This window comes from Hydractinia symbiolongicarpus, chromosome 6 (assembly GCF_029227915.1).
Source record: "Hydractinia symbiolongicarpus strain clone_291-10 chromosome 6, HSymV2.1, whole genome shotgun sequence".
Classification (NCBI taxonomy): Eukaryota; Metazoa; Cnidaria; class Hydrozoa; order Anthoathecata; family Hydractiniidae; genus Hydractinia; species Hydractinia symbiolongicarpus.
The window spans coordinates 8,578,467-8,722,226 of NC_079880.1; the positions used below are offsets into that span (position 1 = coordinate 8,578,467).

Genomic DNA, 143,760 nt, shown 5'->3' on the forward strand with positions numbered 1-143,760 from the left:
ATTCTACGTTTGTAAAATGATATGTTTTCAATTTTTTTTATTTGTATTACTCCTTTTTTATTACACAAGAAAAAAATTCAAAAATGATATCTTAGTTTGTGTCAAGCCAGCACAAGAGAGTAAAACTTAGTTGTTTAATAAAAAAACATCATCTTGCTACAAGTAAGAAAACGTTTGGTTAAAGTTGCAACGGTCATGTGCTTGTTGTGCGAAACTGATTCAGTGCTTCAGTGTGAAAATGTAAAGAGCATATCTCACTTCTTAGTGGCAATTAAGAATCTAAGCCTTCCAGGAACAAACACAGTCAACTCATCGTTAAGTACACTTGCAACTATCTGATTAACAGCATCTTCAGGCTCCATCAATGGTAGAGTGTACGGAGATCTAGAGTGAAAAAAGATGGTTTTTTTTATATTTTCTTTTCTCTAAAGACAGCTTGACTAAGGAAGTACTACTAGCTATAAACTTTCATAAACAAACAAATTATTGTCAGAGGGCGACAAGACCAGTGATTAAAATAACGGCTGGTCAACAATCACTAACTGCTAAAATTTGATATTCCATAATTAGGATACAAAAACGAATGTCGAAATTGCCTAGCAACTAATTGTGCCTTCCGCAATTGATAAAGTGTATAGCCTACCATGGCTGATTAGTACATCTCGCCCCATAACAAAATAAGCAATGTACAGAATTTTTAGATGTTCACCGAACGTTTTGATGTTCGTTCGTGTTCCTGCACTTCCGCAAGATCTCATATTTACCTAGCTTTGAATGTCTGGCTGAGTTATTACATTTAGCAAACATGTGGCTAAACGTCTTAAAGGCTAGGCCAAATATCCTGATCTTTGGTTGGTTTGTAACTTTTGACCGAATGTTTAACTGTTCGATCAAATAACCGAAACATACAGCAAAGAAAAACTGCAATGGAAACAATAGTCAGTATTCTGTTAGGATAGAAATGATTCTACCTAAAGACATACAAATTGATCTTTTTTCTTTAATAAAATATCAGGACAGAAAGGTAAAACTAAAGTAGAGTGCAATTTCCTAGAAATCTGTCAAGGGGTTGCTTGAGTCGTAAGTAGAATATTGATGCTAAAGGATTAGAAGATGCTGCTTTAAGGGAACTAACACAAAATTTTTGTTTGCCTTTTTGTGTTCTGGAGCAATAAAAAAAACCCTGCTACCTTTCGGCAAAACTTCTAGATATCTGGCTAAACAACTATAAACTCTGGTGGAACCACAACAACTTTCAGCTAAATTTTTAAACTAAATTTTTAAACAAAATTATAGGAACTTCACGCTTAAAGGTAGGTAAATATGCCAACCAAATTATCTGAAACATTCGGCCGAATTTTTATTATTTGAAATGTTCAAACTTGGTCCAGTTGAACATCAAAAACACCAAGTGTAATGATGTTCAGCTAAATATCTAAAAGTTGATCACACACTTGTTATGGGATGAGATGTACTAAGCAGCCAAGAAATAACCACTAAATCTCCTAGCTAATGAACAATACATAAGGTTTCACCAGACATCTTAAAAAGTTTCATAGCACCTTTGGGTTAATTAAATTGTAAAAAAAACTAAACTGCAATTTTTATCTAATTCTTATGATGTTTTTCTCACCAGAGGTTAAACTAAACATTTCTTCTTTTTTTTTTAAAAAATGTTTTGTTACTTTTATTTATTACATTTCCTTTATAACAAAGTTGATATTATCAAACAAACTTTATATAAGAAAATTAGGGATAACTAAAGCATAAAATATCACAATTAAGAAAATTAAAATTTACATAAGCACGAACAAAATGTCTGCAAATATTACTTCTCAAATTTACTAGAAAATGAGAAATAATAAATTTTGACACTATAATCAAAATCATGTCAAATTAATTGTTGTTGCTAGATATTTTACACCTAATTTTTAAGAATGCATTTATGTTATATTATTGGGAAAATATGTGCGCATTTTATCGCATGGAATTTCATATGTTTAATACATCTGTCCCATAAGTAGTTACAAAGTTTAATTAAAGACTCCTGCTGTGAGATAAGGGCACACAAGGAACATTTTCATGGCGTGCTTTGCAACATTACTCCATTGCACGCGCATGATAAAAATTGCTTGTCTCCCTTATCTACTTTTTACTGCAATGTGAATGTTTTACACAACTCATTTTGATCTTAAAATTAAAGAATGTAAAAATCTATAAATATTAAAAACCATATGCAAAATAAAATTTTTGGTAAAACATAACAATAACAGAAAGAAAATAACAATCCCTAAAAAGTGCCCGTTTGTTCTGTCCAAAAAAGGCCAACGTAAAAAAAATGATTTATAAAAAAAACGAATTTCCAAATATTCCATGTGTCCCTAAGTAAAAAAAAACAAAAAAACATGTAAATGTCTCACGTGCTTGCTACTCCATCAAACATTCCTGTCTTGATAAAATATGGACAAATGTTAGTTGTTTTCACTTTGTCAGCTACCACAAGCAACTCCGCAGTAATTGACTCGTGTAGACCAACAGCGCCAAACTTTGATGCAGAGTAATCAACCAAAGCAGGACTTCCAGCATGTCCAGCAGATGATGATATGGTGATCACATGGCCATGATTTTTCTTTATCATTGGTCCTAAGAAGGCTTTTAATGTCTAAAAACAAAAGAAACTTTGTTGAAGTAAATGGAGTTAAATTCCAACATGCTTAGCATACTAACTTGTGAAAATGGTTATATAGCTGTATTATATTTGTAGTGGGTGCAATACCTTCAAAACTGTGCATTGCTGTATGTGAAAAGGAGTGTGTGCACCAATTGTGGCATGGGCTTTACGTATAAGACATATAACAAATGATGTTCAAAATTTAATGGAGCAGTTAACATAAAAGGTAAAAAAAATTTGCAATAGTTGTGAATGTGCTTTCCCACCAGCTTAATTAAATATAAATTATTTGACTTGAAACCTGTTACATCAATGTAATAAAATTATCTTTATTTTTAGTTTTGCATTCAAACTCTAGGATGCCCATGAGAACTTTAAAAGATTAAGGTTAGAAAATGGAAAAAAGTACCCAGAAATGTGAAATGGTGTTCACTTCCATTGTTTTTATCATCAATTCATCTGGACACTTCATAAAATGCTTTCCTGTCACAATTCCTGCATTGTTAACCAACATGGTAACATCACCAATCTCCTCTCGAATTTCATCAGCCAGTTCGTATACTTTATGGCGGTCGGTAACATCTAGTTTGTAACTATATGCATTACCACCCTTTGCTAAACATAAAAAAATAACGAAAATCCATGAATTCTAACCAATGGTATTTAATGCAATACTTTAAACAGGTGCATAAAAATTCCAGGTAACAAAATAATAAGACAAGCAATACTTAATAGGTTACCAAATCATTTTGTCCAACGATTAAGAATACCATGATTTGTGCTTGTAAACTTATGCTGTCTTGTCCTCACAACTATGTTATTACTATGTTGTAACAACATCGTAAAATTATTTAATAACTTAGTATTGCTTATTGAAGCTGTGACAAGCCAAGCCAAACTCACAAAATTTCGACACAGTTTAGGCAACCAATATCTAGTTGTGTCACACCATACCATACTGCACAGCTGCCTTAGATGTGCCTTAGATATTTGATGTATAGCTAACATCATCAATTATCAAAACTGGAAAGTATTAACAAACTTTAGAAAAGCCTTGCTATGGTGCATTTCTATAAATTAAATGTTTTGATAAAGTTTTTTTTTAAAGTAATGAGCAAGAAAATGGTGAAAGAAGAGCCACCTTTTTCTACAAACCCAAAATTTGTTTATTACTTTAGGAGCATTATTTAAAATATGGCACAGCAGGCCTATTAATAAGAAGAACAACAGAGTAATAAATCGCTCCCCCAAGGTTACAATAATTTAAACTGGGCGACCAATCTGAATAAATAGAATAAGTTTTTAAACATATTTAAAGGTTTTAAATTAATTTCCATGTGAGATAAAATAATATTGCCCAGCCAGAAAAACTTTTTTTTGGAATTGCGGGAGCAATTAATGGCTTAGCTAGTTTCTTATTTCTCAGAATTGTGTGAGCCTGTGCATAAGCAAAAGCAATTGCTCTCCCCTTAGTAATAAGGGGAGAGCAATTGGAGAGAGAAAAGGGCCTGCACAGTGGATCAATATATAAGCCGTAACCCTAATTATATTATGTATGTCTATATACGCATTTTGCTGCTATACAGATATGAATATGGACACTTTTATAAAAAAAAACAAATAATGTATTTTTTAGACATTCAAACCTTGTGTTACTTAATCACTTAATTAGTCAATCAGCAAGTCTGTAAGCACACACTCAAATCAATGTTTGCTGGCTTTTGATATTAGGATTTTTTTATCAGTCTTTATGCTATTTATTACATTCTTTTTCATAATTTATCTTTAATCATCTTCATTCTTTTTTATTCAGTTGAATAAAGAGTCAGGATATTCATCTTATTCAGTTAAAATAAACAAACAAAATTCAGACACAACAAATGTGAAATTTTAGTCTTTTGTACTTTATCAGTTTTTGAAGCAAATTTGTGAAAGAGTGGAAGTGGTGCATATTTTGGTAGGAACTGACTTTCAACTAAGTTTTTCTGTTTTTAAGTTCAAAATATATGTGAATAAGATCTAGTCATCAGAAACATCTATTTATAATCAATTAAAAAAGTATTTTTTTTCTTAAGAAAGAAAAAAAAATTGTATGCAAACTAACACATATTCTGCAGTTTATAAAAACCAAATCTTTAAGAGCTTATTTTTTTGTTTATTGTGAGTACAAAAATGAATTGCAGGTACATTGCGCATGCACGTAGAAGAAGGCATGTGACTGATCCTATCCCAGCAATACAAAAGGGCAAAAATACAAAAGTCTGTGAACAGTATGTTATTTTCAGGCCACAAAAGATTTATTTTTATCGTAAAGCCGGCTTGGTATTCAAGTAATGGTACACAATTGTGTATGCTAGGAATCGGGCTCGTCATGATCGTTAACGCAATTTTTTGTGACCTTATTCTTTACTAATCTTGTGGAAGCTTTACAATTAAGAGTGTCAAAAACCAAAAAATAAGACGAGTTACAAATATATAATCAAACCTTTAGCTAGCCTAGCAGTTTCTTTAGCGCTCGACTCATTGATATCAGTACAAATAACTGTTGCACCAAGCTCTGCGAATTTAATGGACATGCCACGCCCAATTCCACTACCAGCTCCAGTAATAAACATGACCTAAAATATGTTGTAAAAAAGGAATATTTTCTTGAGACCTCAGATATACAGAAAAGAAGAAAATTTAAAATTATCAAAAGATCAATAGGTCTTTAACTGGAGCAATAATTTTGAAGTTGTCATTTAATAAATTTTTTAGTCCAATTTATTGTCAATTCATGTTGCAAGCTAATACATAGCTCCAACTTCATGCTTTCCTCAGTTGACATAGTTGGCAGAGGGGTCAGAACGTCTTTATTTTTGAAACAACCCTCCTATTAGGAACCCCACCCTTCTTATTTTAAGAGTAACTCCTTTACTATTAAGGTCATGATTATTATTTTCATTCTATGACAGATATGTACTTTTGTTGTTGTTGTTAAAAAATAACGACCACAAAGTGATCTTAATTAGTTAAAAAATCTATAGTGAGAAAAAGTTTTATCAAATTAAATTGTGCTCTTGCTAATATCATTTGTCTACTTTGTCTGCCTTTCAAAGCCACTAAAAGTTACTATTAATACCTGGTATTTTTGAAACTTTTAGCAAGATTTCAAATGCATAAGTGCATAAGTATCTCTAAATTTCTAACGTTGCCCATTTTGAAAAGTGCCACAAGCTTCGTTTAATAAATTACTTAAATATATTAATGAGTAAACATAATGTAACTTTGGCTGCAAACTAAAACAATACAAAAATAGGAAATTGTTAGTTAAGCTGTCTTACTGGAAGTAGGAAATCAAAGAATCATTAATTTACTTGAAATATAAAGCAACCCTACACTTGGTATACAACAACCCCCTATTTGCTTAACCCCATCTTTTTACTGGAAAATCCCTCCACCCCCAAAATTTTAGAAAGTCACCCCCCCCCCCCCCCCTCCTTAAGAAATGAGGGAGGGGTCTAATTATGGTTGAAGTAAAAACTGAATACAATATTTTTCAACTTCTTACCACGTAACAGATCTTTTTTAAAAATAAAACCAACTAACCTCTCCATTGATGTCTTTTTTGTTTTTCGGCAAGAACGATTTTATAATAGCCCATGGCCACAGGGTGCAGATTTGGAAGAGCAGGTAAAGAAGTGCCCAGGTATTTTGCAGTAATGTTGGTAAAGTTATCATTATGATCTTAATAAAAAAACATAATGATGATCAGCATAATCACAAAAGAAGTATGAACCATGATACTTATACACCACAATGTGAAATTGATAAGTAATTCACAACAACGCATATTTCAGGCCTATCATTAAGGGGAGAGCAAATGCTCTTGTTAACACAAAAACTCACCCAATTCTAAAAAATGAGAAATTAGCTGAGCCATAAATTGCTCCCCAAAAATATTGTCTGGTTGGGCAATATCAATTCATCTCACATGCAAATCAATGTTATCTTTCTTATTATTTACATTAAAAAAAAATTAAAATATATAAAAAGACAACATAAACTAGATAAATTTTTTTAGAAAATATGTGTTTATAAACTTATTATTCTATTTTATTCATTTATTTATTGCAATTTTGGGGGAGCGATTTATTGCTTGGGTGTTAGTTTCTTATTGATAGGCTTGATATTCCAACTATTACAGCCACAAAGCTAAAAACAAAATACAAAGGTTAACTTAAAAAGACATAACAAACTAGATAAACAAATATAAGAACAAGAACTAAGAACAAAAAAGAAAGAAAGAAAAATGACATATGTAAACTGACACATATAAAAATAAAAAGTTAGCTGTCCACATTAGGAGTATAGCTCACATGTTCATCATTAGGAGTATAGCTCACATGTTCATCTGAACACTGAACACTACTAAACAGCAACTCGACAACTACACTATACAACATAGAAAACAGAAGTCCCTGATGGGCAACTAAACAAACAATTAAAAAGTAACACAATAGAACAATACATTGCGGTATAACAACATATAAACTAATTCCCATATGGACACTTGCTGAGCCCATTTATACTAATATACTTAACAACATAAGACAAATATTAAAGGTCAATTAATAAAAGCTAAGGTACTACACACACAAAAATATATAACTAATAAATAACTGTTACAAATAGCTATTACATGAACCTTTTCTTGCATCATCACTTTGAAATAAATGATGTATAGCTGACATATAGAAATCCCATTAGCTAACAAACTGTCCCTTATTTCCTTCTTTTATGGAGAAAGCACTTGCAGCGCAAAATGTCACGCCTGGATGTATAAGCAAAAGTAGTAGCGTGTAGTGTACTTTATTAAACTTTCACTTTTCTATGCAAGAATGATGTGGGTTTCACATTAGAAAAATTAAATTCAGATTTTTATATTTAGAAAAAAGATAGAAATACTGGTTTATACATGTTATATCAAGTCGAACTACTCTGGTACCCACCACTAATAGAAAATTAGAACGTATGGCAGGCCCAGTGATAGCACAGATAAATAAAAGGACAGGACAAGTACAGGACAGGACTGACATTTAGTGGAGAATAAGTGTAAATAAGAGGGAGTGAGTTGGGGGAGATTAGCCGGATAAATAAATAAGAATTTAGAAATGTTATTTTGAAGATATTTTTAAAATTTTGTAAAGATAAAATAAGAACTGTCATTTCAAATATAACTTGCATGAGAGAAATCAACTGTAAATAGTAATGGAAGATGCAATATGCAAATGAATTAGATTCGTAATTTTTAAAGGGAATAGAGGTATAAAATGATTAGTAATATTTATTATTATTAATTTATACAGGTTTACATCTTCAGTATGATATAATATATCTGCACTGTTATCACGAGTGACCTGTTAAAACAAAATAAACAAAGAGCCAAAAATGTTAAAAAGTTTATTAACAAGTCTTTTTAAATTTTTCGTTTTCAAAATATTCACAGTTAAAGAATTTCAGATTTAATTATGCTGCACAAATTATGACATCATATTAAGTAATAGCAAATTTTGACATTATAATTAACATTAAGAATGTTATTAAAAATTATTACAAAAATTAACTTATAAATTGAAAAAAAAAAATATTTTTAAGTAATTTTAATCTGTTTTAAAAGTAATTTTAATCTGTCTTTCCAATCATATGAACAGGATTATTCAGTGCATTAAAAATATTTGCTTATTATAATTACTAAAGAAACTACGGCAGAGTTTTTTCTAGCTGATATAGACCTTTATTTCAAGAGCTATATAGTGCCCAAGACTTCATTTTATTTTTGCTTTCTTTTATTCAGTTTAAAAATAGTTAGTCGGACAATTCTGATGTAAGCCTAGAAAACAAAAATTCAACTGAAATTTTGTCCACAATTTTTTTGCTGTGTCAAACTTTAACTTTAATTAACTTTTTGTGAAGTCAAAACAGAAATTTTGGAAGAACTCCATGCAGATTATTTTCTGTGATTAAACAATTTAAACAACCATTGCCAGTAGATTATCCACGCGAACAAGATTCGAATTTTTTAGATTTTATAGTAAAGTTTAAAATTTATGAATATGGGCAGCTAATTATTGCATACCTTTGAACAACAATTGAATAATGAGAAGAATGAACAATATTTACTACCACAAGTTACTTTGTATGTGCAAAATAAAAACAAAATCATTAAACTTCATCTGAATGTGGCAAAATTACAATCTTATAGTTTAAATCCTCAACAATGTCTCTGTGAAGAAATCTGCTAACTAGCTAGCTAGCAAGATTTGAGCCAAACTACTAGCTAGGACTCTGCTAAATCTAATTTATATAGGTAGCCACAAAGCCATCGCACATAGCCTCCTTGCTTTTATCTCAATCCTGCAACCGATACGTAACGGAAACACATTATTAATTTCATATTCAAAGAGAAAGCAGTTAATATTCCGAAAGCACTTTTTTGTTCTGTTGTTGTTGTTAAAAAAAACATTTAAACTACTAAAAACATTCTTAAAACATCCTTGCAAAACCGAAAAAAAATCTGCTAAATCTTTAGCTTGCTACTGATCGAGCTAGCTTATATTTCGCTGTTGCGTTATTGCGAGTAACGATCTTTTGGACTTTGCTCCTCTCCGTGGGGGGTTTGGCTAAGGTAGGCCAGCTCCATTTATTTATTTATTTACTTATTTTTGCAGCTGAAAAAAAATAAAATTGCACTTTTTTGCAGATATTATTAAAAGTATTTGTTACAAATGTTTGATATGTACTAAACTTTAAATGAACACTGTTTTGTTTTACTCTATCATTTCTGATGTGGGATTCTGGCGCCGTAGATTAGTGGTTATAGCTCTCGTACTCTGTGCGGGAGACCGGGGTTCGATTCCTCTTGACGGCGATTCAACATGGGCGAGTGAATGTTACCATAGCCCCGGGTTAACCCAAGCCATGTGAGGGAAATTGGGAAGATGGCACACTGTGTGGGCCGTTGGATGTTGCCGGGAGTTGTCTAGTAGAGCGCGGGCTCTAATTGGGCCTGCGTAGCTCAAAATGAGCATTAAATACTCTAGGACTCTCCATCTACGCCATGGCCCCTCCTGGAAATAATAGACAGGGTATATCCCTCGATATTTGTGAGGCTAGCCATGTAAAATATGCACATCTATCTATCTATCTATCTATCTATCGTTTAAACCCAACCTCGTCCCCAGGGCATCTTGTATCTTTTCTGACCCCGGGGTCAGAAAAGATACAAGATGCCCTGGGGACGAGGTTGGTTTAAACCTTCTTCTTTAGAAATAAAATAAAGGCGGGCTTACTAGACTAGAGGGGGCGGGAATATATTTTGAAATTGGATTGCAATGGAATGTTTTTTTTAATAATAATTAATAATCTTTAAATTAAACAAACAATTAAAAATTAAAAAATTAATACAATAGAACAATACACTGTAACATCACAAAACAGAAAACTAAAGCCCACATGGACACTTTCTGAACATTAACACAATTAACAACATAAAAATAGAATATTAAAGATAGAAACACACATTAAAACGAACTAAAGCACTGCACACACATAAACATATCAACTATAAATAACCAAACTGGCATTGAGACAGTTACAGACACGTTAACGTCGATCTCAACAGCCAAAAGCAAAGTTTTGTCCAAATAATGTTGAATGCAATTGATACAGGAATGCATCTTTTCTAAGCAACCATGTTGGCTTATCTTCTGCTAAATTCCTTACATTCTTTACCCATTGCAACTGTTGTCGCAAACACTAAAGGCGTAAACGAACAATACTTTAAAAGACGCGATTTTTTTGTCGTTAATTTGAAAACATCTACAGTAGACTCTCGGTATAGCGAACCCCCGGTATAGCGAACCTATTTTATGTCTCGAACAAGAAAAAATACCTCGATATAACGAACCAAAAGCACCAAATAATGCAACTAAAATCAGAAAACATTTTCCTTCAAACAATAACAAAAAAGAAAGCACTGTAACGCTTCCAAATTGAACAATTCGCAAACGTTTCTCTCGCGAAAGTTTCTCCGAATAAAGTAGTTGCTGTCTATTGGTGAAAATTCTGAAAAGAGGTAAAGCCAAAAGCTTACGTTTATTTCATCAACGATATGACGGCCAGTAATCGCAGGAATAAACCTTTGTCCAACGCTTCGTCCAATGGAAACAAATAATCTTCAATCATGGGTATCGTACGTAGAAATTAGGTTACTCTGCGCTGTTATCCATTAACAAAGTAGGGTATATGCTGCCTGTGGTTGCGTTAACGCCGGATCTGACTGGGGATTGATCTCCCTGACCTATTTTGCAACCATCTCTTTTATCCTCCTACCTGGGAAAGTTGTCATGAGCACGAAAAAAAATGTTACAGCGTTATCCTCCAAAACTCAGATGTGTGGACAGAAAGGGGGCAGTGGAGAGTGTGATTCATGCCGTAAAAGAACGTCGAAAACAACTGTTCAGATGTTGTTCTTCTAGTTGACGCGGCAAACGCCTAAATAGGAAGCTTTGCTTAACAGCATTGGTATCGCGTGTCAAGAAATTGCTGTTTTCGTCAATAATTGTTACGCAAGGAGCCGACACGTATTTTTGAGATTGGTGGCGTTGAACTTAGATACAATAAAGGTACAACACAAGACGATCCTCTTGGCTTGGCAATTTTATGCAATTAGCATGACACCTTTTTTATATATAACTAGTCAATAAAGCCCGTGGAAAAATCCACTTAGGCAGAACGAAAATGGAAAAATAGGTTGTTTTAACTTTTTTGTTGACAACAGCAATGCAGATACAAAAAAAATTTAGCAAAATTTAGTTTATTCGTTTCCTTTAATATGTAGAGCTTAAACTGCTGATCAAGAAAATGTTTATGATCATGTGCTTTTGATGAGCGGTTAATGAGATATAAAGGGTTTAAAAATTTTGCTGACGTCAGCAAAGACTTGTTAAAATAGTAAAACATTTTTTTTAAAAAATTTGTACACCTGTTTCCTTCAACGCATAGATCCTGAACCACTGGTCAAAAAAATGTATAGGATTATGTATCTTTGACAAACGGTTGCAGAGAAATAAGGGTTTAAAGGTTTTTTGATGACGTCATCAACCCGTCCATTTCAAAACGGATTTAGGGACCCGGGTGGTCCCTAGTTTTCCATGCGGTGAAAAATCATTGACGTCACACCTTGTTTCCAAGTTACTTGCCCTCAAAGTTTTAAGTGTACTGTAGTGGCTTCACTAACTTTTGCTTTGACGTTAACACTATATTTTAACGGTAAAGTATGGTAAATCGCAGAACAATTTTATAGGCGATGTTTTATAGAATTTGTTAAAGAATATTGTGAAGAATATAATCCACTTTGCAAAAGTGACAGACAGACACACGGCTAACGGTAGTGGATAATCCGCATAAAAAATGGCTGCCTTTGCCGGGTGACCTAATTGCAGCGGTGAAGCTTGCAGCCCTGAAACAATGATGGAATCATCTAATTTGACTTGACTCAAGCTTTGAATATTATCCTCAGTCTTAAAAGTCGTGGTTGGTTGTTAAACTGTGAAGAATAATTAAAGCAATGGAACAAATGTCCAAATTAAATCAAAAGGAGAACGATATCTTGGCTCAGTGATTGGGAATGCGGAATACAAATCAACGTAACGTATGTAATACGTATGTAACGTATGTATCCAAAAGGTGTAGTCCCTGATTTTCATTCAATGGTACCAGTCTTGATACCAGTATAGCAACCAGTAAACGGCCATTGATTCTCTGTTTTCCCATTTTCTTGATTACATTTTACAATACCGTGCACAATTTTTCACACAATATGCGTGAACCCTGGCCGCCAAGATTTTTTCTAAAGACTTCTTCTTAAACTTCTTACATTTTCTATTGTTATCATCTAAACCATCTTGTTGAGGTCTGCAATTTATCCATTCTTCAGAGCTTATTTAATGTTGACATTTATCAATGAACTCAATGGCTAATACATAGAGTATTTTCACAAATTGGTCATCCTCGAGTAGTTAACACAACATTGCCCCTGACTGGGCAGCAAGACTATTGTGCTAGGAGCACCCTCTTAACAACAACAACAACTACTGCTGCTGCTGCTGTTCCTCCAGCACTGGCTCAACCTGGAAGGCAATCAAAGTCACGTCCTAGCCATCCATACCGGAATAAAGCCACTTCAGTACTACTAGATGTAGGAAAAGAAAGAACATCCGCTGCCATTTGTAGGCCTATACAAGCTGACCGAACTAAGAGGTACGAAGTTACCTTGCTTGAAGAAGGTGCAACATACGACACAAAGCGGAGATTAAGTGATGATATAGTTTTGGGAAAGTTCTGAATAAGTTCTTCAACTTCTAGACATGATTCGAAATCGGAATCGAATATGAACAAACCAGTTAGAGCTTTATCAACCTGTTCAGCATATACAATGTGTTCATCTCCTGGCATAATTTCGCACCTCTGTTCCAACGCTTGCACTAAGTACAGCAGATCATGTGAAGAGTCTGTCATGTTACCTTTAGCAAAACCATCTGTTGATTTGGGTAAGTGTCACGTGGTAGATGTGTTGAATTTCGCATTAAAGATTAGATAAAGCACATTCTAAATTCAGAATTTAAAAATCTGAATGCAAATTTTAACTCTGAATATAATTTCGAAAGTCTGAATATAAATTTTGAAAGTCTGAATGCAAAAAGATAAATGTCTGAAATTTGCACTACTTAAGCAACAATACCTTCTAGCTAAAAAAAATTTAAACTTTCCCATAATGCGAAAAGTAGGAATAAAATATCTACAACATTTTAACAATGACGATGGTTGTCATCTCAGGAAAAAACAACTTTTACATCATAAGGTAGGACATTGCGGTCCACGCTGTTGAAGCAGGCGTCAGATATATTAATTGGGAGAGTTTCTTCCGGTTTGTTCTCAATGAGTATATGCGTAGATAGCAGCCTCATTAGCCTCGTCCCCAGGGGTTTTTGCCTATTTAATATCGAGGCGGGCGACGAAATAACTTGTTGGCTGTCAAGTAAGCGCTAGCGGCTTTGACATCAGGCAACATACCCTGGGGTATGGCAGCTTCACAGCCCTTTTTTACCGAAAAAAAATTAAACTCTTTTCCTACTTGAGAGCACACTGTGTTTCCCCTTTTAATTTTTTGGCTCTAACTTTCTACTAACCCATCACGATAGCATAACTGTTGCATTGAAATAACTTTCTTTGAAGTATGACGATGCAACTATGGGGAGTCTCTTTCCAAATTTCTGCCGGGTATTTCCGTGACCCATTGCCTAAAGGGAAGCACTAAGTAAGAATTTAAATGTCGACAAAACGGGTCAGTTAAACAAAATGTCAACAAATTATCATCACGTCTAATTCGTATCTCCTGTTTAATGAGGAATCCATACCATCATCAAAGATAGTGAAGACACTGATGGTACAACTCAACTTTTACATAAACACAAGAGAAACAAGCTGAGTTAAAACGCCGTTACCGTTACCATGGTTACCATGACAACACTAAAAATAGGGTCTTATTTTTTTTAAATAGAAAATTATCAAATTGAGTTGTTAAGTGAAAACCAATTTCTTCCTTCTAGAAAATAGGGTAGAATTGAGAAAATTTGATTGTCGCTAAAATTCGTATTAGATTGAATTAAAAGGAATCACACAATTAGGGTTTACTTCACTATAGCAATCATAAAAATTTAAATACATTGTGGAGTTGGATTACCCAAAAATATCGACGGTACTGCATTATCGTGGTATTGAATGTTCTTCAAAATACACAGCGATTTACATGGATAACAACATGGAGAATGTTAAACTTTATATACTGACCCTTCTTGACAAAAAATATAAAAGCATTGTTTCCAAGGTGATTTAATCGTTAGTTTCACAAGCAAGTGTTCGGTATCCCATGTGGTACTTTGGATTCCTTTCGAGGCGACGATATACTGCTCATTCTTTCGGTCACCGTATTGTTTGTTGATGACAGGTAAAATATGTCGTGTGATCCGCCTTCAAATCTTTCTTGCACTCTTCTTCTTTGTGAGCAAAAAAGTTTTTTCAGTGAGCTTTTGATTTGTTTATTAGTGAGAATCATCAATAAAGGATCAATGAAGGAGTTGGAATGTACCAGTATCCTTATAACAACAAGAATTTGAGGGGTTATCCACATTGGCTTATAAATAGAGATGAGTATGCTTGAAATCGTAGGAACATAACAGATGTAGTAAAATATTGTCAGTAACAGAAATGTGCGTTGTATATGCATTTCCCGTTTCATCGTGATCTGCATGTGCTTTTGCACCGCCTGGTTGTGTATTATCGCGTTACCGATAAATCCTCGATGCAAACGGAAACTTAACCGAATTTTTAGAATAATTGCTATTTGACAAGCCGTTGTGATCAAAGTGGGTACAAGTATGTAAATCGCACCGGTAACGAGGAGAAATACTTCGCTCATCGAATATTTGAAAGCACAGAATTTTGGTTTCCCTGTTTTTGATCCAACACGTATCACGGGTAGAAATGTTGGAAGAGAAAAAAGCCATGCAAGAACGCATATTAGGACAGCTCTTGGTCTTGTCACCAACAAACTGTATCGTAACGGTTTGCTGAAGTACGTTAACCTATCCACGCTTAAGATGAGTGAGTTTAAACTAGATACAGTTATGATGTAAAGACTTGCGCAGTTTAAGACGGTACATGGCAGCTTAGCTGACCATTTTGAACTGTCAAATAAATCATGTGTTTTTATAGGAACGATCACGAGAGCTGTTATTAAATCAGAGATAGCCAATGAAATTAAAAAACACGAGCTTGGTATTTTCTTTAAAACAATCGGCGGGAGAATAATAATATATCCAAATATGGTCAATGCAATCGACGTTGCGTAGAAGGTTAGAGAAATGTTTTTCATTTTTTGGGGCATGCTGGTTGTCTTGCTAACATTTGAAGAAAGTTGTTCGTAACATGATGTGTTTGACGGTGCAACCTGACTGCTGCTTCTCACTTGAACAAGACAAGCCAGTAATAATATAACTGATTTGTTGATTAACATTTTTATGCTACAAATTCTCACCTATCCTTGTTCCTTCTAATACGCTATTATAAAAACTATTCAGTACAACTTGCATATATTGCGTGAAAAAAACTTGGAATCCTATAACACTCTTTTGGCTGAAAACAATTTACACTTTCAAATACATTCCCATAATGTAAAAAGTGGGAATAAAATATCTACAACATTTCAACATATATTTTTAATTTTCTAAACTGTAGGGGAGTTGAAACCTGTTATTTTTCTCACAAACGCAAGAAAATTATTATTTGGAACAAACCGAAATATTGTCATAGCGGTAAAAAGAAGAAAATTTATCAGTTTCGGTATACACTTGAAGCAATATTCTCTTAGCAAAAATTTGAGCGGGAAAAACTGGATTAAGTATACATTGTTTTTGATCTTCAATCTTAGTGTTTTTCAGAAAAAAAAAAGGAATACAGAAAGCGAGACATTGTGGTATACAACGTGAGGGAGGGGTGTGTCGAAAAAAGTATTATGTTGGTGCGCTTAAGACAATTTGTTGAGAGAGTATATGAAGAAGTGTCAACGACAAAAAGAAGAAGTGTCAACGAGGAAATAAATTTCGTTGAAGTAAATGTCAAGTTGAAAGTAAATTTAAAATCAAAGTTAAGTTCGGTCATTCGCGTGCCAACAAATAATATTTACTGCATTCTCCATACTTGGTGACCGCCTGTATTACCTAGTACTTTTATTTCTCCTCTAACTGTCTCATAAAACGTTTTACTTTTAAATCAAACAACCAAACGGTCCTTTTACGTAACTATTTGCAGCATCAATATTATCTTATGTCCCAAAAGATAACAATTCATTCACTAAGCCAGTTGTTGAGCAGATATTTTTATACCGGACACCATCAAACGTGTAATATGTTACCATGAACATATGTATAGAAGCACGGGCAGAACTGAGATCATTATACATTTATTTAGTTCTTGATATAAGGTCTTTCCTAATTGGATTTGCCTTGTTAACCCAAGATATCTTGTAGGGTCAATACATGACGTCATTTAGACGTGCGTCGAGGTGAATTTTTAGGCGACATATATCTTAATATGATTGTTAATATAAGTTAATCGATCTTTGTCAAGTATATCCATAAATCAAAAATAGTTGAAGTACCCAGAAAACATTAAATCGGACACTGAATGCATGTGTGTGTGAAATTACCACAATCTTGTATAGAAAATTGTTGGAATTAGTGCATAGATTCAAAAGGATGTCAGTGCAGCTTGTTTTTCAATTAGACCTCCGTACGCCATTGCGTTAATTGTTCCATAATAAAGCCATCGCAGAAAGTTTATTTTCGATATTCCTTACCCATCCCACAAATCTCTCAAAGTAGAACTTTCGCAGCCTTTTAACTGCAGAGCAATCGACAACAGCCATGTTGGTTAGTTGGTTAAAATTAAAGGATAAAAAAAGACTATAAGGGAAAGATCGTAGGAGCTGAAGTACCCTCAATAATTTTTTTCACCTAGAAAATAATTTTTCCATTCCACATAGCTTACATTTTTCTCAAAGAGACTTGATTAAGAAACTAATCACTTGTTTATTAAAGCAGGGAAATATGAAAGTAAAAAATCGGCTAAAAACCTTAGATGTGAAAGGAGGAGGAGGGTGCAAGGAAATTTTACAAAGTAATAAAGAAGTTGATATTCCCACTAAAATAATTTTTTGATTCCGTCTTCAATCAAAATATTAAACGGTCTCATAATGATAGGAGTATAATTCAGAACTACAGGAAGGCGAGCGGTTTATAGTGATGCAATCGCCTATGTGGCAAATACAGATCTTTTCTTACAGACTCAGAATGGAGGAATGGTGATGAAGTTGGAAAGTAACAATGCATGTTGGTCTTTTCTTCCTCTCTCAACACTGAACATCATTTACACTTTAGAAATTAAAATTACAAGTTGCTCATTAAGAAAAAATAATCTAAATAAAGGTTACTTTCTGTTGACGATAAAAAAAGAATTATCCGTCCCGGTAGAAAATAGACAAAGAGACCTGGTAATGAGGTTGGCGAATTGCAGCTGGAAACAATTATTTACTTCTGTACTTTTTTTTATTTTTTGGAAAAGAGCAAGCATTGTTTTGGAAATTCCTTTATAAGGAGCCTTCCAGTCAGAATATCATAGGCGTAAAAGAGACATGGGGACGGGGTTGATTTGTTTTTATTTTAGTGGAGATAAAAGATGGCCAATGCAAAAGCAAAATTCATTTTTTTTTTAAAAAGTTTATAAGAATACTGAGGTTAAAAATGCTAAAAAGTTTAAAATAGAATAATTACATTAACTCAAACTTCAACACATACGTGTGTTTCTTATTTTTTTTTACCTTTTTCTCCCAATTTGCTGCAATTTTGCAACCTCGTCCCCAATCTGCTGCAATTTTAGCTTTGTAAGAAAGTGTGACTGGAGTTGCTCACATTACTTCAGTTTTCATTCATAATTACCAACAGAGAAATAAACTGTTGAAATATTATGTTGCGTCAAAATACTAACCGCGGTTTTTGATTAGTTAATTCTATTGTCTTCGGGATCACGTTGTTAATAATGAATCTCCTTATCTTGAATAGGAAATGGACACATCATATGCTATGATGAGCCTTCATCTACATATACCCACCATTCAAATGAGATATCTTAGTGCGTCGCTAACATATTGCCGCACGTAGTATAGTGGGTTCGCCGAAGGCTCTAACTGATGACCGCAGATCAAATCCCTTCGCTGGTTGGCATTATGTTAGTCCAATGCACAATATAGCACCCTTTATTTTCTTTGATGTTATAGGCAAAGGACTTACTCACCCAAAAAATATAATTAATTCCTAACTTATTTAATAAAGTGGCATGTGGCGGCGCTAACTTGTTTCTCATTCGTTCGGGGGTTTGCTCTGATATCTTCGTCTACATCTAAATTTTAATAGACTCGAAGAAAGCTTGGTTAATTACGCTACATTACTTAAACTATGGGCGAGAGAGGGTTCTGATAGCAAGCACATAAAAGGGTCCACTTTGGTTAGACGGTAGATTTTAATCTTTTTCAATGCAATTTGATCTTGTTGTTCTAAAATTTAAAGCGTATTTTAGCCAATCTAGAAATTGTGTTTTTCATTGCGTTCTTTGATATGAGGATAAAACGGTACAGTGATCAAAGTTGATCAGTATGTCTCAATCAACCTTGGCCTGTAGCTTTAGTTTTTTTATATGAGAATGAAAGGCGTACGCGTTTCATCTTCATATTATAAGACGCTACAGGCCCTGGGATCGAGGTTGGGTCTCAACCACCTCTAAATATATATCTCGTCCCTCCAAATAAAAACATACGTTGCGCTCCTGTATTGGGTACGCCTCGCGTGAAAGAATTTGAACCCATCATTGATAGAAAAAGTGTTAAAAAATTTAAAGCGATTGGAACACTTAAGGTCGACCCCAGTTGTGTTACGTCTCTACGCTTTACTTACGTCAAAAATTCTTGGGCGCGATGGGCGCATCTTTTTGCTACGCGAAAATTTGTTTATGTCGCTTGAAAACACGTGGTTAAAATTGCTGCCAACAGAGGGAAAAAATGGAGTGAGGAAACTTTACAACGACAACATGTAACGTTAATTCGGTCAATATTTCCATTTTTATTTAAATTTATGAAACTTCAGCTTGTCAGCCATAATTTTCTTTCAGCATTTTTCCTATGGGCCTATTGGCATATGACTATGAAATGGCAAAGAATGTGGGTTTTAAACCTACATACGGTAAATAGTTGTAACATGTGACCGAAACTGATTATATATATACATGCCATTATTGATTATGCATCTTATTAGCAAAGGCAATTAATAAGAGCTTATTGAAAGAAGGTTTAATTTAATAGATTTGTTATTGATTAAAACGTGGGTTGCATATCGTTAGTATTTTGTAAACAACTATGACAAACTGCACAAGATACAAAACATGAAAAATAAAAGGAAATTGTTATCACTAATTTTCAATAGAAAATACATTGCATTGCCAATGTTTACAAAAGTTAAAAAGTTTACGGTTTTCTTTTATGTGCAAGCATTTTTGTAGGTAAAAAATATAAACAAAAGACCACAGTAATTGAAGAAATCCCTCCAAAACAACAAATATTCGCTAAAAATGAAAGTGAAATTTTTTAAAAAGGAAATAAAAGAATATATATAGTTAAATTTAATTCCAATTCCTTTGGAACTTATGCTACACAAAAAAAATTAATCTTCATTAATTTTACTCTGCTTTTTTTTACCTACACAAAAGTTTGATGCCCATTGTTCTCAAAATGAAATCAAAACAACTACAAGTAATCTATAAAAATAAAAAGCAGAGTTTCCATATATTTCTGATGTTTCTTGGGTCCATGAAAGATATACATTCCAACAATTCCCATACCTGACATGCTGCATGATTTTATGTTGGTGTTTTTTAATTTTATAGTTGAAACAGTATGCTATTCTATTTTTTTAAAATTAATAATATATATATATAATCTTTGTTTAGATGTATTTTTTATCGTGATTTTCATCCTCCTTATCTTCTTCTTTTTCTAAAAAAACTTATTCGCTTCTGATTTTTCAAACCTTCAATGTAATTATCAATTTCTTATTAAATGCTTAAGTTAATTTTCACATGCCTTTCTATTGTATAGCGTAAAATTACTTTAACTGATTACCATAAGGAATACAGAAAAAATGTTTTAACAGAGTTGAAGTGAAAATGTGAGTGGTCATTTTTTTACTTTGTAATTTTTATAATGTACAGAGGTTTGTTATTAAAAGTTAAAAAATTGTTATATAGGGATAATTTCTGTAAAAATAATTAAAAAAAATATTTTTATATGTTGTGGAGAATAAAAAATTGTTTATCAAGTCCTTTGAATTTTTTTTGTTCTCAAAAGGTATTCGAGATTTAAATTTTTTAAAATCCGAGAACTTATGATGTCGTAAGTAAGTTTTGAAAAATGCTGACATTGCATTTTTACCTGTAAAAGACGAGATCCTTCTTAAACTACAAAACTTGTATAAAAAATATCATCAAGAGCACAGGTCCACACTGCTTGAAAGTTTTAATATTGTGTATATAACTTTGCAAGATAATTTTCAAATATTAATTTACGCTTACTTCATTATTACAACATCAATGATAATGTCATAAGGTCAAATGGAAATATCTGAAACTGAATATCAAAATAACAAAAAAAAATTATTTAAAAAAATCCAAAAAACTTGATTAACAACTTTTATCCTCTATAACATACAAAAATATCATATCCAATCCCAGGTTCTCCATTATTTTATATATCTTAAGGACGTTAGCAATTTGTTACAATTGCAAAGCCATGGGTTACATAAAACTTCAAATGGGTGTCCCACAATGTGCCAAAAATAACATTTTCCTATAATTTTAACTGTTGTTACAATAAGCAGATTGCATGCTTATTTCATGAATATCAAAATTTATATATATATATATGAGAGTGGGGAAATTTAATATTCCATAGAAACGAGCTTGGAAATATCAATTAAAAGTATTTTTTTAATTTGAATCTCTGTGTCTTGAGAAATAAACATTACATTGGTAAAATTTTACATATTCTGATCTTAATCAATTTTAACCAACGATTTTAATAAAAGAAATTGGTCACAAGTTAAAACAAAACAAAAGATAAATTAGAGTAAAGTTTTGTTTCATTAAATAATAGAGGTGCAGGATATTGTGATTTTATTTGATGGATGGTTTTTGGCGCATGTATATATAAATAACAAAATAAATGCTCAGAAATATCTTACTGTTAACCCCACAACCCCACCAATAAGTAATTAAAAGTTCACCTGTTTTTTAAAGCAATATTATTTTATTTTATTCACTCTGCTCATATATGCTTTTTTTATTTCAATAAATATACCCATTTTATTCCATTGTTAACAATCACTGAAAGCGTATTATAGGCACTTCAATGACTATGGATATGCTGACGGGATAAGTATATAAGTAGGATAAGCTATAAACCTATTCTAGTTGACCAAAAACCTTTAGTTAAACAAAAGTTTATTAAATTAAAAAATCAAACACCACAATAACCTATTAATAATAATCCAGTATTATAATTTAATATTCAAGGGAAAATGTCTTATGTTGTCCTTCCTTGCATAGCACAACGTAAAATCTATTTCGTTAAGGATGTATGTTTGGCTGTTGGCATTATGACATAATAGTTTTAAATACTAGTTAAATTTCAGTGGAAGTATTTGTGGTTAGTAGCTGTACTAACGATGTTGTTTAATTACTGTTAGATGATTGACCACAGGTTTTGTTGTTTTGTAAATATTTCGTATCATAGCAGCCTACCATACATGTTTTATTAACATTAAAATTTTTCTTCTGAATTTAATTATCTGACTATTTGTCACTTTTATAGCCATCGAACGACTCAAAAAAATGTTGCTCCTAAATTGATATTTTCTATTAAAAAGACAATAAAAATTTCAAGCACTCTTAGGAATACTATATTATTTCAGTAATACTCAATCATAATTTCATCATGTATCATGCATCACTGAAAGGTATTTTAGATTTATCTTTCAAATGGTATAAAAATTCTGAAAACTTTCAAATTATAAAAATACAGGAACTTTTTATTACAAGGCACCTACAGCCTGTAAGGGGGCTTGTCTTACAAAGCTACTTTATTCCCATTTTTTATTCAATATTTCTGGGATTATTGTTTTCTTTGCCATAGTAAGATTATTATATGACAGAACATACAAAGTTTACAATAAAAGTACATAAAGCTTTTCCTAAATAAAACTTTTACATCGTCGGGTAAGTAACACTAGTTTTTGTTACTTTTTTATCTCCAGAATGGCCAGATGCATGTTATACTGACCTAAAAAAGGTTCAACATTGCTGCATCATTCAAACAATCATGTCCAGTTGTAATATCTTATCAGACTTCACTAATTACCATTTAAAAGTTCAAGATTTTTTATAAAGATTATATAGTTTTTAAAAATTGTTTAAGATTCAAGGGTGTACTGTATCCTTAAATTGGAGGTCTGTTATTTAAACAAAAACAGAAGTAAAAAGCAAAAAAGAATCAATTAAATGGACAAGGTTGTTTGTTGTGCATTAGAATATTTTTTTCACTTTGTCATCTAAGTATCCTCATTAAATTAATTGGTTATTTTCTTTTCCATGATATTTCATTTTATTTGCAAATCTGAGTGAAAAAAAATGATTAATTTATTTAATTTTCTTTAAGGTAGGTGCAATTTTATAACGTTCAGTTAAAAATAAAGATATGATAATTATACATTTCTTAGAAATTAGGATTTGCATTGTTATAGAAACAAAAGAAGCTAATTATTTTTTTAATGTGAAAAGCAGGAAACGTAAAAGTTAATTAAGACTGTGCCATAGAAAGAAAATATTTATATACTCTGTCAAAATGTTTGCTCACTTACTAATATGCAACAATTATTAATTCACAGAGTCACATGAATATTTTTATCCAAGATGGAACAGTGGCAGCGAGACCGTTTGAATGGATGTTTAGATGACTTATCAAGGAGTTTAAGCATTGAAGATACTCTTATGAGACTGACTATACGCAGTATATTTGACATAAATGACACACAACTTGTTCAAAATGGTTTAATAAACAAAACAGATGCAGAAAAGAGGCAGAAAATTATCGAAATACTGAAAACACGTGGTTCTGATGCATACTGGGAGTTTTGTCATATTATTCGTCAAAAAACTCCACAATTGTTTTCAATGTTGCATGATGTCAAGGGATATGACACAGCCACAATTTGTACAAAATGTATAAATGGTGAAGATGCATTCTTTGAATGTTCCTACTGCAAAGGTAATATTCTCTATTATTATTCACCTTTTCTTTTTTCGATTTTTCTTTACTCCAATGTTTTAAGGATTCATACACATTTTGTACTAGGTCTGGTAAATTTCCTTTCGAATCCGAAAAACGGTGTTTTCATAGATAAACCAGAGGACATTATAGAACTTTTTAACGCAACAAAAGAAAAAATGGAAGCAAAGGACAGTGAATGTAAACACTTAACCTCAGAAATAGGCAAGTTAACAAAGGAACATCATGAATTGTTAGTTCGGCATGTAAATGATCTTGACAGTTTAAATATAAAAGAAAAAGAACTTAAAAACAAAGACAAGGAATATGAGGCCCTGCTGGTAGAGAAAGATAATGTGGTGATTCAGAAAGAAGAATTGCAAATTAAAACAGACCAGCTTAAAAATATAATTACAACACTTGAAAAAGATATCAATGAATACCAAATTAAACTGAGTGAACATCAAAATGATCCTATTTATGAAAACCAACAGACAATTGAAGAAAATGCAATCACAGAGCTTAAGAGCAAGCTATTGCAAGCAAACCACAAAAATGAAGTTTTAAATGAAGAGCTAATGACAGCAAAAAGAGAAGCGTCCAGATTAAAGATTAAATTTGAAACATTGGAAACTGTGTTTGAAAGACAGAAAAGAGAAAATGACAGAGTTTTTGAAGATCTAACAAACAAGTTAGACGACGCACAAAAACAATATGGTGCTGCTTCAATGGAGAATGATGTGTTGAAAGAACAGATTAAGATATCAAAAATTGAAAAAGAAGAGGCCATGAAAGAACGAGACCATCTCTTGGCAAAGGTGTACGAAAAAGACAAAATTGCAAAAAATGCCAGCATAAGTTCCTGTACAGCTGAACGAGATTTGATAAGTCTAAAGGTTTATATTCATGTTTTTTTTGCGATTACCATTTACACCTTAAAATTTACACAGGATTTTTGTGAACCAGATAATATTTAAGCATTAGGCTTTTATGCTGCATACAGGTTGTAAAAGGACGTGAATCTTGAATAAAGTTTGGTGCTGTGTTCAGAGTCAACAACACCAGTGTACCATGTTTTTGCACCTAATGCATATAATTTTAAGTAATGTTATTTATTATGGAAAAATATTTGAAGTATCTTTTGGATAAAAAATACCAGAACATTTTAAATTTAGCATTGAGGCTCTAAAAGGATTGATAGTAAAAGCAGTTTAAAAAAGGGCAGATATAAGGTAACATAAAATCAGCATTTTTCAAGTATATTTCAATAAACTTTAATTTCAAGCTTTTTTTTTTAATTTTTTTATTTTTTTGTTTAGAAATTGCATGGTATCCAGGTAGAAAGAGTTGAACGGATACAAAGAGAAAAAGATGAATTAGTCAATCAGTACAAAATCCTTTTAGAAGAACGTGCTGGAGTTCAAACAAAAAACACAGAACTTCTTCAGGAAAGAGATAAACTTGTTAACAAGGTATAATGTTGTTGTTGACATCATGAAAAATCCTATTCGAAATAACATTATTTTACAAAGATACGTATTGTCAACACCTTTTTTAATATTGGATCTGTTTTTTTAATTTTTTCTAGCTGATCAACTTTGATCAAAATAAATCTTCAAATGACTTGCAGAAACAAATTGAAGAGTGTGACAAACTGCAAAGGGAAATGGAGATTTGGAAAAGAAAATACTACATGTTGTCTGAGGTACTTTAGGATAGAATTTGTGAGCTTTGATAATTTCTAATGATGTTATTTGTTTTGTAAGTTTTCCTTTCATGAAACACATTAAATAACTTTTTTTATATTTTTATATAAACGTTTATTTAGGTCCAACCAGGTGACACTGAAATTGAGTTGCAAAGGGTATGTCTTTTACCTTCCCAATGTCTTTTTCCTGATTTCATAATGTATAAATATCTACTTATTTTTGTTTGTATTTGTTTAAATATATAGACCGGGAGGAGGTTTGGTGTAAGCTTTGGCTTAAAACGTGGTCCTGTTTTCCTTGGAGAATCAAAAATTGTAATAACAGCGATCGACTTAAGTCATGAAGTGGCTCCTTTAGCTGATATAAAGTGAGTATAGGGGAAACATAATTGTTATGTAGATTTTATAAGAATAAACTTAAACCTAAAGATAAATATTAAAAAAGGACCCCCTCAAACTTGTCACCATCAAAAAGAAAAAGTATTTTAGGCCTGTGTTAGGGTTTCTTACATTAATCAACTTTTAAGAAAGTTTTAAATTTTGCAGGTCACTTTTTTTTACATATGTTTCTGCATTGTAAGCTTTCTATTGAACACGTTTCTTAGATAAAACCCTGTATTCTTATGATATGGTTCTAGGATTGGTGATCTTGTGATTAAAATCAATGATGTCAATGTGCAGGAATGTGACATGAATGCTGTAAAACAAATTTGTGAAGAAAGTGATGAGAAAATGAAACTTGTCCTGCGAAAGAAAGTAAGGAAAACATTCCAAGATAAAGAAGTACCTGTGGCAGGATTAAACCTAGAAAAGTTTGATGATCTGGGGCTCAAAATAGGAATATTTTGCCTGATTAGGGGCAAACATGCTAATGCTCTTGGGCTTCAAGATCTGGATGAGATTTTAAAAGTAAGTTTGTCTTGCTTATAGTCAGTGGCATGTATAAACATTTTTTTTTTTATTTATTTATTTTATTTTATTTTCCTTTTTTTTTATTAAAGCACTTATTAATATGAGATGGAAGATAAATTTTAGCTATTTCAGTTTGTTGTTCTAGTTATTGTTTAGCTTTGGTTCTGCATATGTTTTATCTTAATTCTATTAAGTGGGAGAAAGCTTAATATGCAGTAAAATATACCATATTTTAATTATGCATTTGTAGGATACAATGTACTTTTATATTTAATCTAAAGTGATGATACCTTCTACTTATTAGGTGAATCAATCTGATACAGACAGCTTATCTATTGCAGATATACGGTCAAAATTGTCAAAAATAGTAAAGACAAAAAAAAGAGGGGATATTCTTGTTAGGAGATATGAGTGGCAACAAGAAGCTGGGAGATTTCGATCACCAAGTCAGTTAACTGACAGTACTCCCAACAAAAGTGAAAACTCCAGCATAAGTCACTCACGACAAGGTTCTAAAGCTTCTTTTAATTCTTCCATGTCGTCAATATCACAAGATAGTCCAGCTTTTCCACAACGATATCTCAATGAGAATTCAATTGATGTAGATTCAGAAAGTACCAGGTCTGTAAATGCCAGACCATCAAGGGAGACAGCATCATTACCCAATCACTCACGACAAGGTTCCAAAATTTCTACAAATTCCTCCCTGTCATCAATGTCACGTGATAGTCCAGCCTTGCCACAAAGACCTCTCCATGAATATCCAAGCAGCGATTTAGGGAGTAACAGGTCTGTAAATACCAGACAATCAAGGGAAACATTACATACAAAGAGTCAGTTAAGAAGTTTTGATCACACTGTTGAACAAGGAGAATATTCTTATGTAAAAAGTTATCAGTTAAATTCAAATGGAGAAATGGTTGAAAGAAACACTGCTCAGTTAGTGTATTTTCTTTCTGGTTTTAAAATTGTGAAAAATACTATACTGTGTATTTCATCGTTTCTCGACTCAAGTGTTTGTCATGTAGCCTTTTTTTTTCAGGGATATACCTGAAACAGAAGAAATCATATTGGAGAAGAAAGTATATGAAAGTTTTGGATTTCAAATGATCGGTGGAAATAAAACAGGCATTTTTGTTTCTGCTGTTGATCCTTGGAGACCTGCCGAAGTATGTGGAATGAGGAAGGGATGGAAAATTTTAAAAGTAAGTTTCTAGTTATTTAAGGAGTGGTATAGGTATACTTAATAATTAATTAAAATTCTTTACTTTTTTATCACTTTATTTAGCCGTAAAAAAGGAACAATATAAAAACTTGTTTAAGCAAAATTTAAGAATAAAATGTGATTTTTATACATTCCGATAACTGATTTCACCTATTTTGTTATTCGTTTTTGAAGTTCATTTTTGTAATTTCATTTTTGTAAGTTTATTTTTGCATTGATATTTCTGGATATTTTGCTGTAGCAGGAGCAAACAAACTGTTCTCAGCACTAAGGCAAGCAGGAGAAAGCCTTGTATACTGCATATGCATCTCTATGTTAATTATTTTTGAAAAAGAAAGGGACTTTTTTTAAGAATGGATGGTGGCAGTCAACTCCTCTGTACATTATGATTATTTGTAACAATTAATACTCGTATTAAGTGCTCAGCATGGAATACAAATACCATCTCTGGAACTATATGCTATATACTGTAATTAACGTCTTATTGGAAGGAATATCACAATGTCAAATAAACTATTTACTTTTAGATCAATGGCTTTTTGTTGAAGAATGTGGCGTTTTGTTATGCTGTGGAAGTCTTAAAACGATTTAGTAACGACGAAAAAATTAAATTTGTATTTGAGAAAACTTCAAGTATGTTTCTTTCGCAGCTTACTGTTGTTATTCAACATATAGTCTGTATTTATGTAAAGCAAAATGTCAACATTTCTTTTAGTAAGTCATTTTGAAGAAATGTTGAAAAGAAAGCCATATGATTCCTTCCACGTTAAGTAAGATTGACTTTTTTTTTAATTCTTTTTCATAATTCTTATAGGGTTATTGTTTACCATTTTCACAATTACTTACTTAGAGCGTTGGTTCCATACAAAGCAAGAGGTGCTGGTGAAATCTCATTCAATCAAGGAGAAATCCTCTGTGTAACCAACTCACATGTTATTATGGAACCCGGTCAACCCTATAAATGGAAAGCCATCAAAGAAGAAATGAGTGGTACATATCAAATATCAGGACTAATTCCACGACAAATAAGGTAAGTCTGAATGCTAAAAAAATAAAAAAGATTCTAAATTTTAACACGCTCTGTAATAATTTTAGTCCTTAAATAATATAGTCCCAGGTCTCCCACAGCAATCGAAGAGCATACATACGAAGAAATTGATGAAGATGCATCTTCTATTGCACATTCTATGCGAGGACGTACTGAAAGAAGATTTGGTATGTGGTTCCGATCTGTTTCTTTTATGGCCTTTATTTCTTTAAATTGCTCAGTCGGCGGTTCCTGATTTTCTCTTTAAGAATTTGATATTGAATGTTTACAATTTTTATTCCTAGAGTTCTATTACCAAATAATGGAGCCTATTGGGGAGTTATTGGTGTAAAAAGACTCTGACAATAATTGCACACTGAGATGTTGCACATTTGGTGGTAAAAAAGCAGAATTATGCACTTTCTGCATGGGTAGCTGTTGATAAAAAAGTCAAAATAAATATTTCTTTTCTTATGTTTATTACGTCCTTTTTATGGTAAAAATGTTTTTAGTAACTCATCACCTGTGGAAGCAGATCTTGTATAACTTTGTTTTCGTGGTAAAGACATAACATATAATGTATATAGCAATTATTTGACAAATGTTTTTTTTTCTTTTCAAGAGTTCGAAACAATGTGCTAAACTAAAACCATCAATAGATGAAACATGACAGGCACACTGTTTGAGATGCACTAGTTGGAGAGGATGCACATTTTTTTAAAAAAAACAAAACTAAACAATGGCGTAGGTCCAAATTTTGTTAAATTTTTGCAATTTAGATCTCGTATCTTAGATCGTGTTTAAAATCTGGTTGAATGATTTCTTATACATTGCTATGCTCAGACATTTCATTCTGTTTTGTTTTTTGTCTCTGCGTTGAAACATAATTTGTTATTAAAAAACTTTTTTGGTTTACTAGATTTTGTCGTTTTGAAGAACAGATAAAAAACCTTGTCTCATGTTGCATTTCCTGAAATATCTCATGTTGCATTTCTAAAAATTATTAATAATGAATTTATAATATTCCTACAACGCACAAAGAAAATTCATATGTACCAAAAAAATATTGTTTAATAATGTTTAAAAGATGTTTTATCTTTCATTTTAAACGTTTTTTTTAAATTTTTGTATGTTTTTTATGTCAAGGAAACGTATTTTTCAGAACCTATTTTACTTGTATAAATGTAAGACACTTATAAATAAATATAAAAAAAATGAATTAAAGTTTTTTGTTTAAAGTCTATTAATAAGCAAACAAAATCTAATATAGTTTGTGTGTATCATTTTAACATGATAACCCTTCTGCGAAAAATCTGTTCTTTTTTGAGTAGTTAAGTTTGTTTTACGTTGTTTCAATTATAAATTTGTCATCAAAAATTATCTTTGTTTTTGTTTTAAAACTAAAATTGATATTAAATTTAGAGTACTAAATGTGAACAAATTCAAGTATGGAAGAATGGCAACAGACTTGCTTGGATAATTACTTAATTGAAATATCTAAATACTTAGAAGTTGAAGATACTCTTATGAGGCTAACTGTACATAATATATTTGATGTAAATGACACACAACTTGTTCAAAATGGTTTAATAAACAAAACGGATGCAGAAAAGAGGCAGAAAATTATCGAAATATTGAAAAGACGTGGTTCTGATGCATACTGGGAGTTTTGCCATATTATTCGTCAAAAAACACCGCAACTCTTTTCAATGTTGCATGATGTCAAGGGATATGACACAGCCACAACTTGTACAAAATGTATAAATGGTGAAGATGCATTCTTTGAATGTTCCTACTGCAAAGGTAAAACATCTCCATCTTCATGTAGGGGACCCTGCACCCGGCTTCATTTAACTCTTTATAATCGTTCTAAGAACTATTTACCATATCTCCACATTTTGGTGCAAAAAAATTATGCACCAGCACTGGAGGATATGTTAAACACAATTCAATATGTTTCAAACATAAGTACATAATCATTAATTCTCTCTTAGGTTTAGTAAATTTCCTTTCAAATCCAAGAAACGGTGTTTTTATAGACAAGCCAGAGGACATCATAGAACTTTTTAAGGCAACGAAAGAAAAAATGGAAGCAAAGGACAGTGAGTGTAAATATTTGACCACAGAAATAAGTAAGTTGACACAGGAGCGCCATGAATTGTTAGTTCGGCATGTAAATGATCTTGATCGTTTAAATATAAAAGAAAAAGAACTCAAAAACAAAGACAAGGAATATGAGACTCTGCTGGTAGAAAAAGATAACATGGTGATTCAGAAAGAAGAACTTCAAATTAAAATCGAACAGCTTCAAAATATAATTACAACACTTGAAAAAGATATCAATGAAAACCAAATTAAACTGAGTGAACATCAAAATTACCCTATTTATGAAAACCAACAGACAATTGAAGAAAATGCAATCAAAGAGCTTAAGAGCAAGCTATTGCAAGCAAACCACAAAAATGAAGTTTTAAATGAAGATCTTGTTGTATCGAAGAAAGAAACTTCTAGATTGAAAATAAAATTTGAAGCACTGGAAAGTGCATCTAATAGACAGAAAAGAGAAAATGACAGAGTTTTTGAAGATCTAACAAATAACTTGGATGATGCACAAAAACAATATAGTGCTGCTTCAATGGAGAATGATGTGTTGAAAGAACAGATTAAAATATCAAAAATTAAAAAAGAAGAGGCCATGAAGGAACGAGACCATCTCTTGGAAAAGGTGTACGAGAAAGACAAACTGAGCAAAAATGCAACTATGAGCTTATGTACAGCCGAACAGAATTTAAAACACTTACAGGTTAGTTTCATCAATTGTATTTTCATCATCACGGTTTTCCAGAACCGAACCCTTAAGTTTCTTATACAGAGTTTTCCTTTTTCTAAATAATCCATCAATTTGATGTTTTATCCAGAATTTTTAAATAAATACAGAGAATATGTTCCTTTCTGTACTTTAAATTTTAATAATTTTTTATCTATATAACAGAAATTATCTAGTAACCAGATCGAGAGAGTAAAGCGAATGCAAAGCGAAAAAGAGGAGCTTATGAATCAGTATAAAACTGTTATAGAAAACCGTAATGAACTTCAAAGAAGGAATGAAAAATTACTTCAAGAAATCGACAATTTTGCCATGAAGGTAAAATCTACCAAATATTTCTGTGCAATTCTGATCATAATATTGACAATATAAAATCGCAAAGGTTAACTAACCATGGATTGTCCAAATATAAAACTTCTCTGTTAAAACCAAAAGAATTAACGATAACCAAAACGCTACCCAGAAAAAAAAATCAGCAATTGCACATTTACTTTTACTCAAAAAGTATTTCTTCGTTTTACTTTTCTGGTATGCGTTTTTATGTAATGAATTGTGTTACTGACTACCTTACTACAATTTCAGCATACTCCTCCTGACCTATAATTTCCTTTTAATTCAGAAAAGTTCTTCTTGCCCGCTTTTAAAACTTTTGATCAGTTGAAGATGTAAGTTGAAAACATCAAATATCTTTAACCAATCTGTTGTTGGCTGTTAAATGTTAAATTTATAATGGACATGACATATTGAAGATGTGTTTGAATTCCGTGATGATTTGTCTGAAATTCAAAATCTAACGTAAATGGAATTCCTGGAAACTCTAACACCTTGTTTAAGTCAAACTGTTTCATTTAGTTCATTAAATGTTTTACTCATCTGAAGCTCACTGTAACTATAAATAAATATAGTTTGATAGACAATAAAGTGGATTATCAAACAGACTTTGTAAGAACCTTTTATTCTTTATAGCTGATGAACTCAGATCACAGTAAACTTTTAAAAGAGCTGCAAAGTCAAGTTAACGAGTGCATGATGCTGCGGGATGAGGTTGAATTATGGAAGAAAAAATTCCACATGTTGCCATCGGTATATGTTTACTTTTGTATGCAAGCAATCTTTTATATGAAAAAGATTATTCAAAATTACAAATGCTAATTTCCTGTGCATATGCAAAGAAAAGCGTTTGGTCAATCTTTTGTTGGATTTGGAAGTATGTTGGTTGTTATGAAAAGCTTTGTAACCTTTGTGTATCGTTTGAGGTTTCGTTCCTACAAATGAAGCTTTTGTTCTTACAAAAGAAACTGTTTACTTTAGAATCACCTTGGTGACACTGAAGTTGTTCTGCAAAAGGTATGTTAATGATCCTATTTCTTGTCGGCAATGTTTTAATCATCCTGTTGACGTCATTTGATAATTATCATAGAACGGAGGGACGTTTGGCGTAAGATTTGGACACAGCAAAGGTCCAGCATTTCTTGGTGAATCTAGTATAGTAATTGCAGGGATTAAATTGAACCACCAAACAGCATCATTGTCTGAAGTAAGGTTAGAAAAATGTTACTTCTTTGCACATTTGTGACTAATGCTTTTAACAGTTAATTGATTGTTGATAATGTTTTTTTAGGGATGGTGATTTTGTAATTGCCATCAATGATGTCAATGTACAAGAAAGTAATCTGGAAACAGTTCGAAGAGTTTGTGATGAAAATACTGAAAGCATGAAACTTTTACTTCGAAAGAGAATTAAAAAAACATACCAAGACATGACTATTACGTTCGCACCATCAGAATTTGAGAGTTTAGAGGATATTGGATTGAAAGTGGGAGTGTTTTGCCAATGTGAAGGGAGATATTCTAATGGGATACAAAATCTAGACAAAATTTTAAAGGTAAATTTTGCCTTCGTAGACTGTGCTTGTATATTTGTGCTTAGAATCTATTGGATCTATCTTTTTTTATACTTCCAATTGCTAGATAAATGGTGAGGACGCAGATTCTTTACCCGTCGTTAAAGTAAAATCAATATTAACAAGAATGCTGCAGCAGAAACAGAAAGGAAATATTTTGGTACGAAGGTATCAATGGAAACAAAGCGAGGGAAGGATTCGTTCAGAAAACCAATTAAGTAGTGTTTATGATCATACTTCTAAGCAACAGGCTACTGCAAGACCTAGATCAGTAAGTCACCAAATTATCAATCGCCCACACGAGAATTATTCTTTACAGCATCGGCGGACGTCAGTCCCAATCAACCTGGAAGATGAGCCTTTGCAACAACCTACGAACAGTCCATACGTTTTAGAAACAGAATTGATAAAATGCAAAGAAGAAAATTTGTCGTCTGTAAATTCACAATTTCCTGATCTAGTATCACAAAGGAATTCTCGGTCTCGTAAAATTAGTCGACTGACAAATCTCGACTACTCTTATGACAAGGGTGATTATTCTTATGTGGAGAGTTATCAGTTTGACTCAAGTGGAGGTATCGTTGGAAGTAATGCGTGCCAGTAAGTCACTTTACATTAAAATTTCTTATTAAATTTCTTGTTGCTTTTTATGTGTTGTTTTTATTTCTTTCCTTCTTCATATTTCATTTGATGCAGTTGTGAAAATACTTTATAGGATATTCTAACTTATAGCAAAATGAAATCGTTAGGTTTCTTTTCCCATCACTGTGAATTTACATCTGTTTAGCATTCGTGTGGAGATCTAGCTGATTTTTTATGTCCATCTTGCTATTAAAGCGACGAAACCCAAAGTAGCTTTAAAGGAAAAGCCATAAAATACCTAAATTATAGGTTTTTTAAAGCAATTCTAAGGTCAGAGAAAAGTCTGAGAATGTCTGTGGCAAGTCCGGATTATTCAGACCGAGTACATGCTTGGTGTTTCGTCGCGTTTCACTTCAGATTGCCTCACAATATTCTTTATAATTTTTTCTTTAAAAAGACGTATATATTATCGTGTTTTTTTTCTGTTCCTTTGATAGGGACATCGTGGAAATTACATTGGAGAAGAAAGAATATGAAAGTTTTGGTTTTCAAATGATCGGTGGAAATAAAACAGGCATTTTTGTTTCTGCTGTTGATGCTTGGAGACCTGCTGAAGTATGTGGAATGGAAAAAGGATGGAAAATTTTAAAAGTAAGGTTGACTTATTCTTGATTGAATTATACTGTTAGGCGAGTTTTGTAGTGACTTATGAGTGGACATGCTCTTCGACAGCACTTCCAGTTATATAATTTTGGTATCTAGAGATTTTAAATTGAGACGTTATTTCTTTTATTGTAGCAACAGAGAAATAAATTACCTTCTTTTTTAGATTAATAAAGTGGATTTAAAAGGCGTGGCCTTCTGTTTTGCTGTGGAAGTTTTAAAAAAGTTTAGTACAGATGAAAGAATAACATTTGTTTTGGAAAAAACTTTAAGTAAGGTTCACATTTATTTTATTTTTTGTTTAGCCATGTTTTAGTATTTTGGACAGCGATTGCACACAGCCTGCGTTTGTTCAATTACAATATTCTACCTTTTGATTTCGTGTTTTTATTTTTCAACCCATATTTTTGAAAAAAAAGGCAATTTCTTGCAGAATTACACTTTTATTGATGTTTTGTTAACGTTTCAGTGATTCTCGTTTAATATACGCGCTCTAAAACAAGGACAGAGACTATCTTAGTGTTCAGCAAGTTCCGTTAAAATATCAAACTTGATTTCTTTTAGTAACTCAATTCGAAGACGTAATCAAAAGAAAACCATATGACTCTTTTCATGTAAAGTATGCTACTTTCATGTTATACATTTCTTATCCTCTCTTTGTGATTCTTTAATGTCTTCACTAGACCTTTCCTTATCTTCGATTTCGTAGAGCTCTTGTTCCATATACAGCACGTTGTGCAGGAGAAATGTCCTTTCTTTCGGGAGATATCCTCTGTGTAACCAACTCACACGTTATTGTGGAACCTGGTCAACCGTATAAATGGAATGCCATCAAAGAAAAAAAGGGCGAAACGTGTGCAATTTCAGGACTAATCCCGCGACAAATAAGGTAATTTAATTTATTGAAAGACAACGCGACCAGTAGTCTGTATAATGTTTAGTTGAATTTCATTTTTTTTGTTTTAGTTCAAGATCTCCTACTGCTATTGAAGAACATTTATATACAGAAATTTGTGAAGATTTGGATTTGCAAACATCTGCTGGAGATCAGCCAGAAAATGGATTTCGTAGGTTTTCTTTTAATAAGTATTCAATTTTTAGTACGATGCTTGTTCGAAGACGGAGCTTAGAATTTCGATACCATTTCAACAGAGATCAGAAATCTAACTCAATTTCTTTCTTTTTTAGAGTTTTATTACGAGTTGACGCAATCAGTGGGACAATTTTTGGTATAATAGAATATCAGTATATTAATTAAAGACTAAATTATTTGAAACTGCTTTTGTTAGTTCACGCAAATTTAACATTAATTAAGGCAAGCCTAATGAATTTTTTAATTTTAATTTTCAATAGGTTTTTCAAATCTCTTTTTGTGTACGACGTATATTTATTATGTTTTGCACCTGTAAAAGTTGTTTTTATAAAAAGCCTAGAACTATACGCCCGAAAACAGTTATGCGCTTTTTTATAAGAACAAGTAAAATCTGACCCGAGACTTGCTGGCTGTTCTAATTTTTATGTGTTTATAAAAATTTTGTTGCTATTGTGTTTATAAATAATTAAACTTTTTTTAAAAAACACAAGTTAAAGAAACAAGAGGCTCAAAATGACAAAAACTTTAAAAGAATTGAAAATATTGCCGCCTTGATGGTTGCCAACAAAACAAGAAAGATTTTCATTTTTTTAAAAACTGTGATATATTATCAAAGAAGAGAACGCCGTGAAAATAAAAGCAATTGTAACTTATTTAAAGATTTAAACAGTATAAGTCTTGTAAAATATAAAAACATAAAATAGTAACAAATTGAACTCTTCTTGTCCTTAACTCAATACGTTAGAAATGGAGCTAGGCTCAATATGATTAAAAACTTTTTAGGCTCAAATGGATGATTTTCTAACAAGTATTAAGGCTCCCTTGGAAAACGTTTTTTTTAAAAAAAACATGCTAAAGCAAGGAGCCACAAGCGATCGTTTGCTTAAGAGACTGTTGAAGTGAATTTATGTCATGGAACTTTTCTTTTAACAAATTTAAATTCAAGATTGGAAAACAATAATAGCTTGAGCCTAAAGTTGTTTTCACTTTGTGTTCTTATAAAATTGTTCTTATAAAAAACCGCGTGATTTGTTTTGATTCAAGACACGCAGAATTACTCCGAAAGATCTATTTCCCGACCTAAGTCACTGGCCAGGTTTCTCATAAAAAATCATTAAGGCTTTGCTGAAGTCACGTGACACTTTGAAAGGTTGTCTTTTTCCAACTCTATGTATTTACAACATTGGTTAAAATAAAGTCAGTTTTTATATAGGTAATTTTTTTTTATCTGGAATTTACTATTTTCAAAACTGAAAAGTATGTAAACATATAAGTATAAATGATAGTATCACATTTTTAAATTTTTATTCATATCTTTCCTTAAAAAAACACATTTAAAAAAACTCCTTATAACAGAGCTGAAGGTTTTCTATGCTATGTTATATTTTTGAAAACTCTTGATTCTTCTTAACTTTGTTGGGTTCGGAGGAGTCCGAAGGGGGGCGGATCCCCCCCCTGCTTTTTTATTATACTGCATAGTTATAATACTAAGTTTTCATATTTACCTATTAGATATGTGCATGCTGAATTTTTAAGTCTACTACCTGTCAGAGCCATATTTATTGGCCATTACTCGAAACTACTCCTAGAATTTTTGTTAAATCCTCATAATCAGAAAGAAATATTACCTTCTATTAAGATTCATCTTTATAACTTAAAACTCACAACACAACTGTATTTCTCCAAGGGGGATCAAAGTTTGATCACCCGATTAACCTGAATACCTGAATATGGTAAATAACTTATTTGGCTATCAGAATGTTAAAATTCGTGCGAAGAAGGTTAAGATTTTGGACTTGTTTCGCTAATTATGCCTGATTTTACATTTCATTGCATGTCATTTAATATTTTTAAAATTTAGAGTGAATCAAAATAACAAGAAAGTATGACCGTAAGTAAAGTCTTACTGCAAACAAAAAAAGAGGTTAAAAAAAGACACTAAAATTATAAACGATTTAACAGCTTCGAAAAAATTCATTGGTTGAGTTAAAATGGAGAAGTACCAAGAAGATTTGTTGCACCGTCATTCGTTAGACATGCTAACTAATCTAGACGTCGACAAAATATTAATGGCTCTCCGCGTGCGTGAATTAATAGTAGAACATGATATGAAGCTAATACACGATATGAAAGCGCCAGAAAAATGGCGTCAGATCATCAACTTGTTGAAAAGATTGAGAAGTGCTGATGCATTTTGGGTATTCTGTCATGAGATACGCAGCCAATCAAACGAGTTGTTTTGCGCATTGCATCAAAACCAGGGCGGAAATTCCGATACATGCTGTCCGGAATGTAAAAACGATGAAATGGGTTCTAATAAAATAATAATTAACGCAGGTAAATATTTCTTTTTTTATTGTACTTGTGATTTATTTTACCCGTAAACTAGTCATGCTGCACCCTGTCTTGCTTTGTTAGCTTTTTTAAAACGTGCGCATTTTAATGACTTCGAGAAAAGGACTGTTACCAACAACATTGGAATACATGCTACGGCCCGCTACGGGTCGATAGCTTTGTTTAATGTTTAACGCGCGAAAATCGAGATACGAGAGCATCGAACAAAGAAGGTGTGGAAGCTTGGCGAATCTGGTTTACGGGTAGGTTGGATTTGACCAACGGGTACTTGCAAAGTATATTTTAAACGAAATTTTCTGTTAGCGAGTTGATTTCATTATTAATCTTGCTTTTATCATGTTACCGTAGAGCTAATTATGAAGTTATCAAAGCAAAACGTTGTGCTAAAAAAACCTGAAGATATTCTGATACACATCAAAGACATAAATGAGAAAAACGAAACTTTAAAAGATGAAAACAAACTCCTCCACGGATACATTAAAAGTTTAAACGAGAACTTAAACACTCACCCGAACTGGGAAGATCAGGTAAAACTGCAAGACAGTTTATTGGAATGTCAAAAACAGCGAGACGCTTTTAAATCGGATCTGGGAGAGGCAAAAGATGCGCTAGAAGCGCAGACATCGGAACTATTAACGGCGAAAGAAATGCTAAACAGACGGACATTAAAATTAACAGAAACAATAGAAATGCTTGAGAATATGAAATCGGAACTATCGCAGGCGAAAGAAATGCTAAAAAAAACGGAATCGAAAAATGATACGTTGTTTGACCAGATTTTCACTTTGAAAGATGAAAATAAAAAATTAAGTGATAAATATAATGACGTCTTAACCGAGAAAAGACAGGTTGAAAAAGAACTGCAGTATGTTTTGCATGAACGGGAAAGAATAATGAGTGACATTGATGGAAACACACTTGTATGTCTCTGCAATTTTATGTGTTATTCTGTGCTTGACTTACCAGCTTGTTTTTTTTCACAACTGGGGAATCATAATGGTTGGTGGGAAAAAGTAACGCTTTCTCACAGATGAATTGTTCTGCGGACGGATTACTAACCTCGCTTTTTGATTGGTTGCTTTTATTGTTTTTTGCTCACTTAGTCATTATTGAAAAAGCTTTCTGGGCGAAAATGGTTTTACTTACCCCGACAAAAAAATATAAACTTTTGACTTTTTAAGAGGATAAGATGACCACGCTGTGTGTTTATTAAATGATTTTAATTGGGAGTTTGCTCTGACATATTCGTTAAGATCTAAACTTTCGTAATAGAGGAACTTAATTTTAATATCCTCAAGGAAAGTTTAGTTGACTAATTAACTATACCAAAAAAGAAAATTGATACTAGCTTCTTAGAATGTTCAAAGCACACTTATTTTTGCAACTAAATTTCACATCCCATTTCCATTGTTTTCCTTGTATTTGCTCGTAAACATTTAGTTTCACAATTTATTCTCTCTTTTTTTTTGCAGCCAGCTAATGAAACGCCTAACATGCCTGTGGAAAGTTATGAAAGATTCGACAAGATCAGACCACCATTTAAAGTCAACTCCTGCTCAAGCTTTTGTCAATTCACAAACACGCCACCCAATAATTCTTCGGCGTCGACGCTTCCTAGAAAAAATTTCAAAGATGGTCGTTCCCAATCGATTGATAGTGGTTTAACAGATTTAGCAGAAAATAAGCCTCCTCCTTACACGAGGGCTATGAGGGCTGACAGTGACATCGAAAAGAAGTCCAGGTTTGTTTTATTAGAAAACTTTCATTTTTGTCGATGTTCTATGAGGTCAAAAGGTCAAGTAGAGGAGTAAACAAAGCAATCTATCAACAAGAAGTTAATATTTTGGCTACAGTACCAACAAGAAGCTAATATTTTGGCTACAGTACCAACAAGAAGCTAATATTTTGGCTACAGTACCAACAAGATGCTAATAATTTGGCTATACATCTTAGTATTTTCGCACGATAGTAAACAAAGTTAAAACTTTGTAATACTTTATCAACAGCCTTTTTAGATTTTTAATTACTTGTCAAATGTAATGCTCTCCACCATACTTCACGATATTTCCTGATAATCCACGATAATCCACTATACTGCACCATATTGCACCATACTGCACCATACGCCATCATACTCCATCATACTCCATCATACCCCACCATACTCCACCATACCCCACCAAACTCCCCAATACTCCACCATACTCCACAATACTTCACCATAATCCACCATACTCCACCATACTACAACATACTCCCACAATGCTTCACAATGCTCCACACTACAGGAGTTTCGTAAATTATATACGCACGTCATAATACTAGGTCTGAATAATTATTTAAATAGTAAACACGATGAATTCAAAACGTTGAACTGGAACAAAACTTCACGTGAATGTCAATAGATAGAGATATATACTTGACATGATTTTAGCTTCAAAAACCAAACCAAATCGTTGAATATACGTCAACAAATAAAATGTTCCGTTTTTCTAGCTACGTTGATAGTATGGAATCACATAGCAGGAGAGAAGTTACTTTGACCAAACAAAATAATGGTTTGGGCTTAGAAATTATTGGCGGAAACAAAGTTGGGATTCTGATATCAAAAGTAAAACCATCGTCGGCTGCAAGTAATTGTGGTTTGGTGAAAGGCATGAGAATCCTAAAGGTATATTTTTATGCAACCATGTTTCTTTGTTAACTGATTGAAAGACATGTAAAACATTATAATCTTCATGTTGGTGCTTAAATTAAGAAATTTGACTTTTGTAAGATGTTCTAAGACACTTGGGTAAAATAATCTTGGAATTTTAATTTCTTAGTGATGATTTAAAAACAAAATGTAAAATTTTCTTTTAGTATTATTTAAACTTTTTCTGTTACTTTAAAGTGAAATGAACTTTTTAGCTATCTGTTTTTTTTTCAAGGCGTTCCTTATAGCAACAAAAACTCGCCTGTTCATCATCGGATATTTTTTTTTAGGTTAACGGAATCGATTTGGAGAATATTGCATTCTGCTATGTGCACGAACTTTTTAAGAAATTCGAAAAAGGAAACCATGTCACATTCATCGTACAAAACATGCCATGTAAGTATCGAGAATACTCTCCGATATTTAATTTTAACTAGTCGATTATCGTGGAAAAATCCACGGGTCTGCCCGTCCTTTATATTTACTTGTTGCAACAAAGTGGATGGATAAAAATATCTCGCATTTAATATTCGTGTTTCCGTAACATCATTTTCTGACTCAGCGGGGGGGGGGGGGGGGGGGGGGGGTGGGTTCGTGCAGAGGCAGACAGACGGAATACGGCTTTATAACATCAAGGAGGTTTTAAGGAGGTTTTTTTTTTTAAAACCTCCTTGATAACATAGATATCATCAGAAAAAGCTTACTAGGCAAAAAGGAGTGTCTTGCGTTTTAAGGCAAATATGGAAAATAAAAATAAGCATTAATCCATGCGTTAAACTAACTACTAAAGCTCCACATGCGATTTTTGTTTTGCACCAACATTATGTCATCTTTGAATTTTGAATTTTTCTCGCATTGCTTGTAAGAATTTTTTTTCAGAGAAACTCTTACTTGCGTCCATTTTTTGCCATGTTTAAGCCCTGCGTATAGAATCAAGGGATCCACCCTCTAGGGTTCCTGGATTCCGGGTCCCATTTTTCCCATATGAATTAAGAATACACTCCACCGTAGGAAATAGAAACCACGTAAGTAGTAAGAATACACGTCACAAAAGGCAGCCTAAAATCTAATTGGCTAATATTTAGTAATACTTTAATGGATTTTTACTTTAATTTAAGATGATGAATATGAAAGACTGCTGGAAAAAAAACCTTATGACTATTTTCATATACGGTACGGTTTTAAGTTTTATTTATTGTGTTTAAAGCATGTATTTTAAAAATCTTGCGTGCAAAAAATTGTGTAGGATAAAAAAATTAAAAACCGTGAATAGCGTTTTATACGAAATACCTTCCTTGTATCGAAACATCTTTGTGTATAGTGTGCGTATCGTGTTACAAAGAACGAACTATAAAAATCATTTCACGTCCGATTATATTTAGAACGATCAAGAAATACATAGCGAAAGACGCAGATGAGTTGTCGTTCCAACCTGGCGAGACTCTCTGTATAACTAGCACATATGTGGTGACGGAAAACAAAAAGTCGTACAAGTGGAAAGCCACCAAGCCTCATGTTGTTGACACTTATCAAACATCTGGTAATATACCACGACAGTTGAGGTAATTTCTTACTGCTTCTTCTTTTATCCGGTGTTTCCAAAAATGAAGTGCCGAGCTTTAACATCTGTAATAATGTTCGCAAAAATTTCGCTTTTAATCATAATTCTGAATGGAAAAAGGAAAGAAATGAAGGACAAAAACTTCATGCTTTAGTTTCCGCAGGTTGGCTTAAATATCTATTCTAGTGTCAGTGTAATTGCATATTATCTCCATGATAATAGCCGTATTTTGTCTGTCTGTCCGCAAGGAAAGTGTTGTGCAACAGGCACACGAAATAGCGTGTAATTTAAAGACGGACAACCCCGTGTATTTTTTCACGGGTTAACGACTAGTATGTAGATATTTTTCTTAAAATCTTTGTCATGAGATAATCCAAGACTGACACGTAGTTGTGTTTTGAAGGATTTAGGGTGTTGTAGCAACAGATCTATTCTTTCAAAACATAACAAAGTACAACCACGCAAAAAGATTTAAAAGACAACATTTCTCTCCAGAAGAATAACTTGAATTTTATTTTAGCTCTCGTTCACCCAGCTCCATAGAAGATCACGATTACGAAAATATTGACCGAATAATGGAGACAAACAATCAAAAATACGGTACCGAACAAAACTTATTATTATATTTACGTTTCCAGGGTTTTATATCTTTGTAAACATTCAGTAAACACCAAGTGAAACAACTTTTTCCGGGGTTATCAGAGAATAGCCCTGGAAAACCTATAGAAATATTCCACTTTATTTTATTATGTTTTTTTAGTCGGTAAATTTTACTTGATCCTGGATCCAGTGGGTGAGCAACTGGTATGATGATGATTAGATAATTCATAATGGTAGACTGACCGTGTTAGACCATATTACTCACATTCACACACAGAGGGACGAAAACGATTTGCTTGATTCAAAGATTTAAACCAAAAGAAATCATGAATAATCAAGAAATCACAAATCCAAGAAATAGACTAAAGGTTGGACCCAATAGTCCAAAATTAGAAAAATATATATTTTTTACAATAGGTAAAAAATTATTTTAAGGGGCAAATTTTATGAATGCTGGCTGGATTCCAGCAGTTTTTAAAATTAAATTCACGTATAAATAAAAAGGCCTGTTTTTCCAACTATCCTTTCCGTTTTATCAAGAAGTGCATTTACTTTGTACTTGTATGCCATAATAGGTTTCATTGCTTCCGATATCATACTTTGAAAGCATCCGATTTCCGATATGAGACTTTGCAAACATCCGATTTCTGATATGTTACTTTGCAAACATCTATTATCCGATAAAATACTTCGTAAGGATCCGATTTCAGATATGTTACTTTGCAAACATCTATTATCCGATAAAATACTTCGTAAGGATCCGATTTCTGATTATTATCGATGTAGAAAAAAATTGTCTAACTGAACGATTTTTATTCGCTTTTGTATAATTTGTTTCGTACACTTCTTTATAAGTGTAAATGATGAAGAATTTAGTCATAACCTTATCTATTTTTCATACACGGGAATATTTTAACCTCGCTCCCAGGGCTTTTTTGCTCTCACTAACTCTGCGTTTCTTGATATTTTTATAATCCCTGAGAACAAGGTTGGAAATAAAAAATGGCGATTTTACTGTATTTATTGAATTTGTGCTAAATTCGCATTGTTTTATTATATTTTTTTCTGTTATTTTGTTTTTATAAATAAAAATGTAACTATTTTTTAATAAATTGAATTTTTCGTAATGCATTATATTTTGTTTCTCGTCTGATATCTCGTCTGGTGGTTTTGCGACGGACGCACCTTGCACTCGCAACTAATAAACGCAACATAGCAATGCGAGGCTTAATTTTGAGAATAAAGCTACAATTAACCATACGCCAACCTCGTCTCCAGGGCATCTTGTATTTTTTTTAACATTGGACGGCGAGAGGAACATGTTCGTCTCGCCGTCCTGAGATAAAAAAGACAACAGGTGCTGGGAACGACGTTGGTCGTACGCCACTTGATTAAAGTCAGATAAACAGTAAGCTTTTACTTGTTCTCAATTACAAAAGGGCACGGTCTATTTCGTCTAGTATCAAAGTTCTCTCGTTTTGTACTTCTTCGCGGTGCTGGAGCTGATGCAATTTATTTTTTGCTTTACTTAATCCTTACCCGCCACGCGGTGATAAATGTCTCCAAGTCATCCATAAATATGTTTTAAAGTTGATTGATTGAAGTTCACACAGCTCAAAAACAACAAAACAAATTTGACATGGTTGCAAAACTATGTCTTTGTCAAGCAACAAAAAAGGCATTTAAAAACATGACACAACATCGTATATGACCTGGTTCTGGTGACGACTGACGTAAGCGTTAACACACACTTTTTTGTGTAGCTTAATAATAAGAAAAACATAGGATATAAAAAGAAGAGAAAATATTATGCATAAAGACGTCAAATCTTACATTTTAAGAAACGAGTTTTACTTTATCTTTCTCTTCGTCAGCGATGTTATCGAATGAATACAACTTTAAGTGAGTAAATAGACACAATTCTATTAGTCGTGATTTTTTTAAAAAAATTCCACAATAGTTTGAACTTCGATCTAATTTTTCTGCTTGTAAGTTTGTAGACAAAACGTAACCCACCTTTCAAAAGCCACTTTCTTCGTCTTCCATGTAGTCGACACAACTCCGCATTCCTTCCACGTTGAAAAAAGCAGAGGCTCCGCTTTGTACAGCTCCCGTGCTTGCCATATAGCTATCAACGCAAGTAAAGGGTTAACTATTAAATTCATTTCTGTTTCGCACGATATTTCTTATAAGTATGATCTTCACACGCGACACCTTTTAAAACTCGTGTTTCAACTATCATGCACGGATACACCTCAATTAACAAAATAATAATTAATTTCTTCCACGTGCACTCGTCAAAATATATTATAGATGCGAAATGAATCCTTAAAGAATAATTATTTTCCAGCTGTGAAAGTTCTACCAAACTCAGTTCACTTCGATCAAGACAGTTATTTAATTTTTTTTTCAGAGCGGAGAGTAAATCCTTATCTTTCTCTCCAGGTAAAAGTGATGCCAAGAGAACTGCAAACACGCTCTGATAGGCATCCGCAAGAAACTGAAAAGATGGCTGTTACAAAGTCAGAACATTGTTAGTTTATGGCCCTATGGTTATATTGTTGAACACATTAATTTTGACGATCAAAAGTTATCTTTGACCAAACTTAAATTGGTGGAATACTATCAGGAGCATTACTTGAGGACAATTTACAACAGTAAAGTGGTTTATTAGTACAACCTTCACACTTTAAGGCATGTGGCGTTGAAGCATAAGAATGATCAAATGACAGCAGGGACATAAGTGTATCACAGTCAACATCCATAGGTGGATTTGGTTGGGGCTCATCAGATATGTTCTAACTTCCTTTTCTTTTAACTTAGGTTGTGGACCTGTGTAACGAAAAATCACACTTTTTGATTTTTTTTGTGGAAGTTCATAGCCCATTTTAAGTGATGGGTTTGGGTAACAGATGATTCTCCATCAACAAAATGTTCAGAACATACTCGGTCATTGGCACAAGGTTTCCATTCTGATTTATCTCTATTTACCCTTCGTAAAGCAATGTTCCACTTCTTTCGTTTTTCATAATTTCTTAACACACTAGGAAAACAGTATAACCTGTAGGGAGGATTTAACCAACATCCACACTCCTTTCTAGTTTTTCCCTCGTGAACAGAACAAGATTCAGCTCTCCACTTATAAATCCTGGCATTGCTGTTATAACATCCATTAACTGCACAGTTTGAACCTCCCATATTTAAAAGTCACAAATATAATTCTGCTAAGAAGAAGAATCAACTGCACAACTTCACGGGCGGTAGTGTTTACTTTTCTGACCAAACTAATTAGAGACCATGCCCCAAACCGCGTTAAGATTCATAATGGCATGTCTAATTGGTGTATTGAACGTAAATGAAAGGTGTTTCACTTCTTTTTGTAGGCTTAAAAAACAGGAATTCTAGAAGGCTAAAAAAAAATATTCTGAAATTTATTTAAAAAAATGTACAGATTCTTTGGTGCATAAAACATTACAATTATTATATATATTATAATTATATATATTATAATCATATATCAATAGAAGCTTTTATACAGCACCTCCTTAATTTTTCCGGACACTTTGTATATTAAGGTTAAAAAAAGCGTTTAGGAAAATACCAGGTAATCAAGTTCTTCAGAAATATCACTCCTAAATGTGAAAACGACTCAAAAATTGGTCTTGGTGGGGAGAAAATTATGACGAATAGATACGTTTGGTATCAGTTGATATAAGTGCAAGACAGAATTATGAGGAAAAACTATGATGTTTGACGTTTACTAGCGGCCAATTCTGAACGTGTTCACAATGAACAAAGCTAAAAATTCAAATAATTGTTCGGTTAAATCTAGGTAAGGTTAACCCCCTGTTTTTTTATCAAAGAAAAATAGATAAAAACAATATAATTTTGTTGACTTTCTACTTGGAAATGTATTCGACCTTCTCTGCTCTCCTCCCTCTATTTTTACTTCATCACATCAAGCTAGGCTAGGAAGGAATTGAGCCTAGTGTTGGTTTTTAAAAAAGCGTGTATGTATTTTTCTTCAATTTTCATCTAGTAGATTTTAAAAGAAAAACTTTCAAATGTTAAGTTTACTTTCCACAAAGAAAACATTGCAATAGATGCTCAAAATTGAAAAGGAAAATAAAAGTCAAAGAAATATTTTAACAATCTGACCTTCAACTTCTGTGCGTAGAATACAACTCGCTCTGCGAAAAATGTAATTTGATGATATACATATATATAGCTTATTCTCCGTAAAAACATTTGGCGAAATTTCTGATATTTCCTGTAAGTTTTTACACGCTGAAACAATGTTCCATATCGACAGTATACCAAGTTCACTGGATGCGATGTTTAACTAATGCGGTCGTCCACTTTCAGATACTCGTCTTGTTTTTCTTTCAGTGGATTTGTCACCACATGAAGTGATCAAATCATCCTGAATATGCTGAGTAATCAACTCAATCGCAACTAAGTTATCTACGCCTTTTGGAATGATGACGTCAGCATATCTTTTCGTGGGCAAAGTAAAATCTTCGAAAGATCGCTTTACAAATTTCGTGTACTGGTTCAATACGCTGTCAATGTCGCGTTTGTGTTCGACAGTGTCGCGCAGTACTCGCCGCGCCAGTCGCGTATCGCTGTCGGTGTCGACGAAGATCTTCATGTCAAGCAAATCTCGTATGTCCTTGTTATACAATGCAAGAATTCCTTCGAACAAGATTACATCCGCTGGATATATCGTCTCTTCCTCCTCTTCTCTTGAATGAGTGGCGAAATTATATTTCGGTATGGTCGCCACTTTCCCCTGCTTCAACATGTGCAAGCATTTTAACGTCAGTTCGTCGTCAAACGCGTTCGGATGATCGAAGTTGAATTTACCAGTGTCAGCCAACAGTTTGTCTTCATCGGATAAATGACGGTAAAAACTTTTATGTCCAAGTATAATGACTTGTTGTTTTCCATTCTTCAGCACATTCTGTCCCAATTCTTCGCATATTTTCTTGCACAATTCGCTCTTACCGCAACAAGTACCCCCGGCAATACCAATGAGAAACGGTTTTCGCTCTTTATTCATGCTTTATTCACGGGTCTTGACGCTATGCTGAAACGAAGAAATTAATAAAGTATTAAAAAAAAGCATTTTATACTACAACACCTCTCCATAATAATAGCAATCGTCTGTCTGTCTGTTTGTTTATCTTCTGTTACAGAAACACGAAATGCGATATATAAAGGACGGGCGACCCTGTGGATTTTTTTACGGGTTAACGACTAGTCTTATGTAATAATACAGTAAGTTTGTGACATTCATTGTGAATGTGTTCTTTTCCATTGTTTTTTTTTTGTCTAAGCGAGTAGTCCAACTTTCACTATTAACATTCATTCGCCCTGAACTTTTTCATTTAAAAATATTGCGTCTAATTTAATGTCGAAAATGACCAGATTTGTACTCGACATCAAAAAAATAAAAGAATCTTACGACAATAGTATAGCAACAAATCGACATACAAAAATTCGTACAGAACAACTTTGTACAGCTTCTACTCGGCCAATCTTTCAGACAACAACACACACCACTCGTAAAAGAGAGAAGTTTCAAATTTCTTCAAAATACACACTATTTAAGTAGTTCTAAGAATTGTGAATTAACATTAATCTTTTATTGAATTTTTCTAACAAACTTGTTGAAGTCAACAGATGGATGAGATGTTTAGCTAAAAAAAAGCTTGTCCTTTAGAAAACATACTTTTTATTTGTACATACAAAATAAAAATAAAATTATATAAATTCCTTGGGTAATGAGCTTGAGATTAATAATTAAAAAAAACACAACACAATGGCAACACCATGGCAACAAAAAAATTTATCCATGGAGCAGAAAAATTATGCAATGAAAAAAATCCAGTAGTGGTTCAATAGAAACATTCATTTGGATGAACAACGTAAAACTCCCATAACCTGCACTACATAATAACCAAAACAAAAAACAGATCCAAAAAATACATTTGAGAAGTTTTCCAGAAATATTTTCTCTCTTTCTTATGTCAAGGAGTCCTTTAAAAGTATAAAAGGACATAAGTAAAATTTTTAGCGGCAGTGCCAACTAGCTTAGTTTAGAAAATGCAGTTGAGTATCTTATGAAGCGAAAGGTATAAAAAACGTTATAAAAAAAAATATATCGGCTTGAAAGGGTAAACATACAGAAATCAACAATGTTATTATTTTTAAGGTATATTATCTCCTAAACATGATAGTTTGTTAGGAGAATTAAAGATTCCTTCCCTATTAATAAAAATGAATTATAAAAAAACGTCAACAAATTCATTTTTGCTTGATCCACTGTATTTTTGCCAAATTGTCTAAGAGATATATAATTAAAACTATAAAATTATGTGGCCCCCAGTGAAAAGAATTGTAATTGCTGTCTAAAAGCAAAGCGGCCACTGTCAATGCAACGTTTTTTATTTTGTGTTAAGAACACCTGTAGATACCTGTAGATGGAAAATATAAACTGCAAAACACAGAAGTAAAATAATTCTGGCTAAACTTTAAAATACCACTGCAAAAATTAAGCTGCATAGAAAATACTGGCCAATAAGCCAAAAACTACCGTTGTGTACACATGTACATAATTAATAATTTACATTAACGCTAAAGAGCTAGCTAGCTAACTGGTAATACACCATTAAAAAAAGAAGGCTTTCTGATTTTACTTTCTACATTTGTTCTTACATTTCCAACTTTATACTTAGCAAGATTGCTGTTTAACTTCTTCAGAAGTGATAGTGCAACAAAGTGACGTAGATACTAAGTAGGAACCAGCAGTAACCAACAATAACCAGCAGTATTTTGAAGTAATCACCAGAGAACCACCAGCATTATGATGTAACCACCAGAGAACCAGCTGTTTTTTAAGTAACCACAAGAGAAACAGCAGTTATTACTAATTTACTCCAGATAAAGGCAGCAACAGCGGGGCGAAGGTGTTGTGATTTTTATGCACAACACTTCATTAACTTAAAACTACCAAATATGATAAACAAAAGGCACCTAGTGCCCAGGGCTTTTTTTTGATACTTATGCTCTTGCTAACTACAATCGTGGTCACAATATGTTGGGACAAGACAACGAATTTCGAAGTTCGACACCACAAGTAATTGCGTAGGCTTATTCTATATTAGATTCACACATCTTGAACTTGTCAAACTTCACTTGTCAATGTTCAGAGGGGACTTAGGGCTTTGGATCTTAGGTTATTTGGTAAATACAAAATTCTTAAAATGTGCTAATTGTTGCTGACGTCTTGAAGGCCATGCTAGAGAATGTGTTTAGCAACTTTTCAAAGCTCTCTGCCTGGGTCATTCGTGTGCAAAAGTAGCGACTTTGCAGCCTGCTTGCTGCCGAGTATTGACAATTTGACTTTTTTGTCCATATTTGGATAATGAGTAAAAAACTGCCTTAGTCTCAATATTTTTGTCCACGATTGTAGTTACTTTTAAGTTGTTTTCAGGAGGTCCAATAAATGCTTTCTGTGAATGTTAATTTTCGAAAATATGAATAAAATTTGCGGAATTCGCAATAATGAACTAACTTAAGTTATTTATTTATTTTGCCTAAATGTAATAATGAAAACAAGAAGAACAGAACGAAAAAAGCGCTTTTAGGATTAAAGTTCATTCTTTGAAATAAAATGTAACACGTTTCATATACATAATCTGATTAAGCGCAATAATTTTTTAGGAACTGTTAAAGGAAGTGTGTAATCGCTTCGCCTCAACAGTGGATACAATGGCTAAAGAGGTATCCCTCGCGCTCGATGATTTCAAACTGTGCAGTGTATTAATTCAATCAATTCATTCGAATTTTACCGTCTACCACAAAAAAATGTCTCTTTTTGACTCTACTGCATATAGTGTTTTTCGTTATATTTGGTTTACAATTCAGATATTACTACTTTTTTCAAAATATTAATTTTTGTTTTTGTTAATTCTCGCGTGAGGTTTTAAAAGCCTTCTTTCTTAACTGTTGCATAAAGCCCGAGTCACAAAAGACACAAACATTTTAGAAAAATTGGTCACGAACTGTTCATTTAACTGATCTTTCTTTTGTGCTGCTGGTGGTTACATCAAAATACTGCTGGTTAGTGCTTGTTCCTACTTTTAGTAAAAGCAACAAAGTGAATGTGGTTTTATTTTTGTTTAATCAACTTTGGGTTTAAAAGTATTGAAAATATGTATGTCAAATGTACCATAGTTCGGCAAAATAAACTTTTTTTTTTTATAGACACACATTTTTATATTGATATTTATAAACAAATACTCAAAGAAGAGAAGTTTGGTAAACACTACGTGGTGGTTTTCTGACGATAGATTCGCCTTGATTTTCCCTTACTTTTTAACCCTATTTGGTCCGGGGGGGGGGGGGGGGATTCCGCCCCCCCCCTTACGGATTTTTTTTAATAACTCCTGATTGCTTTCTTATATGGCTATGATACTTACTGAGTTTCAACATTTATCTATTAGACACCTTCATGCTAAATTTTTAGGTCCCATACCTTTTAGAGGCTTTGATATTGGCCATTACTCGAAACTAGCCCTAAATTCTCTATGAAATCCTTATAATGGGGAAAATATAATAACTCCTGTTAGAATTATCCTTAGAACTTGAAACTTGCAACACAACTTTGTTTCATCAAGACTAATCATTTTGAATAATTTTGACACGTGACTAATCCGATTTTGTCGGATTTTACCTGAAAATCGGAAAAAACGGATTTTCGGGCAATTTTTGGCAATTTTTTATTCGATCCATGTAAAAACCAGAAGATATGTTAAAAAAATTTTATTTAGCTTTCAGAAACTTCAAACAGAATGTAAAAATTTGCTCTACAACAAAAGTAATTATATTTTAAGCAAATAGTGGCATTTTTAACAATTTTCAAGCTTCTGACGACGTCACAGAAAATGTGCTGACGCAAGCTAAAATTTATTGCCGCCATTTTGTTCCTTTTATGACGTACTATAAGTGTGCCTAGTTTGATTCAATTTAAACAATCCTATGAAAAGTTTTTTGGGGGGGGCGGAATTCCCCCCCCCCCCCCCCCCACCCCCCCGGTCATAGTATGTTCGAAAAACCCCGGACCGAATAGGGTTAATGGTGCTTTTTCATTTAAACAGTTATTCGCTTTCTTAAGGCAAGGTTATTGTATATATGCATGTATTTTTGGTATTTCATGATTCACGCTTTAAAAAACTATCTCCATAGTTTTTTAACCATTTTTTAAAGTCTCACTTCAAGCACTATTTTCCGTTTAAAGAATTAGGAAAAATGATGCAATAATCCTCCTATACCATGTGATAAACATTATATAATTATCATAATTATATAATTGCCTTAAGGCAAAGAGATATCCATGCAATTTTTTGTTTTGTTGTTTTGTTAGCCCTTACTTATCAACTTCCAAAAGCAATTTAGGCTGAACAGAACCCATGAATGAAACAATTATTTTGATTTTAATCACTTAAAAGGAAATCGTTAAATATGGAGACTTTTAGACCACCAAATTCTGCAGACAACTTTCTGAGCATTCACATTTGTAAATTGTAATTTTTATCTGGAAAATAAGTTCTTGTCTACTGAAATTTGATTTGTCTGTTTTTGTTTTTGTTTGAAAGAAATGAGAGCACCTTTTTTGTGTAATTTAGCTACTATTTAAATTATTTTTTGCTAGATAACTTTTCCTTTTATAGAATAAGGTTAAGGATTAAAAGGTTCCCATATAAATATAAATTATACCTTTAAGTTGCTTTTTGATTTCTACATCAGATCAGACTGACCTTGAACTCTTTTCTGGAGAAAGCGAAAGTAAAAACAATCCGTCCCCCAGAAATTCGGACAAAATGAAAAGCTCCCGGTAATAAACCGGAATTGGCAACTGCGCTATTTCGGCAAACCCGAAAAAGACAAACAGAGTCCGGCAACCAGAGAACAACCTCGTCCCTAGGGCATGTTGAACCTTTTTTGACACAATACAAGATGCCCCGGAGACGAAATTGACCAGGCAAGAATATCCTGGGATCATTAGCGTCCTTCCTAGGCCTTGCTGCTAAGATTCCGGCCTAAGAAAGCCTAACAATCCCTGGTGACGAGTTTGCTAAAATGCAGCTTAGAATCCTTCTTCTCTGACATGCACGTTTGATTAATGATAATTGCAGACTGTTAAACCCCTTTTTGACTTCAACCTTTCCAAAAAAGAATGTACTCCTTCGACCGTGCTCAATTGGAGGGGTGGCGGATAGACAGATTTTTCAAATCAAATCAAAAATAGGGTGGGACATGATGAATTGACCTGCGGTATATTTTCAAATAAGGTTTATTTCATCAAGACATCATCTAAGACTCCACAAAAATTATGACCCTTAACTTTAAGGTCATCTCTCTTGCAAAGATTGACTGTCACAAATTTTGTACATTTAGTACTGTTTTTTCTCTCCACATTTTTGATCAATAAGAAGTACTTAGCAATCGCACTGACTTTCATTTTCGAATTTTTTTAATGACAAAATTTAAAAATAGCTTAAATTATTGGTTGGTCATCTGTGACGAAAACTAGGACTGGCAAAATGTCATTCCGATAAGGTAAACGAATTAATTTCTTTATGACATTCATTCACAAGTGTCACTATTTTATTTTATTCCGACCACTTGCGTGAGCACTCAATTATTTGACTGAGTGTGATTAAAAATGGAAATTAGTGTGATGTACCTATTCGTATCTTTACCAGGAAAAACTGTTCTTTCAAGATTACTCGGGCGAAAAAAAAAGATGGTGAATTAAGACATCGGGACCCTCTGTTGTTGTAAAAACGAATAAAAAAATACTTTCAAGTAGTTTTCTAGATTAACTGTCCAACGAACATCAGGAAGATTTTATAACATTGATAACATTATTTATTTATTTACCGTCATCGTCTAGTCATATTTATAATATCGCAAATACTACAGTTTTTCCTTAATAACTAATTCCTATTCCCCTTTTTGTTGTAAGTAACTTTTCATTTTTTGATTAATCTAAGATATTTTTGATGTTCGTTCAATATCGTTTCGTTTGATGATTGACTGTTTGCTTGCTTGTTTTATAACTCCATAAGGATTATTTAGCGCATATGGATTGTTATCATAAGGTTTCAGGTATGAGTTACCACTCTGGCGCACTTTAAATGTAGTGTTGTCAGCCCATTTCGTGCCATCTACTGACTGGCTTGTGTGGCATGCAAGCAAGTTAGGAGCATGCTATATATCGTAAAATAACCTCGCATCCTCGGAGGCGCTGGAGAACGCTTATTTCTCTCAATTTACGAGAAAAATCCTCGAAAAAAAAAGTGCAAATATTTATTTACTTTGGATTTTGAACGAAATAAAAAACACCACTAAAATACGAAATAAATTTTGTATATACAATAACTTAATATCATACAGTGCTATAATAAGAATAATAAATAATAAACATGTTACAGCTAGTCACAACCTGTTGTAACCAGTTACAACCTGTTATAACCAGTTACAACCTGTTATAACCAGTTACAACATGTTATAACCAGTTACAACCTGTTATAACCAATTACAACCTGTCTTAACCAATTACAACATGTTATAACCAGTTACAACCTGTTATAACCAATTAAAACATGTTATAACCAGTTACAACCAGTTACAAATTTTAGCTCGCCAAACAAAGACAAAATACAACTCGGGAATGAAGTTGATTGTTTTACTTTTTTATACTTGGTTGAACGTAGAAAAGAAAACAGTTAACACACTATTTTTGAATTATAATTGGACACTTACTAGCGCAAATAATTGCTTACTAACTAGTTAATACGATGACCAAAAAAAAACAAAAAGCTTGCGAGACAAAGTTGCTGTTCACCATATAAAACGACACTCTGTGTGTAATTCGTCGGAAATAAAGTAAAAATTAAATAATAATTGTAATTACAAATATTTAACATTGTATATGTTATTACAATAACAAAAAGGCTACAGAGCTTGTCATAAAATGTTCCTTAATTTTGCAGCTACATTGATGTCACCAGCATCCCGTTTTTACGAACGGTACCGAAACTATTAACAGCGGCGTCATTTCTGTTATTATTATTGTTATTGTTGCGTCGTGTGGTACTTTGCGGAACAACATGGTCAAAGTCAGCCGTCGACTCAGTAGTTTGAGACTGTCCATCTTCCGATTCCGTAAAATAGTCATCTTCGTCAACGCCTTTGTTATCAAGACCCACTACTTTTTGACTTTCATATTCTTGTGTAGCAATCACATCAAGTACAGTTAAGGTGTTGGTCTTTTTTAAATCTTCTTCGTCGTCAAAATGATCAAGATACAAGCTTCCGCCATTTTGGTCCTAAACGTCAAAAAAAAAAAAAAAATGACCCATATAGAACATGATGCAGGATAAACGTCGAATAGATTGTCAAATATAGAACTAATGAATACAGCGTATTTGGAACTTTTATAAATTGCAACTACACAGTCAGAAGAAACTAAGTGAATACTCAGTTAGCATTTGTTTCACAGAGCATAATTTAGGAAATAAACGATTTCTAATTAAAATTAACAGGCATATATCCACTCAACACAGCATATATATGAGTAACTAAAAAATTGAGAAGTATACTTTTATTCGCTAAAAACTTGCTCATCATTATGTTGTCTCTAATCAAGATTACTTTGCAATATTATAATCAAGATTACTTTGCAATGTTGTAATCAAGATTACTTTGCAATGTTGTAATCAAGATTACTTTGCAATGTTGTAATTTAGATTACTTTGCAATGTTGTAATCAAGATTACTTTGCAATGTTGTAATCAAGATTACTTTGCAATGCTGTAATCAAGATTACTTTGCAATGCTGTAATCAAGATTACTTTGCAATGTTGTAATCAAGATTACTTTGCAATGTTGTAATCTAGATTACTTTGCAATGTTGTAATCAAGATTACTTTGCAATGTTGTAATCAAGATTACTTTGCAATGTTGTAATCTAGATTACTTTGCAATGTTGTAATCAAGATTACTGTGCAATGTTGTAATCAAGATTACTTTGCAATGTTATGGAATTATAATAGTAGGTTCACTCACCTTCGGCTCTAATGTATTACCTCCATAGAAAGTCGAAAATTTAGCACTGAAATAAAAAAATAAAAAAAACGAGCATTGATATCAACTTTTTATAATAATTTCGCATTTTACGTCTTAAAATTTCCGACTAACTTCGCTAAAGACTTCCGTGCTCCGTCATTGAAATCTTCCGGTATAGCATACGTGTCCACTTTCACCATTGTGGGTTCGGTGTCGCTAAAGCGAAGAAAATATACATATACATATATAAAATGTATTTGCCTTCATTTTACCGTTTTTTAACGTTTTTAAAAAACAATCGAAACTTGAATGGACCTACCTGGATTTAAAACATCAGAAAAACTAATAATTCGATCCCCAGAAAGGTTTTTTTCAAATCTTTGACTCATTTTGCCCATAAACCTGACATTATTTGGCCGAAAAGAAGGACGGACGAACACAAGTAATTTTGTAGGACCTCACATGTATCACGTAGGTCCAAAAATAACTATATTTAAGGATAAACACAGAACAATAAAACGAATATACAGTAAGAAAGACTCACTACGTGAAAGTATCTGGAAGACCAGGTATCTGTGTGTGCATTGATGGTGACATAATCGTCATTAGTTCTGCATCTAAAACACACAAACATTTCAGTACAGTTGCAACCATATAGTATCCTTTCCTCTACCCTACCCTATCCTTTTATGTCAGAAGTACTAACTTTAAGTTAAGCCCAAACTGAAAAACAGTTCCATGCTTAGCTACGCCCAAAACTGAAACACAGTTCCATGCTTAGCTCAATATCCAACGGCGTTGACAAAAATTAAATAAACAAAAAATGAAAATAAAAAATATCAAACAAAATAGAAAATTAAATGATTTAAATTGTGCAGATAGGTATACAACCTTTACGAGTTAGTTAAATTGTGCAGATAGGTATACAACCTTTATGAGTTAGTTAAATTGTGCAGATAGGTATACAACCTTTATGAGTTAGTTAAATTGTGCAGATAGGTATACAACCTTTATGAGTTAGAAAATAAATAAAAAGAACAAAAACAAATAAATGAGTTACCACTCTTCTTCGCAGAAGTTGTAACGGCCTTAAGTTTTCTGTTCTGTCTCTTCCGCCACTTACAAACAAGCAAAACAAAGATGAGAAAAAGCAGAACAATAAACGCAATCACAGCTATAACTATTTTCAGAGGTGTGTCATCACCATCATCTTTAGTGTCAGTCACAGCACTAACTTTACCCTAAAATAAAAAATAAAATTTGATATTATTGTTCCATTCAACAATCATGCGTGACATTTAATGCGTGCGTGGTATTGTCACGTGGTAGCTAGACAAATACCTCGTATTTCGTGACATTCCATTTGTCGAAAAAAGCTTCCAACAACGCGTAATTATCGTTAATTTTCCTGCAACGAAGAACAGAATGAGAAAATAAATAAAATTTGTAACGTCGGAACGAACTTATATAAAAAACAGAACTCATACTTTATAACCACATCTCTGTCTAAAATGTCATTCGTCGTTGGATCAACGGCATGAAAAAGCAAGGTTGTCCTAGAGAAGAAAAGCGAAAATCTTAGAAAGACTTCGATATAAACAAATACTATTTACAGACAAATTGGAGTGCGTGAGACAAGGATCGATCTGATTAAATGGTAAAAGCAGTATGATTGACCCACCTGGTGAAATCATACGCGCCTTCTGATTTAGTGGCGTATTGGATTTCGTCAATATTGATTGTGTAACGAGTGACATTTTCCAATATACTAAATAATCAAAAAGCATATACTCATTCAAAAGTTGTTTATTCGCCAGTATAGTAAACTTTCGAATTAATATTTCACTATAGCAACATTTACTAACTAAACAAACAAAAAGACGGACGGAGAGAAGGACAGACGAACGGATGACCGACAAACAAACACCTACTCGATAAACTCTTGTTGATGTTGTTTCGCTAACGCTGGTTTAGTTTTCATTGTCAACACAATTCTTTGCATATCTGTCAAAACATATATCTAAATAAAAGTCAATGTATGTGCTCAAACGATGGTCAATACAACAGGGAAAAGAAATATTTTTTTTTTAACTTTTACCATTCAAAATAAGTTTGAAGAGATATTGTTGTTTCAGTTTTCCTTAAAAACTTGCAACCATGTTTTCCTGGCTTTTCTTGTACACTAACTAGTAATTTTATAATGTTAACTAGGTTATTTGGTTACAAGTTTAGATATTTTGGTAAATAAAGAATAAAATATAAATACATTCATGTTTCTAGCGTTTCCGAAAACCTTATGGGGGAAGCCTCTCTTCTTTGTTTTAATGCCCACTATGTTGACTACTTTCCAACTCTTTTTCTTTTTTTCAAGTGAACTTCTGGGTTAGGAAAAGAGATCACATTTCCTGCTGAACATTATTTAGATCGAACGAGCATCCTAATATTTCTCGATCATTCTATAATTTGCATTAAACTAAAAAAATGTTCCAAGGAAAGGCCTTCACACCTTAGTAACGGCAGTATCGGTGAAAGAATTCGCTTGCCCATTGTTGTCCTTCACAATGACGTTGAGCTTGTACATCTTTCCAGTGAGACCAGCAAACAATGCTTTCGATCTTATCCAACCAGTGATTGGATGAACCTCAAACACGGAACTACCACCAATGACTTCATAACGTAAGCCGCTCTTATCACTAGTGTCTTTGTCAGAGGCCTGGAACAAAATTGTTGGAGTATTTTATGCTATGTTTGTTCTCAATTTAGTGATACTTACTCCTAAAGAGGAGCAAACGCTTTCTTAAAAATCTTTTGCCCTATATTCATGCACCAGGACATCGCCCTCAACTGCTAACGTACAATATTTTGCGTACCAAAGAAAACTGTACATAAGCGTTCTTTTAAATTAAACAGATTGCAAAAATAACTGATTGAATAGCTCTGAGACGCGCGGTCCTTGGTATATGATATGAACCAAATATAAGAATATTAATACAATCTAAATACAAAAGGTTTTCGTGGCAAAGAAATATGACGAAAAGATCTTGCGAATTCTTCGCCAATTCTAACTTTCAAACCTGGAGTTGCAAAATGGATGTTCCATATGTTGCAGACTCGGAGACACCTACAATAGAAAGTAAGAATAATCATTACAATAAATTATTGGCAAAGAAAGGCGAAATACTTTGGTTTTGCAGACATTTCCACAGAAACAAGAAGCCCAGGGGCTTAAAGATTTCCGACATTAGCCTAAAAGATTTTAAAATTTGAAGTTGATCTTGAAAACGGAGAATTATGGGGTAAACAAATCATTGCTGAAAAATTGTACAGAAAGAAATGACGTAACATCAAAGATGGCGCATTATAAGACGATCTTCATTATGCTACACTGCACGAGCTTTAACTTTCGATAGCATATACACTTTAAAATAAAGTATTGTTCATTGGATAATAAAACAATCTGTTGCACTGTTAGGATTTTTATTGGCTTAAAACTCATTTTAGCCTCGTTCTCAGAAAAAAATCTTTAGCTTGGATAAGTTTCGGGTGTCCAGCCTAGCTGCGCTGTCTCTACCTCCCTATCCCCCCATCTCTCTATCTATCTCCTCAGACGATTTTAAAGATTCCGCCTTCGCTGGCGGAAATCAAAAACAAAGGTCTTTTCCTATCTGTCGCCGGCTTTTTTCTACAATCATCAGAACACTCTGCGAGAAATGTTCTCATTTTAACTAAGATGAATTTAGCAATCATAATACTGCTGTCTCACTTACTGAAGGGGTAGTTAGTAACACACCCAATAAGAAATAAATATGAACGCAATAGGTTACACTTCATATACTATTATTTTGGTAAAAAATCACTTTCTATAATAAAATAATTTATGCTTACCCCCACTAAACAAGTTTTTTAAAAACCGTGGCGGGTTATCATTTTCATCTTCAATAGTGATTACAAGATGGACGCTGGACGATGCTGTAACAATGAGAAATGCATTATCATGCTTTATCTACCTTTTCAAGATCTGACATGAAAAGTTGTTGGATATTAGACACAAACACGAAATTTCATCCCGAGATACTTGACCTAACTTTATGTCTCTCGTTTTAAATTATTTCATAAAAGTTTGGTGATCATTTTTTTCGTAAATTTAAATAAGAACAACACATACCTTTTTGGCGAACGTCCTAAAAACAAAACAAAATGAATTCCACAAAACTCTCAAAAATTTCGATTGCACAAACAAATGTTCGATTGCACAAACATATGTTCGATTGCACAAACAATTGTTCTATTGCACAAGCATATGTTTGACTGCACAACCAAATGTTCGATTGCACAAACAATTGTTCGATTGCACAATTAATTGTTCGATTGCACAAACAATTGTTCGATTGCACAAACAATTGTTCGATTGCACAAGCAAATGTTCGACTACACAACCAAATGTTCGACTGCACAAACAAATGTTCGATTGCAGAAACAAACAGATTTTACAAGAAAAAGATTTTTGTATGATCTGAGATTCTCAAAACTATTTCCATTTTCACAGATATTTTTTATATTACTACCTAATAGCGACCACTTTGATATTAAAATTTGTTAAAATATATTTCCAAAACCTTCTCGTAAACAAACGTCTACTTTTATTACTTCCGTAGAGACTTACCTTTCTTTTTCTGTTCTGCGAAGTTACCACGTCACTTGCTTCAATGAGTAGACTATACTGACTTTTTACTTCATGATCCTAAGATAAGAGGCAAAAAAATAAATAGTTTTTATGTTTGAAAATCTAAAGTCACGTGACTCTTTGGGTTTTTAGCGTATAATTTAAGAACCACAAATTTGGGACAAAAAGCATCCCTTTTCAAGTGAAATATTTTACCTCGTATAAATTAGGTTTTTTTTAATAAAAAAATGTTATTTATATTTTCCAAAAATCTGAAATTGTGTCAGAAATGTTTCCACCCAAGCGGAAATTTTTGTCACCGAAGTTAGGCTAGTCAGTTCTAGAATCTCTCCTGCTACTGCTGCGCAAATATTATATTTCTAAAGAAAGTCTTCGTGAATAAGCACTTAATAAACGCCCGGCTAAAAATATTAAACGCCCAAATCATTTGCGGGGTGTAATTGTCTTCTCCTTTTTAAAAAAAGTATGTAAAGAATTGATAGAGTAAAATAAAACTACAATCATAGAGAAATACATTGACGCAAAGAAAGTTTTTTCGTCATTTTTTAAACATGGACAAAAGATGCACACAGTAAATGCTCCGCAGGCCGCGGGCTGTAAAGTTGCTATATTTTCTACACGTAGGAAGGACAAACAACGTTTAAAATGTGCTGTTGGGGCCTGCCATGGCCTCAAAATTCGTGAAAAATCGCTATGATGACGTAAGCAACAGTTAGCACATTTTAAGACCTTGGACTCAACCAAATAATAAGTGCAATTATTTGTGGTCTTGGGTCAATATATTTTGTCTAAGTTGTAGCTACAAGCAAATAATGACGTTATGAAGTCTTTCATATTATTTCTTTAGAAAGGTGTAATGTGAAATACATACCAATATTTTTGCTGTTTTTAAAACACCAGTTGTACTGGACAGTTTAAATGAGCCATCTTCGTTTCCACCTATGTCCAAAAAATCACATTGTAAGAAAAAACATCAATTTCAAACAACACACAAGTTACAGGAAATTTATAATAACTATCATCTTATTAAAAATTACCAGGCTCTAAATTAGCTAAATCTAAGCATACTTTAAGAAAAAGTTGTTGTGTAACACCTCTTGTATCGCTTTGTTGTACAACATGAGTTCGAATAAAGTCGTAACAGTGACTCTTGTACAACTGTTACTCAACATTTTTAATGTTAATGGAAACCGATTTGACAAACACATCGGGGCTCAGGTTGAACTACGGGCATTATTATAATTTAAAACAACTACAAGAACAACAACATCGAAACAACAACACAAACAACAACAACAATTAAAAACAAAAAAAAAACATGAAAACATCAACTTACTTTTGATATAATAGTAAATAGCATCTCCATCTGCATCAATAGCATGAATGGTTGTAACAAGTGTTCCAATCGGACTGTTTTCGCGTACATTACCTGATGGTACAACCTAAATATTTTATTATTGAATTTTCAATTCTACAACTATCGTTGTCATCCAAAGATTCTGTGTAGCAGACACTTAGTGTTAAGCCGGTTTTCCACTATCCAGAGCTTTGTGTTTACATCACGTCCACACATATCCGTGTCCTCTAATTGGATGACGGATTTACGTATGGCGGAGCGGATCGCTTTTGGCAGAATTTTAATAGAAATAAAAATTCCCACTTCAATTTGCACGGAATAATCTGTACCATGGAAAACCAGCTTTAAAGTGAATAAAAAGAATGCCTTACACTTCCAAAACTGGGAACGTTATCGTTGATGTTACCAACTGGTATTTCAAATGATTGATCAACAGACAACGGGGGAACACCATGGTCGATCGCTTTAACTTGCAACTGATAAAAAACAAACCAACTAAATTAGTGTATCGTTTACATACTTAATACGTTTTTCAAAGAAAAAATTATTAAAAAAAAATTCTTCATGGCAAGTAACATATTCACAAATCTACGTTAAGGTCTAGCACTTAGACACAACTTCAAATTTTGTCAAAGTGCGCACGCACCAACAAGAGAATTTGTGAGATTGTTGCGCTAAACCGGAAAATGCAGTTGAGAGGAAACCAGCCTAAAGAGAATCTGTAAATATAAGAAAAGATGTAAAAAAGAAGCCTCTACCTTGTAAAAAGGTTTGGTTTCATAATCCAGCAACTTGGCTGTTCTCAATACTCCAGTGGTGGAATTCAAAATTAAATCTCCATTTTCGTTACCAGCAATGATGGAGTACGAAATCCGCTGGTTGGACCCCAGGTCTTCATCATTAGCAGTAAATGTAGCAATATATGTACCGATGGGAGAGTCCTATGAACAAAAATACCATTATTTATTGTTGGAATGCTTTTCTCGCTCGAGATTGAACAAATTAAAACGAACAAATTTAATAACTTTTTGTTCTTTGAAGGAAGGATACAGTCCACTCTATAATTAGCGGGAACTTTCGGTGCAATCACCTTTGGGTTTCTAGTAGTTTAAATCCACGAACAAGGTAACCCATAATGGTTAATTCAGCTTCACTTAGTGAGAGAGAAATTGTCAAATCGAAAGAACTGTTCATTTTATTCCAGAATATCTTAAATAGAACTTTGTTTTTTATTTTGAATAGTAAGATTTTTGAAATTCTCAAGAAGCGGAAAAAAATAGTTGATACCACCAGAGGACAACCTAACGACGTGACCAGCCTTAGTATTTCCTTACCCATTCATTGAAAGTATCTGATCTTATACATTATTTTTATCTGTGTTTTAAGTTCAAACCAGTGGAGAAAGCAGATTAACTAGGTATCTTAGCAACTGCTTGCCTATTAATAATAATAACATGAAAATATATTTCTTAAATGAGTTACCTCTCTTGGTTCTTCGACAGTCATATTTAAAAATACAGGAGCTTCGTCGTTAACGTCGTCAACATACACCAACAATGTCACATTTGCTGACAGTGATGGATTTCCATGATCAGTTGCCGTAACATATACCATGTGATTGGTTCTTAGTTCTCTGTTTAGCGGAGTTTTTAACTTCAACTCGCCAGATGTTGCGGACAAAATAAACAAATCTAAATAAACAAGCAAATGACATCAGGATACTTCAACTTTTGGTGGATTTGATGTTTTTTCCTTGCATGGATTTTTATGCAGAAACTTGTTTTTACATGGCTTGGTTTTTCATAAGATGGTTTGTTATATCTAGGGTTTGTCACACTCTCTTGCCATGCAAATTTTTATTACTTTCTCGTTTCAGGCTGATTAAGGCGTATTTAAATGAGTATTTAATAAAATTATTTTTTACGCATTGCTTTCAAAGACAAAAGATTACTACCTTTCCTAATTTTAAAACAACAGTAATAGAAACGGATAGGATAATTCTTTGGAAAAAACACCCTTTCCGCTCTTCAAAGCTATAGAGGGTTACAGGTAAAGGTCCGAAACGTGTTCATGGCTTACCTCTTTCATTCAGAAGTTTGTAAGTGATCAAACTATTGCTTCCAATATCTTTGTCTATTGCTTCAAATTTGAAGACTAACTTATTTGGTTGTAAACCTTCTGATATATTGACATGACAACATGATGGTGGAAACACAGGTGGATTATCATTCACGTCTAAAACTTTGACTGTCACCTAAAATTAAGTACTTAATGTTACCAACAGAGGTTTAGAATTCGCAAAATTTGCAGCTTTAATGATTGACACGCACAAAATGTATTTTAGATAAGTAATTATTTATTCCGGTTGCAAGGAAACGAAGCGGCTATAGACTTTGATTTGAGAACTAGGTTGTGATATGTGGGTATTGACGGTACAGATAAACTCTTAAAAGAATAACCAGACAACACAGAATATGTTTTAAAAACATAAACTTTTTTCACATACAATAAAACTGTCATGGTGACAGTTTGACATGAAATTGAAATTCGTGACAACAATTTTCTACAGATGAAATTATACCTTGCAAAATTAAATATTTTTTCAAACACACGTGAAAATTGCACTGGCTTGGACTTACATCAACTTTGCTATTCAAACTTTCCACGCCATTCTCCAGATTATATGCTGTCACTGTTAAGACATAGTTATCCGTCGACTCACGATCTAAAGGTTTGCCCACTAACAACGAACCATTGTTTGAATTGATAGTAAACGCGTCGTTCTTATCGACACGATAATGTATGAAGTGAAACAATGATGACACGTCATTATCTGTCGCAGTGACGTCACCAACGATGGAGTTGACAGGCACGTTTTCGTACACTGTGAAAGTGTATGATGTTGTCGGAAATCTACATGCAAGCATAAAAATTGTGGAAAAAAATCAATCGTAAAATGAATAAATTTTAATCAACTGCATAATATTGTTAAAGATGGTTCTCTTTCATGGTTCCCAAAATCAATAAATTTAAGCACATTCAAATTAAAGATTTTATTATTCCTGGACCTCTACATTGTTATGGCACGGCAAGTCGCCGTCACAAGCAACCCAAATAGCAGGAACAACAAATACAAACTTACATAGGCTTATTGTCGTTCACATCTTTCAAAGTAATGGTCACAATTGTTTCATTGGATAGCAATGGATTGCCACCGTCGAAAGCTTGCACAGTCAGATTGTACTCAACTCGTTTCTCTATATCGAGCTCTCTAATTACAACCAATGCTCCACTATTCTCTAAAAATATAGGTAGGACTTTATTTTCAAGGGTTGCAACTTTTAAAGAAAGTCAACCTTGAGGAGATTTGAGGAGTTTTTGTGAAAATTTTGAAGTTGTTTTGAGATAAAAAAAAATAATAAAATTGAGAAGATTCGAGACACGAGTACAGAACAAATTATTTCTGTATTCACGTACCATTTCTATACATTTTAAAGATAAAAACATGTGGCCAAACATATAGTAGTCTCACATAAGGTAAATTCAGAAGATTTTAGTTGAAAATTGTTTAAAAATCTACTTTGGGAGGTGTTACGAGGAGATTTAAGGACACTCTTTAAAACCGAGAAGAAGTGAGAAGTTTTGAGGAGGGATGATAATCCTGTTCTCTACATACAAATCACATAAAAAAATATGAAAACTACAACCTTTTTTAAAACCTCTCAGATCATTATTCTTTCTCTTGTTACAAAAAATCGCTTATGAGCGCACAAATTCTTAACAATCCCATCTAAATACTTCCATTTAAAAGTATAATTTACACGGTATCTGCACGCCATTTCAAATACGTTTAACTAATAAAATAAATGAATCGCGGCGTGACGTACTGTTTTGATTCTGCATCGAGAACAATGGATATGTGCACGCATATATACAGACAAAAAATATAAACAACAAACCGCGACGATTGAATATATTAAGTAAAGTCTGCTCTTTAAACAAGAAAGATAATAATTGAAAAAAAAAATTAATGCATTTTTAACCTTCTATTCCTACAAATATATCAATTAGCATAAATTGCCAATTTGGCCTACATATACCTTTTTCTTGCCCGTCAGAATATGCGCGCATATACAGAACTATATTCTTGAAAAACTAACGTAATTTTTTTCTCATCAAACAATTTATTTCTGTTTTTGGCGTGTTTTAACAGGATTAGAAGAAATTCTTTCTTACCTCTAATAGAAAAATGTTGTTCTATGTTCCCACCAGTAATTCTGTACTTCACATTGCCGTTCTCGCCAATGTCCGCATCAGATGCAGACGCAACAAACACCTAAGCGAATAAATACCACATAAATGAACTATTTTAAAAAAAGGAAATATTATCCAATCAGGTCACGGATAAGGTAGAATCCAATTTGAAGCCCGTCCTCTCGTAATCATTTGCTCTCTGGTAACTTCTGTAACACTTCTGGTTAAACTGATGTGAATTAGTGAGCGCCATTTTTTCATGTAAAGCAAATGCACAAGTAACTGAACTGTCACTTTTGCGCACAAGTAGGCCAAGAGGACAACGTTTAAAATTTGCTCCCTCACGAAGAAATATTCAAGGTCAGAGCCTTTGAAGGTTTCGAAATTTGAGAGAATAAACTTGCTGGCGTCAACAATTAGTACGCCTTAAGAATACGGATTTTACTAAATAATCTAAGATCCTAAGTAATTTGCTGTGAACATTGACAACGGAAATTTGACAAGTATAAAAAACGCAATTTTAACATAGAAACAACCTATTGCGGTGGCGAACTTTTTAACATTAGCTGTCTTGTATCATTATATCTTCCCCATGATTGTATTATTCAACATGTAGAAGTAACGCCTTGTATCACTTTGTGATTTTCATGATTTGTTGACTGGAATGCAGCGGAAACAGTATGTACACATAGTTAGCGAACCATATGTATGTATCATTTACACTCACAATTTGCAAATCACTGATGTGATACTATATTTTAAAATTAGGTTATCGGTCCGGTGGAATACAATTAAAGGGGTTGGTTTATTCAGTGATAACGAGCTAATTTTTTCCTCGAATTCAATCATATGCCGCCTTTGTACAAGCTTATTGTCTTTGTATCGCTCCCTGAGGGCATTTGTGGTCTGACCGACTGACCCACTAAGTTATTGGTCTGACAGACTGATCCACTAGATTTCGTGGTCCAACCGATTGACCCACTGGTTTTATGGTCTGACCGACTAACCCACTAGGTTTCCTGGTCTGACCGACTGACCTACTAGGTTTCCGTTTCCGATTAAATATTTGGCACAGTGAACAAAAAAAACCTGTTGAACATGGTGACAAGGTTATGATGATCTGTGGTCACACCTCTGTGATTCATATCAATATTTGTGTTTTTACACAATGCACGATTTTGATTTAATTGGTCAAGGAATTAAAATTATTTCTTTTGACTGCATTAATTCTTTTGACTGCAAAGGCTTAGGATCTTGACTTTTTGGCCTTAGGAATAACATTTAGTTTTCTATTAAACCCTACGTTTTTCACAAGAAGGCAGAATATTTATTTAGGATTTGTCACGTATTTGGATGATTTCATGTAACAAAATCTTCAATTTTACGTACAGTGCTTCCACCAAACGTGTCTTCATAAATGTTCACAGAATATTCTGTTTGGTTGAACTGTGGATAGTTGTCATTCACATCATTGATGCTGACTGTCACATTGACTGTGGATGAAAGAGATGGATGTCCAAGGTCATATGCCTAAATTAAATCAAAAACAGACCAGTTTTAAATTTTGCACTTAAAGGAAGATTTACATCATATTTACCTTACCCCTTATATAAAAGGTGGGTGCTTTTGCCGGAAATTGTAAGAATTAGAAAATAAGTTGCAGAATATCATTTTAGCCATCCAGATTTAAATAATTTGAATATAGGCCGAAATGTAAAGAATACTTCTAAAATATTAAATAAGATATTTTCGTTTTCTCTGAGAAGAATTCCAATTATATACCTTAACGTCAAAAATGAATTGATGTTTCGTCTCCCTATCAAGATCACTGATTGTGTAAAGAACTCCTGTTGTACGGTTAATAGCAAACTGACCTTCTAAACAAAAATATAGAATATTAAGAGCTAAACAAAACACGTTTTTCTGTAAGAACATTCAGCTTTGAAAGTCTAAAACATTTTAGGCTTAATACCAAGAAGTACTAAAATACTCCTTCAAATTTCAAAAATGAAAAAATAAGTGTAAAGTTTAGAACAATTTAAGAACATCTTAAGGCTGTCCAAGTGAAAAAGTTAAGAACATATAAAGACTTCTTTCAAGTTGAGTTTTCTTTAAAAAAATGTGCATATCACAAATTTCCTCTGAGAGTCAAAATAAATAAGAATTCAGAAAACATACGGAAAGTGTTTGAATTTAAAGCGTACTGAACCACAGCATTTTGACCAACATCTTCGTCCAAAGCAGAAACTCCACCGATTTGTGTCCCGACAATAGCATTTTCGTCCACGTAAAATTGGTACACACTGTGAGTAAATGTGGGTGTTTCATCATTTATGTCTGTGATGTAAAATGTAATAGATGTGACACCCTGGAGAGGAGGCACGCCGTTATCTTGTGCCATCAACTTTACGAAAATAACATGCTGTTCCTCACGATCTAATTTCCGAATAATTCTGATCGCACCCTGAAAACAAGACACATTTAACCAGTCATATATCAAATGCAACAAAAGCGTTACTTGATACAAACATTTCCTTGTCGACTTAAACAATTTCTTTGTTGAAACATTTCCCCTTTCCAATAGTATAATCATATCACAATTATACCTCCAAAATAATTTGTCATTTAGTTTTTTAAATGTATTGATAGTTTAAAAATTTGATGTAAACAAATGAACAGTCTGAGGAGTCAATCGACATAACGGTTTTTTTCCTCTCGCTTTTAATCGTGACTTATGACATCAAGGATGCATTATGGTGTTAATTCAACATTAAAGAAGTTTCAATAACCAGTTAGTAAATTTGTTAAAAGTACAATCACAGCGGTATTAATAAAAAAACATTTTTGGGGTATGCAAGGGCTTTTACACGCTTTTCCCGACAATTCCAACTTCTTTTTAATGTTGCATACAAAAAGATAGAAATTTAAAAAAATTCTTGGAAATAAATCTATTTATAGCCATCCCTTACAAGAAGTTCAAATCTCTGCAAATACCAAACCATGATTATTTAAAACAACTAGTGGGTAGCCCGTGGAAAAATCCACAGGTTCGCCCGTCCTTTTTATAACGCATTACGTGCGTCTCGCTACTTTCTGTACCATTTTGCGTGACTGATAGACAGACAGACGTATACGGGTATTATTATAAAGACTAGTCGTTAACCTGCGGAAATATCCACGGGATCGCCCGTCTTTAAATATGCGCTATTTTGTGTGTCCGTTGCACGTCGCTTTTTCCCTTCCACAGGTTTGCCTGTTTATATTATGTTTGCGTAACACGACTTTTTCCTCATGCACAAAAAAACAGCCGTAATACGGCTATTATAATAAAGTTTTTATGAAAGAGCTGTCTGGTACTTACAGTTGTTGCATTGACACCAAAGAAGCGATTGCTGTCGACAAAACTATATGTGATTAACGCATTGTCACCTTGATCTTTTTCGGATGCCGTAAACGTAGCCACAACAGTACCAATAGATGCATCTTCCATGACACGAACTTCATAGTTGGAGCGGTTAAATTGTGGACTGTTGTTATTGACATCGATAATATTTAAGCTGCAATCCAACCGAGACACTTGCGGTGTATCGCCTTTGTCTTGTGCAAACACAGTGAAGTTAATGAATGATGAAACATATGGTTGGAAGTTACCAATCTTTTTGATGAGCCCTATTGTAGGATCTATTGACAGCAGAGAGACAACATTTGAACTCAAAGTGTAGGTAATTTCTGCGTTTAAGCCAATGTCAATATCAGTTGCCGAAACAGTCAATAGGATTGTATCATTTTGAGCGTTTTCATTAACATCACTACCACACTTTGAAATTGTAAAATTCGGTTTGTTATCGTTAACGTCAAGAATGTTTATAGTGAGTGTTAGACCAGCAGAAGCACTTTTAAAACCAACTGAATCAGTAGCCTGGATTGTTACAGTGTGCAGTGACTTTCTTTCTCGGTCTAACATCTTCAATAAGAAAATTTTACCCGTTGTTGAGTTTATACGAAAAGAATTTGTTTCCGATGTGACGCTGTATGCTAAAACATCATCAAGGTCGTTATCACGAGCAGATGCAACAAACACGACGTCGCCGACTGTTGTATTTTCCATCACATTTATTGACACCTCTGTCGGCTTGAAAAAAGGTCTGCTGTCGAACGTATCAGAAACTAAGACGGTGATGGAAAAATTTGCTTGTTTCTGTGGAGTTCCCTTATCTCTAGCTACTACTATTAAAACATATGAGGATTTCATTTCTCGGTCCAGCAATGCTATCGATCTAATAACACCTAAAAAACACATTCCGAGTGTTATCCATGAAGCAGATCATTTGCTAAATTTACATTCAACATATACAGTTTAGCAATCTTTAAAGCACCCATATTTAAACCATTTTCACCAACAAAAAACATGTTTATTATTTAATAAATGCGATGAATTTTGTTTTCCAACAGTAAATCTTATGTTTTTTCTTTTCATGGCTGCAGTTCTATCTTTACAAAAATAAATTTATTCAATTTCCAAAACACTTGATGAACCGAATATTAAATCCCTGCAGATTTTATTTCAATCAAAACAAAATTACCATATTTTTAAAAGAACCATAAAAATAGCTTTGTCAACTATTTCGTTAACTGTTCAATGTCCTGCTAAAAATATTGTCGCCAAAGATATGCAACTTAATTTACCTGTTTTTTGGTCAATCTCAAAATCGCCTAACCCTCCTTGCATAAAATACACAACATCTCCATTTTGTTTTTCATCCACATCAGTTGCTTTCACAGTGTATATTGTTGTGTGAACAGCAATGTTCTCATACACTTTAATACTGATTGATGACACATTAAACTGAGGAGTGTTATCGTTTTCATCTTGTATAAGGACAGTAATGTTAGCTTGAGATGAGAAACCACCAGTGTCTTCAACATAGATAGTAAAATTATAAACATCCTTTAACTCTCGATCAAAAATAATATTAGATGTTATATCAGCAGTATATGCACTTATGTTGAAATACATGCTATCCGGACCAGTTAATTTGTATTTGAGTAATGGTTGGTCAATCTTGTCTGCATCAGTAGCAGTGATTGGTCTAGGAAAACGTATTTTTGTCTTGATTGGTTGGTTTTCAGCCATTGTTCCAATATATTGAGAAAATGGAAACATTGGTTTGTTATCGTTAATGTCAGTGATGGTTATAACTAACTCCACATTGGCCTAAAAAATTAATAATAAGCAATACAGTGATTAATAGACGTAAAACAACTAAAAAATACAAAAAAAACTATAAAAAATATTAAAGTTTGTTATGAAAAAGATTTCGGTTTAATATTAGATAGGAATTAAAATTCTTCATACTGTAATGATCCAGACAAGCGCCCTGGGCGCTTATTAAATTTTTGGGTTTTTTGGATGGGCGCTTAATTCGAGGGGGCCGCTTAAAAAAAACTTGGCGCTAATAAATTTTTCCTAATTTTGTACAATTTAAAGACAACAGTAATTTTCAACTTTGTTTTTCTTTCCTGAAAAATAAAACTGAACAAAAGATGTAACAAAATGAAGTTTAGCGCCCCGTTTCTCAAGGTAGTTTTCGATTAAGTGCCCCCTTTTAGCAGGCGCTTATTCGAGGGGGGGTGGGGGGTGGGGGGGCTTAATAAATGCTGGGTGGTTATTGAACTTTGAGGAAATTACCTGGGTGCTTATTCGAGAGGGGCGCTTAAAAATGTTGGGGGCTTATTTGGATCTTTACGGTATTTGACATCTATGTCCAATATCTTTGAGTGTTATACCAAAGAAACGAGATAAGAGATGGAAAATAAAGATAAATAATAAGATAAAACAGAACAATTAAAGCATATTAGATTAAAACTAAAATAATAAATGAAAAGCAAGCTTACCCGTCTTGGTGCTTGGTTTCCGAAATCTTCCGCTTTGATTACCAAAGAAAATGTCGACATTGCTTCATAATTGATACTGGCTTGTGTAAATATTTCACCAGTAACATTATCTATCTTGAAAGTGTTGTTAATATTTCCACTAATAATTTCATACCATACACGACCATTATCTCCACTGTCAGCATCTGTGGCAGTAACGTTTTTCACAAAAGTTCCGATGTCAACGTTTTCCACAACAATTGCAGTGTAAAAATTTTCATCAAAAACTGGATCGTTATCATTTATATCACTGACCAATACTAACACTATGGCCTTCAACAAAAAATGTAAAAATAAATACAAAATAAAAACAGAGTACTCCAAACACAAGTTTTTCTTTATTAGTTAAGACTTTTGGACATCTCTAATAAGTTAATAATTCTATGTAGACTATTTCTTTACTGTCAAAAGAGATGGTGGGTATAAAGGAACAACATTCGATTATGGAAAAAATTTTCAACAACTTTCATTATGAAACACAAGATCGCTTTGAGATATAAATCAATTGTTAAGCTTTCTTCAAAACATTAAAAGTTAAAAAAACATTAAGAAAGTTCATGTCCTAGAAATCCCTTGAACACCAAGGACATTTGTTGGACGTAAACAACTATAAATAGACATCACACACCTTACTGCATTTAACTTTTTGATTATCAGTGGTTGGCATTTGTTGTGGAATATGTAGTAGTATAGTGTCTATATTATATACTTACAGTGGAGTTTAAAGGTTTTTCCCCAATAAGAGACGCACTATCTTGCGCCATTATGGTCAGATTCCAAACTGGTACTGTTTCTTTATTAAGTTGCTTTGCTACTGAGATTTTGCCAGATGTTCTGTCTATTTGAAAGCTGCCTAAAAAAATAATTCATATAGAGCCTTAACAAGGTGGGAAAAAACATAGCTCTTGTTAACAAGAAAGAGGAAAGGTAAACTCTAGAAAATAACCATCATTTTTACCATCAATATTTCCTTTAACAATAAAATATGATACTTGAGCATTAAATCCAAGGTCAACATCGAGTGCTTGTACAGTAGCCACATCAGTACCGATACTTGCACCTTCTGTCACTGTGACAGTATAGAGTGGTTTTGTAAACACAGGTGCATTGTCATTCACGTCACCAATCAAGACAGTTACCTATATGCAAAGAAAGATTAAAAACAGAAAGACATAGTTTAAAAATTGAATGATATGATTTCTATCTTAGGATATTGTCAGGGCTATAAAGAAGATTTTTTTCCAGAAGAAACGCTCACATAGAAAAGGAAGGATAACAATCCATTTTTCATTTATGTATTATGGCATACTTTTTGAAACAACTCCCTGTGCAAACATATAACAACCAAACACACGCAAAAACAACAAAAAACAACCAGACGGCTGATTATTATTATAATAACAATGTCAGCAGGCTACTAATGCTCTCACAAAATTTCCCCAGCCCCTGATAGCGTAATGTAAGTACACAAAAAATGATAACGTTGAAACTACAAAGCTATAAAATTAGCTAACCTTTACACTCGTGTTGAGAAATGGTGGGCTAAAATCAGTCGCAGTGACAACCAAATACACAACCCCAAATCCGTTTAAATTTCGTTCAATGTTACGAGCCTCTCTGTCAATATTTCTTTTCAAAAGTACAACACCATTACTGGAGTTGATTGAAAAGTACTCTCCTGTATCTTCTGCAATAGAATACGATATCAAAGCATGGGCTTCCTTGTCTCGATCTTCTGCATGCACATGTATAACTTGTGTCAAATTCTTAGAACCTTCTTTTATTGACGCAATATATGATTGTGGAAAAAGATTTGGATTAGGTATAAAAAATGGAGTATTATCGTTGATATCAGTGATATGAATAGTGAGGATTGATGATGCCTAAGAAACAATAAATAGTTAGTGCAGTCCATCAAGCCAAGAGTCTATTAACACCAGACAGACAAGAACTAGAACATTAACCACCTCATAAAATATCACAAAACCAAAACGCTTACCTTTAATGAAGGATTTCCACCATCAACGACTTCAATAGTAAGATTGTATTGGCATTTTACTTCACAATCTGTTGGAATGGAAGACGTCTTTATAATACCACTATTGACATCGATTAAGAATTTTTCGTCAGCACCTAGAGTAAGTGTAATATTGTACAGCACACAAACTAGGTAGAGGAGCATGTGTACTTTTAACCTGGGGCTTTGTATTTCACAGAACAACATCAAAACCGGTCAATATCCTTTTACTTTACAGGGAGAAAGTTTGGCCTTTCAAGTATCCACAAAAAGGGCTGACATGCGTTCCGCAAAGTTTATCCCACTCGAAAAAGCCTAGAAAGCTGATTCACGGAAAAACTGAGGACTCCAAGTGGGAATATGATGGAGGTAGTGCCTTAAATAATTTTCTAATTAGAAAGAAAAATTTATGTTTGATGTAAACAAATCTCTGTTTTATTTGTCAAAATTCTAAAATATTTAGTGAAAAAAATGCACAAAATCCAAAAATTGCAAAAGTTCATCCCACCCGAAATACACTTTTTCAGTTAAACACGAAATATTATAGGCGAAATAGTTTTAATCACTCATTCGCTAAAGTAAACCCCCGTTTTTTGACCTCACAAAACTTTCTCCCAGAGAAATTTTCTCTCCGTAAAGTAGGTATAATCAAGATTAACCAATCTTGTGTATATCTAAAATAGAAAAATATAAGAAAATAACACCATGTATACGGATTGTATTCTTACCTGATATAATGTAAAAATGCAATTTTGCATTGTTGCCCAAATCTTTATCACTTGCATTTACTTTAAATATTTCAATTCCTTGTGTAATGGCCTCACTCACATTGATAAATGACGGTAGATTATGAACTACAGGAGCATGTGTGTTTGAATCTATCACTTGAATTGTTATATTGACTTTTGAAGCAAGGGATGGCAATCCTTTGTCCTCTGCTTCGACTTCTATTATATATTCCTGATTGATGTCTCTGTTTATTGTTACATTGGTAATTACAACACCTGTGGAGGAGTTTATCAGGAAAACACCATCAAATGGAAACGATTGTACAATTGAGTATACAATTTCAGAATTGGTGCCAGTATCAACATCATCTGCACTCACCTATTGAAAGATTAATAATAATTTTAAAATAGACTATGTTTTGACTGGGTACACTCAAATGGTTCTCTCTTTCTCACATAGAAAGATTAAATTGGTAGCCAAATGTATATTATAATACAAAAATGAAGGAAAATATGCGAGATAATAAAAATGGTGATATTTGCGATGTTATCCGTGCTCCTTTTGTAAAATAACACAGCCTGTTGATATTTCTCCTGATCACAACAGATACATACCACAAACACAATTTCACCAGGTCTCCTTGCTTCCTTTACTGTTGCTTCATAAGGTTGATGTTTAAAAATAGGTGCATTGTCATTAACATCTGTGATATTAATCAAAAGAGGTACTGTTGATGTCATTCTTGATACAGCAGCTAAAAAATGAAATATGATAAAAATGTTGTTTTTTTCAGGAAATAGATGAGCTTATATTATTTCGGATAAAACATACAAAATTCAATGTTTAAAGGGTGTGGCTGCGTAATTACATTTGTTTTTCACATTTTAAATCTTAAAACTGATTGGAGTGCTGTATTTACTTCATTATTCCTGCTGCAGGATTAAGTTTTCTACAGAGGTGAAAATATTAGACAAAACTATATTTCAAAGTATGGAGATTAAATCAGTATTATTTCCAATGAAAATAAAAATGTGACAATTTTTTGAAAAACATACAGAATTATAAAACATAAACAGGATAAAAACACAAATCAGTCCTGTAAAATGAAAAACACAACTTTTACATCCCTAAACTGAATTCTAACATGTATGTCTTCAATATTGTTGTAAAACTTACACCAGCATGGGACAGAAATATGGGAGAACGTAAATGATGGGATGGTTTTGATAGAAATTACAAAATTACTATTAAGAATTATTGGAAAAGCAGGATTACTTTTTCAACCCGTGCTTAAAGGCTGGTTTACTCGAAAGGTGGAAATAGTAGAGTAAATATGGTATAAGCAAAACAATAGATTTATGTATCTTCATCAAACAAGGGTTTGTTTACATTATGTTTTTTATTTGTAAAATTAAATAAAGACTGGGGAAAGTAGAAGACACATGTAAATCTTATTGCCTAGTTCAATGTACTAGTTAACCGTAAAATGAAAACCAGTTGTGCATGTTTTAAGTAGAATTTTGTTGTTCCTTGCACTGTATTTCATAAAAAATGTTTGTGAAAACTATCGCAAATATATATCAGGAATGTTTACTTACAATCTTGCGCTATCACGAATAGACTGAAGCTTTGTGTAGTTTCATAATCTAACACCCCTTTAACCATTACGATACCATTTTGCGATATTGCAAATAGATGGTTGGTTGAGGATAAAGAATATGTGATATCGCTGTTAGTTCCCTCATCAGCGTCTGTTGCAAAAACCTACAAATATGCAAATTAAAGTTATTAAAATCTAAATTAAATTCTATTGACTTTAAAAAAAGTTGATTCAAATAAAATTTTGTTGGGACCAAGTTCATATGGTTTTGTGATTAAAGTATTCTTGCATAACAAATGTTATTCTTAATTATTTTAATCTTAAAATCAGGCAAATCAACTCAGTATTTTTATAATAGGCCTCATTGTGATGTTCATAGACCACAGAACAAGTAATTCCAAAAAAAAGACTCTTAGAATCTTGCTATTAAGACTTTGTACAGCATCATTTTTTTAACGAATATGATTGAATCATACACACCTGAACAATTTCAGTTCCAAATGTAGCATTCTCAGAAACAACACCGCTATAACTCAGTTTTAAAAATATTGGTTGATTATCATTAATGTCTTGCACATTTATAACTACAAAAATAGAAGACGATAATGCGGGTGTTCCTCCATCAGTAGCAGTGATTGTAAGATTGTAGAAAGGGATAGTTTCATGATCAAGAATCTTATTTGTTCGTATAGTTCCGAAGGTGGAATCAATTGCAAATGAATCTAAAAAATGAAATAACAGAGATATCAAAAATTATTATTAATGTTATTATTTACGAATATTTACAGAGGATAACCATTCAACAATAAGTACAATATTTACAAATATATATACAAATTTCTGTTTTCAGATGGGTCCTCCACCCAATAAATAGGAAGTAAGTAAGTTAAAAACAAAAAATTAGAGGCCAGAAATAGCGCGAATGGATAAGGACATAAAAGTTCAAACTTTAAAGCCGAAGAAAAAACAACAGAATAATAAAGAGACAAAAAAGTTTTAAGTCAAGTAAATTCAAACTGCCTTTCATATGTGCAGCGGAAGCAAACAAAGCCCTTGCAAAATAATCAAGGCAGTATAATGACAAAGATCTTTCCATTATCTAAATTTTGCACATTACGTCTTGTTATAGACAAATCAGGATAGTTTGTGGTGAATGGTGGATTGATCAAAAATTGGTTAATAAAATATATGACAAAAATAAACAACTAGTATAAACTGTTGTTAACTGTCTAAGGATGAAAAGAGTCTGTTGTTTACATCGTTCAATAAGTGTTAAGTGTACAAACGAAGCTGGTAATAGGGAGCAAAAAGAAAAAATAACATTAAAGGGGTTTACCATTCCAATTTCCACCAGTGATATTGTATGTCACAATTCCATTCATATTAGGTGGCAACTTTCCATCAATATCTGTTGCAGAGACTAAACCAATTGTTGTTTGTTCTGGAAAGTTCTGAAAAGAAAGAAAGATAAAAATGTTAGTCATGTTTGGTAATAGATTCTTGAAAATATTTGTAAAGGATAGTAACTAGTTGCAAAATATAACATAGGCATTACGTGAAAATTGTAAGTGAGACGCCGTACATTATAAAGAGAAGCAGAAAGGCTAAGCCTTTAACAATTTTTTTATCATGTTGAAACTCCTATATTGATCAAAGAGCAAGTTAGGGTTTGCTACATTGCACATCGCTAATACTGGTTGTGTGTGGGTTTTCATCCCTGGAACTGGGAACTGTAGAAAAACCTACTGCAAGATGTTATCCACGCACACAAATAGCTTATGCAAATGAATAGATAGATGAATCTTTATCTTGGCACATTCGCCCATCATTAAAATGAGCTTGCTAGAAATATATTTTGGATTAACATACCTCAAATACTTTAAAGTTGAATGTATTTTTCAAAAAGACAGGTGCATTGTCATTGTCATCAAGAATTTTGATGGTGACAACTGCAGTTCTAAAAAATTAATATATCACTAAGAAGTGTTGATAACAAAGTCATGGTTTCAAACACGAGCCTAAATTCTAAAAAGAAAAAAAAAATCTGTTTTGTTAGCTTTTGGTAAGTTGGATAACGTCTTTAATACATTTTGATTTAATTTTAAATGTATTTTCACATGAAGAATTTACCTGATAATTAATATACTTTGTTATTAATATACTTAATTTTGAGAACAAAAAACAAGAAAAGTCCAAAAACGCCAAATAAAGGAGCATTATGATTGAGTATATTGTACCTTGCATTTGGTTGACTTCCCAAATCTTCTGCTTTCACTATGAACGTAAGCAGCTGTACATTCTCCCAATCAAGTTGGGTTGCCACAAATATTTCACCAGTTGTGGAGTTTATGTTGAACAGACTCTAAAAAGGTAAACACGCCAATAACTTACCCAGAGTCTGTGGGATAAAAAAAATGTAATAACGTAGCACATTTTTAAAATATATTCCAAAAGAAATTTATCAAAATTCACTAATGCTTACACTCCTACGTATATGCTTACAAAGCTGATATGCCACACAACATAAATATTAAATTTGGAAAATTAAAATTTGAAGACCTTACACTGTAAAGTTCAGTTGCGACTTGATGAATGTGAAAGTCTGATAAATTATCATAATATAAATATTAAACTATTTTTTGTTTACATTTAGATGTTCAATGTAGATGAAAAAAATTGCAAACCCCTTCATTTCCAGATTGAATGCTGTACACAATTGCTCCATTGCTTCCAATATCTTGATCGACTGCTGAAACAACTACGACAACAGTTCCAATTGCAGCAGATTCAATAATTTCTGCACTATATTGAGCTGGAAAAAATGGTAGATAGATGCTAATTCGGCTAGAAGTTAGATGACTTGTGGTGTTTGGTAATGTTAATGTTAAAAAAATCACTTATTAGTTCCAAATTAATTTAAAAAAATTGTGCATTATCAAAAAGATATAGTACACACTTCCTGTACATGCTTAGATAAATTATTACCTAATTATTTTGGTCTACAAGTATAACTTGCATTTTATAAATCGTCAAAACGTTTAGATACATTATGGTTAACTTTCATAATAAAAACGTTTTAACACTCCTTCTTCGTAATGAAGTTTAACCACTTCGTTTATAATAGGGTTTTGTGGTTTATTTGTGATCAAATTTCTATAGAAAATGTTATGTGAATCCTTGGAGATGAAAAAGGAGTTACCTCATTGAATCTGCTAATAGAGATTCCAAGTCATTAAAACATATTTTATTTTTAAAACCTACAGTTGCATAAAAACTTGTTTCACCTTTTGTAAAGATTGGGAATCTATCATTATGATCTAACACTTGTATAATAACCTAAAAAAAACACAAAAGCCATAAATCATTGTACATTTTTTCCCCTTTTGTTTCCCTTGCACACGTACAGGACAAACTTACAGAACATTCACTTTCAAGCATAGGACTGCCACCATCTTGAACGATGACCTTAAAAAAGAGATTTATATGTCTAAGATATTTTGCAGGATATGAAGAAGACATGTTATAATTGAATATATGAAATATTAAAAAAAAAGTTGGATAAACCAAAATAACATAATATTCTTGTAATGTCATATAACACTTCAATATTAATGTTTTAAGTTCAATCATACACAAACACTTACTGTCAGGTTGAACATATCTCTTTTTTCTCGATCTAAAATATTTCGTGTCGTAATGGTTCCATCTATTGATATTTCAAACGACGAGTCCACATTTCCTGATTGTATGTTATATTTTAACAGACCATTAGTTCCTGTATCTTTATCCGTAGCAAAAACTTGAACAACAGTTGTGCCAATCCCAGCTACTTCTGATACTACTCCTGCATACACACTTTGGTTAAGTACAGGTGTGTTGTCGTTCATATCCTGTGTTTGAAAACAATTATGACTTCTAACTTTACAACTTTAACTTCACAAATATTTAGAAAATTGCATATATGTTACAACATTTCTCAAGATAAACAAAAATATTAGGAGTGACCCACAAATCAAAAAGTGTTTGATAAAAATCAATCCAATGTTAGGGAGGAAGGGCGTTGACGTTTAAATACTTCATACTGGAAAACATCTACTTTTTAGAGTAAAAAGTGAATTCTCATCTACTCTCTGTTCTCGAATAGTGCTTCACCCTAGATGGATCTTTATCATGGCACATCCATGTGTACATCCTCTATTAAGAATGCTTCACCCTGATCCGACCTTCAAACGTGACGGGCGAGTATAATCAGTAGTATAATCAGTAGTAGAAGCTATTTTGTGCATCGCTAACATGGAAGCACGAAATTTTTTCCACCTCAGCCTACTATTGATATATTAATTATTTTAGTATATTTCCATGAGGTTAAAAACTGAAACACTTAGAAACTAACTAAAACAAAACTACCAAGTTACACCAAAAACATTTTTAAAAAGATTTTAAATTAAAGGGGAAGTTAACACAAAGAATATTTGTGCGATAGTAAAAATGCCAATCAAAGGCAACAGAAAACATTACAAAGAAAAACACAACACATACAATTATGAACTAACTCAGTTTGTACCATATCTTTTAAAGTTAACAAAAGTGCAGGTAAGTTAAAATAAGAAACCATAACAATCATTGAAAGTAGATTGGCAAAAAAACGTCTAAGATTTGTGTTTTAGCTATGCAGTTTTTTTATACAGGGACAACTTTCTGAATAAATTGACGTTATACACCAAAGTTGATCCACCTTTTTTTGCTTTCACAAAGATTCTAATCCAAATTTTCAAAGAGAAGGCGTCAGTTTTTAAACTTTTCCTGTTAGAAAAAACTAACCAAATATTTTAAAGCTGCTGACCTTTGGTCTATGAAATATCAGAAAATAATGATTTGGTTAACTTCTCCTTTAAATTTTAGGTAATTTCAAAATTTCTACTCTAGAAAATAATTGATGGCCTTTAAAGAGGCTACCTTGTATTTATATTGAGTTGGATGGTAATTCTACTATTTCACAAGACAAATAAAACCGTTTAATAACAACTTTTTGAAGAAACAGATAGAAGCAATTATTCAAACTAATAAAACAAACAATAAAGTATCTCACTTTTACATCAATTGTAAGAAATGCATGCGACTCCAAAGAAGGTACACCCTGATCTTTCACTGTTATCTCGATCCATAAACTTTGTATTTGTTCATAATCAAGTTCGTGCAAAAGTTTAACAACACCTGTCGTAGCATTGATTGACATGACAGTATCTTCCCTGCTTGTATTTGTAATCATATACAATAAATTCGAATTGACAGACGTGTCAGCATCTGTTGCCTAAAAAAGAAACCTTTTGCATTCATTTTAAACGCACGTTTTCTGTAAAACGTTGTCTTTTAATTTGATTTGAGTTAAAGATAACACATAAGGTCAGAACAAAGTACAAGCATGACTTTTTGTGTATGTCATGATTAACATTGTAGAGGACTTAAATTAAATTTTCATTAAAAAGGCATAGAGAAACTACTCTTTTTTTAAAGTTTAGCCAAAATGAATTAACAAATAAACACTAAAAATGCTGGAAAAAACGGATAGAAGGTTTTTTAAACAAAAGAAAACTTGCAACCTATAATTTTGAAAATGTAAACAGAAATTATTTTCTTACAACTACAGTGAACATATTATCTCGCACAATGTTTTCATTCACACGTGTAGTGGCTGGCAGATTTGTTATTGCTGGTGAATTGTCGTTTACATCAGTTAATGTTACATTAACAGAGGCTACATCTGTTTTCTGGTTAAAAGAAGCACCATCTCGTGCTACAACTCTGAATTCCAAACTTGGTCTTGTCTCAAAATCAAGTTCCGCATTTACATAGATGAAACCGCTCGTCCTGTTGATTTGGAACCTATTAAAGTAGAAATTGTAAAAATGGTACATTATTTAGACTTCTCAAGTACCTAAAATTAGATTTCATCAAAACTTTTACGACTTTTTTACAATAAATTCTTAAAACATTTGTCAACAGTCAATTTTTTTTATAAATCATACAGCTTAAGACTAGTAACAAGTTGTAGTATCATGTTACAAAACATCCTGCTCTTTTTTATATTATAACAGATGTAAATAAGTAAAAAAGAAACATGCTTACAAGCTTGCATCACCACCTTCCAAACTATAAGTTACAATTCCAAATGTCCCCAAATCATTGTCACTAGCCTGTAAAAATTATAAGTATAATTTCTCTAATATTTGAGGGCTTTTTTACTTAAGTCAGTAAATAAAAAAATACTAAACTTTTCTTGAACCTTAAAAAAAAGTAATGTCCTACAGGTTCATTTCCTGTGCCATGAAAATAATTCAAATTTTATAAATTATTCAAATTTGCAATGACCCCCAGAAATAAAATAATATAAATTAAAATTTTGTCACCTTAACTCCACCAATGAGATGGCCAACACTAGCATTTTCTTTTTGTTCAAAACTGTATTGTTTTCTTTCAAAGACAGGATTGTTGTCATTTATGTTCTTCAACTTCACAATGACTGTTGCATTACCGAAAAAACGATCGCTTGTTAAAGTTTCTGTTGCAACAACCTGGCAAGAAGAGCAAAAATTTATTCAATATTGTCAGTAGTTTTTGTGATAACAACAAATCCTTCTTTTTTGTCAACAAAATGTCAAATACACAATTTTAAAATTTTAGTATCTTTAAAAACTGTCAATATTTGAGTGCTTAAACATGAATTTAAGCACTCAAATATTGACATCATTGCCCACTTTAATTAGCTACATTTCATAAAATGCAGTAGGAGAAAAAAGACATGGATCTTATGAAAATTAATAATAAAAAAAGATACAACAAAAATAAAACTTGGTGAAAGGTCAATAACAAGATCAAACAAAACATTACAGTGAAGTTAAATTCATTTCTCCTTTCATAATCCATAACAGCTTCCACACTAAGATATCCAGTAGTTGATTCAATTGCAAAATTATCATCAACATCAACCAGGGAGAACTCAAACTGGTTATTGTCAGGCTAGAAAAAAATTAACATGATTAATATTTTGCTTACCTAACAGCTTGATGAGGAAATTCAAAGTCAGGAATATTGATTTCTTAGAAAGAATGTATGTGGAAAAAAAATTTATATTCCGTTGTAAAAGTTGATGCTTTATTAAAAAGCAAATCGAAAATTTAACAAAGACAAATTTTGTGTTTGTTTGATCAACAAGTAGAAACCCATAATATGAGAAAACAGATTAATAATTGTTTTTAAGTTTTAAAGATAATTCTAACCAGAATGTCTGCATCCGTAACTCTAAATCCCTGTTTGATAATGGAACCAATTGGTGTGTTTTCATCAATGATTATTTCGTACTGAGATGAAGTAAACATTGGTTTGTTGTCGTTTACATCCTGAGTGAATATGACCACAACAACTGAAGTTGCTGAAGAAGGATAATCTCTCTCTATCGCCTGTAATATAGATTGATATATAGATAATTTTTTTGTTTTTCACAAAATAATGAGACATTCTAGTTAAAGAAAATAATTTACATAAATTTGTACAAAATGGAAAATTTATAGTTAATACAAAAAAACCCAACTCACATCAACATTTATTCTATATGCGTATTTCGTTTCACGATCCAAATGTTGTTGAATAGAAATAATACCAGAAGTTGTATTAACTGAAAACTTATCTGAATCTTCGCCTAAAAAGAGTGGTTCAAACTGTAGCAAAAGTTCAAAGAGTTAATAGGCACATTTCGAAAGAAGTTTTAACAAAACGAAGTCCTCATCAAAAATTTAATGTTAGTGTCAGAATGGTGATTTTTAACATGTATAATCATAAATTTTTTGGTTTCCATTTAATTCAACAAGTCAAGGTGTTTATAATAGTCATAACAAAGGACAGAGATGTTTAAAAAAGTGTAACAACTTTTTTATGCCTTCACAAAAGAAAGATTAAAGATTGCAGAGCACTTCATTCTATCTAATTCTACTTCTTCTAAAATTGCTATATTCAAAATCTTAGATATTTTGTGGAAAGAATGTGTAACAAACCTCTCTGCAATCTATATATTATAGCAGCGTTAATTCCCACATCCCCATCAAATGCATGCACTTTTAATATTGATGATCCCTAATGTATAAATTTGAAAACAATTTTTTAATCATATTCTAAATTTAATAATTCCTCTAAGTTTAGATATAAATTTAAAACTTAATAAAATAAACAAAGTAATTATTACGACATAAATATTATGAAAAGTTAATATTATTTAAGAAAACTTGATATTATTAGTATGTGATTTCAGCAGCTAGTTACATTTTTAAAGAGTTATATCCCTGTAGCAATGAGATAAACATATAAAAACAACATTAAGACATACCAATGGAACATCCTCATTGACCAGTACATTATAAGGAGATGACTGAAATATAGGATCTGTATCATTCACATCCAACACATTTATTGTTAATATCGCTGTCGTGTTAAGGCTAGGTGTACCTTTGTCCTAGAAGAGTGTTTAATGAGAAAAAAATTCAAATGTGTATAAGCATACAAGGAACACAAAAACCGAATAAAACACCAAAACGTCATTTGGAAAGTCGATTTTTCATGAAAAAAATGAATCAAAACATAGTGAAATGTAGATTACATCTGGCACAAAATAATTTTAACCCTATTTGGTCCGTTGACCTAAGGGGGGAGATTGTGTTTTTCTCACTTATGGTAGGTTAAGAAGAAACATAATGGTAGCAATAAATTTTTGCATATGTTAGCTTGAAATTTGTCCAACATATCAATATATGTTTAAAATTCAAATACTTTAATTCTAGAGCGAATTTTAGCATTCATTTAAAGTTTCAGTCAATCAAATAAAAGTTATTTAACATTTTTTCCGGTTTTTACATAATTAGCATGATAAAAAAAAAACAATTATTTGAGCAATTATTTCAGGTACAATCCAAAAAAATTAGGTAATCAGATAAAACAGGTTTCCAAAAGTTGCAGAATGATTTTCCTTGATGAAATAAAGTTTCGTTGTATTCTAATTCTAACAAATGTTATTATATTTTCCTTATTATCTTATTATATAGATTTCATAGAGATTATTAGTGGTAGTTTAAACTTTGATGCAGTAGCATTTCACTATGTGCCTGGTACATTCTTTTTACCTTGTACATCAGTTTAAAGTTCAGTTTGCTATATGCACATATCAACATGGAATACCGATTAAATTTGTTACAAACATTTTAACATAACCAGTTAAAATATATATATTAGGTGGCAAATTAGTATTAGACTTGGATACATCATAAAAATAAACCAACATATCCCCTAACTTGCATATATCTTGTTATTGTTATTGTATCATAGCATCAAGAACCATTTGTATGCCAACAAAGGTACAGAGTTTGCCAATAATGATCAGCTTATTAAGTGTGTCTTCAATAAAATTCATAGAACACACAACTTACTGCTGCAATAACACGTAACGTGTAACTTTTTTTCTTCTCAAAGTCAAGAGACTTTTTCAATGTTATGTTACCACTAAATGCATCGATACCAAATGTCTAAATAAAATAAAAAAATAAAAAAATCAGTCACATCATTTAGGCAAGCATAAGTTAGCCAACTATTTACTCCTGCAGTTGTTCACCCAATTAAACTCATGCAACCAAACATCATTTACCTGTAAATTTATTTGTTGTAAATTTATTTATCCTTTTTTAAGACAAATAAAGTAATTTGACAACACATTTAATTTAATGTGTGAAATAAATTAACAAAATAACAAAAAAAATAATAAAAAAATTTTTTTTTTAGATGTACCTCTGACAGAGATTAAAATAAGAAAAAAATAAATGTCGGGAATAAATTAGAAAAATAAACAAGACAAAGTTTTTTTTCTAGATATATCTCTGACAGAGATTGGAAAAAGTAAAAAATAGATGTGGGAAATAAATTAGAAAAAAATAAAATATAAAATTTTCTAGATATACCTCGGATGGAGATTGGAATAAGTAAAAAATCTTTGCGTTTGTGTCGAAATCAGCATCAGTAGCTTTTAATGTTAAGATGGTTGATTTGATAGGTGCATTCTAAAAATCAAGAATATTTTGAAAAACCAATAAACATTAAATCGATTTTTTGTTGACGCTAATTTATGATTTCAATATTTACGATCCTAGCAAAGTATCTACACAGGTATTTATCAGTTCTTTATATGAAAACCAAGTGCAATTTACACAAGTTATGCAATAACATGCTACACACAAGAAAGTGAAAGCAGCTGTTAGTAAAAAAAAGTAGTTGTATATGGAAAAGATGATAAATAATTTTAATGGTGAAACCAGGTTTTTACCTTTTTATCCAATCGTTTTATTTTGTTAAATCTTTATAACCTTGTTGAGAGAATTTAGGTTTATAATAAGTTATTTTATAAATGGGTCGCATCTGAGGCTTTTTTTTAACTTTTTAAATAAACCAAGGTCTACTAAATTTTTTAGTCTAAATTTTAGTCTAAATTTAGTTCAAAATGCACTTTAACTATGTGCAAAAATTGTTTCATGATTACTCAGCAAAAATCATGCTAAGCTTTGCAGTGTAAGGTTTACAAAAATTGTTACAACGTACCAAGCTTGTTGCTATTAGTAGTTTAATTTTTGATAAGTTGTAAAAGGTAAGTTAGTTCTCACAAAAAAATACGTCAAAACATGACAGGCTAGTGCGGAACTAAATTTAACTCTTTTCTTACTAAATTTAACTCTTTCCTTACTAAATTGCCAACAAACCATTCTAGACATTTATTTATATGAATAATAAAATAATTAGATAACTCATGTACATTGTTTCAAAGTAGATGTTGCAAAAAATCAACCCATTATAACAAGAATTTATTTTAGAAAAATCAACTTTTTTCTAATCAAAAGTAGAAAATGAATTAGCAAATTAACAATATTTCGTATATGAATTACCTCATAAACTTCAACTAAGTTTGTTCCTTGAAAAACAGGTGCATTATCATTGACATCGAACACAGTAACATAAAGAAGGATTGAATCCTAAAAAGAAGGGATAATTAAAATTAAAAAGGGATTGGTAATTTTGTCATATAACATTGTTTATATATCATTTCTTTGTAAAATACTTTCTTTGTGAAAACCAAACTGGAATTAGGATTATTGTAAATTTTAGGGCCACAATAAAATATAAAGTTTAGGGCACAAAACGCCTTTGCAAACCAGCTAATAAAAACAGCTTGAACATTAACTTTTTTTCTAAGATTATACATATGCATATTTTTTTACAGTAAATTGCTTTAATCTTATTTAGATTTCTAAGTGAGATTTTATTGTAGCCCTAAAAAGCTTGCTGGTGACAACAAAATAATTGATTTACTGACTGGAGGGGGGGGACTGCATAAACATCTTGGTCAGTATTACTAGAATCCAAAAGGCTTGGTGGATACAGGATCTTGCAAAAGTAATGGTATACATCGCATTCCTTAAACTTACTTGTATAATGAACATTGCACACTGCCTTGAAAATGAAAAAAATGTTATGTAAAAATTTTGAGTAATTTAAGAGAATTTAGGAGGCTTGGGAGGCAACATTTAGGAGGAAACACTAAAAATTTATAAAATTATTGGTTATTTTAAATTTTGACAGAATTTCAGGAGGCAACAAACACAGCCTTTTCCAATACACATACTGGTTAATCTATTTTAAAATGTGATAACATCGCAAAACACAACAGTCTAAACGAATTTTGTTTTACTGTAATAGCATACAAGTTATTAATCCTATTTATTTTCGCAACAAGCACATACGAAAATAATTAAAACTTCGCCCAGACATGCCCTGAGCGTGAAATGAGACTGGCTGTCAGACTACATACAAACAAATGTTATTTGCATTGAACACTAATCATGTGCGTGTGGAAAATACTTTTAAGTGGAGAAAAAAAGCACTAGAAATTAATTTATTGACACTTAGTGTGTTCCTGTAAAGAAAAAATCAAGAGACCTAGTGATGAACTTAGCTACATTAACCCAAATGTTTGTATGATACATGAGAGATGGTGACGTCAAAAATCTCCAAAAGTGACAAAGATAGTCAGCCACTTACATCTCTGTGAGCTAGTAACAATTTTTTTTCACTGTAGATGTCTGGTAATAATTATTATTCCAAAATTATTATGCCAAAAAATGAAGAAAGATTAAACAAGAAATTTAAATAAGGAATGATCAATTGTAAAAAAACTAAAGCACTTAATGGGAGTGCGTTCTACCACTATATAATTATGGCATGTGTGATAGGGTGCCAGTGTGTTTGCTAGAATTAAAACTATAGATTTTATTTTGTTTAAAGAATAAATAATGAAGGAAAACTTACCAGTTGTTGTGCTGTGTCAGCTATGTGAGCATTGAACCTGTACAATTGTTTATTCTAAGAGATTACAACAAAAATATCACACTATTATAAATTGGTATAGACATCTTAAGTTGAGCAACTCTACTTGACAGTTTTTTGGATTCCTTATCTAAAATTACATCAATGAAATATAAAACAAAGCAAAGTGTATTATTTATATATTTTCAATGTGTATTTTTTTGTTGTTATAACGCTTGTTTAGTTTATGCTTAAATTTTTTTAACCCTATCACAGCTGAGGTAGAATGGGGAGGGAGAGGGGGTGCATAAAGTGGTTGCAGCCTCCTCGACTAGGCATAACATTTGTTGGGCATGTGATTTAGTGAGAAAACTTTGTAACTGAGGATTGTAACAAAATTTTGTACTTTGGAGAGTACTGCATTTTTAAGACGAAAAAAATGTTTTTGAATTTCAAAAAATTCATGCGAGTGTCATAAGATCATCTCTCAAAATTGTCCGCATAAAATTACCAATGATATCACCAGTTTTGAAAGAATTCGGTAAGATCGATCAAACACACAATTGAAAAATAGTTTGAACTTCAACTGCAAAACATTTTAGAACCACTTGCAGGTAAATAGTGAATAACACTAAAAATATTTAATTCATTATTAAAATTTGTTTAACATTAAAGGAAACCCAAGGTATAAATGATGTTGGACTTATATTAAAGAGCTTAAAAAGTTAGCTAACAAGTCTTTTTAAATTTTTTAAAAAGCTATTTTCGTTCTCAAGATATTCACATTTAAAGAATTTCAGATTTAATTATGCTGCATGAATTATGATGTCATATTTCAGTAGTAGCAAATTTTGACATTTTTTGTCATCAGTAATTTTGACCTATTAAGGGATGTGCATTCAAACTTTATCAATGCACAGACATTATAAAGGTGTATTGATTAACATAATTTTTTTAGCCACAAGACACTCGTTTGCTCATTCCAAGCCTCTTAATTTTGTGGTGATACATAACAGCTTATACAAGCTTACCCAAAACATTTTATTGCAAATAACGTTGCATATCCCAAGTCATAGGGTTTTATTTTATTTTAATCAAGATCATCATGATAGAAGTAAAGCTATGAAAATAAATATTTTTTAATACTTTTTGCATGATTTAGATGTCGTCCAGACCTTTAAATCTGCCTTTTTTTAAGGTTTATATTAAATTTAGAGAATACAGTAACTGGAACCTCCAGACTGAGAAAAATAGTTCAAATTAAGTTAAGTCTAAAATTAGATTACCAGAATAATTACCAGAAAAAAGTGCAATCTTGACAATGAAAAAAGCATGCAAGTCCCTTGTAAATTGAATTTTCCTTGACATACAGCATTATCTATATCTATATTACATCAGCACTTAATAAAAACCAGAAAAAAATTGAAATCTGACATTTATCTAGTCTTTGATTTTCTTTTCTATAGTAAAACGTTTGGGTTATTTAAAAGAATTGGCCTTAGGAATAGACGAAAAATGGGCTGAAAAAACCTGAACTGAATATTGCTGAGAAAAATCATTTTAGCTTATTGAATAGTTTGGCAGGTGGAAATTTGCAAAGCAGTCAGAAAAAACACTAAACCAGTACACTCCTCCGTAAACAAACATGTCTTGGGTCACTGAATCCTTTAGAACACAAAAACATGTTGTTGCATCGCTTAATTATGATCATAGGGTAATAATGGAAAATCCCTCCTTTGAGGACATATATTGTAAACATTTTTCGTGGCTGAAAATTTGAAAACTTTTAATTTTTAATTTTAAGTTTTTTTGCCAAAATTTTTAAATTTCTGAGCCTTCTGAGTAAAGTTTTTCTAATTAAAGTAACATTGCCATGGATATAATTTGCAGATTTGATTTCATTTTTGACATCATTTTTTATTTGAATGACATCATTAAAATTAGTTTTTTTTATATGAAACCATTTTTTTTTATATTCAATTTACAAGTCCACCAAGAATTAATCATCAGTAACAGGTGATTTTAATACAATGCTAGCATGGAAAATAATTTTCTGTATGTGTGACATATTTGGTCCTTATGATGTCATCAAAATTACTTGGAAAAGATTTGCATCCAGAATTTCATAACTTAAGCATCAGTATATATAAGCAAAAAAGGTATAATAGGGTTAAGGCAAATTTGTTAACAGCTTAGTGAAAATAAATCTCTGCCTGTATAACAAAATTGTATATAATGATGAAACTTGCATAAATTATACATACTTCTCGATCTAGTTTACCCTTGACACTAACATTTCCAGTTTTTTCATTCACTTCAAACTTTTGTGATTCATCACCATCAATCCAATATCGTAAACTTTTGTTCGGGTCCTTGTCAATGACATGTAGGCTTAACTTAACAATCACATAACCTATGAAGCCGCATATTATCATGAGTAAAAAAATACCCTGGTATACAATTGGAAAATGGAGAAATTTATATCTCAATATTATTTATCAAAGGTGAAAATTTCTTTTTGATAAGTATATATATATAGTATATATGATTAATAGAAAATTTAAGTAGGTATATCAAAATTTTAAAATTTTTCAATTTGTTTACTTTTTCATCAAAATAAATACTTAGCACTCAAGTTATTGTTCAATGTAATAAAAAATCAAACCTGGAGACCTCTCTTCAGCAACATTAAGTGTTAAGAATGTTGTATTAAACCTTGTATGATGTCGTCCTAAAATATATAATATTGTTATTCACACATTTAACTTTACTGATTTTTTTATTGCTAGACATTTAATTTTACTAAAGTTTAAATTTATAGGTTAGCACAATTTTTTTTACAATTCGAAATTACATAACAATTACAATATTGAATTACATAGTGTTTTTGTTAAGTGCCAATTGAAAAGAAAAATCGGTATAAATAAATTTCTCAAAATCTTTATCCTGCAATATTCTGCTTTAATTTTTGTCATGGATCACTTTTTGCCTTTCTTTTAAGATAACAAAAAAGTTAACAGAAGTACCTAATTTAAATTAAAAAAAAACTGTCATTAAGGAAAGTTTTTCCACACTTTGTGCCAATATGAAACAGTACTAAGGTTCCAAAAAAAATTGCTTGAAGAAACGGATATAGGTCTTAGATATTTGTCAAACTAATGTTAAAAATATTTTCATCATTATCCTTAGCAACTTTAAGCTGCATCATGTTAAATTTTAACACAATATAAAATACTTACCTGAACTTGTTGCAACAAACATAAAAAAAATAGCCAAAAATTTGTAACACATTTTTTTATACAGCTTCATGAAAAAGTTTTAAAACACATCTCTTACAAATCAAACATTTTGTCTGAAGGAACTAAATTTAAAAACGTTTTTGCTGGCTAATTAACAATGCTATTATCTTTGTTTCCTCAAAAGGTTTATAATCTTAAATACACTTTTATTAATTACTTATAATCCATTTTACATTTTATATTTTAATAGATTTCAATAGATATGAGATTACAATATCCCTTATGTATCATGCATATAAAAAACATCATTCCTTCTTTATGTAGGAGTATAATAAAACATTAAAATATAGTATGGGAAATGTAAGCTAAAAAGACATGCAATAGGAACAATAATGTATTAAATATGCTAAAATTTGGCACATAAGCACAAAATAAATTTAGTAAGAAAATTCTACCATATAGTTCTGTAGTAAATGATATTTACCATTGCAACTCTTTAAGTGGTTCAGATTTAATCCACCAAATCAATGTATACACACATGAAAGACTGCAATCATAGAAACAAAATAACATAACATTCAGATTTTTTCTAACATTTTCGATTCTTCTTGAAAATTTAATCAAGTATTATAAGAAACTGGTTGGTGACCTGTGGAAAAATCCATGGATTCGCCCGTCCTTTTTATACCACATTGCGTGCACTACTTGCGGGTACTATTAGACAATGGAACATAGGCTTGGATAAATCACGGGTTTGCCTGATCTTAATTTATTGCGTTTCGTGTTTTTGTAACACAACTTAGTTTTCTGGCAAAAACAGACAGAGGGAATACAGCTATAAAGATGAAATACCTTTTCGGTAGCACAATATTATTTTTTAACTGAATTTAAATTCATAAGTTAAATTGTCATACATCTATCACGATCTGGTAAAATAAGACAAAAAAGAAGACACACATGACTTTCATTACAAAATCTTCTAATTGTGGCTGTGAATTTGTGTATAATTAACCCTTTAATATAACAAATGCCAAGCAAATTAAGACATCAGAAAAAAAAAAAAAAACAGAAACAGAAAAAAGGTTCTCTGAATAAATTTTATACGTTCCATGCTCTATTTAAGAACCTCAACAGACATCAAATTTATGCTGTTATCACAAAATGCTTATTAAATAGAAAAATAAAAAACAAAATATGAAAGAACATCTTTCTCGCTAAATTTATTTCAAAATAATACTTTTTACAAGAATATTGTGGCGATCCGTAATAAATGTATATACAAAATTATTTCTTTCAAAGTTTGTCACTTTCTATAACTAAAATGCAAGAAATGTCATAAAAAAAATTCTAGCTGGAACAACGAGCCATCTGGGCTGAACAATAAGTCACTTTTATAATCAAATTAGTTTCTCTTTTTTCATTCAGAGAGCAATAAAAATCTTACATTTATCCACAATAATTGTTTTGGTTCGGCAGTGAAAGAGTCAACGAAGTGCAAAAGTGTTAAATATAAACCAAAGAAACTGCAAACACAAAAGTAATAGTTTAGAAGGAATGGCTTTAGGAAAAACATCTAAGATAAAAATTCACCTTTGATAAAAAGATTGGTTCAAATGTGCACATATAGCTTAAATAAAAATTATAACCACCACTTCCTTTTATTTCGGAAAATTGATTATGTTACTATCGTTTTTCCAAGGTTTTAAACTTTGATTCTAAAAACAAATATCATATATGATTTTCCAAGATAAACAACATAAAAACGAAAACATGAAGCAACAGCACAATTTTCTGCAGTTAATGTAAACTTTATTTTTAATATTTCAAGAAGTATGCCGAACTTACCTAGTTGCTTTGAATAGTCATCTAATTTATATGCGGTTTGTTCTAGTTTTAAAACGCTCTCCTCCAAAAGTTCTATTTGTGTAAGGTAGGGACTTAATAATTTATCTAAAAATACAGCAAGAAAAAAAAATTAATTTGATAGCCAGCCATGTTGTTATACATTTATACTGTCAAAAGCAAAACTTACATTTTTCATTTATCTCCTCCATTTTAATAATTAGCGTTTTCGTGGATGTTGACATTTCATCGTATTTATTTATTGTTAGTTGGTTCAGCGTTTCTATTAATTTATAGTCTTCTGATGTTGCTAAAATGTAAGATAAATATGAAAAAACACGGATCATCTGGAGAAAAAGAGACAATAACAGAAAAATGTTAGTGTCAGTTTTTTGAGTTTTCGAATTAGACTGCATAAAGTTTGTTTATTTTATGAACTTCTAATAAGTAATAATACAGTTATTATGAATTATTAAAAAATTAGATTTGGTATAAATTAGTTAAACCTTTAGAAATATTTATCCCAAATTCTGGAGAAGTTTAAAGCTACGTACCAAAATACAAGCCTTATACATTTAAATGATTTTACACAAAACATTTAGCCTTTGTTAACAAACCTCGCAACAAACCTTGCAACAATCTTTAAAACGTTTTTTCTGGAGTTTCATAACAAAGTACAATAATATTATTTATCACTTTTTAATAGTCTTATAATGAACTACTTTATTATAGCATACCAGATAATTCTCCATTTAAATAGTCAGCAATTTTTTCCACCATGTTGTTGCATGATTCTTCTATAGTTACTTTTTTTGCTTGTTTCGATTGTACGTCAGGCTTAGGTGTTTGAGGAGCTATAATAAATTATACTAATTATACTAACATTTTCCAGATTATAGGATTACGCTTACACCCAGCCATATTTGTGTTGAAACACGTTTTTGTAAGTGAAGACTTTTAATATTTTAGATCTTTACTATCATATACATATCATTACAAAATACTAAAGATTTTTGCCACTGTTCTTAATTTTAATTACATCAATTATATGCTTCAATTTTAGGGGCAATAGCAATCCAAATAAATTTGGCAAAGATTTTTTAACTGTTAACATTTCTATAGAATATTTGCTATGACGCACAACAATATTTTGGAAACAATTTAAATCAAAACTGAAGAAGGAAAGAAGGATGTTACACAGAAGACAGACTAGTTAAATTTTTCCCTGCATAACTCTTATACAAAGGACCTTGAGTTCAATAGTAAAAGTACACTTGAAAAAATTCAAATACATGTCCATTGGTAGTTGCATATATCCTCATATCCCTATTTGCTTTGGCATATAAGAACTTACTTGCAGGACTGCTTTCTGGAGATACTGTGTTATTTTCACCTTGATTGCCAATATCTGTGCTTGATGAACTTGTTGATGCGTTACTTGTGTTGATACTGTCTTCAACCGTAGAATTCATAATTTATATAGTTTTAATCTATACAGTGATACTCACAGTTATTTTTGATGAAACAAAACGCAATCAATATACTAAAGATTATATAATAAACATAATTTACTTTCCATCAAAAATCAGTCAAGTCAATAATGTTTTTGATAATTATTTTCTAGAAAAAAGACTGATAATTGTAATTAGCTTAAAATATATTATCAAAAAATAAACAGAAAAAGTACTTTACTCCAAACTTTGCAAAGAACATGATTATTTAAATGGAAATGTAACTCTCTCATCAGGCGGTCTTGCGTTCAAACCCGGCTAAATCATGCCAGAAATTATAAAAGTGTGAATCTATCCTTTCTGCTTAGTGTTTAGCATGAGAATAGGATTATTATTTTATGCGGTTGTTGAGTGATTGCTGTCCTTGTACTACTTTTGTAGCTCAAATAGGAGCTTTGAATGCATTAGGACCCTTGTGCATGAGTCTGTTGATAGCACTACCAATAGGAACTGAAGAGGCTATCCTGGGTAAACAATTCCAAATAATAATAATTTTGCACTGAATTTAAGAGCAGATTTTTCCCAAAGTGAAAAATTTTGAAGAAAAATAGAGAATTTTAGAAGATCAACTATTTTCTTATTTCTTAGATTTTCTTAAATCTATCAATTTCGGCCAAGAACAAATATGTTTAAGAAAGTATTACTTTTAGAATAACTGATTAAAAAATCAATTGAAATAAAGCTTTTGATGAGAGATGTTGCTAAAATGAAGGAAAGAACAAACAAGTTTATTAATATAAAAAATGTAAATTCTCTGTAATTATTATTAGTGTACCTAAAAAAAATAGAGAAGTTAAAAAATGAGATTTGTTCACATTCCCAACTTTTTAGAGGACAATGGGGATTTCGAAGGTTTTTCAAAAAAAGAGAACTTTAGAGGATTTTAAAGGAGACGTGGCCACCCTGCTCATATTTAAGGACAACCAAATATAATTCCTACATAAATGTAAACATAAAAAGTATCAGTGTAACGGGATAAAATAGCATCTCAGCAAATACAATTTATGGAAAATACAAAACTAAGGTGTGTTACTTAATTTTCAAAAATATTAATTCTTAAAATTTAATGATTATCTATACGTAGCACTAAGTTAGTTGCAGCAGTTAAATCCATAAACATTGCTTTCTGAATTTAAGCTAAAGACGTCTAATAATGTATTGGATGGTTGAGTGTAGATATGTGATATATATTGGCCTGCTTACTTTAAGAACTTTAAGAACACAAATACATAATCAGATTGTTTATGGAGGCAAAACTAAAACACTTGACATTGTGAAATAGATTATGCCATGTATAGTGTAATACATGGTAGATTGTGCTAGGTAAAAACAACTGACTTCATAGAACCAGTGTACAAAATTTATGTTTTGTTAAACTCGTCATAGTTTTAACAACAACTATTTCAAACGAGATTGGTTATATTAAAAGTCATCTATAATAATTTGCAACAATACTGATTATTACTGATTATTGAACATAAAAATAAAGATTAAGACAAGCTTTAGGTTACTTTATCTGGAATACTTTTCTTATTACTGGTACTGTTAAAGTCCCAGTGCATTCAAAGTGCCATTTGAGCTATACAAACATGGTACCTGTATACGTGGCTTTGCGTTTGTTTCCTGCTTTTTTGCACTGAATACATTGTAAATAATCAAACAATAACAATTATTTATGGAGGAGAAGAATAACAACAAAATCTTAAAACAAGTATATAAGTACAAGTTTACATAAAAATAACATAAATTTATTTTATATTTACAAAATACATTTTTACGATCTATATTTCAGATGCAGTCTCTAGAAGTCATCTTGTTGACATCTTCATTTCCAGAAATTTAATGTCTGATTTTATCATAGCACAAATATTCCTTTCAGCACTGATTTTTCCAATTAATTCTTTTCCCTGCAACTAATTAAGAAAAAAAATGCAGAAGTGAAATATATTTTAAGAATAAATACAGCCAAAGAAATTTTGCTGCAGTGTGAATAAATGTGAAAAATTAAAAAGACACACCTCAAGTAGTTTATTTTGTTTTTCAAGATCAGAAAGAAGTATTTCAAGAGCCAAAGTATCCTCTTCGGACTCCTAAATTGCATGCAGTTAAAGAAAGAATAAGGATAGAATTAAACAATAAAAGACAATAAAACAATAGTGCTGGTGGTAAGAACAACAGCTGCAACATAGTGGTTCAAAGGTCCCTCCCCCACATAACATTAAAAAGGATACAGAGTCTTCACTTTCATTGAAACATGAAGAATTTCTTGATGATGATGACAATGAAGCAGAGGATGATGACGATGATGAAGAATTGTCTTTTAAATTTTGATACTCTTGAAGTTTTGACTATTGATAAGAAAAAACAAACAAAAAATTAGATCTGTTTGATTCTGTAGTAAAGACACCTATATTCTATCCCACAATATTACTTCACATTAGCATGTCATCATGAGTCGGGTGTGCAGTTGGTTGGTTTGTTTGTGGAAATCTTAATCACTGAACAGTAGTTATGATAAAGTAGCTAGCACTGCTTCAATTTTGTCATGAAATAAACTTGAAAAAAGTATAGAAAGAATTATTAGCTCTGTAAGTATTTTATGGTTTCAGACCATAAAACTTCAATTCTACAACAATTTGACTATAGGGCAGGGTAACAAGTAAAGTAAGTTTCACAGAACACATTCTGACTTAGCAAAAACATCTCTACCATAACAGTATAAATTCTTCTAAAATTTATCTATAATAATTCCTACTTTTAACTGCTCCACGTCTAGTTGTTCACGTTGTATTTTTCTTTTCAAAAGTTGTCCAACTTTTAACAGCTCCTTAAAAAACAAAAAACATTCAACAAACATAAAATAAATGAAACATGAGATCAGCTAGACATTTTTGAGATGTTTTCTTCATCCTTCAGATCATCTCTTGAATTAACCGCAACATCCTGATTCTGTTCTTTTTGTCATTTTAAATGGTTTGAGATCGAACACCACTTGGACTGGTTAATTTGGCAAATTGAGAGGGTATGGATTCTTTTTACTACACCAATATTAAATGCAACGCAGCCTTAAGAATAATACAAAAGACGAAAACCTGTGTATCACACTGCTAGCTTTACTACATTTGTTTATGCCTGGTTTAGGGTACCTCGAGGATAAAAAAAAGGAGTCTATCTCGCTCATTCTGATTGAAAACCCTCTGAATCAATAAAAAATTAGTATGGTTTGCACAGTCAAAGGTTTGCACTGGCAAAGTGACTTTAAACAAACAAAAAAATACACATACTACCTCATTCTGTAGTAACAATTTTTTTTCCTCGAGAATCAATGCTTTGTATTCCTCTAAAAGAATGTAATATTGGCTTTAACATACCAATAAGTTTACACAAATGAATGAAAACAGTAAAAAAATTAATATAAGTAGGTGTGTTTCTAATAATGTCACTCACAGGCCATTTCGTGAAAGGCATGCGATCACACGCGCATGCCCCCACACACGTGCAGATTTGTTTAGGTGTGCGATTCATCGCACGCGCAAAATGTTGCTGTAATTTGAAAATTTAATAAAGAAACCTTAAAAATAAACGATCATTCTTTTACTGAACTCACAGTGGATCACACGCGAGCAGTCTTTACAAAATGTTGATGTGAATTTAATTGCTACCAATTGCTTTTATTCTTTCTTTTTGCCGACCAAGGGGTATTATGCAGAACAGATGTAGGTTGCTAACGACCTAGTGTGTGGCCGCTATCTTTTGAAGAATTTGTTTCTTTTTCCTTTCAAATTTTGCAAACCAATGAAAACATTGAGTTAATGATGGGATCGTCGATATTTTATTTTGTTTGTTCAGTTTGGGTTAATGTGGAGATTACATCAGCGCTATAAATTTTTTTTAAAAATGTCTGAAAAAAGAACGAAAGGAAATAAAGTTGAATTAAAAACTTTTGAAAGTTGGGGTATATTCTTGGTTGGAAGACAGAGGAAAAAGATGGAAAGGTATTAGTGAACTATGTTTGGTGTAAAGTTTGTGCGAGGTATAAAACGAAAATTACTTCTCGATTAAAAGGAAATGCGAAGATAGCTGCGTTAGCGTTATAAACGGTACAAATGTGGTAACAAAATACCAGGTGAGAGATTTTAACAGTAAAAGGTTGTTTCGATTTATTTTTATTTTTTCTAATATTTTAATTGATTTTATAAAAAAATGCAACAATATTTTAATCTTTGTAAGGTCGCCTTTTGGAGAATTTAAAAGAAATTCAGCATTATTTAAGTTGAAATAACTAAAAGATAAAGTAACTAATAAGAAAAAAAAACTTCTTTAATAACAAAATATTCTTTTAGATAATAATTTTTCTGATTCATCCAACATGAGGTTTATTAAATATTATTATTAGCGGCCGTTCAACTTTCCGTAATTTAATTTAATTTAAATATCTGTTTGCCCCACAAATAATAACAAAGTTTAATTAACGAGTCTGCTAATGACTTCTTCGTATATGGGTCGAAATTCCTTGCCGTACATTGTTGGAACTTGCACTTCGTTTGTTCCTTACACTAAAACAACAGCCCCTGTGCGGTGTACAGATGTAAAGGAAATGTTTTTGTAAAAATGTTTTTTTTTGATAGCACACGCATTGCACGCGCAGAATGTATGAGGCGTGTGATCTACCGCACGCCTGCCTAAAATCTTACGAAATGGCCTGCACTCAGCTACAAACTACAAATAAATGTTACCGTCATCATCCTCAGCATCATCAAGTATTGAATCTGTTTTACCATCATTTTCGGAAGGTAAGGTTTGTTTTTTGCTTGGAATGTTGTCCACCTTGTCGTCATTCTTTTTCGCTTGTGAAGTAAGCTCTGTGATTTCATCTGCTTTGCTAGTTGACTTTGTGACAGTAATTTCTGCTTTCCATGTTTCTTTCTTGACCCTGGGTGGTTTTGCCTTTGTTTTCTTAGTTTTTATATCATTGATTGCTACTTGTTCCTTCACTTCATTTAAGGACTGCTTTGAAGCTAAGTCTTTTAACGTCACATTATTAACAGAAGGTTCAGCATCCTTAACCTCTGTTTCCTTTGTATTATCAACTGATTTTAAAACATCACTCGAATTTTCTTTGGTACCTACTTTCTCGATTTTCTTTTTCAACGTCTTCAATTCCCTTTTTATTTGAGTGGATTGTCTTTGTCTTTCCCAAAGCTCATCCATTAAACTTTCATTCTATATTATAGATAAGGCATGGGTTGTTGTTTCTCATAAAAAGTAACCAATCATTGTGTGGCCAAATGGCAAGCAGTCACAACATATATTCTTCTAGCGATCCTAAAATTATAGTTTTAACAGAAACAAACCTCGTCACCAACTTGATTAACCCTTGCATGCAACTCGGTCAAGACTTTTTCATTTTCTTCAAGCATCTCTTGAAGTCCTCTGAAAAAAGATTGTGTATTACAGAAAGAAATAACCATATCTAAGATGGAGTGCAAAAGCAAAAATGTCCCAGCGAAAAAACCCATAATAGTCTCTACCAAATTATAAAGTTTCATAATTTAATTTGATGTTGTTGTGTTTTTAGCCAGATTTCTAATATCACAAAAATTGACTACAACCTAATACCCAGCCCAAATAATGTCTTTGCTAACCTCTAGTAAAAATTACATGTATTTATCACAATAAACTTTTTCTTAAAAACGAAATAAACACCATACTCTATTGTGTCAGGAAATGACAGCTCTTCTTTTTCCGGTTCCACAGGTTCCATGTAACTAAAAGTAAAAATGAGAAAGAAAAAATTAAAACCTACAGACATGTAAAAGGTGGAAAGTTACGCAAGAATGCATAAAGTACATACGAAACAAGCTGTGTATCCGGAAATAGTTTTGAAATGTGTGTAAAAAATATATTTAAAACGCCATGCGATATGCTCATTGTTGGACTGAAAACAATACTCAGATTTTGAATGTTCATTTTTGTTGCTGTGCCCTAAAATACAGAATTAAGAAATATTAAATAATAACAACAACTAAATGTTCAAAACAAAATATACTTCTTTTTTTCCATCCGAATCTGACAAACCTCACAACCTTCCATTTTAACATTACCGTTTTTAAAATAGTAATTAAAAAAATAGATGAAACGAAATAGGTATTTATAAGCTTTAGGAGACATTTCCTTGTCATTTTCAAACAAAATAGGGCAATTTTTAAGCTTAAGGGAAATTTTCATATTTCTTTAGAATGAGACTGATTTTAGAGGCTGATTTGTAAGCTGCAAAGGGGTGTTTTCTTGTTATTTTGGCACAAAATACAGTGATTTTTAAGCTTCCTCATAATTTTAGAAAAAAATACAGCGATTCATAACCTAAAATGCGGCAATGTTTTCTGTACATACGGTCTTATGTTTGTCACTTTGGAATAATATAATAGGCCATATTTAAAGCTTTTTGTAAGCCCACTTTCATAGCTTTACAACAAAATACATGTTACTTAGAAAAACAGTAGTTTTTCCTTTTAACATGAGTGTTCTTAACCCTTCAAAATAAAACATCTTGGTATATTTTTTACAAACAAATCATTTTCTTTAACCGTTTGTGCCTTTTTAAATCCCTTCCATTCCCTAATAGTCTGGCTTAAAGTTTTCTTTTTCATCCATTTTTTGATACTTGTTACAAACTAGGAAAGGCACATGTTATTGAATTCACATGGAATTCACATGTTATTAAAACAGAAACAAAACATAATATTGAGGACAGAATTTCGTATTATTAAAATTACGAAATCTCTGCATTTCGTATTTTAAAAAATATTAATAACGAATTGGTCTGTTTTTCTAGAGATCATCACAAATTTCAAAGATATTTTAAGTGACTTTGATTTCCCTTTATTAACATTGCAATGAAAATTTAAATTTCCCTAACAAGATTAATACAAGAAAAATGTCACAAGCATAATACTTACGTTATCTATTACATGTAAAAAATGTGTGAATAACCATGCCAGTAATGTTTTGTTTGCGCAAGGTAGGTCATGAATTAGTTGTTGAAACCTCTTCACTTGTTCTTTCGGGTCATCAAGGCCTTTAACACAAAATTGCATAATTTAAAAATATATCACAAGTTCGTATTAAACAATTCATATTCTTTATGGTGTTAGATAACAAGGGATAAAACAAGACTTCTTAATGTAAATATATCTTTAAACATCTTAGTGCAATATTATGATTACCATTTGCACAAATTATTTTTACGTCACTGTAAAGAATAGTCAGCTTTACTTTTGGGAATTTGAGTTTGATTTCCAGTGACCCCAGTTAACCAATACAATATGACAACCTTTTTGGCTATTGTAAAGTTAATATCAAAGTGCAAAGTAAGGTCTTTAGTGACCTTACACAGTTCATACAATCTATTGCTGATCTATCATCAATTTGTCACAGATGACATCCGTGTATTACCACCACAAATGATTTGTAATTAACAAAACCTACCAACACATGAATCGAAGATTGGTGCTAGCCGTGTTGTGAGAATATTGGAAGGAAGGTCGCGTAAGAATAATTTCAACAAGCTTGCAACAGTGTTCGGGTCATAGTCTGTAAGGTCTATCTTTCGTCCTAAAAAATAAATACAAAAACAATGATTTTAATAAAAAGTAATAAATCCCATATTTATTTATTTTCCAGACCCAATGTGAGAAAATATTGAGATATAATGTGAGATATAATGTGTGCTAGATTACCGAAAAATGTCTTGACGTGGCTACAGTATCAGAAAATTTTGCTTCAATACATTGTATATAACAGATTTATAGAAGCTCTACAATGTAAGCATGTAAAAAGTTTGAAAATTGAATGACAACATACCTTCATTAAATAGTTGTTTTAAGGCCTCCACTTTTGACTTGACACCAGAAACTCTGTAAATTCCCTCGATGTCCAAACCTATTTAAATATAAAGTAAATTCAAAACAGAATCGTAATTTTGTACCATTTTATTCTACACAAAATGAATGAAGGTATGTAGATTTATTACAAAGACATAAAATAGAATGAAAGTTAGCGGAGTTTGCAGGAAAGGGGTTGGTAGTAACTCAATTTTTTCTCAGATTTGCAAGCATTGGGTACATAAGAAGTGCAATAGTATTAGTGGAAGGTTAAGAGCTGGCATACAGTTTGTATGCAAGCGTGAGATTATAGAGAATGAAGTATTTCCAGCTTTAATGATGTACAACAGTGGCACGTTAGAGATAGTTAAGAACTTCTGTTACTTAGGTGATATGTTGGCCAGTGAAGGGGGTGTTGGAAGAAGTGTTACTTGCAGGATAGGTTCTGCTTGGAAAAAGTTTAGAGAGTTACTTCCTTTATTGACTAGCAGAGTCCTGTCAATTGAGGTAAAAGGTAGGTTGTATGAGGCCTGTGTAAGAAGTGTTATGTTGTACGGTAGTGAGACATGGGCAGTGAAGCAGGAAGATCTTGACCGTTTAGAAAGGAATGATATGAGAATGGTTAGGTGGATGTGTAATGCCAGTCTGAGAGACAGAAAGAGTTCAGATGAGCTAAGAAGCAGGCTAAGTCTCCGTAGAATTAAAGATGTTATCCAGATAAGAAGATTGAATTGGCTGGGGCACTTGGAAAGAATGGAGGAGGATAATTGGGTAAGAAAGTGTAGAGACTTGATAGTTCCTGGGGCAAAGCCCAGAGGCAGACCGAGAAAGACTTGGCAGGAGGTTATAAGGACAGACTTGATAGAGAGGAAGTTGAGTTTAGATCTAACACAGTCTAGATCAGATTGGAAGAGGGTCATTAATATACCCCGTCCAACCCATGCTAGCATGGAAAACGGACGTTAAGCCGAGAATGATGATGATGATGAAAAGGAAAATAAACAATAAAACGTAGTATGTCAAAAACTTTTTTTATTATTATTACTAATATCTACCCAGTAACATTTCACTGCATAAATAAATGTATTTCAGAATTTCAAGCATCAGGAAATAATTGTTGTGATTTCCACACTTATTAGAAACAGGGTCGGTTTTTAAACTTGTGTCAGCAAATTTTTTCCAACACAGTTTGAGAAGTGCGCAATTTATGCTATTCTCACTTTATAAAAACCTTGTTCACAATGTAGAGTCTTGATTTTTTAGCATAATTTTTAGGTTTGTTGGTGAAATGCTAGTTTTAGTTATCTCAGAAGTTTAATGGTTAAAATTTAATTGCATTAGGGGCTACGAAACAGCTCAAGTATTTGCTGTTGTTGTATTTGCTAAAAATGCTATACTAAATAGCCTTAATATAAAATAGAGTGTTTTTTCATTTTCAGTTATTTTCAAAGTGATTAAGATTGTTTTTGTAGTCATTGCTGGTAAACTTTTCCCGCCCTAGAAAAAAACAATTTTGTTGTTATATTTCCACCTTTTTTCAGACTAATCTTTGAAGATAAATTAATAAATATAATTCAGTTTCTTAAAAGCTAAGTCTTGTAACTAAAACTTTAATTGACAAGACAATTTGATTTGATTTCGTCAGAATAATAATTGGTTTACCTTGCATGTTATTCCTAAATAAGTTTTATCAAATTTAATTTAACATTTTATAATTTAGCAAACCTAAACTAACTTTTTTAAAAGAGGAATTTAATTAACATTGATGTGTGTTAATTTGGTTTTGCATAATACTGCAATTTGTTTAAGCTTGGCTATCATAGAAAGGAATTTTTTTTTATTTTTGCATGATAGAAAGGGGTGAAAGGGAAGGCAGGTTTGACAGTATCTTCAAAAAAATAACAGCTGAAATTATGAATGCAGCTAACCTTTTTCTTCGACATACATTATGCATTCCCTTACAATTCGTGGCAATTCAACTTTATCTGGCAACCTACTTCGCTCAACAGCTGTTTCTAGGGAGACTCCAAACACTGGACCTGAGGGAAAAATAAATTTTTATTATGAGTAGTTAAATATTTCGCTTGGGGGTGTGGAATAAGATTATTTTAATTAAAAAACATTTTTAGTTTTAAACCCACCATGTAATGGAGCTACATCACAGGTTTCGCCCACCTCATCACCACTCACCACAGATTTCTTAGTCTTCTTCTTTTTATCCTTCTCTTTATCTTTTTCTTTCTCCTTCTCCTTCTCTTTTTCCTTTTTCTTGCCTTTTTTTTTAATTTTCACCTTGAAGGTATTAGATCTGTTATTTTTTATCTTCCGTCGGTTCCTAAACAAACATGATTAACAAAAGTTCAGGATTTGTTAAACGCATCTTGAAATATGCAATTTGTAATGAATGAATGCACGACAAAATATTACAATTTCTTTTAACGGAACTGTATTCAAAACAACTATTATATTTCAGATACATTAGTTAACAGCCCTTGAAATTGGCGTAGGCATTCGGCACTGCCAATGTAATTGCTGACGTAAAATTTGAGGATACTGTAGTTGCGTCTGCAAAAAAATGCCGACGTAATTATACTGTAATTTTGTTGTGAAATTTTTAAATAACAATAATTTTGGTTTTGTTTAAGCTATTCCCACTGCTTGCGGCTACATAATAATTACATTTAATTTTCAATAAGTTAGGCCATTATCAATAACTAAAATCATTCAGGCTACAGAAATACTGTAACAATAACCAAAAAATTGTATATCGTAATAAAAAGAAGTCCAGAAGTTCTTTATCCCACACGACACAACAGTCAATAAGTCAGCCCTGCCCTGGGTTTTGTGTAGAGAAATTTTCTGCTAATAACTCTAACAAATGGGTCTTCTGTACAGTTTTGCTTCATGTAAATCTGTGCCAGTGATTTTTGAAGCATGCCACTGGCAACTTCTGTGGTATACAACCTAATGATGCCATAATCTCGAAATATAAAACATAAAAAGCCAGTTGCCAGTGAGCTATACCTAACGAAGTTCACCATCTGGAAGGTATGTCAATAAGACTTGTACTCCATTCCCATTTTTTATCGTCATAGGAGATCAATGCATCGAATTTATGAGAGGTCTAGCCTTAATAAAAGGTGAATGACGAAAGTTATTGCCAGCTGAAAAATTTTACTACAAAAAATATTGCCGACGCAAATCAGTTAAAATGTGTCCTATTAAAATTAACTGCATAACAAACTTGGAATGTATTGCTACTGCATTGCAGGGTTTTCCTTTCTTTTTTTTTACAATCTTTTGTTTACAAAGTGTATTGGTTTAGTCGTTTTTGAACATGTTTTTGTTTGTGAAATGCTGGTCAAGAAAATGTATAGGATCAAGAGTTTGATGAACAGCTGAAGAGATATTGGGATTTACAGGTTTTTTGATGATCATCAACCCATCTGTTCTGAAACAGGTGAATTTGCCCAGCTTTAGAAAATTTGATTACGTTTTTACAGGAGATGACGTGAGTAATTTCCACTTGTTTTCAAGTTTTATGGCCTCAAACTTAAAAGGGCAATGGAGGCTTTGCTAATTTTAATTTTTTATAAACTTCAGCATAATGCATAGGTGTGATGCCGTCAGAAATAAAATAACAAATAAGACAACGCCACTTTGCTTGTCACACACCGAACTGGTTTATTAATATAAGGTTTATTATCATCATTTTTGACATTCTTTAATTTTTATTTAAAAAACAGCAATTATTAATTTTTTCTTGAGAAGTTAAAGTCAAGTGAACAAAAGAAGTGTGCTGAATATAATCCTGATATTTGTTGTCACTCGAATATCTTTTTATGCAATAATCTGTCCAAATATCACTAAACACAGTTTATGTTGAATTTGTCTAAAAATTGGAACAGCTTTGTTTTCATAAATGGTTTTACGCAAGTCCAAAAATTCCTGATTTATTTTAGACAAAATTTTGCACACTAAATATAAAACATGATTATATTACTGTTTTAAGCCATAATTGGTAACTAAGACTTAATTCAGTAACAGAAATAAGATTTTTTTGAAAGACAAGCGTACTCTATACACACACTTAGAAAGTTTTAAAGTATGTTTATTGTTCAATTTTTTTTGTAAATGAGGGAACAACAGCATCCAACAACCCAACTATAGCTAATGAAAAAATTAATGTTCTCTTTGAAGATAATTAAGAATATAAGAAACACAAATCTTGTTCTATTGGTGTTATTATGACATAAAAAATTCGGTGAAGAAATTGTTTTTATTTTCCCCATTCTATAGAATTTAAAGTTGAATCAAGTTTCATTTTCAGTTTAACTTGAGCTATAGGGAAAAAACTGAAGTAAAAGATAAAGGAATCCATATCAACCCCCGTTTTGCATGGGGCTTTATTACAAAACACCCATTAACAAACTACTCAAAAGAACCAGAACATGAACAAAGCACAATTTGAAAAAAATATGTTGTTGAAAAAGTTTTACAACCAATTGCGGTTTTCATTTACACTAGATGTAGCTAGGTTTTCAAAAATACATTGCATAGCTTTTAAAAGACCCAGTAGAATTTAGAAAAAAGGTGAAATATATTCATACTTTAAAGCATTATCGGGTTCTTCGCCATCTGACGACATTTCTTCATCTGACCGAAATGCTTGGTACTTTGTTTTTTCCCTCTTCGCATGTGTCTTTGGACTTGATGTCTCGGCTGGTAGATTCTCCTTGGAATCTTTATAATCAGACATTGTGTTAAATATATCTAAATCAAACATCAATATTTATTGCTTTAACAAGAACAAATATAGTTAAAAAACTCCCAATTTATTAGATTAATGAAGTCCACAATATGGCATTCCCTCGTCTTTATTAGGAGCACAGGTACCAGGTAACTTTTAGCTCTGGTAGGACACAGTGTCCATTTTTGTAGCCACCTGTTGTTTGAAAGTAGCGAATAGAAAAAAAAAAAGAAAGAATATATATCATTCAAACTAAATTGTTACATTTTTTACTTATTTTTAACAGCACTTATCAATTTAGTCCTGGGCACTAGCTTATGAAATACATGTCAATAACACTTAAAAATGATACCTGCCATACTGCTATATTACCAGAAGCAAATCATTTCAATATGCTTAATGTGATTGCAAAGATATAAATAAATTAGAATAACATTCAACTGAAAAGAAAAATTGATCTCCAGAATCGTGTTTAAGAGAGAGTGAAAAAATTGTTATTGAGAGAAAAATATAAACCATGTAAGCGAAGTAAGGTCAAAGTATTGGATTCTTTAAAAAACATTTTTTTTAAATGTGCGTTATTTATGTCATTTGTTAAAAGAATACGGCAAATATTTATATGTTCTGTTCAGTAGCGTTTATATATTTATAATCGTTTTTCGGAAAAATAAAGTTAAAAAATAACTAAAACAAAATAAGTAAAAAATCAAAAACTTTAATAGTAACGAAATATTTTTGTAGTAAGGAATTTCATGATCCATCCTTAGCATTGAAATGTTAAATATCGTTATTATCCACGCTTCAACTTTCCGTAATTTAATTTACATAAATATTATTTGTTCAACATGTAGTTATGGAGTTTAATTATTACTCACAATTTCAAGTTCCTTACGCTAAAACAAAAACCTCTGTGCAGCGTAAGGGGGTAAAGGAATTTGTTCCTACTTTTGCTTCTCAAAAATTTAATTATTTAAGATCGCACCCGCACCACACCCGCAAAATTCATAAGGTGTGCAATTCATTGCACTCCTACTTAAAATCTTACAAAATGGCCTGGTGATTGGCTAATCTACACAAAATTATGCTGCATATATTTTTCTTTTCTATTGAGAAAAGAGTGCAATTTGTACTTATTCTTCAATTCTACAGTGAAAATATCGTGCAAAAAGCTGATATTCTTTCCTGCTTGGTTAATAACTCGTTAAGTAAAGTTATCGTCGGTAAATTTGTTCTATAATTTTCTCCTCCTATACTTACGAAACAAACATCATAAATAATCACAATTCAATTATTCTTTTGTTTCAACATGTTATCGAAGAGAAGTACCAGTGCTCTCCACCATAGATTAACTGTAACTTTAGGTTAGTGAGGTTATTCCATAGCGCATTAAAAGAGTTATGTATAATACAGGCCATTCCTTGAGACGAGTGCGATCGCACTCGCACTCGCACGCACACTGTAAAAAATTTTCGAGTGCTTTTTATCGCACTCGTAAATTTTTTCTTTTTCTAAAATATTATAGAATGATGAAAAGGGCTATTAAACCTAAAGTAAAAATTCTGTTTTTTATGTATTTTTTTAGCATAAAAATAAACAACATAATATTTATCACGGGTTGTCTGTAAAAGCGATGTACGGAACAATCTTTTCTAATGTTTATAGAATTTTGTTATCTATTTATATCTCAGCAATCACAGTGTGCATGATAAAATGAATGGCAGCAATAAAAAGGGGATAGTTGCGTGTGTCTAATTAATTGTATTTTATATTTATTTTTGATATTCTCTGTGGCCACCTGTTGCTTGAAGGTAGCGAACATAAAAAAAGAAAATTATCATCTATACTATTTATCTATTTACTTTAACATTTATCAATATTTTCAACAGGAATTAATTATTAAGTCCTGGGCACTAGGTTGCGAAATACATGTCAATTAAACCTAAAAATGATACCTGCTATATTGCTCTATTACCAGAAGCAAATCATTTCAATGTGCTCATTGTGATTGCAAAGATATAAATAGATTAGAATTACATTCAACACAAAAGAAAAATGATGTCCAGAATTGTGTTTCAGAGAGAGCTCATAACATTAGCAAGCAATAGAAAGTTAAAGCAATTTCACAACATTTTTTTGAATAGCAGAAAAAAAGATGTTGTGCAATAATTGAAATGTATTTTTATATTTCACCACCAGGTGGCTGAAGAAAACACCTTCTTGGTGGCCCACAAATATAATTGTTCGTACACAAGAAGAGTATGACATGAATATTCATCTTTATGCCCTTCAAAAATAAATATTAAAAAAAAATTGTTTTATTCATACACAATGAGAGTGCACAACTCAAAATTTTCCTTTTATATTTCTTTTAATCATATATTTCTTGCAAAACTTAAACCTCATTTCTTAACAGCTTAAATAACATATATAATGTTTTGGTAAACAAAAAAAAGTTAAGTGTGAATCACACTTGCAGATATTCACATCGCACTTGTAAATTTTGCTTACGAGTGCAATTTTTCACACACCATAGCACTCGTAATTTTTTTAACGGGTGCTTTTTGTAGCTCTGGCATAGTTTTATTCAAGAAATGGCCTGATAATATGGAACAATTTTCCACTACAAGCAAAGAAGAATTTACAAGATAAATCACTGCTTTTACAACAACTTATTATACTTACAACAACTTAATATATTACTTTAAAATTTATTTTCATTTAATTTCATTGAGGCATGCCGCAAACAAGCTTTGATTTCTTTTAAAATATTACCATCTTGTGCATAATTTAAATTTTTTCACCGATAAACTTCATAAACAATTATTAACATTAAACAATCATCTGCCAAGTAAATCAAATTAAAATAGTTTTTACTCATTTTATATGATAAACTAGTTATCACACTTGTTCTCGAAAAATATGATCACAGCCCCTATGTAGTTATTAATCTTGGATTACAGCTGAAACCTAGCAATGATAAACTAGTTATCACACTTGTTCTCGAAAAATATGATCACAGCCCCTATGTAGTTATTAATCTTGGATTACAGCTGAAACCAGCCATGCAATAGATGTGCATATTCTACATGGCTAGTCTCTCAAATATCAAGGGATTTACCTTGTATATTATTTCCAGGAGGGGAAATGGCTTAGATGGGGATTCCTGAAGTATTTAAAGCTTGTTTTGAGCTACACAGACCAAATTTTCAGATAGAGGTATCTGTGAGTACACATTGTTTTGTTTTATAAGAACACAAAAATCAGGAATAACCTTGCCTGTTTACATGACAAAAAATGAAATCCACCCGTAGTGACTTGACAATTATACCAGCTTACTTCTTTCAAACAGCTTGCCAACACCAAATGCAAATGGAAACTTGAAGACCTTGAAGAGGACCGAGCGTTAGATGACGAAATGGTAGGTCATGATGTCATGGGTCTATATGAAAATGGATGGTTTAAGGGGAAAATCAAGTAGTTCAACTCTTCCTTTGTCTGATATCTCGTCGAATACAAGAATGGTTCAACAGATTTAGTTAGAATAGATGATTTCAATGACATTGATCTGAAAATATTGTAAAGTTTAAAACATGATTTATAAAAGTGATGTTTATATATTATAGGATTATTTGTTTTGTTAATTTTAAGAAAAAGAATGCATTTTTGATTTAATATTCTTTTTTTTCTCTGACCTTTTTTGTCCAATCGCGTCAAGCCTTTATAATGTTCTTAACATGTTCTTAATTTTGGGGGTTTTGAAGCCTTCCGTTCTTATAAACTTTTTTCTTATAAAAAAAACAGCGTGTCGTGTAGACTACTTGTAATGGAGGGTAAAATGTTTAGTTAAAGTTCTGAGCCTCTATACATATTCTGAAGATGATGCAAATAGATTATTGATTTGCTTTTCCACACACCATGATCGTGACATGGCATGCAGTATCCAACACATGACATGTGCTATTTAGAAGTGTACCACAGGCCACACTTTTCTTTATCGAGTTCAGATATCCTTGAATAATCTAGTATTGAATCTATTAAGGTTTTATCATATAAGCAGCATGCTTACGGCATGCTTATCTCAGGTCATAATGGTAGCTGCAATTCTGGTATCCAGGTTAACGTTATTAAATTTTGAAAAAGAAAACAAAGAACTTTTGAGGGAAATAAGTGGCATATTTGGATTTATCAGCAAAATTATCTAAGATAGGAAATTTGGAATACTAGATTATTAGAACAGGATTTATTGTCATTTCAGGTTTTCAAATTTTATAAGAGTTTGACCATATTTAACTACAGTAATACATTTTCACTGCAGTTCGTTTTCTAGTACTTTTTCATAAAAGATCAAAAGTTTTGCTACTAATAGAGGCAGTTGTGTTTAGTGTAGAAACTTGAAAATTTGCATATTTCCATTTGCTGCTAATTTAAATATGTTGGCCATTTTTGTTAAAATGATTACAAAATGTAAAGCATGTTAACCCAGATCAGAGAATAAAAAGCGATCTGTACACTGCCCTGTGATTGGCTCATAATAAGCATTAAATACTTTAGGACTCCCAATCTAAGCCATGGCCCCTTCCGCTGGAAATAACATAGGCAGGGTACATCCCTCAATAGACTTTATAAGTTCCTTAACAAAAACAAGGTCCTATAATCACAACAGTTTGGCTTTAGAAAAAACTATTCCACTTCACAAACCTTGCTTAACATGATTCAAAAAATTGCTGACAACCTAGACAAAGGTAATTATGTTTGTGGAATTTTCGTAGATCTCCAAAAAGCTTTCGATACTGTTGACCATGAAATCTTATTGAAAAAATTGTTTCATTATGGCGTTAGAGGTAATGTCTTAAATTTATTAAAATCCTATCTTTCTGACCGTGATCAGTTTGTCTCCATTAAAGGTATTTTCTCAAATAAGGTATTTATGAAGCATGGTGTTCCTCAAGGATCTGTACTTGGCCCACTTCTTTTCTTGCTCTATATTAATGACTTACACGAAGCAATAAAATTTTCCCTAGTTCATCACTTTGCTGACGATACAAACTTGCTGCATTTTAATCCCTCATTGAAATCCCTCGTCAAAAAAGTCAATCTTGATCTTAGATTCCTCTGGCACTGGCTCAGTGCTAACAAAATATCTCTTAATGCTAGTAAAACGGAATATATACTCTTTAGACATCCCTCTAAACCCTTTAACTGTGAAGTTAAGCTTTCTATTGGTGGTCAAAAGGTTTTTCCTAGTGAAACTATAAAATATCTTGGTGTACTGCTTGATTCTAACCTAGGATGGAAGTCCCAGATTAATTCAGTTGCAACCAAATTGAAAAAGGTTAATGGAATCATTGCAAAAATAAGACATTATGTGCCAATGGATGTTCTTCTGTCAGTTTATAATACTCTTTTCCACTCAAATCTAAATTATTGCACCCAAGTCTGGGGTCAGTCCATAAGTTTACAAGTGAACCGAATCACTGTCCTTCAAAATTGTGCTTTGCGTCTTATGAATTTTGCCAACCATAGAACAAATGCAAACCAATATTATAAAGATTTAGGCATCCTTAAATTCACAGATACTGTGAAACTGCAAAATGTATTATTTATTTATAATTTATTTCACAACAATCTACCTGTTCCTCTGATTGGTACCTTTTCAATTGACTTCTCTCACTCTCATAATACTCGTGCTAACAGCCTAGGCCTTATAAATTTGCGTGCTGTTCGTACTTCTGCATTTGGTTTGAAATCCATTAGGCATCAAAGTGTCCTATCATGGTCTAGTTGTCAGAATACCTTACCTGAAATAAGACTTTTAGATCTCCCTTTGCATAGACTTAAATCTCTGATAGATAGATAGATAGATGTGCATATTTTACATGGCTAGCCTCACAAATATCGAGGGATATACCCTGTCTATTATTTCCAGGAGGGGCCATGGCGTAGATGGAGAGTCCTAGAGTATTTAATGCTCATTTTGAGCTACGCAGACCCAATTAGAGCCCGCGCTCTACTAGACAACTCCCGGCAACATCCAACGGCCCACACAGTGTGCCATCTTCCCAATTTCCCTCACATGGCTTGGGTTAACCCGGGGCTATGGTAACATTCACTCGCCCATGTTGAATCGCCGTCAAGAGGAATCGAACCCCGGTCTCCCGCACAGAGTACGAGAGCTATAACCACTAATCTACGGCGCCTGTAATAAAGCATACATTGTTGTCTAATTATGTTTAATTTATATATACCTAAAATTACTATTGTTCACAATCACTTTCACACCACTTTTTTCTTGGGATTTGCAATTGCAATATTTTTCACATTTTTTCGCTTGTCTGTCTTGTTTTGTAGTGTTGTCTGTGTAAGTTGTGTGTTTTGTATTGTCTACGGTGGCTGTCATACTTCGAGCTCTGCTAACTTTGGCAGTTTCCGGGGTTTACTAGGGCAAAAGTTTTAATTAATAATGTATATTTATCTCCTAGTAAACTGAAATATATGTTTATTTCATTCATATTTCATTCATTCAATATTTGTGAAGGCTAGCTAGCTAGCTATGTAAAATATGCACAAATCTAAATTAAAAAACAGGTAAGAATTTATGTTAAAAACCTTTGTATCAAGTATATTTATGATTTAGAATGAGAACAAGAAAAGGAAGGAGCCTAAAAATCCTTAGAAAGAAGCTTAACAAGGGGAGGGTTTCCTGGGTGGGCTAAACAATCCTTGGCCGTCTGTGAGTATTTGGAGCAGTAGAATGAAGCTGCGAGTCAATGGCTTTTTAATCGGCCTCATTTCGACGCGTGGAATGACCTCGTTTTAAATCTTTAAAAATATTTACTTTGTTTCCCTGACAACTAGGTGAGCATTCGATTAAAATGGCGGATCTGTCAACATTGGTCATTTTTCGCAGTTTATTTTTATTTTGTTTTTTATTCTAGCTTGATAGATTTAGTTTTTAATATCCGTAAGGACAGTCATTTAGTTGATCTTGGCTAGCTAGCTATATGTACAATAAAAAAATGGCATGAAAATAAAGCTATAGCTAGCTAGCTAACCCTCTCTTTCTTATAAAGGGGACACTAGGCTTCTTAAAACAAGGGTGTTCATATTCCTCATTTCATAAAAATAAATACCTTTCTTTACTGTATCTAGGTCCTACTTACTGAAATCGTTATTGTTTAGACTTACAAAAAGATACTCTTGTATCCACATTTGTTTATACCTTGAAAAAAAAATTGTTGAAACTATAAGCTATGGTTTTATCAAACTTATTTTTGCAAAACTGAATAGTAATAGTATATACAGGGCGCCGTAGATTAGTGGTTATAGCTCTCGTACTCTGTGCGGGAGACCGGGGTTCGATTCCTCTTGACGGCGATTCAACATGGGCGAGTGAATGTTACCATAGCCCCGGGTTAACCCAAGCCATGTGAGGGAAATTGGGAAGATGGCACACTGTGTGGGCCGTTGGATGTTGCCGGGAGTTGTCTGGTAGAGCGCGGGCTCTAATTGGGTCTGCGTAGCTCAAAATGAGCATTAAATACTCTAGGACTCTCCATCTACGCCATGGCCCCTCCTGGAAATAATAGACAGGGTATATCCCTCGATATTTGTGAGGCTAGCCATGTAAAATATGCACATCTATCTATCTATCTATCTATCTATATCAACTACCAGCATTTACAAAAAACATCATTTGATCAGACTTCTATATTATATATTAAGGTAATATGTTCTGTTATTTGTATCTTTTTGACCTAATCTCCTACATTTCTAACATTTTTTGACATAATGAAGTTTATTTGCAAAAGAAACACTCCGTAACTAATCGTTCTCGGTACCCGTTAACATCGTTCAATGTATTTTTGAAAAACAAAAAGTTCATTGCATTTATATTTTTTAAAACAGAAAAGTACATTGTATATATTTATTTAGTTTACAAGGCTTAGAAAACCCTTGTGGTTGTTTTCTTGTACACTTACTAGTTGTAACCTTAGTATTTATATAGAATACATATTTACTTACTTACTTACTAACTTGTGAAAGGTATTGTTTGATATTGGCTTTTTATTAAAACTTATTTAAATACTGAAAATATATTAAAAAGGTACTTAAATCAATAACAAATATATATATATAGCTAGTTAAGATTTTAAGTCATCATCATCATCATCATCATTCTCGGCTTAACGTCCGTTTTCCATGCTAGCATGGGTTGGACGGGGTATATTAATGACCCTCTTCCAATCTGATCTAGACTGTGTTAGATCTGAACACAACTTCCTCTCTATCAAGTCTGTCCTTATAACCTCCTGCCAAGTCTTTCTCGGTCTGCCTCTGGGCTTTGCCCCAGGAACTATCAAGTCTCTACACTTTCTTACCCAATTATCCTCCTCCATTCTTTCCAAGTGCCCCAGCCAATTCAATCTTCTTATCTGGATAACATCTTTAATTCTACAGAGACTTAGCCTGCTTCTTAGCTCATCTGAACTCTTTCTGTCTCTCAAACTGGCATTACACATCCACCTAACCATTCTCATATCATTCCTTTTTAAACGGTCAAGATCTTCCTGCTTCACTGCCCATGTCTCACTACCGTACAACATAACACTTCTTACACAGGCCTCATACAACCTACCTTTTACCTCAATTGACAGGACTCTGCTAGTCAATAAAGGAAGTAACTCTCTAAACTTTTTCCAAGCAGAACCTATCCTGCAAGTAACACTTCTTCCAACACCCCCTTCACTGCCCAACATATCACCTAAGTAACAGAAGTTCTTAACTACCTCTAACGAGCCACTGTTGTACATCATTAAAGCTGGAAATACTTCATTCTCTATAATCTCACCTTTGCAACGCTTGCATACAAACTGTATGCCAGCTCTTAACCTTCCTTAAGTAATATGAACAAACTATCAATATACTTTTAATAAACCACAAATGTCCTGGTTGAATAAGAAAGGCTGATGCAAAAGCTTATCATGCTTAGAGAGGAACCTCGTTTTGATTTAGAATTACTTACATGACAGGGTTCGAATTAGAAAAGTAAATTTGGCACATTATAATAAAGGAAACGACTATCTAACACCTTATATCAGTTACCATTTTTCTATCGCTGTTCTTCATTTTTAAATTTCAAAAACGCGATCTAAAACAGCTTTTCTATTGCCTTTCTTCGTTCTTAAGTTTTTAAAATGCGATCTAAAAAAGCTTTTCTATTGCCATTCTTAAGTTCTTAAAATGCGACCTAAAAAAGCATTTCCATTGCCACTTAAAAATATTTGATTCACAGATTGCAAATTACGAACTGCTAATTTGAACCAGGCATGACAGTAAGGTTTTTTTACTGCATTTTTTGGAAAGTGCCTTAATTAGTTTACCATGAAAAGACTTAAGTATGCTTTGCAGGCACTGTTACTTTGACTCACGATTCTACACTTTGTATTCTAAATTTATATCACTTTATTATTTATTACCATACTTATAGGGTATCTGAAAATCAAACATTCATCTCAATTCCTAAAGATTTAGCATGTTTAGTCATTTAGTCCTGGAATTAATTATATTGGAAATTATATTGACTTTAATGATTATGTTGAAATTTCAAAGATTTTAACTTCCTAGGTAGGGCCAAAGAATACAAAAACATGCAAAAGATTGGATCAGTTGATAGTCTTACACAAGTAAATGTACTTTTACAAAATGAAAGTATCATAGTTCTAATGTACTTATATGAATTTACTTTATCATCTGAATTGTAAATTATTATAGCAGACTGGTACAGTAAGGTTGTGTTCCAAAAGAATTTAGGACATATTTCTCTTGTTCATATGTTACTGTTACACTAATTATAAACATGTATTTGTCTTTTAGTTAGTTGTAACAACTTAACTTCAATGTAAAACTTCTTCTAGAATTTTGATTAAAAACCCATATTTTAATACCTGTATACGTCTGTCTGTCGCGCAAAATGGTACAGCATGTAACGAGACACACAATACAGTATAAAACCAGTGAGTTTTTTTATGGGCTACGACTAGTTTGTAGAGTTTTTTCCAGTCAATATTTTTGTCTTAAATATTTAGGTCAGAAAATTTCAGTAATTTATTTTAGTTAAATTTGATTGAATTTGTTCATGCTCTATATGTTAGAAAATTAAAAAAAAGAAATATATATATTCACATTAAACATGACAGAAGCCAAGAATGACTTAACTCGGATTGGCTTATTCAGTGAGCTTGGTTATGTCTCAATTGGAGACCCATACACCAATGTCAATAACAGTAAGTTTTTTTTTTACTTTTTTACTTAATACTGTCTTAGCATTTTAGCATGTTGTTAACTATGTAGTGTGATCATAAAGCCATGTATCCATTTTATAGGCTAATTCAGTAAATAGCAAGGTTGGTATGACTTTACAGTGTATTAATTTTTCATACTATATAGTGAGTTCTCATGAAACACATGTCTCGGCAACTGATTTTTCACTAAGGCAGAACATCTAGACATTACATTTAGGAGGCAGTAGATAAAGTAAATAAAACATATTTATTTCTATTTTTTAAGTATACAACACTTTCGACATTTGTGCTGATAGAAAAGATGATAAACCAAGAATGAGCACATTTGATTTCATTTGAATCCTTAAATTAACCATTTGGGACTGATTTACAACGAAGTATATATACATGCTTTTCTTTTTCAAGAATATATACTCTTTAAGAAAATTTAAGATGAAAGTCTAAAAGTGAAAAAATATCCTAAGAATGTGCTCAACTTAAAATTTTGCTTGCATCCTAAATGGAATATAAGAAGGAAGAAATAGTTTCATTTAAAGTGTTTCCCTATAAATGCTAGTTGACTGTCTGTCAGTTAAATTACAATGGGGAGATTTGTACACTAATTCTAAAATATTTTGATCTTAGCTTTTCTAAGGATATACTAAGATAATATCAGGATGATTTTCTCTATTCATATTTAACAAAAAAAAACACTAAATAGTGTGTAAGTCTTGTAACTGCAGGGAGACTTATTACAAACACTGTCCACTCGCCTGTTTAGAGCCCTTTAATGATGTTGCTCACAAAGGGAAGCAGATGTTACCAGGAGGTAGCAAGACAAAAAGTGCTTTACAAGCAGGTTATTTTGACAAGAACTTCAACAGAATAATGCACGGTGAAGGTTATTCCGACCCGGTAAAAAGACGTCGGCAAGAACGATTAGACAAAGCGAAACAAAACTTAGGACACGCATTTATGCCTAGTCATGCTGGAAAGGAGCCGTGAGTGTTTGTTTTTATTTTACACTTCTGAGCTGATTTAAAACTGATTTAGAATACCTTACTTGTATTAAAATTCGCGCTGTACTAGAATTCGCGCAGACCTAAGGTGCGCGAAATTAAGACTGAGCGAAAAATAATCCGCGCAAATAGCTTTCCTATCACAAACTTGGAAGTCGCTTAAGAAACCCTAAATTGATATGTAATTTAGTAACAGTTTTTGTAAGTAAAAATTTGAGATAGTTTTCAGCTGGTATAGTGACTTCTTTTCTGTTTTAAATAAAATTAAAATTACAATGAAACCTCTTCTTCTTCGTCTTCGTCTTCCTCCTCGACCTTTATCTCCAGCGGGATTTTCTCTGGCTCAAGGTAATTTTCGAGCATGAACCCTTTCATTTTTCGGAAGACTTCGTTACTTGAATCTCCTTTTCCAACACATAATTTAATTGGTATTTCCAAGCCCCCTTGAGGTAAAGGACTTCTGCGGAACTTTGTCATTCGTACTGTTGCATTGATCACACCGTTGTATTCAAGGTAGAATTTGCAAAAGCGGGAAATTTCTCGTGGAAGATGCCCTACAATTGAAAGTTTCTCGATCTTTCCTTTGATTTGACAGTATAGTCCTATGAAATATGGGTCAAAAAGGTTAGCTTTATCCCGTTTCACGGTAAGCCTTTGTCCTAACTTTGGTAACCAAATCTTTCGGTACTCGTGAAATCCTCTGGAAGCACAATCAATAACAAGATCATGATCATCTGAAGTCAAATGTAAGTCTTCGAGTTCCTGTGCTCCTTCAACTTCACTTTGGTCTTGAGCCTCGCTTTTATTGTAATCTTTTCCATCTTCAAGATGGTGATCCTGATAAAAAGAGGCATGTTCTTCTTTCTCGCATTTCATGCACAGTGCGACTTTGCATTCTGTCCACCCAGGGTAACTTTCAGATGTTGGCACAGAACAATTTAAACTTCTGTTACAGGCAAAGTCACCACACTTTAAGCAGAGATATTTTGTCATAGCTTGACAACCGACGCAGTTTCCCTCAGCCATTTTTAAAATCACTTGTCAAAATGCAACGTGATTGTTTTCATCCGAGGATGCAATTGCATTGCAAAATCGAACGAAAATTTCTTTTCGAACGTAAGATGTCATTGCATTGATATGTTTGTGTTATGGTTTTGTCTTTCTAAAACAGATCTCCGTTGAAAACGTAATCATGGCACTTTTTAAGTATTTTAAGAAAATTGAAGATACTGTCTCAGAGAGTGCACAAGCTAGTGGTCTAGGAGATTCTGAACAAAATGAGGTTCAAAAACAGTTGCAGATGATCAGCGAGCCCCAACCAAAAAAGAAAAGGCAAAAATATGGCGATTATGACAAGCTGCAGCGTGCAGAGATTGGGAAATGGGCTATAGTTTATGGCATACGACCTGCTGCAAGAAAGTTTGGAGTCCCTGAATCTACGGTTCGAGGTATCGTCAAAAGCTACAAAGAAGCCAAAACAGATCAAGGGGAATTGAGAGAACTGCCAAGAAAGCATCGTGGTGCTAAACCCCTTCTTCCAGCCGAAATCGATGAAAAAGTTCTTGAGATGATCAAAAACATGAGAAAAGCTGGATGCGCAGTGAATTACAATATTGCTATAGCCATTGGAAAAGGGATTGTCTTGGCAAATGACCGTTCGCTGTTGAAGGAAAATGGAGGTCAAATAAACTTGGATTTTTCTTGGTGTCAATCAATTTTCCGACGGATTGGTTTTACAAAGCGACGTGCAACAACAGCAAAACAGCCCGTGTCTCCCGGTTTTTTGAAAGAGATGGGATTTTCTTTTCATCGTTCTATTAAAGAACTCGTCGATGCTCACGATATACCTGACGATCTAGTGATAAGCATTGACCAGACACCATTGCCATTTATTTTACTCAGCAAGTATACAATGGATAAGAAAAACGAAAAGTTAGTACCGATAGCTAACTCTGCTGATTATCGTCAAGTAACAGGGACTTTCTCAATCAGTCTCTCTGGAGTTTTCCTACCGATGCAAATAATCTACCAGGGTAAAACAGCCCGCTGCCATCCTACATTTGACTTTCCCGAAGAGTTCAATATTACACATAGCATTAATCATTGGTCAAACGAAGAAAAATCAATTGAGCTCATCAACAAGGTTCTCGTACCTTACGTCCAAAAGAAGAAAAAAGAGCTTGGTTTTCGTTCATCAAAGAAATGGCTATTGATTGCAGATGTATTCAAAGCACAATGGACTGACAAGGTCAAAGATCTAGTCGAAAAACATCATGGAAGGATGGTTCCAGTTCCTCATAATATGACAAATTACTTCCAACCACTTGACCTTACTGTCAATCGATCATGTAAATCATTTTTACGTGACCAAGCACAGACGTGGTATGCTGAACAAGTGCAAGCCCAGATCGCTAATGGAATTGCACCAGAAAATGTTTCTGTCGACTTGAAAATCAGCATTCTCAAGCCTCTACATGCTAAATGGGTCACCAAATACTATATATAATTCTTGCAAGAGAATTGAATTTTTAGATGACCGAACAAGTAAATTTTATAGGAATCAAATTTCAATTGATGTTTAAATTTAAAAATTTATTAAAACTTGCCAAAGAATACTATGAAAAAAAAACAGTTGCAGTCACGCTCTAAATTTTAGTCACATTCTTTCTGAATAACATGATAACAACGCATGCATGCACAGACCACAAATCCTACACAGCTCACCTCACACATCTTTGAGATCACATAGCCTGGGGTCTAAATTTTCGCTGTAATCGTTGTAATTAAATTTGTCAGATAACCTCCAAAACCGGGAAAACTACGAAATCAGCCAAATTTTGTGACTTCGAAGCATCTTATTACGTGCATATTTTGACAACTGATTTAATTTTGCGGTAAAATTTGGCGATTTTAGACGAAATTCGCCAATTTCGTCAAAATTTATACGCATAAGGTATTCAAAATAGTATATTTCAACGCTGATTTATTTTGTAATCTCATATTATATGTCCGATTAGAATCCAGAACTTTAATTTATGGTGCTCTATTTTGTTAGTTCTGGTGCAGGCAGCCATTATGGAACTTTTAGTGGTCCAATACCTGTTTTCAGTCCAGTGACAAAAACTAGGAAGGATTATATATCACCTGGTCGTAATTTCATCACGAACCCGAGTAAGAATGGAACTGGTTATGGTTACGTTAATGTTTTGATTGGAAAGCCGCAAACGTATGCTTCTGAACCGTATGATAGAGCGAAAGAAATAATGAAGGTTTGTTGACTTGGCTACCTTATTTAGACACATGCCCACCTTTTAGAAATACGGTTACCTATATGGACATATGGCTATTTTATTTGCAGAAACTTTCGCAAGTGTACAAATGTGTACAAATGTTGCACTAATAATTCGCGAAATTTATCTAGCTAATGTTTATCTGATATTAAAGTTATTAGATCAAAGAAATCCAGAGAATTCTGATTTTTTTTGTCCTCTTACTTCTCTAGGTATTCATTACTTTCAATTTCTTTACTGTGTAAATTATTTGGATTCCTAAAAAAACTAATAGTCCAATATTATAAATATTCATTTGCGAAGAGATATAATTCTAGTGTTACTGAATAATGTTTTCACCTCGTGCTCTTTTCTTAGGGTTGGGGTGTTCTTATACTTAATATCCAATCCATTTTTAGTGTCGATATGATCACAACCTTACTTATAGATGTTGCTTATTTGTTAATTTTAGAATTCGCATAGTCAAAGCAAGAAAAAGATGAAAGGTGGAGCGTTTAAGCTAAATCTCCATCCCACAGCTTATTTTGATAATAACCCGTACAAGACAGACAAACGTAAGCATAATATAGCTGTTAAAATAAATTTCTCGTGTTTTACTCCGCATGTCATTGCTCACGCTCCAACATTACACCTTGAAAGTAACGAAATTATAGCCCGGATTTTTCTATGGCTATATGTTTCTTAAACTGTAATTTGCCACGAATAGATTTCATCGTGAATTTTTATCTGGCCGTCAATGCAAGCCGACTAGTAGTGATTCAATAACTCTAACTCGAGAGACAAATAAGAACATGCTTTTCAAAGATAATGAATTCCTAATAACAAAGTACTACATGTTTTACTCAAAAAATTCTATGAAGTCAAGTCCACTGTACACATAGTAAGAAGGTAAAGGGACGTTTAACGTCTTCGGTAATTCCATCCTAACTGGCTGGTTCGCTATCCCCTCCGACTGTAACTATGTTACATTACCGCCACAGATACGTATAGCATTGCTCTAACTTGCATACCTAACGCACAACCTGGTTCACGGTCAGTAGATGGCTCCAAATGGCCTGACGTGCGCCGGAGTTGGGACTCGAACCTGAAACCTCATAATTACAAGCCGAATGCGCTACCACTGCACTATGTCCGCTGATGTCTACACATTGGCAAATAATGAAAAAGTGAAATTTCAAAATAAACTGTGAACTAAAATTGGGATTCTGCAGAAAAGAGTGGGTGGGGAAACAACCATATTTCAAGCACGTATGTTTTGATCAATTATTTGTATTATTTTAGCAATGCCACCATACAAAGAAGTTAAAAAGGTGAAACAAAATTTAAAACCGTTTCAACCAAGCTCGCCTGGGAAAGAGGTGAGTCTTTTCGCGCATATTTTATGTTTTCCACCATATTTTTTTGCCGCCATTTGCTTTGTTTATCTAAGTAAGTGCTTTTGTCGAAGTAGATGAGGTAAAGTGTGAATGAGAAAAGGTAAAAATTGTTAGAACGCTTCGTTAATGTCATCTTGTTTCGCTTTTACTTTTTTTTATGTTTTTTGACTTTTTTTGTAGATCGGCGGTTCGAAAGCTGGTTGTTTTACGCAATACCCATCGCATTCAAACGATCCATATGTGGTGAAAAAGCGTTCATTTCGTGAAAATGCTGGACAAAAAAATATATTTCGACCATCGCAAGGCCCGAAAACGATGCCAACTAGATCAACGATTTCACAGAATGTCGAGAGGTGTGTATGACAAAAATTATAATACCCGTGTCTGTCTGTCACGCAAAATGGGAACCTCATTAGCGAGACACACGAGATGCGGTATAAAAGAAACGTGCGAACCCGTGGACTTATCTACGAGTTACCAACTAGTAGGATTAATTTGTCCACGCTGTCACACCTGAGTTTTTGACGTCACTCGAGAAATTGTTAATTGTTTGATATAGGCGTTGACAAATACAGGTGTCGCCAACAGATTATGTGTGAAATTTTCTTATTTTTTTCTTATAGGCGAATTAACAGGTTGAACTTCAAGCAAGCTTCATTAGCACCTATCTCAATTTAAATGTCAATTTTATTTTTGTATCGTATAAATATATATATATATATATATATATTCATTCCACTTTATTTGATATAGGCTATAAATGATCCTGAGAGTTAAATTTCTTCCGCGCAACTGCTTTAAATAAATAAAAATAAATATTCGGAGTAGCGGACACTGTTGCTGAGAAATATTTTGTCCAGTCATTAAGTGTTCACCTTTTGGTATTATTTAAGGGTTATTTACAGATACTAGCAGTGCTTATCATGTATGGGTGCATGGGTCTTATTTCAGATGTAGAAGAGACGATAGCGCAAACAACTTGATCAACAAAGTAGTAACAGCGGCTTTTTTGTATGAAACGTATAACGTACTGGAATTGAAATATTCATGTCAAGTAATATTGATAATGTTTAAGGTTTTTCCAGAGAACAAACGGTAATTAATGTTTTTAGGGTCCTGCAGACACCTAGCTTAAAAACGTGCTGATTCAGAAAAATTTTGGCTTTGTACTATTTAGCAGAAAATATCTCCTAAAGGGAGATCGTCAAATAGAAAACCTTACCTCTGAAGTCTACAAGTAAATCTGACAAAATATATCGTTTTTTATTGTATTCTTCTTGCTTGTACAGGAGACCAGTACACAAGCGAATTTTTTGTTATTCTGGCCCTCCTTGGCAAAGACCAGGTGACCTTAACATGTTTGTATATTTTACGAAAACTTTTCCCAGGTGTTGCATATCTTTTCAGATAAGTTAACTAACGCAATTGATTCAGAAAGTTGTAAGTTAAAAGCGTTAAAACTTTTCGTGTTGTTTCAGATGTTGGTACAAAGAAGAGAAATAAGTTTTCTTGTATAACAAAAAATTGAAAATCTTTTGTACAACCAAAATCTCAGGTAATAATTCAAAATACTAACTATGAAATACATGGAATAATTATTATTACAAAAAAAGTTGTATCTAAAAATTACCCACCACTTAGAACCCAGTGTCAAAAAAATTTAGACGAAAACAAAATTACGAGCATGCTTGGGTTTAGTTTTTTTTTTCACAGCCACAGAAAAATAAAAAAATGCGTATAATAATAATTAGCGGTTTTTTTGTCAAAAGAGAAGCTGTGAAAAGCTATTAAACTATATCGAACTGTTTTTCCATTTTAAAATATTGCCCAACTATGTCAGCTTCAGTCCCTCCAAAAAACAAGCAACTCGAGTCTCAGCCAGTACCTTAATTGTACTAATTTTCGCGGGTATTTAAGTTCGCGACCCAAATTCGCAAAATCATGTATCCGCGAATTATTATACAAAATACCATTCAAATTAATTATTAAATTAATACCCACAAATTTTCTTTTTTTATCGACCCTTGAAATTAGTTAGACGTTCTTAAAGAAAACGTATTCAGCCCTAAATTATCAAATTGGATAATAATATACCTAAATACAAAAAATCACCTACATAAAAAAGTAACATTGTTTCTAGTTTATAAAAAAACATTTCATTACGTCGACTTCTTAGCATCAGGTTTCTTCTTGATATACGCGATGTAATAAAAATGGCCGAACAAAATCATCATTGAACTTCCGTACATTATCGAGTATATACAAAAACCATGATGTAAATACCCTTCGATGGAAAAAAATAAATCGAATACAAATTGCGCTATTTGGAACTGGGTCAATCTCTTTTTCCACGTCGGCTGTTGACTCGATGAGACAGCTGAATTAGCATAATACGCATATAGGAAGATATGAACAACAGAGTTCAAACCAATCACGATCGCCACAGGAGGGAAAGGGGCGTAAATCCAGGCGTAGTTACCGAGGACGAGAATGGTGGAATGGTGGAAGACCTATGAAATTATGTACAGATGTTTTATGGTTAAAATGGAATACTAGTCGTTAGCCCGTGGAAAATCCACGGGTTCGCCCGTCGCAGCTAAGCTACCATTTTGCGTGACAGACAGACAGACAGACGTATACGGGCATTATAATATAGATACCGTAGTTTATCATTCCTGCCAGACTGAAAAAAAATCCTGGCTCTCCGATAATCCCGCATGCGCGATTGAGGATTGATGACTTACTCCGTCAGAAAATATTTCTTAACTGTTATATTTTGTTGTTATGTTTCATTTACAGGATTTGATTGCTTTTGTTACTTCTTAATGTTAAGCCATATTATATTTTCTTAACACATTTTTTTTATAAGAAACCAAGCAAGCGGCTAACTAGTAAAAGTATCTTAAATTCTGAGATCATTTTACTGGAAAAATTTTTTATTGTATTTGGAACTGTTCATGAAAATTTAAAAATACCCGAATTTCATAAATTATAATAATTATCACGTCCAAAATTTCATAATGGTTCTATGCTCTTTAAATAAGGATATTCAGATAGAATATCAAATTATCATGACAAAAATAAAGTTTTTAGAGCAATAAAATATTCTAGTTGGAACATAATTTAATTTACAAAAAAATATTTTTAAAACGAGGCTATTCTTAGAAAGCTCTATATGAAAGTTATATGAAAGCTTTGCCTGTAATTAGGTAATTTGTTCTTCCTTTTAATAAGGAACTTAGGGATGAGAATTATTTTTTAGTATCGACTTCTTTAATTAAGTTTGGCACAATTAGGAATTTCGGGAAAGGTCTATTGTATCAAAATTTAAGTTTGTTTTCACACATTCAGAATTAGCAATTTGCAATATACTTACTTAGTGTGTATCAAAAATGATGATCCTGGGTTTCCAAACAGAAGTTTTGGGCTTATGTGTGTGTATACAAAAAGGGTACAAACTTACATGCAGAAACGAAATTTGTCTCCATTTGTGTCTTAAAATCATGAACAGCGTATCCAGGAGTTCAACATTCTTCGACACTGTGTAGACCATTAAACCAGTTTTCACATAGTAATTTTCAGTGAATGCGTACACGGCACCAGATATAATTGCGCCATAGAAAAGCAAGCCAGCTGCAACGACGCTTAAAAGAACGCAGACGATATTGTAGACGATCATCACCTATGAAGAAACATAACAATTTAAAAAGAAAAGAACGAAATCTATAACTAAAAATCAAGAAATCAAGGGTTGGTCATCAAATTTCGCAAAGATTTTTGTTATTATAAGCATTTGTTCATATATATACATATTTTTTTATATTAGAACAGTAGATAGGAAGAATAAGGCTGAAAAATAAGAACAAAATAAGAACAACGGTAAAACCGTTTTTTCTGAAAATGAGCAAGAAACATCGTAGAAATACTGGTATAGATTATATATTTGTAATGTACTGTAAATTAAAAATGCTCAAAATATATGAACAATTTCAGGCTATAAACAACAACTTTGAAGTTAAATTTCCTGGGTTTTACACGAAATTTTTACAAAAATCTAAAAAACGAAAAACATTTTTTTATAAGAAATGAGCCTTAAAATACTCAAAATATTAAAAAAAAATTAAAGAAAATTCCCAGCTTCAGCATGATCCAATTTTTGGAGGCTGCTATTAAATTACCATATTTTAAAACACAACACAATCAAGTTTTTTGTTTTAAATCAAATATGCATCCTCACAAAGTTCTAATAAAAATAAAAGATGTTTTCAATAAAATAGATAACTATAACTTCAAATGTAACTAAATTCGAAAAAGTTAAAATTGAAGAATTAAATAAATTTGCATATTTAAAAGTAGTAGTACTTAAAACCAAACAAATTTTTCTACCAACCTTTTTCAATTCAAACGGGGCGTACAATCTTTTCCATACTGGAATCAACAAGATAGAGAGAAGATACACCACAAATACTGGAAATGACTGCAGCTCGTATGTGTTCTGGAAAAAGTAGGTCGCTTTTTCTAGAAAGAAATAATTCGAATACATTTTAGAAGAAACCGAGCATGTAGTTCAGTTCAAAAAAACTACAATGACTTTGCTGTTAAAGGGAAGTTAACACAAAACTGTTTTTTCATATTTGATCCAACTAGTCCTTAAAATCATAAAAATGTAATTTGAATGCTGAGTTTTCTTTATAAATTAGCTTCTTTGTGTAGATCTTCAGCTATAAATTAGTATCAATAAACAATACAACACTTGGTTAAAAACCAATTTATTTTCGCCATTTTTTTTTGTTGAAAATTGTTTTTTAACCAAGTGTTGTATTGATTATTGAAAATTAGCTTCTGTTTCGCCTTAAAGAATTGTCTTACATAACGTGTTTTGTACTAAAGTGTGTGACCGAACAACAAATATGATATATATGTCTTAAGAAATAAAAATCAAATCTTGCATGTGTACTATAGATTATATATATATATAATGTGTACTATAGATTAAATCTCTACTGTCACATTTAGTATTTCTTTAAAGACACACACATATAGTTTTAAATCTATTAAAATATACATGAAATATTTATTTATTTATTACAGGCAACAAAAGTAACAAGTATTCTTGAAATTGTTAGCTATCTCATTTTATACAAACAAATTGAAAGTTTGTGTTATTGTGACAAGGAATTTTTCCAAAAGTTAAAAAATTTAATATTTTACAAGCTTCATTCTTGTTTAGTGATATATTTTGAAACAGCTTGTTTTATTACCTTGATTATGTTTTATGCATTTTATGGTTTTCACCAATTCACCAACTATTATACTTAAATAGGCACTGTAAATTAGTGATCAGTTACCTCTTAGAGGCGATTCTGTTTAATGTCAATAACATTTTAGAATTGCCTTAAGCATGTGGTCTCACTTGAGCTACCAGGAATGGAACATTCCAAGAACATCTCAAAATAGGAAAATTTCAAGATCAAGAATCAAACACATTGTAAAATCCACTCAGATAGAAAAACATGACGAACAGCAGTGGCTAGTGATTTGCTTAGACATAATTTATAGTCCTTTGGTAAATAATTTTGAGTAAATTTTGGGTTTTTAAGTTTTTTTATGACATCATCAACCCATGGTTTATATAACACAGCAAAATTTTAGCTTTCCATTTTCTATATTCTTCAGTGACGTTAAGCCGAGAATGATGATGATGATGATGATAATTTGAGAAGATTTAAGGACTTTTAAAGAGATTTTTGTAATTTTTGAGGAGCTTTTGTTAATAAATTAAGGAGATTTGAGGAGAAAAACTTGCACTTATAAAAATGAAGAAAGGCACAGACTGCCATCTTATGTGATGCAATTTGATTAAAAATATAATAGCATATACCACCCTATTCTCACCACCTTCCTAATATTGCCACCAAAAAGAAAATATGTGATCTATGCCATCACTTTGTCTGTGAATTGTTGTTTTACTACAAAAAGAAGCAGGAAACATCTAACTTCAAGATTCAACTCCATCGCATATTAAAATGGTCTAATTTTAAAAGCACGAGGGGCAATCTATATTAAGAAGATGCATAAAACAACACATACCAAAATAGAGAGCTCTAAACTATTCAAATTACAACATTATACGTTTACACAATTTTTGTATTCTGAAAAAACATCTGAATTAAATTTTGACACTTATACATAGTGAAAAAACCTGTTTTCAAGTACCGGAAAGATAGAACTTTATGAATCCATAACAATTGATGCAGTTCCAGCGGGATATTTCTACAAAACTCTAGAAAAGTGGCAAGATGGTATACACTACCTAAAAAGGATGGCTTTTTTGTGGCAGAGTCAAGTTAAATTAAAAGCGCAGTTTTGCATTTCAAAAATAATCCGAGCCAGGTCATGAATAGTTCCAGGAAGTTCGGAGTTATTGGTCTTGAAGGGCAAATTATATGAAAAAAGTTGCCTGAGCTCACCTTTATATAATAAGGGTTTTTCGGCAAGTTGGCACTCTCATGTGTCATTTCGATATTTATTTCGGAAAAAACGATGTGTGTCACCCATAAATCTTTGTTGACTAACACTGAACTTGTGTATTCTAATACACTCAATCATAGTGCCATGTTTTTCCTGCGCGTGCATCATTAACATTAAGATTACGTAATGCTATCCCAAAAAGATGCGTGCGCAGAAATAGAGGTAACGAAGAAATAGAGGTAACGAAAACATTAGTGCAGAAAAAACATGGCTAGCATAGCAAAAGAAAAAGGACGACTAACTGCTGTGTTATTGGATGCATGGACACCTAATACTCCTTGGAAAAATGAAATTAGACTAAATGTGCAATTCACGAGTGTTTATGTCATCATTCGTGCTTGTGCGAAGCACCGTTCGCTAAGGCACAAGTTATGGTTCAAATTATAGTTAAAAGATCGCTTTCTCAAAGCATAGATTAAATGTCTACTTTGCGTATATAATCCATTTCTGAATTTAATTTGCTAAACAAGCAGTATGCAAAAGAATCCAAGCTTTAAATGCATTTTTTATTTGTGTAGAAATTAAAATAAAATTGTGCCAATACAGCATGTTAAAAGATATTGTGAATAAATGTTGAAACCTTAATTTCCACCACGTTTTTATTGTGGATTTTTTTGTTTCCAACGCTTTCCTCCATGTCTGGTTAGTTTGCTTACATTTTTAACTCCATTTCTGCGCAAATCTGGCATTAAGTAATCACTTAGATGCACTGCAAGTAAATATTGGGACTGTGATTCCATGTGTCACATGATGTTAGCTAGAAAAATTATTCTGGGAACCTATGAATGTCAGGATTATGCTGGACACTTTCAACTGTCAACTGTGTAGCTAACTATAGCTAGCTAAATAGCAAAATAAACTTTCAATACCTTTGTAAGGTATTGAAGCTAGCTTAGATCAACATGAATAGTTACCTAGGTACAAGTATAGTAGTTTGTTCCGTTAAATAAATACAAAAGGTAAGGTACCTGGTAGAGTTGTCATTTTGCTCTTTGAGCCTCGGTGATTTCTTCACCTTTACAGTTCACATGCGCTCAGTGTAAAGCTTCATTGGGGGCAAGGTCCAATTCTGGAACCACAAGGTGATAAAAATGGCGGAGCGGAACAAATCCGAATCGAAACCGAAAGTATGCCGTTCCTCTCTCCCGGGGGTGTATTTGTGTATGTCTTTCCTTATTTGAGTACAAAAAAACATTTTTATTAAGAAACCGAGCACTGGATCTTGAAAAAAAACTACTGCACTAACATTATTTATTTGTGCACAGTCACAAGAAACAGGTTCTTGTGTCTTCGTTCTCCATTTTTAATTCTAAAATTCAAAAGCTTGTTGACAGACACGTTCCCACAGGCAGGCTCACCAAAAGGCAAATCAAAACCCAACAAAAACCATGGATTACTTCTGCCATCATAAAATCCATGTCTATATATAGTTAATCCATATATAGTTTTAATGACTTTTTTACATCTATGGCAAATTTTATTAGGAACAAAATTCCACCTACATCCAAGAGGTACTCTGACTACCTCAAAAACCCAAACCCAGACTCAATTTTCTTATCACCTGTTACTTAAGAAGAAATCATCGGGATTATTGGCAACATCTCTCCAGGAAAATGGACCAAACAGTATTCCAATCAAAATTCTAAGATTGTTGGAAAATGATATTTCCAAACCTATATCAATTTTGATCAATCTTTCTTTTGAATCTGGTATCTTTCCTAGATCTTTAAAAACATCCAGAGTGGTGCCTGTTTACAAAAACAAAGGTTCTTCTATAGATGTGTCAAATTACAGACCAATCTCATTATTGTCAAACATTGAGAAAATCTATGAAAAGGTTATGTACAACAGAATCATAGGCTTTCTCAACAACCATGATATCCTATATCCCAAACAGTTTGGATTCAGAAAACAGCATTCAACATCACAGGCTGTGCTTACTATAGTTGAACGCATTAGACATTGCCTTGACAAAGGTGAGCTTGCCTGTGGAGTGTTTGTCGACTTACAAAAAGCTTTTGATACTGTTGACCACAAAATCCTTCTATCCAAGCTAAATCACTATGGTATTCGGGGAAAAGCAAATGATTGGTTCAGGTCTTATTTAACTGGTCGTCTCCAGTATGTCTCAATGGGGGAATTCAAATCTCAACTTAAAGCCATTCTACATGGTGTGCCTCAAGGCTCTGTTCTTGGTCCGCTGCTGTTCTTGTTGTATATTAATGATCTGCATAATTGTATCAAATCGTCAGAGACCTATCATTTTGCTGACGACACTCATCTGCTGAAATTCTCAAAATCACTAGAATCCCTTTGTAGAGGGATGAATGCTGATCTTAAACGCCTTGTGTGTTGGCTTAACGCCAACAAAATATCACTGAACTCCAGCAAAACAGAGTTTCTTGTATTTAGATCCCAATCTCGTAGGCTTGAATTTTTACCTTTTTTGATTCTATGCGGTAAGCGCATTTATCCTAGCAAAAGTGTGAAATACCTGGGTGCTCATGTTGATGAACATCTTTTCTGGAAGTATCATGTCTCATCTGTGGCTACTAAACTTCAAAGAGCCAATGGGATGTTATCTAAAATTCGTCACTATGTTCCCCTAAAATCCCTGCTAAACATTTACCATGCTATCTTTAGTTCTCACTTAAGCTATGCTTGCCAAGTATGGGGCACTCGAGACACCACAGTAGCCCACAGAATACTTACCCTCCAAAAGGCTGCCCTTAGGCTGATCACCTTTAGTGAACCAAGATCCCCATCTTTGCCTATATTTGCAGAACTTGGAATTCTTAAATTCTTCGACCTAGTTAAAGTCCTTAGCATTCAATTTATCCACAAATTCCTAAACTCTAACCTCCCATCTGACACCTACCTCACTCAAATTTGATCGAATCTCACACTCTCATGAAACTAGATGTAACACAATTGGTTTGCTTATTGAACCAACAGTTAACACATCGACGTTTGGATCTTTTTCATTCTCTAGAATCTCCACATTAAGGTGGAACAATCTGCAAAGAAATTATCCTGATACTAACCTCACAAACTGTAAATTAAGCACAATCAAATCCCTAGCTACAAGTTTCTACATGAGTCAATACATCAACTAGCTTTCCTCTTCATTATTTTGTCTCATTACTTTTTTCTATTTGACTATATGGTACTGAATTTTCATTTATACTAATTATAATCAATAATGCTTTTTTATTTTAATCTTTGTAAACTTACAGTATTTACTGACATATGAAAATATTTCACATTTTTCTTGGTGGCTTTCTCCTCTGTTTAGCCTTGGCTATCGGGAAAGTCTCCTTCCTAATTGCTAATTTATTCTTTTAGTAATGTAAATTGTCATTTCTTAGGTAAATAAATGTTTACTACTATTACTATTACTACTACTACTACTGCAAGGGAGAGTTTTGTGCCTAGAAGCCTTTGTCACACAGGGGCGTGGTCATTAGAGCGCCTTTTGATTTACACTACAATTTAAATTCCATATTTATTAATAATATACTACGTGATATACAATTATGATGATGATGTAACATTTTCATTTTCCCCACGGGTAATTTATGTGCTTACCCAATCAATCAATGCGATTAATTTTTCTCTTTCACAGTGGGGCAGTGCGTTTTTTCGTCACTGTTGAGTTGAATATCATTCTTTTCACGCGCTGCTTTTAGACGACTGTCCACAATGACTACACCGTTGAATAAATAATGTTCATCATGCGAGCAGAATGCCCTGGAAATGAGGTTGGGTGCGATGTGCCACCACGTCTCTAGGCCCTGTTTTCGGTCTTATTATCGTTCCATACTGTCAGTGACAAACTGCTCATTACCGATGTTGGAATTGCGCAAGGTAGTTCTTCTTCAATACGATTTACACCGATTATACTCAGCCGTCGTGATTGGAGGTCCATATCCGAATAAACAGCCCGTGTGCATGATTAGCAATCTAGTATATTCGTCTGCGGCACCCATTTCCTAGAACCGCGGATCGAATCTCGCTTCTTCAATATGAAAAACTGCTTAGCTCATCAAATATTTTCACCATGCATTGAGTGTGTTTACACATTAAGGTGATGGCAGCTCTTACTACAAACTTTGTTTTAACTTAGCTGACTACCAATTATTTCCAAGCGTAGGTTTTAGTTATCCTCATAATTGTATTTACGTGTATTATCATTTTTCTTGATAATTTTCAGGTCGGTTTCCATTGGCGGAGAAAGGTTAAGCGGTGAGAGTGGAAAAGAAATGGTTCTGAACCGTGGGATGATCACAGAATCGAAACATGATAACACCAGGACATGTTTAGAAATACTGTCCAAATAATTTGAGCATCACCATAGACATAGGTTTATCTATGCGGGAAACATAAATCCTCCTTATGACCGAGATTCAAATATTTTGGAATGATGAAAAACACTTCCATATGCGCGGGTTTTTTCTCTTTTGGCTACTTTTCATAAAGAGACAATTAAATACCTATGACTAGTAAAAACAATATATATAAAATCATTTATAACTCAAACATACAATCAATATACTTTTAATGTCAGAAAATCGTGGGAAAAATATATTCGTGATTTTGCGGCTGAGAAACGAAGTAAAACACGCGCGAATGGTCGTATAGATGAAATGTTTCCATGGTTAAAAAAAATATTAAAATTAATTTACAAACATAACAAAATTAAAATTACGAAATAAACTTCTGGGTCTAGCGACGCGGAAATTTCGCGATCTCACGAAAAACCTGCAACAATCTGACATTAAAACACTTATAATAAACTTCAACTAACTCCACACGCAAAATCACATACTCGATATTGAGGTGGTTGGGCGGAGTTATGCTTATATGCATGATAAGTAAGTCTTGGAGTTCGTAACCTTGCTTTATTTTGTACTGACTTTAAGACTGTATCGACCAGTAGAATGTGTAACTAACAAAACAATCTTTCAAAGTAAAAATTCGAAATCAAGCTGGCATATACTTTTGCGAAAAACACTCAGATTCTGCTAACGTTATGCTCAATAGAGAAACGAATTAAAAACGTCGTCTGAGCTACACGAATAAGATGAAAAAATGTTATAGTTTTAAAAGAACAGCGACAAAACTGAAAGTGTAATTATACAAGGTCAAGATCTGACAGTGTAGTGGTGTTAAGCTTTAATGTGTTGAAGGGGAAGGCTGAACAAGGTAAGACATAAAAATTTCTTACATCTTAGCCTGGATATACATTTAGGAATTAGTCAAAAAAAGAAATAAACAAAAGAAAACTGCAAATTTTTTACTACATAAAGCCTATAAACAAAAACAAAGAGTTTTATAATAATTCGCACTTAGTGCAATAAAATTTCTCATAACATCTATACATTTTTTATAAACACAAGAACAAAAAAAAAAGATTATGGTCAACCCATCTAAGATTAAATAGAAATGTTATATAGATTTATGCTTTTAAAAAGTTGATAACAATAAAAAATCGATCTTTTGTATGTACAACCACGTAAACTTTAATTGTTCTTACTTCTACGTGGTCACACGTTAAATTACGTAACCAAGTTCCATCTATACTTCATCATGGTTGGTTTGAACTGGTCTTATCACTATGAGAAGAATTTGAGCGATAGTGACCGAGTTTTTGTCTGTCAGACATACTTCCAGATAGAGGTCGATCTGTCGGCCTTGCACCTTGATGTTTGCGGGATAGCTTTGGGCTTTGGTTTGCTGCAGCTCCACGCTTCTGAAGAAAAGGAGAAAATATATCAGAATTAGAAAAGTTCGTTTATTAATTAGAAATACGAAATGATCACGCTAATACTCAACACAATGCCAACACAATGCGAATTACTCTAGTCAAACTTACCGCAATAAATGGAGGCGATGTACCAGCTGTACTAGAGCCAGACGATACGCGACTGTTACCAAGAGGTGAGGGCGGCGTGAAAGCAGGGAATGTTGTTGTGTGTGCTGATGCTGTGTGTATGCCTAACATAATAACAATCACATAGATAGACAGGTTGCTTATGCGTGCATACACTGAAAATTTTTGCTTACAAGTTCATTCAAAGTTGCACTCCAGACTAAAAAATTTTTCGTATAGCTGCTCATATGAAAAAACATTTTTTGCGAGAGTGACAGGACATTGTTAGCATCTTGATCTTCTGGTCTTACAATATAATGAAGACCCACAGTAGTTAGCTGTGAAAAACACCCACCTGGAGATTTAGGTCTGTGAGATGGATAAGGTATTGGACTGGAGATGGCACGATCTCTGAATGAGGATGGGCCACCTTGTGAAGCTAGTTCATTAAAATGCCTGTAATGAAAATATTTAGAACATATACAGGAGAACAAAGATTTATAATAAAACACCAATACATCAATATCTTTATTAGGGTGGTCACAGATTAGAAGGAGCAGAATTTAATAGGTCTGAGGTCTAACTTTGGCAGAAAACACTAAAAACGCATAAAACCATTCTATATTTTAGGAAATTTCGACGAATTTTAGGAAGACATGAAAAGATTTATTGCCTTACCTTTTTGGAATGTTAGAGTCATTTTGCAGTAATTATGTTAATAAATTTATCAGTCATGTTAAAAGATAAATTACTGCTATTTACGTATGATTTTAGGACAAGTCGGTATTTTGGGTTAAAAAATATTGGGCTATTTAGGAGATTTTTCGGTAGCCTTCATTTTTTAAAGTTAGGACGTATGACCATCCTATCAATTTTTAACTTCAAACATTTTGACTTTTTTAGCGAATTTATTTTACTGAACGATCTTGAAACTTGTGGTAAAACTGATTTAAAATATTTGTGTGTGAAAATAACAAAAATTTAAACTTTAAATTTGCATTGAAGCAATTGAATTAAGTTCGTTATCGAATTTCTATAATTTAATAATAAACTTCATGCAAATTTTTTTTTACCTTTCATCGTCCATTTCAAGGCTAGATTCACTTTCTGAAAGTTGTCTGCTTAACTGTTCTCTCCTCTCCATTTCCAACAGAAGTTTTCTTTGCAGCCGCACATTCTCCTCTTTTAACTGGTGCTCCTCGTTTTCAAACTTACACATCGTCTTGTTGTCTACACGACAAAAATTGCACTCATTATTATTTACTTATTTACTCGGCCAGTTCCTGTTGGCACAACTACCACACACGACGATTCTGTGATATTAAAGCAGCCACGCACACGACGTACTCTAAAGTGTCTCTATAATAATAGCCGCATTTTTTTTTGTCAACAAGAAACGCGTTGTGTTAGGAGCACACAAAATAGCGTGGAATTTAAAGATGGGGGATTCAGTGAACTTTTCCACGGGTTACCAACTGGTTTACTATAATAGGGAATAACTGAAACTTAACTTCTGATTGGCCTTATTAAGGAATATGAAATACGAATTTTCATTAGTTTTAGGTAACTGAATTAATGAACAAAACATCCCAACTTCATATGGACTAAATTCACTTAATCAAAAGGAATAAAAATGTCAACCATCCTATAACATACGTTCAGCTTGAGCATTTGCAAGTTGATAACGCAATTTCTTCACTTCGTCACGTAGAACATTTACATTTAACGACAAGTCATCAACATTGATATCATCTGCAGTCTGACGAGGTGACGCTGGTTCCGACACAGGTTGGTCCAACTTTTCTTGAAGTAATCTAAACAATATATCGCTCGCAAATACAGTGTATGTGTTTTGACAAATGAAGTCGCAATGTATTAGAAATTTGATGTGATTAGTAGATGCTTCAGTTGTTGAAATCTTGTAATAAGAAATTAAGAGTTTGTGAAAAATACTAGGGGTACAAGCTAATTGCTTTTTGCCTTCATGCAGCTTGGTTGAAATTCATATAGCTTATATCTTTATACACTATTGTTATATATCATGCCAACTTTCGTAGCAACACACTAACACTTCGCCATGAACATTTTCTTACAGCAGACAGACTTTGATGTCGAAACTTTATGCGCATTCTGTAATTCTTGTCAACAACAAACTTAGTGTAAAATTTTCCAAAGTTTATATTCCGTCTTGATTGATATACGGAATTCTTCTTGCAAATGGTTAATTGGAAAAAGGAGAAGCACAAGAAGAAACAGTTGTATAGTTTAGTAATAGTTCTCAATCTACTGTAAATCTTAAATATGCTCACCTTTTTTCTGCTTCCAATTTCTCCATTCTTATCCACAATCTGTTTACCAAAGCTTCTTGCTCCTGTTCAAGGGTGTTCTCCAAATCAATTTTCTCTTTTCGTAACTAAAAACAAATAGCAATACATAGGATTTAACTTAATATGTTATAAAGACCAAAACATCAGGAAAATTGTGTTAGCATGAAATACTGTGTAACATCCACTTATTTGAATTTTAACACGCTTAATTTAAAATAGCATCAACAATATACTTTTAATAGGACTTGCTGCAATTCCTATTAAAAATATAGAATACTTTAGTGACAACACGAAAGGGTCTGTATTTTCAGATTTTCATTCTGATTTTACTATAGCTGGCTCAAGTAGTGTTCACGTTTGCTTAAATAAGGAAAAAAAAATTAAATATTCTTTATTCAATTATAGATAGTTAGATTTCCAGACTGGACTTATCAAAAACATAAAAAACTGCAAATCATATACCCTGAGATACAAAACTAAACTGTACCCTTGGTAAACAACTAAGCAAACTATCATAGTTAACAGAGGGGTCAGAACCCCTCTTTTTAAAATAACTCCCCTATTATCAAGAACCCCACCCTTTCTATTTTGAGAGCACCCCCCATTATTTCAAGTTCTTATCTTCATCCTGTAACAGAAATATAACACAAAAACCTTATTAATTTGAACTCATATAAATAGTTACTACAACTTGATAGTGTAGGAAAATTCTAGTAAATTTAATTGTACTCTTGCTAATTCCACTTGTCTACTTTACGCAGCCCCACCCTGTTGACAACTACCCCCTTATTTTGCTCAACCCCACCCTTTTTACTGGAAAAATTCCTGTTGACAACTACCCCCTTATTTTGCTCAACCCCACCCTTTTTACTGGAAAAATTTTAACCCCTTCTACTTTAACAAAATTTTGGAAAGTCAACCCACCCTCCCACTTTTGTAAATGAGGTTCCTACTATGATTATTATCACAGGAATTGTTTGTTTTGATACCTGTTCAAGTACTTGTTGCTTCGACATTGTTTCTGCTTCTAGCCTTTCGATTCTTCTGATTAATTTATTGACCTGGAATTCTTGTTCTCTTTCAAGAGTTTGTTCCAGTGTCACTTTTTCTTGCCGAAGCTAACAAAGAAGTCATTCAAAAAGTTAGAATATTATAAATCAGTTTTGTTAATCTATTTCTTCATCTTAAAGAGTATGAAATACAAAAATACCTATTGCTTCATTTCGAAATTAATTAAAGCTATTTTTCAAATTTTGCGAGAATTAAAATTCGTTGGTTGTTTAAATATTTTGCAGAAAACAATTTTCACAAATGACACTAATTAGCTCCTTTTACAAGCAGTCAACTTCTAATAAATGATTAAAATAAAGCATATGACTGATTAAATTAAAATTTCTGAATGATCACCATTAAATGCCTAGAGGCTAAACCGACACACTTCTGGAAAGATATATCCTTTGCTTGCCTGACAAGATTTTCAAATGCTTTTTCGAAACCCCAAAAAATTTGAAATCATAGCTTGTTCACCTTTTTGCATTTTGCAAGAACCAAATTTTGCGAATTTACGAAGAAATCATACAGTTGCGAATTCTTACTCCTTTTAAGGGTAAAAAAATAACCAGCACTAAGTTACCTGCGTTAACTTTTTAGACAAGTCATTTGTTAGAAACTCTTCTTCTTGTTCGTAATTCATTGCCAGAATTTCTTTTTCTTTTTTTAATGTGTTGATTTTCTTCATTAGCGTATTCGAAATGAACTCCTCCTCTTGTTCTGCTTTAGCTTGCTACAACAAAGTAATACAAAAAAGACATACAAATATCAACTTTCCCAACATTCTGCATGAATGTTGAACAATTCTGCATGAGATTAGGATCAGGAAGACAAATGTTGAACAAATGTTGTTTACTGATTAAGCAAACATATCCGTTTTTTACAGAAAATTATCAAAGGAAGAATTGAATGCATGTATGCAGCTAGTTAAAATATTTTGAAAATAAAAATTGAACTTGGGTGAACTTCCAACTCATTTGGAGGTGGTGTAATTGGTGAGAGAAATTATACGAGAAATTACCTCTCTCATTTTCTGATTAAGGACTTTTTGAAAAAACTTAAGGCAAACTTAAATATCCTATTCCCAAATGTTAACATTTGGAAAATAACACCAATTACAGGCATACATTTTTTAAATAAATGTGAAATACTTAAGAATCATAATAGGAAAGAAAAAAAGTCTTAATACAAACACGTTAATTCACACCAAGCTGTAAAAATATGCTAAGGTGTAAAGTTGTTAAAAATAATTAAATGTAATTTTACTTGGAGGTCAATGGATATCCAGTTCTTATTCCAACAGTAATAAAGCTGTGCCAAAGAGAGTTATTATTTTGCTGACACCCGGGGTTAAAAACATGCTGTGTAAATACCACATTTTTTTATTTTTTTGGTTATTGCTCCCATAACTTAAAAATGAAATGTTAGAAAGACGTTTTTTGTCATAAGAATCCACTAAGACATTTTTTGTGGTAGCATATTTTAGACAAGACCGTGCTGAACAAGGGCACATTAATTTGATAATTTAGTCCAAAACAAAAAAAATCATGAAAATATTTATGTTTACTATAACTAGTATATCATGTTGAAGTAATTTGAAAAAAACAAAAAGCATTTCCACACAGATCGATTCAAAATTTTTTAAACTTTTTTATAGAAACAAACAAATAACAAATATTTAAAAAACTATATCTTGGGTTACATAAACTTTTAACAGAAAGTAAATATGTCATTTCAAATTTCTCATGGAAATCTTTCAGGTGAGTTCAACCTGTAAAAGTACCTCGGGTTTCCTTTAATAATGACGATCTTTTGAAAAATTTTAAAAGACTTTTTCATAGTGTTGATTTTTTTGTGCACTGTCCTGTACATTCTGGATTTTAAGGAGGTCTTTTTTGTTTTATGGCTAGTTGAATTATGCTCAAGATATTACATCACAAAGTCAATGTCTGAAGTAATGAAACTAACTTTGTAAAAAAATAATGTATCTCAAGGATACATTATTCGAGGCTGTTATAAAAAAGAAAACGGATATCACGATTCTAAATCCAAAGGAGTTAGAACTGGGAACTAAGTAGTTTTATAAATAAGGTCGTTTTGGTGAATGAGTATGTGTTTTTCTAATTCTTTTTTTATTTTTTACATCTTTGGAAAGGTTATTCAATACATGTTCTAGTGATATAAGAATGAAAAATGTTGGCTTCAATTTAATCTCAAACATAATTTGCTGCCTATAAACACCTAAAAGAAAACTATGTATTTGCAGTAGAACCAAATTATTGCATTATGGCGAAAACAAATATATAGTGCTTATTATTGAGAAAATTATCATCAATACCCCAAAATTTTATGATAACATGCTTTTTAACTCATGAAAATATGTGAACGTTTTCTTGCTGTTCACTAGCAACAATAGATAGCTATGACAAGATATCTCGAGCCTGAAGTCTAGGATCTACCATATTACTAATTTCACTGGTACTGAAATTTGTGTACTTTACAGAACAGACAGCCTAAACATGGCTATGGTATCTCAACAATGAGAATTTTTTTGCATGGTCGGGGGTATGACATTTTCATCTATCTTTATTTGTAATCATTCGCTAAATACAAAATGAACCTATATTATTATGAGACTAGACAGGCTGGAGTGTCATCATCATCATCATTCTCGGCTTAACGTGCGTTTTCCATGCTAGCATAGGTTGGACGGGGTATATTAATGACCCTCTTCCAATCTGATCTAGACTGTGTTAGATCTAAAATCAACTTCCTCTCTATCAAGTCTGTCCTTATAACCTCCTGCCAAGTCTTTCTCGGTCTGCCTCTGGGCTTTGCCCCAGGAACTATCAAGTCTCTACACTTTCTTACCCAATTATCCTCCTCCATTCTTTCCAAGTGCCCCAGCCAATTCAATCTTCTTATCTGAATAACATCTTTAATTCTACGGAGACTTAGCCTGCTTCTTAGCTTATCTGAACTCTTTCTGTCTCTCAGACTGGCATTACACATCCACCTAACCATTCTCATATCATTCCTTTCTAAACGGTCAAGATCTTCCTGCTTCACTGCCCATGTCTCACTACCGTACAACATAACACTTCTTACACAGGCCTCATACAACCTACCTTTTACCTCAATTGACAGGACTCTGCTAGTCAATAAAGGAAGTAACTCTCTAAACTTTTTCCAAGCAGAACCTATCCTGCAAGTAACACTTCTTCCAACATCCCCTTCACTGCCCAACATATCACCTAAGTAACAGAAGTTCTTAACTATCTCTAACGAGCCACTGTTGTACATCATTAAAGCTGGAAATACTTCATTCTCTATAATCTCACCTTTGCAACGCTTGCATACAAACTGTATGCCAGCTCTTAACCTTCCACTAATACTACTGCACTTCTTATGTACCCAATGCTTGCAAGTCTGACAAAAAATTGAGTTACTACCAACAGCGTATTTTTAAGAAAACATTTTCATCGCTACAAGTGCTCTCCTCCACAGATTTATTTGTTAGATTGATTCACCAAGTTGTCCTAAGGTTGCATCTGTATTTTTAGCAATAGAAAAAGGTATCGATGATGTATAAAGCAACCACTAGCTACATTTGAGACAAGTCACTAAATATTGCAACCATTTTAATCATAAAATATATAGGCTTTAGAAATAATTCCAGTGGGTGTCGTATTGAAAAAAAACACATCACTGAATTGAGATGTAAATCATGGAACTAGGATGTTTCAGCCAGTTGCTTTTTGCTCAACCATGTGCAAACCACCCCCTTGTTCAACAGCATTTTTGCAAAGTTGTTTTAAGGAATGGCTTATATTCAAAACC

General features: G+C 32.5%; 12 protein-coding genes across 16 annotated transcripts in view; 4 read left to right on the forward strand and 8 right to left on the reverse strand.

The window, feature by feature from the left end:
* LOC130647105 (short-chain dehydrogenase/reductase family 16C member 6-like) overlaps positions 1-6,397 on the reverse strand; it is a 6,972-nt gene extending 575 nt beyond the window's left edge. The window contains exons 1-5 of the mRNA XM_057452836.1: positions 6,260-6,397; positions 5,157-5,289; positions 3,081-3,286; positions 2,421-2,662; positions 259-384 (exon numbers count right to left, since the gene is read on the reverse strand). Of these exons, the coding sequence (XP_057308819.1) occupies positions 259-384; positions 2,421-2,662; positions 3,081-3,286; positions 5,157-5,289; positions 6,260-6,391 (839 nt within the window). The 5' untranslated portion in view covers positions 6,392-6,397. The remainder of the gene's footprint in view (positions 1-258; positions 385-2,420; positions 2,663-3,080; positions 3,287-5,156; positions 5,290-6,259) is intronic.
* An 8,221-nt stretch (positions 6,398-14,618) lies between these two features.
* Positions 14,619-15,923, reverse strand: LOC130647985 (histamine H2 receptor-like). The gene has a single exon (XM_057454003.1). The coding sequence runs from the start codon at positions 15,786-15,788 to the stop codon at positions 14,619-14,621; it is 1,170 nt and encodes a 389-aa protein (XP_057309986.1). The 5' UTR covers positions 15,789-15,923.
* A 4,552-nt stretch (positions 15,924-20,475) lies between these two features.
* On the forward strand, positions 20,476-29,158 carry LOC130646991 (uncharacterized). Of its 2 annotated transcripts, none has more exons than XM_057452691.1 (15): positions 20,476-20,544; positions 23,317-23,696; positions 23,784-24,592; positions 25,016-25,168; positions 25,285-25,401; positions 25,525-25,560; positions 25,651-25,772; positions 26,043-26,313; positions 26,621-27,255; positions 27,359-27,521; positions 28,069-28,174; positions 28,257-28,311; positions 28,392-28,571; positions 28,653-28,756; positions 28,874-29,158. In XM_057452691.1, exons 2-15 carry the CDS (start codon positions 23,342-23,344, stop codon positions 28,918-28,920), a joined length of 3,153 nt encoding a protein of 1,050 aa, XP_057308674.1. In that variant the 5' UTR covers positions 20,476-20,544; positions 23,317-23,341; the 3' UTR covers positions 28,921-29,158. The 2 variants fall into 2 exon arrangements, with proteins under 2 accessions (XP_057308674.1, XP_057308672.1); XM_057452689.1 differs by lacking the exon at positions 20,476-20,544 and adding an exon at positions 22,410-22,648.
* A 679-nt stretch (positions 29,159-29,837) lies between these two features.
* Positions 29,838-36,938, forward strand: LOC130646992 (uncharacterized). Its single transcript, XM_057452692.1, has 14 exons — positions 29,838-30,371; positions 30,563-31,371; positions 31,561-31,713; positions 32,362-32,478; positions 32,707-32,742; positions 32,816-32,937; positions 33,017-33,281; positions 33,367-33,899; positions 34,379-34,532; positions 34,711-34,816; positions 35,109-35,163; positions 35,254-35,433; positions 35,511-35,611; positions 35,733-36,938. Exons 1-14 carry the CDS (start codon positions 30,017-30,019, stop codon positions 35,777-35,779), a joined length of 3,033 nt encoding a protein of 1,010 aa, XP_057308675.1. The 5' UTR covers positions 29,838-30,016; the 3' UTR covers positions 35,780-36,938.
* Positions 36,939-37,480: 542 nt separating this feature from the next.
* On the forward strand, positions 37,481-43,961 carry LOC130646993 (tight junction protein ZO-1-like). The gene is made up of 9 exons (XM_057452693.1): positions 37,481-37,974; positions 38,341-38,912; positions 39,465-39,733; positions 40,489-40,663; positions 40,978-41,083; positions 41,806-41,860; positions 42,070-42,249; positions 42,769-42,848; positions 43,009-43,961. The coding sequence occupies exons 1-9, from the start codon at positions 37,629-37,631 to the stop codon at positions 43,056-43,058; spliced, it is 1,833 nt and encodes a 610-aa protein (XP_057308676.1). The 5' UTR covers positions 37,481-37,628; the 3' UTR covers positions 43,059-43,961.
* Positions 43,962-46,903: 2,942 nt separating this feature from the next.
* On the reverse strand, positions 46,904-52,835 carry LOC130647244 (uridine-cytidine kinase 2-A-like). 3 transcript variants are annotated; one of them, XM_057453028.1, is made up of 2 exons: positions 52,632-52,835; positions 46,904-47,937 (listed from the first exon to the last, which is right to left on the reverse strand). In XM_057453028.1, the coding sequence occupies exon 2, from the start codon at positions 47,908-47,910 to the stop codon at positions 47,191-47,193; it is 720 nt and encodes a 239-aa protein (XP_057309011.1). In that variant the 5' UTR covers positions 47,911-47,937; positions 52,632-52,835; the 3' UTR covers positions 46,904-47,190. The 3 variants fall into 3 exon arrangements, with proteins under 3 accessions (XP_057309011.1, XP_057309012.1, XP_057309013.1); XM_057453029.1 differs by lacking the exon at positions 52,632-52,835 and adding an exon at positions 48,345-48,467; XM_057453030.1 differs by lacking the exon at positions 52,632-52,835 and adding an exon at positions 48,357-48,381.
* A 1,436-nt stretch (positions 52,836-54,271) lies between these two features.
* LOC130647929 (cadherin-23-like) lies at positions 54,272-93,249 on the reverse strand. Of its 2 annotated transcripts, XR_008982905.1 has the most exons (61): positions 92,190-93,249; positions 91,616-91,681; positions 91,215-91,363; positions 88,954-89,007; positions 87,534-87,620; positions 86,559-86,657; positions 86,034-86,129; positions 84,941-85,066; positions 84,612-84,690; positions 84,156-84,259; positions 83,841-84,020; positions 83,452-83,580; positions 82,971-83,135; positions 82,690-82,757; positions 82,203-82,446; positions 81,653-81,874; positions 80,208-80,453; positions 79,981-80,028; positions 79,848-79,899; positions 79,248-79,375; positions 78,801-78,925; positions 78,433-78,520; positions 77,900-78,014; positions 77,044-77,285; positions 76,562-76,727; positions 75,578-75,717; positions 74,963-75,341; positions 74,217-74,350; positions 73,732-74,100; positions 73,176-73,356; positions 72,931-73,070; positions 72,179-72,490; positions 70,970-71,498; positions 69,645-70,570; positions 68,462-68,747; positions 68,066-68,160; positions 67,673-67,813; positions 66,266-66,365; positions 65,172-65,328; positions 64,669-64,942; positions 64,109-64,283; positions 63,512-63,720; positions 62,788-62,970; positions 62,401-62,505; positions 62,009-62,114; positions 61,544-61,611; positions 60,652-60,729; positions 60,154-60,169; positions 59,874-59,957; positions 59,063-59,109; positions 58,495-58,701; positions 57,920-58,008; positions 57,670-57,756; positions 57,476-57,544; positions 57,330-57,396; positions 57,049-57,229; positions 56,533-56,605; positions 56,121-56,204; positions 55,989-56,034; positions 54,444-55,249; positions 54,272-54,363 (listed from the first exon to the last, which is right to left on the reverse strand). XR_008982905.1 is itself a non-coding variant. In XM_057453936.1 (60 exons), exons 1-60 carry the CDS (start codon positions 92,257-92,259, stop codon positions 54,914-54,916), a joined length of 9,621 nt encoding a protein of 3,206 aa, XP_057309919.1. In that variant the 5' UTR covers positions 92,260-93,249; the 3' UTR covers positions 54,272-54,913. The 2 variants fall into 2 exon arrangements, 1 of the variants encoding a protein (XP_057309919.1); XM_057453936.1 differs by having other exon boundaries at positions 54,272-55,249.
* A 137-nt stretch (positions 93,250-93,386) lies between these two features.
* On the reverse strand, positions 93,387-95,560 carry LOC130647935 (biogenesis of lysosome-related organelles complex 1 subunit 2-like). The gene is made up of 5 exons (XM_057453941.1): positions 95,386-95,560; positions 94,769-94,885; positions 94,222-94,341; positions 94,035-94,139; positions 93,387-93,904 (listed from the first exon to the last, which is right to left on the reverse strand). Exons 1-5 carry the CDS (start codon positions 95,501-95,503, stop codon positions 93,873-93,875), a joined length of 492 nt encoding a protein of 163 aa, XP_057309924.1. The 5' UTR covers positions 95,504-95,560; the 3' UTR covers positions 93,387-93,872.
* A 1,639-nt stretch (positions 95,561-97,199) lies between these two features.
* LOC130647930 (ralA-binding protein 1-like) lies at positions 97,200-114,801 on the reverse strand. Its single transcript, XM_057453937.1, has 16 exons — positions 114,782-114,801; positions 108,036-108,198; positions 105,567-105,760; positions 105,354-105,464; positions 103,406-103,483; positions 103,031-103,156; positions 102,502-102,620; positions 101,397-101,527; positions 101,254-101,310; positions 100,897-100,975; positions 100,279-100,765; positions 98,830-98,882; positions 98,298-98,369; positions 97,774-97,890; positions 97,561-97,632; positions 97,200-97,455 (listed from the first exon to the last, which is right to left on the reverse strand). Exons 2-16 carry the CDS (start codon positions 108,182-108,184, stop codon positions 97,351-97,353), a joined length of 1,950 nt encoding a protein of 649 aa, XP_057309920.1. The 5' UTR covers positions 108,185-108,198; positions 114,782-114,801; the 3' UTR covers positions 97,200-97,350.
* Positions 114,802-118,319: 3,518 nt separating this feature from the next.
* Positions 118,320-124,872, forward strand: LOC130647933 (UPF0602 protein C4orf47 homolog). The gene is made up of 7 exons (XM_057453939.1): positions 118,320-118,458; positions 119,237-119,456; positions 122,530-122,743; positions 123,216-123,318; positions 124,046-124,122; positions 124,321-124,493; positions 124,764-124,872. Exons 1-7 carry the CDS (start codon positions 118,365-118,367, stop codon positions 124,816-124,818), a joined length of 936 nt encoding a protein of 311 aa, XP_057309922.1. The 5' UTR covers positions 118,320-118,364; the 3' UTR covers positions 124,819-124,872.
* A 758-nt stretch (positions 124,873-125,630) lies between these two features.
* On the reverse strand, positions 125,631-131,875 carry LOC130647934 (elongation of very long chain fatty acids protein 4-like). The gene is made up of 4 exons (XM_057453940.1): positions 131,640-131,875; positions 128,531-128,658; positions 127,604-127,822; positions 125,631-126,650 (listed from the first exon to the last, which is right to left on the reverse strand). Exons 1-4 carry the CDS (start codon positions 131,653-131,655, stop codon positions 126,300-126,302), a joined length of 714 nt encoding a protein of 237 aa, XP_057309923.1. The 5' UTR covers positions 131,656-131,875; the 3' UTR covers positions 125,631-126,299.
* A 3,235-nt stretch (positions 131,876-135,110) lies between these two features.
* LOC130647931 (coiled-coil domain-containing protein 6-like) overlaps positions 135,111-143,760 on the reverse strand; it is a 9,387-nt gene continuing 737 nt past the window's right edge. Inside the window, exons 2-9 of the mRNA XM_057453938.1 lie at positions 140,504-140,653; positions 139,860-139,988; positions 138,853-138,956; positions 138,200-138,357; positions 137,617-137,773; positions 136,899-136,999; positions 136,547-136,668; positions 135,111-136,423 (exon numbers count right to left, since the gene is read on the reverse strand). Coding sequence (XP_057309921.1) covers positions 136,259-136,423; positions 136,547-136,668; positions 136,899-136,999; positions 137,617-137,773; positions 138,200-138,357; positions 138,853-138,956; positions 139,860-139,988; positions 140,504-140,653 — 1,086 coding nt within the window. The 3' untranslated portion in view covers positions 135,111-136,258. The remainder of the gene's footprint in view (positions 136,424-136,546; positions 136,669-136,898; positions 137,000-137,616; positions 137,774-138,199; positions 138,358-138,852; positions 138,957-139,859; positions 139,989-140,503; positions 140,654-143,760) is intronic.

Coding starts and splice junctions, on each gene's coding strand:
- LOC130647985 (XM_057454003.1), bottom strand. CDS start 15,788: ATGTTAATCAACAAATCAGTTATATTATTACTGGCTTGTCTTGTTCAA.
- LOC130646991 (XM_057452691.1), top strand. CDS start 23,342: ATGGAACAGTGGCAGCGAGACCGTTTGAATGGATGTTTAGATGACTTA. Junction 26,314..26,620: donor ATCTGGATGAGATTTTAAAA/GTAAGTTTGTCT, acceptor TCTACTTATTAG/GTGAATCAATCTGATACAGA. Junction 28,572..28,652: donor CTAATTCCACGACAAATAAG/GTAAGTCTGAAT, acceptor TAAATAATATAG/TCCCAGGTCTCCCACAGCAA.
- LOC130646992 (XM_057452692.1), top strand. CDS start 30,017: ATGGAAGAATGGCAACAGACTTGCTTGGATAATTACTTAATTGAAATA. Junction 33,900..34,378: donor GTTGGAAGTAATGCGTGCCA/GTAAGTCACTTT, acceptor TTCCTTTGATAG/GGACATCGTGGAAATTACAT. Junction 34,533..34,710: donor AAGGATGGAAAATTTTAAAA/GTAAGGTTGACT, acceptor CTTCTTTTTTAG/ATTAATAAAGTGGATTTAAA.
- LOC130646993 (XM_057452693.1), top strand. CDS start 37,629: ATGGAGAAGTACCAAGAAGATTTGTTGCACCGTCATTCGTTAGACATG. Junction 38,913..39,464: donor ACATTGATGGAAACACACTT/GTATGTCTCTGC, acceptor TTTTTTTTGCAG/CCAGCTAATGAAACGCCTAA. Junction 41,861..42,069: donor TATGACTATTTTCATATACG/GTACGGTTTTAA, acceptor GATTATATTTAG/AACGATCAAGAAATACATAG.
- LOC130647244 (XM_057453028.1), bottom strand. CDS start 47,910: ATGAATAAAGAGCGAAAACCGTTTCTCATTGGTATTGCCGGGGGTACT.
- LOC130647929 (XM_057453936.1), bottom strand. CDS start 92,259: ATGAAGCTGTATAAAAAAATGTGTTACAAATTTTTGGCTATTTTTTTT. Junction 73,071..73,175: donor TGTTAAAGGAAATATTGATG/GTAAAAATGATG, acceptor TTATTTTTTTAG/GCAGCTTTCAAATAGACAGA. Junction 57,545..57,669: donor GGCGCGTATGATTTCACCAG/GTGGGTCAATCA, acceptor TTTCTTCTCTAG/GACAACCTTGCTTTTTCATG.
- LOC130647935 (XM_057453941.1), bottom strand. CDS start 95,503: ATGAATTCTACGGTTGAAGACAGTATCAACACAAGTAACGCATCAACA. Junction 94,140..94,221: donor GGAGGAGATAAATGAAAAAT/GTAAGTTTTGCT, acceptor CTGTATTTTTAG/ATAAATTATTAAGTCCCTAC. Junction 93,905..94,034: donor TGACTATTCAAAGCAACTAG/GTAAGTTCGGCA, acceptor ATTTGTTTTTAG/AATCAAAGTTTAAAACCTTG.
- LOC130647930 (XM_057453937.1), bottom strand. CDS start 108,184: ATGTCTGATTATAAAGATTCCAAGGAGAATCTACCAGCCGAGACATCA. Junction 98,370..98,829: donor AATTGTTACTACAGAATGAG/GTAGTATGTGTA, acceptor TTGTTTTTTAAG/GAGCTGTTAAAAGTTGGACA. Junction 97,891..98,297: donor TAGACGTGGAGCAGTTAAAA/GTAGGAATTATT, acceptor TCTTATCAATAG/TCAAAACTTCAAGAGTATCA.
- LOC130647933 (XM_057453939.1), top strand. CDS start 118,365: ATGACAGAAGCCAAGAATGACTTAACTCGGATTGGCTTATTCAGTGAG. Junction 118,459..119,236: donor ATACACCAATGTCAATAACA/GTAAGTTTTTTT, acceptor TCGCCTGTTTAG/AGCCCTTTAATGATGTTGCT. Junction 124,123..124,320: donor CAAGCTCGCCTGGGAAAGAG/GTGAGTCTTTTC, acceptor CTTTTTTTGTAG/ATCGGCGGTTCGAAAGCTGG.
- LOC130647934 (XM_057453940.1), bottom strand. Junction 127,823..128,530: donor CCCCGTTTGAATTGAAAAAG/GTTGGTAGAAAA, acceptor GTTTCTTCATAG/GTGATGATCGTCTACAATAT. Junction 126,651..127,603: donor GACAAATTTCGTTTCTGCAT/GTAAGTTTGTAC, acceptor ATAATTTCATAG/GTCTTCCACCATTCCACCAT.